The 144,179-nt window shown below is 32.4% G+C and overlaps 4 protein-coding genes across 17 annotated transcripts in view; 2 read left to right on the top strand and 2 right to left on the bottom strand.

The window, feature by feature from the left end:
* LOC132719873 (histone-lysine N-methyltransferase, H3 lysine-79 specific-like) overlaps nucleotides 1-9,445 on the bottom strand; it is a gene marked incomplete at its 3' end in the record, with an annotated part of 39,523 nt that extends 30,078 nt beyond the window's left edge. For all 4 annotated transcript variants that reach the window (XM_060703819.1, XM_060703818.1, XM_060703821.1 and 1 more), the window contains 3 exon segments: nucleotides 1,341-1,415; nucleotides 9,082-9,122; nucleotides 9,219-9,445. In XM_060703819.1, the coding sequence (XP_060559802.1) occupies nucleotides 1,341-1,415; nucleotides 9,082-9,122; nucleotides 9,219-9,293 (191 nt within the window).
* Nucleotides 9,446-40,037, top strand: LOC132719869 (DNA repair and recombination protein RAD54-like). Its single transcript, XM_060703804.1, has 21 exons — nucleotides 9,446-9,602; nucleotides 10,635-10,733; nucleotides 15,204-15,323; nucleotides 15,608-15,668; nucleotides 16,434-16,569; nucleotides 18,334-18,403; nucleotides 21,057-21,134; nucleotides 21,381-21,428; nucleotides 21,905-21,973; nucleotides 26,004-26,149; nucleotides 28,954-28,984; nucleotides 29,449-29,599; nucleotides 30,600-30,706; nucleotides 31,908-31,980; nucleotides 32,614-32,772; nucleotides 33,554-33,664; nucleotides 34,881-35,004; nucleotides 36,181-36,259; nucleotides 37,595-37,774; nucleotides 38,257-38,438; nucleotides 39,205-40,037. The coding sequence occupies exons 1-21, from the start codon at nucleotides 9,600-9,602 to the stop codon at nucleotides 39,410-39,412; spliced, it is 2,235 nt and encodes a 744-aa protein (XP_060559787.1). The 5' UTR covers nucleotides 9,446-9,599; the 3' UTR covers nucleotides 39,413-40,037.
* A 12,969-nt stretch (nucleotides 40,038-53,006) lies between these two features.
* Nucleotides 53,007-143,090, top strand: LOC132719870 (uncharacterized). Of its 11 annotated transcripts, none has more exons than XM_060703807.1 (31): nucleotides 53,007-53,064; nucleotides 57,928-58,615; nucleotides 67,925-67,960; nucleotides 93,665-93,782; nucleotides 94,613-94,784; nucleotides 97,379-97,498; nucleotides 102,008-102,141; nucleotides 102,516-102,644; nucleotides 110,929-111,104; nucleotides 117,319-117,392; nucleotides 118,479-118,499; nucleotides 125,122-125,331; nucleotides 125,728-125,947; nucleotides 126,712-126,819; nucleotides 129,058-129,170; nucleotides 131,142-131,334; nucleotides 131,603-131,882; nucleotides 132,236-132,492; nucleotides 133,235-133,354; nucleotides 134,350-134,505; nucleotides 135,129-135,242; nucleotides 137,015-137,188; nucleotides 137,418-137,651; nucleotides 137,905-137,991; nucleotides 138,834-138,920; nucleotides 139,705-139,800; nucleotides 140,571-140,678; nucleotides 141,137-141,292; nucleotides 141,633-141,725; nucleotides 142,099-142,242; nucleotides 142,469-143,044. In XM_060703807.1, exons 2-31 carry the CDS (start codon nucleotides 58,412-58,414, stop codon nucleotides 142,508-142,510), a joined length of 4,176 nt encoding a protein of 1,391 aa, XP_060559790.1. In that variant the 5' UTR covers nucleotides 53,007-53,064; nucleotides 57,928-58,411; the 3' UTR covers nucleotides 142,511-143,044. The 11 variants fall into 11 exon arrangements, with proteins under 11 accessions (XP_060559790.1, XP_060559793.1, XP_060559789.1 ...); XM_060703810.1 differs by lacking the exon at nucleotides 53,007-53,064 and adding an exon at nucleotides 54,717-54,801 and having other exon boundaries at nucleotides 117,349-117,392; XM_060703806.1 differs by lacking the exon at nucleotides 53,007-53,064 and adding an exon at nucleotides 54,717-54,801.
* Nucleotides 96,586-101,257, bottom strand: LOC132719872 (uncharacterized). Its single transcript, XM_060703817.1, has 2 exons — nucleotides 101,048-101,257; nucleotides 96,586-99,993 (listed from the first exon to the last, which is right to left on the bottom strand). The coding sequence occupies exon 2, from the start codon at nucleotides 99,990-99,992 to the stop codon at nucleotides 97,884-97,886; it is 2,109 nt and encodes a 702-aa protein (XP_060559800.1). The 5' UTR covers nucleotide 99,993; nucleotides 101,048-101,257; the 3' UTR covers nucleotides 96,586-97,883.
* Nucleotides 143,091-144,179: the final 1,089 nt, after the last annotated feature.

The raw sequence follows: 144,179 nt of genomic DNA, 5'->3' as shown, positions 1-144,179 counted from the left end.
ATGTGTTGCCATAGCAACCAGAATTTTCAAAGAAAAAGATGTGCATAATCTCAAGACTGCCATCTACACATATTACAAGTTTCATAAAAATACTTCTATTACTTTTTGCGTTAACACTGGATCCAGTTTATGTGTAAAAATTGCCATATTTTCAGTTTATTTGTTGCCATAGCAACCAGAATTTTCAATATAGGAAGAAAATAAAAAGACGTGCATAATCTCCAGACTACCATCTACCCATATTTTAAGTTTCATAAAAATATATCCAGTACTTTTTGCGTTATCACTGGATCCAGTTTATGTGTAAAATTTGCCATATTTTTAGCCTATTTGTTGCCATAGCAACCAGAATTTTCAACATAGGAAGAAAAGAAAAAGACGTGCATAATCTCCATACTGCCATCTATCCATATATCAAGTTTCATAAAAATATTTTCAGTACTTTTCAAGTTATCGCGGGATCCAGTTTTGTGGACGGACGGACTGACGGACTGACAGACAGACGGACAGACAGACAGACGGACGGACAGACAGACGGAGGGTAAACCTAAAGTCCCCTCCGGTAAACCGGTAGGGGACTAATAAACTAAACTTTCATATCAAAATTAACACCCAAAAAAACTATTTGTATTTCTAAATGAATACAAAATTAAAATTCAGAAATAATTTCAATTTCATTTAATTCATTTACTGTACTGAATACCGAAACAGAGGATATTTGTTGAAATGTAACACAAAGTTAACAGTAGATACAATAATGCAAGTGAGAAAGTAACTACTGGCATTCACAAGTAAAATATAATTTACTCTAACATGCAAAACAAACAAATTTTCAATTAATTTCATGACAAAACAATTTTACTGATTTTTTAGACATATGACACATGCAAACCCCCACTTTGTGATGACATCAAATGAAAACATTGCAATGTTCATGTTGAAATATAAGTCTGTAAAATTACTTTAATTTTGTAACTATTCAACATGATGTGTGCTACCAGTAATAATAAACATATTCCTTAAAATGGGTTGTAATTATAATCATATTTATATGCTTTTCATAAGCATACAAATACATGTACAGTTAGACTTGAGTAAAATTATATTTTGATTATTTCTTTTTCTACTGAAAAGTATTAAGTAATTTTCCATTTCATTTACATCTTGATAACTTGATAGAAATGAACAAGATCTCTGCAGATGTATGACCATTCTCCCTATCCCAGTATGAAGGCAGCACATGTAATAGTTCTCAAAAACTTCAGCTAACACATGTCAAGACAAGCACCATTCTATAGTAATTCTTCAGACATATAAAAATGAATGTATGAGGAAGATACCTGGTTGTGTCATAGTTTTTCAGAATGTTTCTATTCAAAGCTTGTTCCAACTCTGGTATCTCTGCACTCACCAATCTGAAATATAGTTAAAACATGCAACATAAAGCATCAATTAATATGCATATATTAGTCAATGACCTGTAAATCACTGATCAACAAAGATAAATGAAGTATTTTATAATGAAGAAGCTATAAAATGGACTCCTAATGTACTCCTCTGAGGGTTTTTGAATCACTTGATGAAAGTCTGGACTAATTACTTACAATGCAAAATGACCCATAATTGAAAAGCTTTAAATGCTTTTCACTCAAATCAGACTAAGAATCACAAAAAGAAATCAATTTTCAATTTAATTCTGTGTATATCTCTTCATTATTATTGGCATATTTGTCCATTTTAAGTGTTCAAGTTGATCAATGTAAGGACTTTTAACTTTTTATGTGTTTGGACCTTATTGGAACCCCTATATCAGTTAGCTTATTCAAATTGGTAGACAGACCAGTAGTTCTATCCAGGTGCTCATAACATGTGACTTTAATTTCAATCAACAGGGAAAAAATACTTGATAAAAGCTTCTTTTTTAAAGCCCACAATAGGGGTACCACACAATAGTGCTTGCTTGAACTTAATAAATATGTTACCAGGAAATCTAATCTCCAAGATGACAACTCTTATTTGAATAGTAACATTTATTTAATTATATCAGTTATAGTGAATACAAGTGGGTGTGAGGGAATAACTGTAACAAAATCATTTTAATAATAATAAAAAAAATAAATACATATTAAAACGCTATGACAAAAACTAATGTCTTTAAAATTTAAATACTGACAGAATATGGTGAATTAAATAGTAACATAGCTGATTTTATAATATTAAATAAGGAGTCAACATGTATCAAGAATGACTTTCCTAAATGACATCAGTAGCGTAAACCTGATGTAGCAATTATTATCAACAATGTTATGTTTCTACCATCGACAAGACATGTATATGGTACATGTAGAATTAATCAATGAGTATCTGATTTATAAATATAGACAACTGTTATAATTATCAACTATGACATATAACTATTCTCTTGTGTGTACCTCTATTACAAAATTTTCCCCTGTAATTTTCATACAATTTGCATGTTCTATTGATAATTCAGCAAACCCTTTGTTGCTCCAATGTTACAATATGTAACAGTGCTAATGTACAATCATGCCATGTTAGTTTGTTCATAACAAAAAGTTAATTCAAGTTACTTAAAATAATGAAATTAATTTAATAGTTCCAAAAATATAAATAACTCTACCAGTCTTATTCTATGGATTTGTACTTCACAAATCATATTAAGTTTAAGTAAATGTTACAGTAGATAAAGATCTTCATGTATAACTTATATGATGTTGAACTGATACTAGTTCAATCATTCAGTTATATAACTTTTATTATAATGTCATGATCAGTTAACCTTCACTATGCTATTAGTATTGTAAATGATACTTTCAATATGAACTTAGGATTTCCAACATCAAATATTGAACAATGCAAACCATGGTTAAATCTGTTTCTCCCAGCAGACTCTGGGTAACAAGAATTATATGAGTATATGATGTGATAATAAAAACTCTTTGTCACCTGTATAGAATATCTGTATATTTTAGTATGTTGACATTGAAATATATCAATATAAGAGTCAACAGTTTAACATTTCAAGCAGGACAAGTCAATTCTGTATTCCTTTGAGTAAAGAATATGAAATGATTATGTACTTTGTGACCTAAAAGAATGCTGACTGTTTGAAACATGATAATAAAAGCGTATAGAACCCTCTGACATGAAAATCAATAAGGTCTGCGGCATGAAACTCCAGTCTCAGCCACTGCTTTTATATTATTTATGTCTTGCCCATTTTGTTCTAAATCAAGGCAGTTAGTTATGACAAAAGAAATTACTTCCACAGAAGTTAACAGCTAATTGCTGACTTAATCATTTAGATGAAGGCCAATATTTTGAAGTATTTATTATATTTCATACTGAAGAGTCACAAGTCTTTGGTCTGAATTAAATGTATACAGAATTATAATGCAAGGGTGACCCTATCTCATTAAGCTTTATGAAAAGTAGGATAATGTTTTACAAGCGACTCTTGCATATTTACGGGTTGTTTTTTTTGTTGTTTTATCTCTCTAAACATTTATTATAACATGATTATGTATCCTAGATTGTTATTTAAAGTATTTTTTCAAAAGAAGTGAAACTTTTATTCATGTTTTCAGGCACATTTATTTACCTGAAGTATATAGGTCAGTCACCAAAGTATTAAAATATCATGCCCTAAAAATACTACAAAGTAATTTACTGTAAGGTCAATAACCCTATAGATAAACATAAAATGAGGCCAACTGACCTATTGGCCATTAACCAGATGCACTGAAAGTATGAAAAACCTGATAACTGTAGTATTGATCTCAAAATCTATGATTTTTCTAGCTACATCTATGAGAAATTAGTGACTACTGCATTGTATAAAATAGCAGGTTTTCATAGGATATTGGGATACAAATAACAAAAGGCTGAATAGGATACAACCAATAAAAGGCTTTTATGGTCCATATCTGTCATTGAAGAGATAAATGCTTAATTAAAACTGAGATTTACACTGTATTTTTTGCTTCAACTTAAACTTTATAGTTATACAAGCACTTCAAGCAGCAATATGACAGCTGATCTAATTCATCATTTTAACACTTACAATACATATATGTTATAGATCAGCTTAAAATCTTTAAGTAAGCCCCAACCTATATTTCCCTGAATAAATCAATATTAACATCTTCCACACACAACTTAGTATTTACTTGTTAACATAATTATACAGAATGCCAAGTATTCTTCAGTCCAGAAAATGAGTGCGCTCCAAGACCCTCCCTGACATACATGTACCCTTTCCCAATCATCCCGAAAAGACTGACAGGTAAGTTAGGGCCATGTCTCTGTGAGAAATCTTAATAAAAGTGACCAATAAAAGTTTAGATGTGATGACTATTTAATTCAGTGTCAGTTAAACTTTCATGAAAAATGAGACATAAGATACCAGACTAGTGACAATGTTATCTGCAGTTACAGTTAACAAATGACCTATATTATTTTAACTAATACCCCAGATATTTAGATTAGGATTAGAAATGCATCTTGTTTCAAGACTAAAACATAATATAGAGACATGGCACATACACTTTAATATAAATTACATCAGTAAATTTCATATCATGTATCAAAACATTTTTCACTTTCACTTTTTGCACACTTGAGTAACAATTACCTGTTGCATTTTCAATACTTAAGACCTTATAGTTTAGTACATTCATAAAAAATGACCCAAAGGTGATAAGTCAATCACATTATTTTTAAACATGGGTTATCAAATTAACAGTTAGACAATATTGTAATTCTTTATTGCTAATATGGGTTTCTCTATATTATTTCTAACATTTTAAACATCTCCTTATACTTATAGCAACTTGTGATGTTAATAGCCTTCATCACAAAATATTCCCATTTAGGCATGTATACATAATTTATATGCAACTTTCCCCGGTAGACACCTTTTATTGTTGTTAAAGTAATAAAAACTATTTCCTGGCTTGTACCTCCTACATCAAAGCATGTATTAATGTAGGTGCTTCATTCCTCATATAATCATGATTTTGTAGAACCAGATGTCAGAAAAGCAGGTAGTTCATCTCAACCAATTATGCATCAAAAAACGTATATATAAATATATCAAGTAAACTATAGTTAAATATAGATTTTGTAGACAGCGAGCATTGATCCATACATATAGGTCACTAATGTCATATATCTAGGTCAATTATTAACCAGGAGTACAAGACAGGGAAAAAAAACCTTAATACAACAGAATGTGTAACATTTAAACAGGAAAGAAAAGCTTTAAACAAAGTAATAGTAGGAGTATAATAGGAAACAAGAAACACACTTTGTTTATTTATAGAATGATTACGCACATGCAGCAATATTGAAATACTACGAGGGGAGAGGCTGTTGTGGTAGTGACGCAATCACTGATTCAATGAATTAAATCTCTTTATTACTATTGGGGGAACATTTCTAATTCAAGTGGGATTTCATATGTAAAAACTTGTGACAATAACTGGGTGACAGTAAGGTAAAAATCAAAACATCTTTCAAAATAAACTGTGTGGGCTTAGATAAATTCAAAATTTACGTATCAATCTGTGTGTTAGTAGTGTAAAAAGTATTTAAACATTTTATTTATAATTTTGAGAATTTGCTGTCCACAATAACAGAAGGTAAAACATGTGGCATTAAATTTTTTATAAGAGATCAAATTTACAAGTCATTTTCACAGTGATTCTATTTGAAAGAGAGAGAGAAAAAACAACCGAAACCCTCCTCCCTTAGATTCACTTTTGCATGTTGCATTCAATTTAATAGCTTTACAGTTTTCACTCCTGATCGCTGGACTACATAGTAAGTATCATATTGTAAACATCTATAAGCCCAACTATAAACCCACAGAATTATAAAACCCTACGGCAATTATGCCTTAGAAAAGCTTTAATTCTTATTTCTAAAAAGCTTTTTATTCCTTGTGTTCAGCTATAGTTTCCAAAAAGTGAGTCTGACTCATTGGCCAATTACCTGAACCAGCTTTTGCTTCTGCTGCATTTTGGTAATTAGTTAGAATATAGTGACCTAGTGTTTTCAATGGAAGTTAAAATACTACTTTGATTACATTTTTCTACTTTAATAACAAATAGCTTCACATTTAGCATTACTTTCTGCAAGTGATAATTATATAAAATGCTCTAAAACCATTATAAAACTCATTTTGCCTTTTCCAAAGAATAAAAAAAATTTTCTTCTGAGGAATAATGAGCCTCCTACATTAAAGTTTAAACAATGTTAAGAATTTAAGCTTAAAATATTTACAAACTTGTAATTCAGAATGACTTGCAACTATTGTTATCAGCGATCTGTTAAAAAAATCTCAAGTTTACAGTGAACATTAAAAATATTTGTAAATACTAAATAGTACTATATACTTATCACTTCCATTAATTTTAAATGATGACAATCAGTTATAAGTATAATAGAAGAAACCTTGACTGAAATATATTAATAATGTACCAAGTACCAAGGGTTACTGATACCCAGCCGAATCAGGAAATTCTGAATAACATCTTTTTTTTTATGGATGTCTCCCCATTCAAAATAGCTTAGCAATGAAAAAAAAATTCTGAGTAACAACAAATTTCAATTCAAACGATATTTTGTTTTAAAAGCAATATGAATATAACCAGACTTGATTGGTCAGAAGTTTAGTCCATAGCAACACTATTTCTTTCAATTGCCCTTCTAAGTGAAATAAGATGACAGCCACTGTACATCAATGTATGAGATTACTTTTTACTACGAAAAATATGAATTTAATTGGCAAGTGAAGTGGCAAAAAAAATACACCAGTAAAATAACAACTTGTATATAAATAGAGTTCGGAAAAAAGTTTATTTACTATCAAACTTACGAGTCCTTAATTCTATCACTACGTGCTGTGAACAATCACATGACCAGGCAACAGTACAGATTGTCACCGATGCATGTCTACACAGGTCATACGCTCACAGATCTCCAGTCACAAGGAGTAGTTCCTAAAATGTTTTGGATGAGTAACACCAAATAGACTATTCTCCGGCTAAATCTATCAAAAGCATCCGGGGACCGACCCAGACGGTTATGGATCAGAATACGACTCTAACCTCGACAAGAGCGTCAGTTGCTAAAATGAAATGTTGTGATGATTGTCCAAAGATTTAACGAGGTTATTATCAGTAAGCATGTTCAAGTGACTATGACTTCAATATAACATTCTCATGAATGTATGAAAACATTCAACCATGAAAAAGAGTCATGTATGAATGAAACAATCTAGTCCACAAGACATTTAAGACCCACTATGCCCAAGAAATACTTTTATTTCTCATTTTATATTTTTTGGTGTTCTGATAATTAGTTTCCTAAGTTACTCATTGGCCAAATACCTGACCATGTTTAGCTTCTGTTGCTTAAAGGCAATTAGTAGTGATAATATATATATTGGCAGTCTAGTATTTTGTATGGAACTAAAAATACTACTTTCTTTACATTTTGCTACTTTTATAACAAATAATTTCACAAGCGGCTTTACTTTCTTCAGGTAAAATGCATTCAATCTGCTCTAAAACCATTTTTAAAGGGAGACACAGGCAAAATTTTCATTTCTTAGTTTTGAATTTTTCGTTCCTAATTCTGTAAATGTCCTCAAAATAAATATATTAGACAGTCAGTCAGGAACAAAACTTTTCTCCATATAAAGAATAAAATGGTGGTTTCCTAACCTGACCCGCGTGGGTCAGGTTAGAGCGCTACAATTTCACAATAGTTGTCACAGTGAACTCTGGAAACGTTAAAGAACATGTCAAATGAATGATTTAGGTTTGTTTCAATCATACAATATCCACAGTACCTGTTAATGTAACTTCAACTATTTGTTCAAGTCACCTGACTTGTTTTAAAATTATTCGGTGATTCTATTGGCGTCTAAATTTTGTTCAAGATATATAGATATATTTATGCTTCAAATCCAAAATATATAGAATATTAAATGTAATTTTAGCGCGAGTTGAGTACAAAAGATCATTATAATATTTTTGTCATTATTTTGCTTGAATATCCCTTTAAACATTATAAAACTTATGTTTGCCTGTCACTAACAAGAATTTTTTTTCACCAGTTTGGGAACTGTTGACTGGATCAACCACCAGAATTGAGAATTTTGCATCATTTTAGATAAAATTGGGAAAACACCCACTGTATAACACAAATCAAATAAAACAATCAGATGAATTTTTTTTCAAACAATCAAATTCTTGTATACTTCACTGAAACAATCTAACAATATTTATTTTTTAATTTCCTTAGTTTTCCTTGAATCAGAATATGTAAAAAACATGTTTAGATCAAGAATACTGATAAGTCATGACCAAATATCGGTTATAAAAATGGGCTACCCCTAATGAAATCCTGAACAATTATTTAAAAATGACCGTGAAGTGGGAAATAGAGGCTGCAACAAGACCTAGATTTTTAAAATCGCAGAATGCCACAGATGCCGGCAAGTCATAGGTTTGAAGAGTTTAAATATTTTACATTTTGTTTGATCGGGTTTAACGTCACGCCGACACAGTATCTATAGGTCACATGGCGACGCTCCAGCTTAACTGGTGGAGGAAGACCTCAGGTGCTCTTCCACGCATTATTTTACATGATGTACATACAAGTTCTATATGATGAATAAATATCCTCTTTTTTATCATTACTGAAAGTGACATTCATAGTCAATAAAATAGCTAAACAGATCTATGACTATGTAGGCCTATGCCTACTTATAGCAAAGGCCATTCTATATTTTTATAAAACAAAAATTTAGACAATTAAATTTAAATGTAACTCATAAATTGCCAAATACAAAAAAACTGTAAAAGGTATAACATGAGTATTCAAATATGTAGATGAAAATACAAACATGATATTAATCACATTTGTTCTCAAGTTGTATTTTCACCCTTCTGAGGCCCCAAATATACAGGAACATGGCGATCAGCGATTTTAAGAAGAAAGGAAATTTCATTTAGTTCAAACAATAACTTAAAAAGAAATAAAACTTACTTAATGGTATCAATAATTTCTTGGGCCCCATCTTTATCATCCTGAAAAATAAATTACACATTTTACAGTCAAATTTGTAAAGAAATCGTCAAAGAAATTGAGACTATTGTCACGGTCCAAAGAATAATTTGGCTTACCGACGAAGGTATCGGCCACGTGTAGACAACTGGTTCCGACCCGACAGGGCTATGTAACTTTAATTCTTGCGCCATAGTGTATACTTTCGGTCTGTACTTGTTGATTTCGTCAATTCTGATGCGATCGTTCAGGATTTCCCATTTTAATTCACGACTACTTCTGACCTACATTCCAGGCCGACCCTCGATGCCCACGCATATCGGGGAAAGCCGCTTCGTCACGTGCCTCTGTTGCTTTCCTCTGATTGGACACCTCGCTGTCAAATGGGGGTACCACGGTTCGCGGCGGCTGCTTTCAAAACAATGAAATTGATACATTAAATTTGGAACAGTAAACACACATGTCCTGTTGGTTTTTGGATCACTTCATATCGCATAATAATGGTAACTTATATTTTTACATACATCTTCTTCACCAACCATACAAAGCATGGTATACATACATTGTTTAATTTATCACATATTTTCGCGATACGAGTGCACGATGAACAAATTTTTATCATGTTATTAAAATGATTCCATTGGTAAACAGTCCTAGAAAGGAAACCTTTACAAAACTATGCAACGAAGATAAAAAACTCCACCATTTTGATCTTTTAGTACATTATCATAAGCATTATCTAGATAAAACATTTGTTGGACAAGTTTCATAAATGGGGCTCTTCCACTCTTGCCTATCATTTAGCCTAATTGCTCAAACACATTTTCATACATAAGCGCATATATGATTTATATTAATTTATATCATATACTGTTAATTTATATCATATACTGTATATTATAGATCATTGCCTGCAGTCATAGCTGTATTCTTGGTCTTCTAGTATGAGCACAAAATGAAATAATATTGATTGATTGATTGAAGTTTAAACTGTAGGTCTTAATATTAACTGCAGGTTGCAGTTATAATAGAAAAAGCCTAGATAAAAATATGCTATTTAGTGACGTTTTAGTTCAATGGTGTTGGAAGCTATAAGCTTGTTGAAACACTCTCAAATCCATTCCTGGAACCAGCCAGTACTAAGCAATGAAGGTAAAGTTTCTTGTTCAAGGAAACAAAGGTTTGACCCTGACAGGGTTTGAACCCATGCGGTCAGCAATCCTTAGATTACTAGTCCTACGTGTTAACCACTCGGCCACACCACCACTTAGAGTAAGAGTTTAGCAATTTACCAAATGCCTAATACAATTGTAAAGGATGAATATTCTAGAAATACATGTATACCCAAATTGCAATAATCTTCAAAGATAAAGGGATGTTGATTTTTTTAAGTTATTGAAAATTTTATGAATGTTCCCCTGTCAAACAGGTCTAAAATATTTACTTAAATAATTTTTTTTATATATATTAAGCATAATTATGCCTAGGATATAACTATATTTACCCATTATGGACTTTGTTGATTCTTATTTCAGCGACGTTCACATGCTCCTAGCCAACTGGGTTTGATGCCTAAAAGAAAATCTGATGAATTCGGAGATGCTGAAGTAAGAAAGGAGACAGGATGCAATAGGGTACAATTCATAAAACAATTTGTTTACAACAAGCAGTATTTAAAACTTCTGTTTTAGGTTTATATCAAAAATCAAATGAAAATCACATAAAGTACTGGTAATGAATTTCTAAACTATACACTTGTGCTTCTTATAAATGTGCTTTTAGATTTATAAATTAAAGGTCATTGAATGATTTTATCCAGACCATTTTTTATCATCATTGCTGTGAAATATTTCCACTATCTAACAACAGATAATGTTAGACATGGACACCTGCTTCTGTATATGTTTTAGGTGAATTTTCCTAATTTCTAAACATTTAATCAATAAGTCAAAATTATAGATTTTTTTAAATGTGTATCCATTATCGATTGTCAGAAAAATATCAACCATACATCGATATTGTTTTTATTGATGACAGCTCTAATTTATACCTTATTGGAAATTTGAATTTATGTTATTTAAAGGTATATATAGGAAAAATAAAAATTGTATAATTATATAACTGTGCTTGACCTTAGTCTAAGAATAAAAAAACAGAAACATTTTAAGCTACACCAAGTTTTTTTTAGTCATATGTCCTTTATTTTGAAAATTTTGGTCTTTTCAATAGCAGATAATGCACAAGCTTAATAAAGGTCAACAAAGCCTTATTTTGTCTGCATTTCATGTAATGCAGTTGTTTTAGATGACTGGCATAACATCAAGAATTGGTTGAGAGTAGTTTGTTTGATAGTCTCCAACCAGTTATATCAGAGGGGATTATGTGCCACTCATTATCCATTTGTTATTTTGTCTGTCAAAAGAAATGTGGATCCCACCATAACTCAAAAAGTGCAAAAGCTTGGTTAATTTTGCTTTGTAAATAGACAGAGGGCCTTAAGTAGATTATATACATCATTTTAAATTTATCATCTGTCTGTCTGTAATTCTGTCAGTTCAAAGAAATCTGGATCCTGCCATAACTGAAAACACTTTTGCAGAATTATTCCCCCTTTTCTATTATACTTTTTACTCAGGTGCCCGTTCGTGCCTGAAATAATGCACGGAAGGGCACCTGAGGTCTTCCTCCACCAGTAAAGCTGGAACGTCGCGATATGACCTATACTGTGTCGATGTGATGTAAAACCCCAAAAAACAAACAAACTATTATACTTTTATTGTACGAAAAAATAGAGGGTGATATCTGCTATATTTTCTAATTTTCTCAAAGGTGTGATATGTTGTAAAGTTTATAAACGGGCAGTGAGTAAGAAGTATGTCGCCCCTTACCCTGTTTGCTTCCTCTTTTTACAAACTCACAACTAGTTTTTTTTACAAACTAACAACTAGTTGCTAAGAATTATAAAAATTTTCAAAGGTTGTATGTCTCAGTATAGTCATTCATTAGCTTCCATAGCCCTTGTCAGCAGGTCATGTTACATAATATTATGCTCAAGACTGTTTAATTGACTATATAACCTGTCAAATATTCAATTCTGATAATATGCAGTGGAATATTTGCTGCATAAATATTGTCATCATAAAGTTATTTTGTGCATATGTATTTTTTACACTATTTTTTTTTTTGCGGGGGGGGGGGGGATAATTTCGTATACATATTGTTATAGTACAGGTAAATACTATCTGTTTAAACAAAAAAATGTAACACATTGATATTTTAATGTTATGTAAACAGTTATGTCAATACTAATATCAAATTCAAATTGAATTCATGTGGAATGATCATGAAATTTGATATACAGAGATATTTGAAAGGGGATATTCACCAGTACATGCATGCTTCTACTGTTTATAGGCCTGTTTAAAAAACGGGTCTTATCATGAGATTGCCTTATGGTGGATGGCGGGTGTTGTTCAGTTTTTTCCAGAGCATACAGTGATTTTTCTCTCTTCATTGGGAAGAGGTCTTAGTCACTTGATTTTGCTGAAATTGCTAATTTGGGAAGTAAAAAAGCAGGCGTAAGTTCAGATTTTTGGCAAAACTGCATGATTTTAAAGAAAATATCAATTGGGAAGAGGCCTTTTATCGGAGTCTGTTATATAAGCAGGAAAATCACTGGCATATTTTCTATATGCATTGAGAGATTCAAGTGCTTCTTGAATAGGGTCATGGTCAAAACTACTACATATGTATATGCAGGTTTTGATGTAAAAAATACACATAATTATTATTCTCAAAAAAATGTTCACAATCATGAGACTGTTACTAACATAATCTATAAGAAAAAAATGACAATGCATGTATGAACTATTGTATTTTGTCATGAATTTATGGATTCATGTGACTGAAATATTTTTAATGGGCACTGGCACTCTTGTTCAGTATATGTTGGCTCATTTTATGCTCCTTGGATTAAATGAACTCTTTGCTCTATGACAAATGCATATTGCTATATGACAGTGTCATCTTAACTTTTAAAATATTCTAACTGCCAACTTTTCAGTTTACTGCGATTTCGACTAATCATGTACGTGTGTATATATGCATAGTGGGGAAATGCAATTACATCATTAAATACTACATGCTTAAAGCATTGTGACAACTGCTTTATGACCAAGTACTCATGTTGTTAGTTTGCTTGCATGAATGTAATATTTTAGTATGGAACTTTTTAACTGGCACAGGCACCAAGTGTGATGTAACATGCAATCATTTACAAATTTTTCGGATATGTAGATAGCTCAGTGTCAATGAAAACAAACAAACAAATAAAGTGACTGATATTTAAAGAAAAAAAAGTATCAGTATGTTTACATAATAACCACTATTGCATAATGTTATCAGTATACATGTACATGTATTATCAAATGAACCATCCAGGTATATAGATAATGCTCTGTGTTATCAAAAATTTGTTGTACATGTATGTGAGAAGGAAATCAGCATGTCAAATAATTCAAATCTTAAACATCCAGAATTAGGTTATACAAATTTATTTTAGTTTGATTGTGTTGAAAGCTATAAGCTTATTGAAAGTCTCGAATTGTTCCTGGAACCAACCAGTACTAAGCAATGAATGTAAAGTTTATTACTCAAGGAAACAACGGCTTGCCCCTGACAGGGTTTGAACCCATGTGGTCAGCAATCCTTAAATTACTAATCCGACGCATTAACCACTCGGTCACGCCGCCACTAGAATTGAGGCTAGATCTAGATTTTGAGTAAGAGTTGAACTGAATGTGGAATTTATAGAACTTACAGTACCGCTTTACAATATTGAAAATAATATTCAACAGTTAACATCAATATTATTTTTTATGAACCTGAAGTTCTGTACATTTTTAAATCATGCTAGTCTACTACTTCTCCCAGTGCCTTGGTATTTGCACACATGAGTATTGTTGCAGTGACACCCTATCAGGGGTACGATTCGCTTCCCGTACCTCATATTCCTCAGGTTTTTTTTTTGCACAGACCTATGCCCAGTCAAGTTGGTTCAAGAAAATCGATTTAGACAACTTTTAAAATCTGGTAAAGTCTTTTTTCTTTGACTTAAAAGGAAACATCGGAAAAGAAGAAAAATGGGAAAGGAACAGAGTGAAAATAATTATGTTTACTCAGAAAGTAATGTTCATAATGTAAAAAGCATGACATGCTGTATTTAATAGTGTAATCTTATTTTCGCACTGTGCAGTTGTACTAAATCAGAAGTGTAAATACATTTAGCAGTATGCATTTTCAATTTTAAGATGTAATTGTCGAATGAAAGTGTGCATTTATCATTAGTCAAGAAAATATGGGCTTAGTTAACATATAATTAAAAAGAAGCAACTGGTGGATATCCCATTCCATAACAGATAAATAGATAAATGATTGTTTTAAATTATTTTATAGTATACTCAACATCACTAATTCTGCGTCATCACTTATTTCACGGTAATGGCATATTTTCATGTGACCAGTGTTAAAATTGGTCGGAATTGACATATTTTATTCAAACACCTAAACAACAAAGCTTATGTGCAAAATATTTTAAATCTATAGATTTTTACGTAAAACAGAACAACATTTTACAAACTTCTGCAAAAAGCAACAATAGTCCATTAAATTTGTGCATATGTCTGAAACAATCATCATTTTCTAAATGTTCTTGTTTGTTGAAAAAATAAATTTTGAGTTACAATGTAAAGATACTTTTAGTATTTAAAATTATGCAAAATAACATGTAGAAATTTTAACTGAAACATGAAAAAACTGAAATAAAACACCATTACCTCGATTTAAATGATGATAATTATACTGTTTTTAACATGGCCGACATATGGTTTACGTCTGGCTCATTTAAAATGATTTCGACTAAGTATATTGTTGTTTCCTTGTGTCATACAGCAAAAAATACCTATATGTTATAGCTTATGACAATTTTTGTACCCTAAGTTTCATGTGTTGTTTCTTTCTTGCTTCAAAGCGTTAAGTACTGTGAACTAAGAGGAGCACAGTATAGTTTGAAAAAATATGTCTTAAAGATTATTTTGCATTTTCAGACCAAAAAGCATTGCACATTAGATGTTGGCAGTCCACAACAATATCTTTCACCATTTAGAAAACCATTAGAGAGTATACAGAATGTCCCTGATAAAACAGCTACTGGCTTGTCTAGTCATGTAAGTAAACTAGATAACTCTTCTTATTATTTCAACTGAGTTAGTCATGGATTAACTCCCTTCATTTCATCTTTATGTACAATATATGAATATTTTATTGTTTACAACAAAAGTGTTTAAGAAGTATACTTTTAGTTAATTTTCTTTTGTTCTATTTGTGTTCATGAAATTTTACTTAAACAAAATCATGCCTTTTGAATCGCATAGATAATGTTTAGATTGCTATTTGAAGGTTGAATTACAAGACCTTATTTCTATCAAGTATTTTATTGATTCAATTTCAGGAAGCATTTATAAGAAAAATACTCTCTAAACCATTTAAAGTACCAATTCCAAATTACACAGGTGAGTAATTGTCTGGTGTAACATATATCTAGTGTGAATTAATAACATGGCTACTTCCCAGAAAGGTGTTTGACATTTTCAAGAATAACTAGCATGTGTGCCAGGGCATAAATTAAACAAAAATGGAAACCTCACAAGGTAAACCAGTATGAGAGAATTGAACATGTTGCAGATTTGATTAAATTTAGCCTGTTTATGGATGTCAGTGGGAAATGCAAGTTACTGCCAAACACCTAGAAATTAGAAAGCATCTGCAGATGTGTTTATATGGTTGTGCTTATGAAACCAATATAACACTTCCAAGCCATTCCTTGAAGTACAGCTATAAACAATAGCTTCCCCAATCCTCCCCTTCTATTCCTTATGGCAAAAAAAGCAGTCAAAATATTCCAAGTATTATTCATCATTTGGCTGTTTTTGAGACCCACACTCCCTGACTTTACTTTTTACCTTATTTTATGGCTAAAAAGAATTCATAATATGGCAGGTTTTGTACATTGTCAAAAATGGTAAATAACAACAACTTAAAAGCTTTAAATTTGTTATCCTTGGCTTATTTTTCAACTATTTTTCCTAATACTGTTTCTGAAATATGGACATTATAAAGCTTATGAGTACAGTAATAAGTTAAATAGAAAACAATTTGTATATGTTTTCACATTCTGCAGGATTTTCATGTTTTTAGAGATAATATACACCAATAGCTAAACAGAAAAATTCTACCTCAGTTGTTTATTGCTTTTTCTAAATTTGATATTTTTTTAGGTTCCTCTTTAAACAAAGCATTAGGAGTAAGAAGACAGGGGGCAAGACAACCCTTACATGACCCCTTTGAAGATGGTGCACTTGTTCTTTATATACCACCAGAGTTGTCTGCCCATGACCAACTTAAAATTGATGTGTAAGTTATCTAAGGATCTGAAGCTGTTTTGGTTCAAACCCTGTCAAGGGCAAACTGTTGTTTCCTGGAGCATGTAATTTTACACTTATTGCACAATACTGGTTGGTTTCCAGGAACAGATTTTAGAGTGTCTCTATAAGCTTATCACTTCCTACACTAGAACTAAAATATATTTTGTATAGACTTAACTATGTCAGTGGTTCAACATAAATGCCTGAAAGGGCTTTTTACAAACTCAGAAGGGACAAAGAATCTGTGTTCTCCAGTCAAGATGAAAAATTGTCATGTGACTTCAGATTGATGATGTGTATAACATTGAAATCAGAAAACAACAAGAAATATTTACTATTCATATTGGTTTGTAGCTTAAATACTGTAACCCAACGAATATTCGCGACCAATTAATATTCGCTTTATTCGCGGATGGCCACGAAGCGCGAATATTTGTTTGCGCGAATAAGTCCGCACGATTTCGCGAATAAATTGGAGAGAAATTTTTATTTTAGACGTGGTTATGCAAAGCTACTTGACCGGATATATTCGAATTTTACGGGCACCTGTTAGGAAGTAATGAATTGTATAAAGCAATAAAAACACAAACCAAGTAAACTACTACTATTTTATAAATATCAAAAGAACTCTATGTCAATATAGCAATCAAAATAAACATCCACATTTTTATACAGTTTATGAAATACTAGTAGGCCAATTGTCAATCACGTTCCGTATAGGGTACTATATGTGTCAGTTTTAAGTTTCTTCATATTTACACTTCTATACTAATTATATGCATACAAAGTACTCGCACTTATTTTAAAATATATGTTTGAATAAATCGTTTGACAAAAGTGAGAAAACTATCGAGCATCACAAAAGGCTATTGTTTTTTGGATTGTTTGAGTGAATTGGTAAGACAAAGGTGGTATAAACCTATCGAGCATCACAAAAGGGTATTGGGTGTACATAATTACAAACAGTGAAATACAAAATGGTTTCATACTTGTATCGATATTTACCCTTTAAACTTAACAGCCTGTATAGCTCAATTGTTTAGATTGCGGACTCATATAACATAATTTTATCGGCGTGGGTTCGATGCCTGATTTGAGAAGGTATTTTTTTTATGAAACGCTTAAATTGAATTTCTTAAAGACTTTTCTAGATAAAATGAAGACGAACGATGCGTACATGTACATATATAGAGAATTTTTTTTGCTGAATTGTGACCACACTTCACTTACCAATACATGTACAATATAAGGCTAGCGTATTGTTAATCCCATTAAAGACACCAAAAATGATCTCAATTATTGAAGATTAATAGTTGGCTAATGGATTTTACTGCCCCATCGGACTTCCCAATCCGCGAATTTTTTTTTCGGAAATCAAGAAAACGCGGAAATTAATATTCGCGAATATGTCCGACATCGGCAAAACGCGAAAATTTGTATTCGCGAATATAAATTGGGTTACAGTATGTAAAGTGGGAAAGAATGGTTATATAACTTATAGTATTGTCCTATTTGTATAACAGCTTGGGTTATGTTTACAAGCAACCATTTTTATAGGGCCATATAACCTGTCAGGAATATTTATAGTTAATTTATAATACCGCAGATTTCCTTATTTAGAGAAAAAGGTGAGATTTCTTCATGAATTGATGGTAGCTGTGTATATAAAACTTAACATAACGATTATCCAATGAAAAGCAACATTACAAATGTGCAGTATTATAAAACTTATAGTATTGATGTATTTGTATAGTGAGAAGCAGCCTGTACACATTGTGGTGGATCCAATACTGTCAAAGGTTCTTCGACCACATCAGAGAGAAGTGAGTTTATATATTTCCTGTATTGTTTATATCTTATATTTTCATATCATATAAATTTAGAAGTAAATATTAACCATGAATTCATGTACTATCATGTAAAACACCTTAATATACTTATAAGGACATCATTATGATGCTTTCTCAAGATTAATTGGTATTATTTTGGAGAAAAATAAAATGGAACTGTTGTTCTTGAATTTGGACATTGATGTCAGCATGTTCCTATACATAAGGGAGGTGACCTCGAAGATGCCAAAAATTATAGGGGTATAACTTTGATAAACATTATTGCTAAAATATATTCACAGGTATTACTTAATCGCCTAACATCATGGACTATAAAACATAAAACTATAATAGATAATCAATACGGATTCCAAAACACAGGAAAATCAACTACAGATTGCATATTTATACTTCACTCAATAATAGTAAAAACTCTTTCTGATAAAAATAAATTATACATAGCCTTTGTAGACTTTGAAAAGTGCTTTGATAAATTACAACGTTCGTTTATCTTTCAAAAAACTAATCCAGGAAAATGTTAGTTCAAAATTTGTAAAAGCAATTGAAAGCATGTACAGCAGCGTAAAATCAGCGGTAAGGTTTAAAAAAGAGATATCACCAAACTTCACCTCAAACATAGGTGCAAAACAAGGTGACCCAAGTTCAAGTCTTTTATTTTTATTCTTCGTTAATGACATAATTCATAACATTAATAGTAACATTGATGGAATTTTCACCGTACATGAATTAAAATTATTTATGCTACTTTTTGCTGATGATACAGCTCTTTTTGACTATCAGCTCATAATCTCGAAATAGAAAAAGGAAGGCATGATAATATTCCAAGAGAAAACAGAAAATGTCGAAATTGTTCACTAAATTTAGTAGAGACAGAATATCATTTCTTATTAATATGCCCGAAATATTACAATTTACGTAGAAAGTTTTTTAAACCATATTTTTGTAGATGGCCTTCAATGCAGAAATTCGAAACACTAATGACAAGCACAAATATCAAAACAATTAATAATCTGGCAAGTTATCTGTACTACGCATTTAAAGAGAGGACATAACCTAAGATTTTAATATCCGATAACATACTTTTTTTCTTATGATTACAAGTAAATTTAATATCCGATAACATACTTTTTTTCTTATGATTACAAGTAAATGGGAGATAACTATGACAATAAATGATTAGTACATATACAACGGTTATGTCATCTTAGAAATATTATACTTGCCGTTTGATTTGTGGATATGATATAACGTTAACAAATATCTTTCTACTTAGCTTCTTACATATTTAAGTGTATTTATGTTTATACTTGTCACCAATAATTCTCGGCACGTGAACAAATCTCGTTCTACTGTGTACATGCATAAGTATTTTTATGCAATTATGTCGTTACCTTTGTTTATATTTGTCAACAATACTTCTTGGCAACGTTAACAAATAATTTTTTCTTCTTTGTTTAAGTACATTTGTTTCTTACATGTATAAGTATTTCTTATGCAAACTCTGTTGTTACATATATCATAACATTTGTTCATACTGGTTAACAATACTTCTCGGCTAATTGTAATTTGTAACACTTTACACTATACAGAATATGATTTGACTATAAATTGTATATTTACAATTTTATGTTAAATAAAAAAATTTATGTTATGTTATGTTATGTTGCTCTGTGTTGTTTGTGACAAACAATATGGTGTGAGATGACACTGTTCAGGGTCATTGCCAATCAGGTAAAAGTGGCAGTTATTTTTTTTTGAAACCAGTTTACATGTAGTAGACTGGTTGTACAGAAAATCTGTCAGGACAATAATTATGTTATATGCTTTTATGTGCGTTAATCGTTAGGTATGTAATATTTACATAAAAGTAAGAAATATTACATACATACTTAACGATTAATGCAAATAAAAGCATATGTCGTGCTTTAAGGGTACCTATGTGTTCAAAAATGAGAGGGTACCTGTGATATAAAAATTCAAATGAAGAGAGGTAGCCCGTGCCGCTGCAAAACTTAAAGTAGGGTGTTTTTATGAATTTTACATTTATTTTTGACAATATACTGCCATTTGTCCGAAGATGATATGTATATGAACATATTAAATATGTATGATGCATATATAATCAAGCCACAGGTTCATTTCAGCCCGAAAAATATGTCGAGGTGATGGGCGAGGCAAGACATGTCGATTTTTTGTAGCAGTTGCAGTACATGAAAATCGGGCACATGACAAATCAGCACATAAATAAAACATTCTAATGTTCCGTGGTATACATCTTTTCTACGTGTCATTCTTCCTTTCCCTATTACAATGAAATTTTACTGGATTGGTATCCATCGCTGGTTTGTTTTTAGCAGAGAATGACCTGTGCATGTTCAAAGAGGGTACCGTTTGAGCAGATTTCGCAAAGAGGGTACCGATATGGATATGCACCGTGGATAATGAAAAGTGCAACATCCCTCACACCCCAAGCACCAGCTTTAGCAGTACTCAGTTCTTAACACTTAAAAGTGCTGGACTCAATGCTCCCGAAAGACCAGAAAAATGTAACAACTTAAAGACTTAACAAAACAGAATGTTAATTTGTGGCCAATTAGATTAGTGAAGTGTATATGAAATGTTTCAGGGGGTGAAGTTTATGTATGACTGTGTAGTTGGTGTACAGATACCAGACAACTATGGTTGTATCATGGCTGATGAAATGGTAATGTTTCCACTAACAATAAATATTTTATAATAAAATTATTTTCTAAATATTTTTTTCCCCAAATTCTTTTATTTTAACAGATTAATCTTTTTTTTTAATTTCATGCAATGATTATTAAGTCTTTTACATTCTATAAAGTTGTTAAGTTCCTAAGAAATCCAGTTTAAATTAAAGTTAAGAAATAATGGATTTCTATATAAAGTCGTAGTATTTTTTTCATGCCACTTGTCTTATATATTTCAGGGTTTAGGGAAAACACTACAGTGTATTACATTGGCATGGACCTTATTGGTGGGTAAAATAGAATACAGTTGTTTATTTAATTTTAAATCCCAGTGGAAAAACAGAAATGAATCTGTGTTCAGCTTGGAATTTTTATGAATAATGGAGGATAAACAAATACAGGTTTTTAGCTGTACTTCAAAGTACCTCGGATAATCAGATAAATAATAAATGAAGTGCTCTCTCATTTGCTTGGATTGTATAACAAATTAAAAAAAAAACAACAAAAAACTAGTAAATTCTTTTTATTAACTTTTTTAAACAAAAAGAAATAAAGTGTAAATATTACCGATTTGACAGTTTTTCTAATTCCTTACCAAAAGCGATTATATTTATAGACAGCTTTACATACAAGGCACATGAACTGTAGACAAATTTGGTTATGGTGTAAGCTCATTACATAAAAAATGACACCTATTGAAATAAATAAAATTCATTTTATGATAAAACAAAATTTCTATTGTATACATTTGATTAAATTTCAGCGACAAAGTCCAGACTGCTGTCCTACAATAGAGAAAGCTGTTATAGTTTGTCCTAGTAGTTTGGTCAAGGTAAGACATCATCAGATAAACATTATGAAGAGATGACACCATTGACTTATAAATTAAATACCTCTGGATATTTTGCACCTTTGTTGAAGCACATATATAAATTCAATTTGTATGTACTTTTTGCCTACTGTATTTGACTTACAAATAAAATACAGTCCAACCTCGATTATTCGAATTACTGGAGACTGAAGATTTACTCCAATCATGTATTTGAATATAGTGTTGTTGAAAAACCGGTGTCGGATATTGTAGATGTGTATGTACTGTTTAGGGGCCTTTATAACTTATGTTTAAAGGTTGTTGAATTTAGATCAGTAAACCCTTACTGCTCTTGGTAGCTTTTTAGCTCACCTGAGCTTGCTCAGGGTGAGCTTTTAGGATCGGTGAATGTCCGTCGTCTGTCGTACGACGTACGTCCACAATTGCTTGTGAACACTCTAGCGGTCGCATTTTTGCCTCAATCATCATCAAACTTGGTCAGGATGCTTATCTAGTTGAAAGCTCGGATGAGTTCGAACATGGCTCATCTCGGATGAAAAACTAGGTCACAAGAGCTAAAAATAGAAAAACCTTGTGAACACTCTAGAGGTCACATTTTTGACCCAATCATCATCAAACTTGGTCAGGATGTTTGTCTAGGTGATAGCTCGGATGAGTTCGAACATGGGTCATCTCGGATGAAAAAGTAGGTCACAGGAGCTATAAATAGAAAAACCTTGTGAACACTCTAGTGGTCACATTTTTGAACCAATCATCATCAAACTTGGTCAGAATGCTTGTCTAGTCTATTGCTTGGATGTGTTCGAACATGGGTCATCTCTGATGAAAAACTAGATCACACGAGCTAAAAATAGAAAAACCTTGTGAACACTCTAGTGGTCACATTTTTGACCCAATCATCATCAAACTTTGTCAGGATGCTTGTTTAGATAATAGCTCGGATGAGTTTGAATATGGGTCATCTCGGATGAAAAACTAGGTCACCGGAGCTATAAATAGAAAAACCTTGTTAACACTCTAGCGGTCACATTTTTGCATCAATCATCATCAAACTTGATCAAGATGCTTGTCTAGGTGATAGCTCGGATGAGTTCGAACATGGGTCATCTCAATTGAAAAACTAGGTCACAGGAGCTAAAAATAGAAAAACCTTGTTAACACTCTAGTGGTCACAATTTTGACTCAATTGTCATCAAACATGGTCAGGAAACTTGTCTAGGTCATTGCTGGGAATAATTCGAACATGGGACAACTTAAATGAAAAACTAGGTCACAGGAGCTAAAAATAGAAAAATCTTGTTAACACTCTAGTAACTACTGTTGTGATCTAAATATTCTGTTAATTGGCCTGAAAGTTTGTTTTGATGATTTCTAAGTCAAGATCGAACATGGGTCATCTTGGATGAAAAACTAGGTCACACCGCCCAAATATGTTAACATTCTAGTGGTCACTTTTTCGACTCAATTATCATCAAACTTGGTCAGGATGCTTGTCTAGGTAATTGCTTGGATGAGTTCGAAATCGCATGTGAAACTAGGTCACCGGAGCGAAAAATAGAAAAATCTTGTTAACACTCTAGTTGCTACTGTTTTGATCCAAGTATCCTGGAAATTGGTCTGAAAGTTTGTTTTGATGATTTCTAGGTCAAGTTTGAATATGTATCACCTGGGTAAAAAACTAGGTCGCACTGCTCAAATATGTATAATCCTTGTTAACACTGTAGTGGTCACATTTTTGACTCACCTGTCATGAGACTTGGTCAGAATGCTTGTCTAGGTAATTGTTTGGATGAGTTTGATAAGTCAGGTGAGCGATCTAGGGCCATCATGGCCCTCTTGTTTAAAGAGATGTTGAGACCCTTCATATAATAAAAATGCCCTGGCAACTTACATATGGTTCATGATTGTATCTTGGAGATTTGGTTAATATGTCTGCTTCTCAACCCAGGAATCATGGGTTCAATTCTTTCTAGGGTCACACCCATTTTTTTTAGCTCACCTTGCACAAAGTGCAGGTGAGCTTTAAGGATGGCCATCCAAATGGCGTCCGTCGTCTGTCGTCCGTCCACATTTTAAATATTCTAAGGACATCTTCTATGATACCGCAAGGCCAATGTTAATGAAACTTGGCAGGAATACTCTTTGTATGAAGCTCTATCAAGATTGTTCAAAGAATTCCATTTCATGCAGAACTCTGGTTGCCATGGCAACCGAAAGAAAAATCTTTAAATGTCTTCTTTTAAAGAACCGTAAGAGCTAGAGCTTAGATATTTGGCATGAAACATCTTCTAATGAGTGTCTACCAAGTTTGTTCAAATAAAAGCCCTAGGGTCAAAATTGGCCCCGCCCTGAGGGGGTCATTGATTTTCCCTATATGCATATAGTAAAAACTTAAAAAATCTTCTTTTAAAGAACCCAAAGAGCTAGAGCTAAGATATTTGGCATGAAACATCTTCTAGTGAGTGTCTACCAAGTTTGTTCAAATAAAAGCCCTGGGGTCAAAATTTGCCCAGCCCCAGGGGGTCATTGATTTTCCCTATATGCATATAGTAAAAACTTAAAAAATCTTCTTTTAAAGAACTGTAAAAGCTAGAGCTTAGATATTTGGCATGAAACATCTTCTAGTGAATGTCTACCAAGTTTGTTCAAATAAAAGCCCTGGGGTCAAAATTGGTCCGGTCCCAGGGGGTCATTGATTTTCCCTATATGCATATAGTAAAAACTTAAAAAATCTTCTTTTAAAGAACCCAAAGAGCTAGAGCTAAGATATTTAGCATGAAACATCTTCTAATGAGTGTCTACCAAGTTTGTTCAAATAAAAGCCCTGAGGTCAAAATTGGCCCTGCCCCAGGGGGTCATAGATTTTCCCTATATGCATATAGTAAAAACTTAAAAAAATCTTCTTTTAAAGAACCCAAAGAGCTAGAGCTAAGATATTTGACATGAAATATCTTCTAGTGAGTGTCTACCAAGTTTGTTCAAATAAAAGCCTGGGTCAAAATTGGCCCCGCCCCGGGGGGTCATTGATTTTCCCTATATGCATATAGTAAAAACTTAAAAAATCTTCTTTTAAAGAACCGTAAGAGCTAGAGCTTAGATATTTGGCATGAAACATCTTCTAGTGAATGTCTACCAAGTTTGTTCAAATAAAAGCCCTGGGGTCAAAATTGGGCCCGTCCCAGGGGTCATAGATTTTCCCTATATGCATATAGTAAAAACTTAAAAAATCTTCTTTTAAAGAACCCAAAGACTAGAGCTAAGATATTTAGCATGAAACATCTTCTAATGAGTGTCTACCAAGTATGTTCAAATAAAAGCCCTGGGGTCAAAATTGGCCCCGCCCCAGGGGGTCATTGATTTTCCCTATATGCATATAGTAAAAAACTTAAAAAATCTTCTTTTAAAAAACTCAAAGAGCTAGAGCTAAGATATTTAGCATGAAACATGTTCTAATGGGTGTCTACCAAGTATGTTCAAATAAAAGCCCTGGGGTCAAAACTGGCCCTGCCCGGGGGGTCATTGATTTTCCTATATGTGTATAGCAAAAACTTAAAAATCTTCTTTGAAAAAACCCAAATAGCTTGAGTTTTAGATATTATACATGAAACATCTTTAAGTAAATATCTACAAAGTTTGTTCAAATAAAAGCCCGGGGGTCAAAAACTGGCCCTGACCCAGGGGTGTCATTGTTTTTAACTATATGTGTATAGTAAAAACTTAAAAATCTTCTTTTAAAAAACCCAATGAGCTAGAACTTAGATGTTTAGCATGAAACATCTTCTTATGGGTGTCTACCAAGTCTGTTCAAATAAAAAGCCCTTGGGTAAAAATTGGCCCGGGGGGGGGGGGGGGGGGGCTATATAGAGGTGAGCGACCTCAGGGCCATCATGGCCCTCTTGTCTCACTTGACTTCAATACTGGTTAGTTTCAAGAAGCAGGTTCAAGAGTGGTTAAACTTCAAGCTTTCATCACAATGGAGCTAAGATACTGTTAAAATAACAGTGTTAAATGATATGATGCTTTTTAACAGAACTGGTACAACGAGCTGAATAAATGGTTGGGAACGAAGATAAATGCACTAGCTGTTGACAGTGGTTCAAAAAGTGATATTGATAGAAACCTGAGTGAGTATTTTATACTATCTGTGATCTCACATGTACACAGAATGCATAAGGTGTAATATTTTGACAGTCTTGTTTGTTGTCTGCAGAATTTTATGAAACAAAAAATAAGGCTAAAAGTGTAGCAGTTCAATGAGCAATATGGCCATATGAGCTAAAGATAGAAGATACATTTAGGGAACATTACAACCTGAAATAATAGAAAATAGAAATAAGCTTTTATACCTGATGATCCTTTGATAGAAATATACAGAATTAACTAACATCATTGTGTTCTGCTTATCAAGATGGCTGCCAGTATTTATAGATATTAAACATTCTAACTTTTGAATGAATCTTAACCAATTTGAATTGGATAGAATTGTTTTGATTCACTGAACAATGTTGTTTTTTCTGACGTTGTTTAATGCAGTTGATACTGGAAGTGCTGCCATGAAGGCCAGCTTTTATGCCCCTACCATAAGTTAGACTCAGGGAAATGTATAGTTATATCCCTGTCCTTGTGTGCATGTTTTAAAAAATCTGTAAACTTTGTGTCAAGTTCATAATATCTGCATGTACATGATTATTATAAAAAAGATGATAATGGTGAAAGGTCAAGGGCAGGGATGAAATTTTGTGTATTTGTCATAAAGTCTTAGTGTAGTTGTGTAGTTGGAGTTTTTATCTGGTTCATAGCTACATGATGGGATTTTTAGCTCACCTGAGCTTGCTCAGGGTGAGCTATTAGGATCGGTGAATGTCCGTCGTCCGTCGTACGTCCACAATTGCTTGTGAACACTCTAGCGGTCACATTTTTTAACCAATCATCATCAAACTTTGTCAGGATGCTTGTTTAGTCAATTGCTTGGATGAGTTCGAACATGGGTCATCTCCGATGAAAATCTAATTCACGGGAGCTATAAATAGAAAAACCTTGTGAACACTCTAGCGGTCACATTTTTGAACCAATCATCATCAAACTTGGTCAGAATGCTTGTCTAGTCAATTGCTTGGATGAGTTCGAACATGGGTCATCTCTGATGAAAAACTAGGTCACAGGAGCTAAATATAGAAAAACCTTGTGAACACTCTAGTGGTCACATTTTTGACCCAATCATCATCAAACTTGGTCAGGATGCTTCTCTAGTTGATAGCTCGGATGAGTTTGAACATGGGTCATCTCGGATAAAAAGAAGGTCACCGGAGCTAAAAATAGAAAAACCTTGTTAACACTCTAGCGGTCACATTTTTTCATCAATCATCATCAAACTTGGTCAAGATGCTTGTCTAGGTGATAGCTCGGATGAGTTTGAACATGGGTCATCTCGGATGAAAAAGTAGGTCACAGGAGCTAAAAAATAGAAAAACCTTGTTAACACTCTAGCGGTCACATTTTTGCATCAGTCATCATCAAACTTGGTCAAGATGCTTGTCTAGGTGAAAGCTCGGATGAGTTCGAACATTGGTCATCTCGGATGAAAAACTAGGTCACAGGAGCTAAAAATAGAAAAACCATGTTAACACTCTTGAGGTCACAATTTTGCCTCAATCATCATCAAACTTGGTCAGGATGCTTGTCTAGGTGATAGCTCGGATGAGTTCGAACATGGGTCATCTCGGATGAAAAACTAGGTCACCGGAGCTGAAAATAGAAAAACCTTGTTAACACTCTAGCGGTCACATTTTTGCATCAATCATCATCAAACTTGATCAAGATGCTTGTCTTGGTGATAGCTCGGATGAGTTCGAACATGGGTCATCTCGGATGAAAAACTAGGTCACAGGAGCTAAAAATAGAAAAACCTTGTGAACACTCTAGTGGTCACAATTTTGACTCAATTGTTATCAAACTTGGTCAGGAAACTTGTCTAGGTCATTGCTGGGAATAAATTGAACATGGGTCATCTCGGATGAAAAAGTAGGTCACAGGAGCTAAAAATAGAAAAATCTTGTTAACACTCTAGTGGCTACTGTTGTGATCCAAATATTCTGTTAATTGGTCTGAAAGTTTGTTTTTGATGATTTCTAAGTCAAGTTCGAACATGGGTCATCGTGGATGAAAAACTAGGTTACACCGCCCAAATATGGAAAAACCTTGTTAACATTCTAGTGGTCACATTTTTCGACTCAATTATCATCAAACTTGGTCAGGATGCTTGTCTAGGTAATTGCTTGGATGAGTTCGAAATCGCATGTGGAACTAGGTCACCGGAGCTAAAAATAGAAAAAATCTTGTTAACACTCTAGTTGCTACTGTTTTGATCCAAGTATCCTGGAAATTGGTCTGAAAGTTTGTTTTGATGATTTTCTAGGTCAAGTTTGAATATGTGTCACCTGGGTAAAAAACTAGGTCGCACTGCTCAAATATGGATAATCCTTGTTAACACTGTAGTGGTCACATTTTTGACTCACCTGTCATGAGACTTGGTCAGAATGCTTGTCTAGGTAATTGTTTGGATGAGTTTGATAAGTCAGGTGAGCGATCTAGGGCCATCATGGCCCTCTTGTTTAAAACAGGGGTTATTGAAACTTTAGTGATCAAAACCTTTTAATGTTATAATGAGATTAGTAATTCAATGAGATGCAGTATAACAGTGGGTAGTGTAATTTGTTACTGTAAGTTCTAAAAAGTTTGCAGCAGAAAGGTTGAAGGTTAAGAAAGCAAAACTTATAAGTGTATTTACTTTATCATAGCTCATGTTATGCCAGAAAAATCAAAATATAATGGACACTTCTTCATGAGTGTATAATATTTTGTTCACGATGCTCGACGTTCAATGCAACAGAAAGGTTCGAAGAATAAGTAATTCTCGTTGGGTTGATTAATATCGTTATGAGACATTTAGACTTTCATTGGCTACTGTATAAACATTTTAGGAGAAAGTTTGGACTGGTTATCTGTGACGAGGTACTGTACATACATACAATAAATGAGCCGCACCATGACAAAACCAACATAGTGCTATCAGTTTCTCTGCTTGTAATAGGGTTTGTAGGATGCGCAGGCTGGTCTGGATCCATGCTGGTCACAAACGCACTGTTTTGGTTTTGTCGTGGCGTAGCTCAAATGTGGTTTGTGTTCATATTAACCCCCACATCCGCATCATAAGCATGTAAAATATATAAAATTTTCTATTATTATAAATGAAAAGTATCCATTGAGAATCTTTATTTTCGCACTTATGTCAGAATGCAGTTATTGAATGAAATTAATGGTGATTATTTTATACAATATCATTCGTTAAGCTGAAATAATAAGGTAAAGTTATGTTAGTTAAAAAATCTTACTGTTCATCTAATTGTTGTTAGGAAAATCAGATTTTTTATCTTTGTTATTAAAAGAGCAAGAATGTTTTGTATTGATTATTACAGGGTCACAGGTTAAAGAATAGTGAAAACCAAACATACCAAGCTTTGACTGGTTTAAACTGTAGACGTAGAATTTTGTTATCTGGTACACCTATACAAAATGACCTACTAGAATACTTCAGTCTTATACATTTTGTAAACAAGGGAATTCTAGGTAAGTTTTGTGTACAAAATGATAAATTTGAAGAACATCAAATATAATTGCAGGAACCCTACAAGTTCCATGAAATTTGACCTTTTTGAGACTTTCATCTTTTAACTTGTACAGCAATTATGTTTCCCAAAAAATTTTTGGATACATATTGTTTTTTCCTTTGCCTTTGCCTATGGCTTTCACAGATCAAATTGCTAGCAAGATTTCGACAAAATTTTACAGGATTGATCGGTACCAGCCCTAGTTATGCATATTGCCAGCACATTTGGCTTGCTGCACAAAATTGACTCCAGAGCTAAAAAAAAGGAAAATCTTGTCTGGCTTTCACGGGGCAAACTTTTTAACAAAACTTCACATGATTGATCAGTACAAACCCTGGTTTTACATATCACTGGCATGTTCCACCTCGTTGCACAAGATAACTGTTAGAGCTAAAACTTGAAAAATCTTGTCTCGCTTTCACTGGACAATCTGCTTGTGTGATTTCAATGAAAGTAAATACTAACTATAGTTATGTATATTGAAGGCAGGTTTAGCTTAGGTGCACAAAATTCTTGCCAGAGCTAGGAGAACCTTGTCTGGCCTTCACAGGTCAAACTGCTTGCATGGTATTCATGAAACTTCACAGGAGTGATCAGTGCCAGCCCTTCTTGTGCATATTGCTGGAATGTCCCAGTTCCCTGCACAAAATGGCCACAAGAGCTAAAAATAGAAAAAACTTGTCTAGGTTTCACAGAGCAATCTTCTGGCGGTATTTTGAGGGAACTTCACAGGTGTGACCAGTACAAACCCTTGTTGTGTCTCTTTGAAAAAAGTGTCCCTCAAAATTTTATTTTTTGGTTCCTTGTGTCCCCTAAAAAAGTTTGATAGAAAATCAACATTGTTGTTGATATTTCTAAGTGAATTGATATACCATTTGGTCCGGTGGTTCTAGTTACATGCATTATTTTATTGTCAAACATGCTTGCTTCTTAATTTACAATATTTTCCATGTATTCAGGAACTGCCCAGGAATTTAAAAGAAAGTTTGAGACACCAATCTTGAGAGGTAGAGACTCTACAGCATCTGATGGGGACCACAAAAAAGGAATGGAAAAATTACAAGAAGTATATTCATGTTGTTATACTGTTGTTTTTTTTTGTAATTAATTATAAAAGACATAGATATACAATGACAGGTGATGCTGACACTACTTACAACAGTCATTGAGAGTGTTTTTACAATCTCTCTTTACAGGAAATTCTCTCAGGATATTTGTACTACAGTCTAACTTGCCCATGCGACCACGTGTATTAAGCGATTTTTGTCTTATGCGACCACTTTAAATTCCCCCTGATCATTTCCTGTCTATATCTTTAATGTATTAAGCGCCTTTTGCTCAACGCGACCAGCAACCGCTAATGAGTCAGCTAATTGATATCAATCTTTTCATCAAACAACAACTTTTACCTGTCAAGTAATTGTGTTTTTAGAGAACACTGCCTCATAATGTCACTAATGTCAACAATCAAAGCACAATATATAAATTTGTGAAAAACTCCAAAACTGTTTTAGCGTATGCAAATGAAGTTAAGTATACGCGTGACGTATTACCTTTAACTTGATCAGCAATTAAAGTAATCATTAGAATTAGATGTAGTTTGTTTAGTTCAAATAAAAAATGCACAACAGAAAACATATTCACGTATTTGGATTGTTGTGAGACGGAGGAGTTTAAGAATTCTGGAGAAATGTCAAACATGTACTTAAAAAGTTATTTTTTTACATTAGCATCCATTTAGATTATCGGAGCGTTCTAATTATTAAACATTTATATAAATTTCTAAATGAAGTTGAAAAGCATTCCCACTGCAAAAAAAAGATGTCTTTTGAATTTTTATCTTGCTTTGTCTTAAGAGACCATTTCACTAAGCAACCTGTTTGGGTGTTTCCCTTGCGCGGTCACTTAATACACATTTGACTGTATATCATTTCTTATCACAACACAATAAATTTTAATACAAAGAGCAATTAACCACTTGTTCACTCATAATAACAAAATACATGTACTTGAAGTATTTTCATCAACTTTGTCTACTAATGTTCCTGGGGATTTTCATTTTCAGATTTTCACTTTATTTAGTTGTGCATTAGACAAGTTTTATATGTAATTGTATTGTTGTGATTAAATAGCTCAGGTAAAACTTTCTGTTACCAGGCTTTCATAGTGTCATTATAGTTTAACATTAATGGCTTCAACAGGTCTTACATTTGAAAGTTAATTCAGTTTTGTTGATATCATATATAATAATGTTGTAATGATTTCAGCTGGCCACCATTGTAAACAGATGTATAATCAGAAGAACACAGGCTTTGTTAACACAGTATTTACCTGTTAAAAGTAAGGACATTGTTTATCATTTACAAAATTTAATGGACAGAATAGCAAATTGATTGCTTTCCATAGGTCAAAATATAAAAAGAATTATGTCATGTGTATTATACCAAATTCTAACACGACCCGCATTTTTCCCTATTGAACAAAGAAGAACCGAAAGTGTTTGTCATTATGCAACAAAATCACTGCTGACTTTCTATATTTAGACATGTGACATAATCATTATATATGTGACTTAACCACTAAAAATGAGACACGCTGAAAATAAGCACGAAAACAAATCGGCGCAATTTAGCTGAATATCAGGTACGGCAGCATGTATTTGGTGACGTCATGTTAGAATCGAAATAATATATCCAAATCGGTGATTTTATCGCTTGATATAATCACTGTTTGTCGTTCGGATGCGCATCATTATATCACTCGGGCTACGCCCTCGTATAATTCCTCGCATTGGAACTCTAAACAGTGATTTTATTGAGGGATTTAATCACAGTTTGGGATATATTATTTCTTAAATAACAAATAGTTTGATCACAGTGTGAAAGTAACACCATAAAAATGATCAGTAATCACTTTATCATTAATTGTTGAACTTGCATCATTTGTAGACTGTTCTACTGTTTTGTTTTTCAGTTGAAGAAGTAATTTGTATAGAGTTGACACCAGTCCAAAAAGAAATGTATAAACATTTGGTCCAGTCTAAATCAGCAGAATGCTTACAGAAAGCAGAAGCAGGGAACCAGTCTGCCGGCAGTCTGTCATTTATCACACAGCTTAAAAAATTGTGCAATCGTAGGTCATCCCCAATCTCATTAAATGTCTTTGTATTCTTTAGGTTTTGTAAAGTTCTATGAACATTTCTATTTATCTCTGAAAATTACCAGGTATTAATTGCTGGGTTTAAAGAATAGCAAGCAAAATATCGTTTGTGTATGTTTACAAATAAATGCTATCAGGCTGGTATTCCAGTTCACTCAGAAATGTGAAAAGTAATGTAAAAGATAGAACTTAAGTTTTTCCTTTATAAGTATTTTAGTTTTGATGTGAATCAAAATGATAGAAAAAGATGAAATGTTAGAGATTTATATAATTTATATGAATAAGTTGAGAAACATATTTTTAGCAATTGATGATATGCTGTCTTAGTTAAGAAATATTTGGAGAATATTCTTAGCAATAGCGAGGGACATCCATGTGGTGAAGATTGTTAACTTCAAACCACTCGCCCCTCACTGCTGTGGGTTTGAATCCCACAAGGGACTAGGGATTCGTTCATGTCAAGAAGCAATCCAGCTAGTTTATGGAACATCAGTGGTTCTACACAGGTGCCTGTTTGTGCCTGAAAAAAATGCATGGAGTGGCACCTGACTGACCTGAAGTCTTCCTGCACCAGTAAAGCTAGAAACTCGCAATATGACCTGTACTGTGTTGGAACAACATAAAACCAAACCAAAAAATAAATAAGTGAAATAAAAAAAATGAATAAAAAAGATTAATGATATTAATAATTTAGCCTCCTGAAATTTTTTGTTAAAAAAATGATTGTATTCAGATCAGACTTGTTATATTTTAGATCCTGATCTTATTTATGAGAAATGTGTTGAAGAGGCTGATGGTTTTGAAGGAATGATTGATATGTTCCCTGCTGGTCATAATCTCAGAACTGTCAAACCAGAACTCTCAGGTAAATTACCAGTGTTGCATTGTTTATCCATATCATTGGAAATTTAAAGTGGTTGCATAAGACAAAAATCATATTATCAATTTATACTTGTTTGGTCATTGATTAATATACAGTAATTGAACAATCGTTATTATGCCCCCCTTCGAAGAAGAGGGGGTATATTGTTTTGCTAATGTCGGTCTGTCTGTCTGTCTGTTGGTCTGTCGGTCTGTCCGTCGGTAGACCACATGGTTTCCGCTGATTATCTTGAAAAGTATTTATCACAAAGTCTTCATATTTCACATAGTGATTGGTCATCACTAGTAGATGACCCCTATTGATTTTGGGGTCACTAGGTCAAAGGTCAAGGTCACAGGGACCTTAAATGTCAAAATGGTTTCCGCTGATTATCTTGAAAAGTATGTATCACAAAGTCTTCATATTTCACATAGTGATTGGTCATCACTAGTAGATGACCCCTATTGATTTTGGGGTCACTAGGTCAAAGGTCAAGGTCACAGGGGCCTTAAATGTCAAAATGGTTTCCGCTGATTATCTTGAAAAGTATGTATCACAAAGTCTTCATATTTCACATAGTGATTGGTCATCACTAGTAGATGACCCCTATTGATTTTGGGGTCACTAGGTCAAAGGTCAAGGTCACAGGGACCTTAAATGTCAAAATGGTTTCCGCTGATTATCTTGAAAAGTATGTATCACAAAGTCTTCATATTTCACATAGTGATTGGTCATCACTAGTAGATGACCCCTATTGATTTTGGGGTCACTAGGTCAAAGGTCAAGGTCACAGGGACCTTAAATGTCAAAATGGTTTTTGTTGATTTTTCCATAATTGAACACTTCCATGTACCCATTTTTGGCAAGTTTCTGTAATAAAATTACCAATTATGTGAGTCAATGGCTAGAAAGGGGGGTATATGTGTCGTTCGACATTCTTGTTTTTCATTGATTTAAAGCCTTTTTAAGCAAAAATACTTTGTCTATTTCATGATTTGTAAAACGATTTGTTTGATATTGTTGTTGTCTTCACTTGCTTGTGCTGTATTGAACATGCTCTATAAATGTATATATTTTCACACAAAATAACACAGAATGAAGTGCATGTACATTGAAGATTCTACCCTTATCATAGTACATATATTGGTTACAATCATTTCCATACAAAGTAATTATTTTCAAATCATTCTTAGTACATAGAAATGTTTGTATGTTTCAGGAAAGTTCCTAGTATTAGACTGTTTATTAGCTATGATAAAGTCTTCCAGCAGTGACAAAGTTGTCCTGGTATCCAATTATACACAGACTCTTGACTTGTTTGAAAAACTCTGTAGATTGAGAGGGTGAGTTTTATAAGTTTAATTAAATTACTCATTTTCTCATATATAATCTTGCGATAATTGCTGCCTTTAAGTCTTCTATGCAGGTGGTTGTAATAAATGAAGTGATAGAAATTTCTGTTGGATTCAAACTTTAGATATTTCACTGTAGACTTATACACCAATGTTCCAAATATAGGGGCCATGGTTAAAAAATTCCACTCGTCCGCTGGTATTTACAAGTAGACATCGATGCAGGACGAGTACAAAATCGTTGTATGCTTGTCTGGCAGGACAAGTGGAAATTTGCCAATGTAATAGAAAGCTAGAATTCTTAAAATCAGTTATAATTAGGAAATAGATATCAATTCTGAGTGCATTGTTGTAGAATAATGCATGGTTTGAATTCAAATGCGTAGTAACATAATCACGAAGGCCGATAGGCCTGAGTGATTAATTACAAAGCAGTTGAACGAAAAACATGCATTATTGTATTATAATGCACAAAGAATTAATATATATTTCCATTCTAACACCCCAAGAAAAAAATATAATTATTATTATAATGTTGGACTTAATGTTTGGTGGTTAAATTTGTTTTCGCCTCAGAGTTTCCAATAGAAATATTCTTTAAAGGCTGTTCCAGTGGGTTGAAAAAACTGTTGTTAAATCTTCCGTGTGTAGAAACATTTTGAGAATAACGAATTTTGAAAACGTTGAGAAAACTTTGTTTGTTTATTTTATTTCACATTATACTTTTTTTAGCGAAATACAAATTATTAAAAGTGAAATAAATGTAAAACTTAACTTGTTTGCGACATTAAAATGGCGTACTTGATTTGATTGTTTTGCACGTGCTGTTTGGCGCTACATTGTGACGTCATGTAAACAATACTTCATGTAAACGTCTGTACAGCGTTAACGACTGAATTAAAGATATTGGTGTTCAGATTCATTTTCTTATTTAGACCATTTTCTTCCATTCTAGATGGTTTTCACAACAAAATTCGACAAAAAATTGTTTTTTATTTATCAGATTTTCAAACAAAATGGCACCCTCAATATATTACACAGGGAGATAATAAGAACGGCGTGTGCATTGTTGTAGAATAATGCACGCTTCGTGCCTTCTTTGTTTATATAGCAAAAATTCCGATAGTGTTAGAATCTTATTTTTACACAATGTGTTTAATATTTCAGGTATATATTTGTTAGACTGGATGGATCAATGACAATTAAGAAGAGAGCTAAAGTTGTAGAAAGCTTCAATAATCCAACTGTTAGTATTGTTACTTTAAAAGGTCACCATTTCATACTGTAGTATATTGATGTAGATGTATTAGATATATCATATCTCACCTACCACATTTAAACATTTTATAATAGTAACTGTTAGAAATCAAAATAAGGAAGAAATACAACACATCCACACCAGTGCAGGTTGAGTAATTCAATAATCTACCGGTTTCAGTTCTTAATGAACCTTCATCAGGATCAAGTAGTAACTGTTAGATTGTATAAATATGATGATTTAACATTTAAACTACATGTTTTGCTTTATTCTGATTCACATTCAACCAAATGTGTTCTTATGATTTAAAGTATTAGGTCACCAGTATATATTTATGGCTAGATTGCAGTATTCAACTATCTTCCTACTATTTTTACTTAGTAAATCTTTGCATTATTTTGTTATTTCATAAAACATCTGGGGCGTCCGTGGCCGAGTGGTTAAAGTCGTTGACTTCAAACCACTTGCCCCTCACCGCTGTGGGTTAGAATCCCGACAGGGACTTTGGATTCTTTCATGTGAGGAAGGTATCCAGCTAGCTTATGGAACGTCGGTGGTTCTACTCAGGTGCCCATTTGTGTCTGAGAAAATGCACGCAAGGGCAGCTGAGGTCTTCCTCCACCAGTAAAGCTGGAACGTCGCCAAATGACCCATACTGTGTCGGTGTGACGTAAAGCCCCCCCCCCCAAAAAAACCAAACCCATAAAACATCTGTATAATAACTTGTGAATTTTGAAATTGGTTGTTTTTGATGTATGTTTGTATTTTATAAGAGGGTTAATGCACATTTGTTTGTGCATGATCATCTGCAGAAGCACAAGGACACATTGAAAGCATTTTATATGTCTGAGGGCTTTAACAGATGTTAACGCAGAAAAAGGTGCATTAGCAATTTTCTTGCATAAAAGTATATGTCCAAATTGGTCATTCTGCATTTTGAATTTTATTTGTATAATGTATAAAGAAACAATTGCTTGTTGGGTGCTTTCCACATGCTAGACATTAACAGTCCTGTCCTGATTATAAAACTACAGGTGCCATCATTGCATTGAGCTGTTTTTTACATTGCGCCGTGATAGTATTTATGAATCACTCTCATTAAAAATAACATTGAAGGCATGTGGCTATGAGAATCAGTTTATGTATGTTTTGTCATGCATTAATGTATGCCTGCATGCGAAGTTTTTATGCAAGAATAAATATAAAAGAATTTTAGCAACATTTAGAAGAAATAAACAATCAAAATAAGATATGCACAACTTTTGTAAACAAAACAAAGATGTAGGCTACCCTTTTTCATGTTTTTTTTTCTTTCTCCCTCAGAGTCCTGAGTTTATATTTATGCTGAGTAGCAAGGCAGGTGGTTGTGGTTTAAATCTTATTGGTGCAAATCGGCTGGTGATGTTTGATCCTGACTGGAACCCGGCTAACGATGAACAAGCTATGGCTCGTTGCTGGAGAGATGGGCAGAAAAAAAATTGTTTCATTTATAGATTATTGGCTGTAAGCATATTTGTTAAATTTGTATATTTTTTATGGCAATGTCAGAGTTAATTCTGATCAACATCTTATATAACTGTCTACACATGGCAGTATAGCAAAGTTTAGTCAACTTCAAGTGGTTAAAGTAGACTATTAATTTAAGGATTGCTAGCTGCACTGGTTCAATCCCCATCAGGAGGAGGCCGTTATCTCCATGAGCAAGAAACTTTACACTCATTGCTTAGTACTGGAATGGATTAGTGAAGGTGTCAATAAGCTAATTGCTTTTTACAAAATTGAACTCAAATAAATTCTGTATAAACTAACCTCTCTGCATTTCAAACTTCTCTTTAATGAAATTGGAATTTCTTCTAATTTTTTTTCAAAACCATTCCTGTAAATATTCAATATTTCCAGCACTTACAGTTGTCTCTGTCATAATCTGTATGAAGAGAGGAGACAAATCATCTAGAAATGTGTAATATTTTGTTATCATGTAAAAGGCTTACAATTTCTCTTCAAATAGAGAAACAACTGAAATGAAATTGTTTACATCAGAACATTTCATCAACTTGTTATATTATCACTTGATGATCCTCTATGGTGGTGTGGTTAAGGTCACTAACTCGAATTCATCTGTCTGTACTGTGATCAGATTAAATACAGGGACTATGAATTCTTTCATGTGAGGAAGCTTTAATAGAAGATCAATAGTTCTACTCAGGCATCTTAGCTGTTCCTTCACAAGTTAGCTGCAAAGTTGATATTTGACCTTAACAGTTTGTGTGAAACTTGAAACTATAATACAAGAAGATATACATGAATTTTAAAATTATGATCTCAAGCATGGACCATAGAGAAAATTCTTCGCCAAACACAAGAAAGCTTATTGTTGTAATAAAGAAAGATTTGGAGACATTTTTAGTGTGATGAATCAAGAGGATTGAATTTCAACATGACATGAGGACACCAGAGTTTTAGTATGAAGATAAGATAGTAGTCAGAGACATTTTATCTGATATGTCAATTTGTTATACATTGACTTTATAGGATGATACTTGAATATAAAGTTATTCTATGCAGTTATACTACTTGTATGGTTTAGATAATACATAAGATTTTCTATGGATCTTTGTGACGATATTTAATAATAGTATACATCAATTTCTGACGTTACTTATTTGGCTATTGTTGATTTTGTTAGGCCAAGATCTCTCAAGGCAGAAGCACATGTTATGATCTGTTCTTGTGAAATCCTTGAGACTCGAATACAGATACTCACATAATGACCCTGTCATAATATATCTCCTTTCACCTGTTTCCTATTCTTTCAATCTTAGAATGTTTATTTATTCCATAATTCATTTGTGTAGATGAAACAGTTAAATCTATATAACTGGTTTCCACTTGGTCTTGTTAATACTTGTACACGTATGTGTTTTATATTGCAGGTTTAAGTGTAGAAGATGTGTGAATAATATACAAGTAAAGCCTCCATCGGACGACTCGGACTGTAATTCTGACTTGTCTCAGTGGCATCATTCTACTGATAAAAAAGGTTTAAAAGACTTGATGTTGAAAGGGGCGTGGTCATCAGACACACCTATATCATTTGTGTTTCACCATCATTCACATGAACAACAAAGAGTGACTGTATAACATAAAGTGAATGAAGTATCTGTAGTGCTAATTTATTATAGAGCTATTTTCATGATTTTTGTTAAAGAGGAACAGGTTCCAGATAGATGTTTTTTGATGTGTACCTGGAAAAACCAGGGTTCATTGGTAACAATGAAAAGAGTTGCATTTGGTAATGCAGCAGAAAAAGGTGCTTGTAGTCAGGCAGTTTCTAATCAAAGCAAAACTTCAGCAAGAATTAAAGAGAGTATATGGAGTATAAAATGGCTACTGCTTGAATTGATAGTGGAAGCACGTCTTTGTTGTAATAAATGCAAATACATTATCAATAATATATCATACACATATACATGTATGTTCAATTATTTTTTGATCCCGATGCTTGGCACTGTCATTTTGTAACAGACAGATTTGGAAATTTTACATGTTTTGTGGGGTTTAATGTGCCATTGTTATACAAAGTATAAAACAAATTGTTTTCAACTATAGTTTTAGTTGAAAAAATAGAGAATGTTGCAGTGTTGACAATTGAATAAAAAAGTTTAAATATAAAAATAGAAATAGTTTTAATTATATTTATTTCAAATTGTATTTATTGCAATTTAATAATTGATATGTAGTTTCCTGCATTACAAAAAAATAAAAATATAGTTTTATAGAAAAAAAGAATACATAATTGGGTTGAATATTTATGTAGCAGGACAAGTGGATTTAATTTTAAGATATTTTTATTTCTAATGCTTTCAAAAACGTGAGTGTCGTTCATTAACCCATAGCCTGCCGAATTTGTGTATTAGATTTTCCTGCTCTAAATTTTGAACAGTCCATTCAAAGTTTGTGAGCTTTCACTATTAAATGCAAGAATTGAGCTACCATCAGTGTAGAGTCTTGCCAGAGTTTAAAGAAGTGCAGGCTTGCCTGGCTCTATAGTGGTGACAAAAACTTATCACTTTTTGGTTCTAACATTGTAAGGGCATGCTAGATTAAATCTTTATAAGTCTAAATAACTACATGTATGTATTATCGTAAATATTTCATTGCAGAAAAAGCATGTGATATTTAACCCATTACTTCATGAGCATTTTGTGAAAAATGGCTGTTTTCATTGAACATTGATTCTCCACTAAACGTGCAAATTAGAAAATATTCTGTCCCTCGAGTATATTTAGTTGCACTGCAGTTGAAAAATACTTTTTGGGCTTTCTATTGCTTCATTACATGGTCATGTATGTAAAGCATTCAAATTAATGACTTAGTCTGTTGGATTTTTACGAAAATATTATCATGCAGAGGTGCTGTATAATCCATTATGTAATGTCCCCAGGCTTGGGTCCCACATTACTGTTGGTTTTACATAATTTCACCTGAAACATGTGTTGAAGAAAAACCTCTTAAGTATTAAGTTTTTGTTTAAATGTCTAAGTGAGCGATTTTTATTGTTTTCTACAGCGAATTTGGAAAAAAGTTACCAGCTGAAATGCATGTCCCTCATATATTAAACAGATACGTTACCACACTTAGGGTAAACCTGAGTAAGAGTAATATGAACGTGTAACATATTAATATTTTGCTATTGAACTCAAGTTTTATCATATTATATTATTCAAAAATAATTTTGACTAGAATATACATACTAGAACCACAATGACTTTGCAATGATGAGGCAATTTGGATTATACTTTAAAGTGAAACAGATACGTTACCATGATATCCCACTGAGAAACATTTACTATTACCAGCACTTAAAAGAAGGATCGCATTTATGCATTATTCAAATATATGCTTTACAAAACTTAATATTTTAATATATTTGGCAAACATATGTGTATATCTGATATATTTTAGTTTTTTGACCAACAGATACGTTACCAACAGATACGTTACCAATATTTATTGTTTGAATCTTAATTGACGATTTTGCTCAGTTTTGAAATGGTTTCGAGTAAAAATTCACAGCATAACATACGTGTAGCCAATAAATGATGCTTAGATCTCGATTTTATTGGAAAACTGAAAATGTGAATCAGGAATTTGAAATTCAAGGATTAGTTGAGTTTTCTAGGAAATAAAATGTTGAAAACAGAAAAGAAACATATAAAGATTTACTGTTTTATTTCCTGGAATAAATATATGTTGATATCTTTTTGGTTTGCAAAATTTGCATAAAAATAAAATGTAAAGGACTGTATAAACATCTGGTAACGTATCTGTTTATCATAGTAACGTATCTGTTTAGAAAAAGATTTGAGTACTGTTTAATATATAAATAAATCTTCAACAAAACTTTGGTTTAAATAAGTAATATATGGTTAGGCAATATATAACAGCACTGTAACTTAATGAAAAAAAAACATATTAAAGTATTTTTAAATGAATGCCTGTTAGTTTCTAAATTTTAGTCAGGGTCGTATAAAGATTTTCTGTCTATGGTAGGGATGGACTAATTGGATATAACTCAAAATCTTGGAGGTGCACATATATATGGATTGATTATTACTAAGTTGTTTTTAAGCAGTACCATTGTTTCTGATATAATTTTGTTAAATGTAGATAAGCATATACATGTAGGTTTACTCATATCACCAAGTATGAAAAAATCATAGATCGAGATTGTACCAGTATATAAAGAAAAAGTATATAGAAAAAATAAAGACAATTGAACAGCAGATGAACCAAAAAAAAAAAAAAACGAAATACAGAATGTCAATTCACACAACTCACATTAATATAGCTGTTACATATTCTAATAGATGAGTGTCTTTATTTAAATGTTCTTAATAAGTTCAATCTGTTTCTTAAAGTCACGATGTTATTTGACTATTTGAAGCTACACATAAACCAATAAAACCTAAAAAACTGTAGATGATATTGTGTGTTCTGTTTAATATTAAAAGTACTGGTTCAGACATATTATTTATTGGTCAGTTGTTTAAAAATCTTTATGAATATCTATCTACGTGTTCAGCGTTTTTCATAATTTTGTTCATAGTAGAACGGTGGAACAGATACGTTACTATGATTTAATATTCGTTTCCACTTAGCGGAATAAATTTATACTGTTAAGTAAATCCGAGCTACATTGTGTCAATAGATAAGTATGGAACATCAGTATTTTTATTGGCCTAAAATGCTTTTATAAGTAAATAATGTATTTGGAATAAACAAGTCTGATTAATAAGTAACATTTTCATCAGTTTCAGTTCACAAGCTATTCATAGACATAGTTTTTTTTAAAAAAAATGCATATCGATGCATAATATGTTGCAATATATACTGGTGCTATATTGCTGAAAGAATGATAGTAAATTTCCAAATCGTGTATATTCATGCTAATTATTAGTCCCCTACTGGTTTACCGGAGGGGACTTTAGGTTTACCCTCCGTCCGTCTGACTGTCTGTCCGTCCGTCTGTCTGTCCGTCAGTCCGTCCGTCCACAAAACTGGATCCCGCGATAACGCAAAAAGTACTGGAAATATTTTAATGAAACTTGATATATGGATAGATGGCAGTATGGAGATTATGCACGTCTTTTTCTTTTCTTCCTATGTTAAAAATTCTGGTTGCTATGGCAACAAATAGACTGAAAATATGGCAAATTTTACACATAACCTGGATCCCGCGATAACGCAAAAAGTACTGAAAATATTTTTATGAAACTTGATATATGGATAGATGGCAGTATGGAGATTATGCACGTCTTTTTCTTTCCTTCCTATGTTGAAAATTCTGGTTGCTATGGCAACAAATAGACTGAAAATATGGCAGATTTTACACATAACCTGGATCCAGTGATAACACAAAAAGTACTGAAAATATGTTTATGAAACTTGACATATGGGTAGATGGCAGTATAGAAATTATGCACATTCTTTTCTTATCTTCCTATGTTGAAAATTCTGGTTGCTATGGCAACAAATAGACTGAATTTCAAGATTTCTGATTCTAGTTTTTAAGTTTTTTCACTATAAGTTCTTTATTTCTTAAGGTATTTTCTTCAAACTTTAAGTATAAATTGCTTGTCATCAACCACATCATATGTGACAAGGTTTACAACTCTAGCACAAAATTTATCAGAATTACTCCTTGAACTTAAAATTTTCATGAAAAAAAACATTGTTTTTTTAATAACTTCTTTTTCTGAATGTATCTACTTCAAACTTCATTTAAATGTTTCTTATTATCACTCAACATTTGTGAGTGTTCAATACTCTAGCAAGACTATTTCCAGAATTATGCCCCTTTTGAACTTAGACTTTTTTTTGAGAAATTGGTAATTTTTACTCCAACTTCTTCAATCATGATAGGATTTTAAAAATGTTATATTTTGATAACAGGGATGTTTAAAAAATAACTTTAGAGTGTCCTTCAGTCCGTCTGTCTGTACATAAAAACTGTTTCGTGTGATCACTTTTAAAGAACTTTTTCAACACTTAACATAGGAACCTAAGTGAATGGCCAATGGCCCTTCAGAATGTTGCTTGGGCTCTTACTGGTAGGGGACTTATGGATTGCTTGCAATACTATGATAATTGCTTGTTTTTATCTAGTCTCTGAAAGCAATTGGAAAAATGGTAACGTATCTGTTTTTGCACAAATCTCAAATTCTTGGTAACTTACTGTCAGGATATATTACAAGTTTTTTGGTGAAATGTTAAAAGAACCAGTATGTGTTCAATGTTATACATGAGTTAAACCAACAAAAAAAGGTGTTTTGGTAACTATTCGCAAATGTCAATTACTCACTATTACACACAGCCGAATTTGAATGTTTAGTGGAGAATCAATGTAAAAGTCTCCCGTTACAAGTTCAAATTGCTATAATACTATAAAAACTGCTTCAACACTAATCAAACTTGGCACAAATGTTGACTGGACCATTGCCCTTGAAACAACATGCTCAGGCTTAAATTTTCTGTTACCATGGCAACGAGGGGACATCTCAAAATTGCCAAAAATCACTATTTTGCGTTGATTTTTTCCATCAAAATTGTTTTCAAAGTGCTGCAACTTCTCAATTGATTGAGATAGAGTCAAATGCTTTTCAGTGTTGGTTACACGTTACCTTATGATCAATCTGGGGTCATTTATAGCCTCTCACAAGTCCAAAAATTTCTTGGCGATGAGAGGGACTCTGCCCCCCTTCAAACCCCCCAAACAGAAGGGGGCACATCCCCCTTCTGACAACCCCCTGATGTATCTTTTAGTTGGGGGCGCTGCGCCGAAAAAGTGGTCACTTTTTTTAACAACATTTCTCAAACAAAAACAAGTGTTGGGGGCCTAAATAAGGCATTTTTTCACCATTAGAGACAACAAAAAAAGGGGGGGGGGTGAAAAAGGCGTTAAAAGGAGTGTATATCGCGTAATGGGTTTAGTAATAATGTTTATTTGTGCTGTACTGTTCACCACAGTGGTATTGTTAAAATTGCACCTAAGTCTGTATGACTTAATACAATCTAGTTTTTTATGTGCTTTCTTGGTAATGTTGCCTTAAGGGACTTGACCTTTATTGATGGGACTGGAAATAATGTTTTGAGATTTTTATATCATTTGATGCTAGTCTATACCAATTACTCATATGCATGATTTCAAATACAATGTAATTTGCTCACTCTACTTTGGAATAATGATTGATTATAATGTGCAAAGGAAGCCAAAAACTCAAATTGTGCAAAGAATCAACCTTAATGATTGATTTTCAATTTAATTATGAGTATATTCCTTATTATCTTTTGCAAATTTTTCCTTTTTAAATGCCCAAGTTGATGAATGTAAGATTTTCAAATTTTATAGTTTTATATGTACACTTTTTGACTTGAAGGAGTTCCTTTAATTATAAGCTCAACAAAAGAGAGCTTTTGCTACAGTCATGTTGTTGTTGATGTTGGTGTTGCAGATGCTGTCCAGAAACTTTCGTGTTTGGTAGTAATTTTTCTATTTCTAAATGGATTTACCTTTTGGACAAGAGTTAAGTTGATCAGTCTGAACTTGACTTCATTCATAAATGACTTTGACCTTCAAGGTTAAATGTTTGAATTTTGCTTGATTTTTAGCTCACCTGTCACAAAGTGACAGGGTGAGCTTTTGTGATCGCTTTTCGTCCGTCGTCCGTCCATCCGTCGTCCGTAAACTTTTACTTTAAATGACATCTCCTCATAAACCACTTAGCCAATTTCATCCAAACTTCACAGGAATGTTCCTTTGGTGGCCACCTATGAAAATTGTTCAAAGAATTTAATTCCATGCAGAACTCTGGTTGCCATTGGCAACAAAAAGAAAAAACTTTAAATATCTTCTTCTTAAAAACCCAAAGAGCTAGAGCTTAGATTTTTGGCATGAAACATCTTCTAGTGAGTGTCTACCAAGTTTGTTAAAATAAAAGCCCTTGGGTCAAAATTGGCCCCGCCCCAGGGGGTCATTGATTTTCCCTATATGCATATAGTAAAAACTTAAAAAATCTTCTTTTAAAGAACCCAAAGAGCTAGAGCTAAGATATTTAGCATGAAACATCTTCTAATGGGTGTCTACCAAGTTTGTTCAAATAAAAGCCCTGGGGTCAAAATTGGCCATGCCCCAGGGGGTCATTGATTTTCCCTATATGCATATAGTAAAAACTTAAAAATCTTCTTTTAAGAAACCCAAAGAGCTAGAGCTAAGATATTTAGCATGAAACATGTTCTAATGGGTGTCTACCAAGTTTGTTCCAATAAAAGCCCTGGGGTCAAAATTGGCCCCGCCACAGGGGGTCATTGATTTTCCCTATATGCATATAGTAAAACTTAAAAATCTTCTTTTAAAGAACCCAAAGAGCTAGAGCTAAGATATTTAGCATGAAACATGTTGTAATGGATGCCTAGCAAGTTTGTTCAAATAAGAGCCCTGGGGTCAAAATTGGCCCTGCCCTGGTGGTCATTGATTTTCCTTATATGTGTATAGCAAAAACTTAAAAAAATTTCTTTTAAGGAACCCAAAGAGCTAGAGCTAAGATATTTAGCATAAAATATCTTCTAATGGATGTCTACCAAGTTTGTTCAAATAAGAGCCCTGGGGTCAAAATTGGCCCCGCCCCAGGGGATCATTGATTTACCTTATATGTGTATAGCAAAAACTTAAAAACTTCTTTGAAAAAACCTGACTATCTAGCGTTTAGATATTAAGCATGAAACATTTTCTAGTAAGTGTCTACAAAGATTGTTCAAATAAAAGCCCTGGGGTCAAAACTGGCCCTGCCCCAGTCGTGTCAATGTTTTTTTTACTATATGTGTAAAGAAAAAACTTTAAAAAATCTTCTTTTAAAAAACTCAACGACCTACACCTTAGATGTTTAGCATGAAACATCTTCTAATGGGTGTCTACCAAGTTTGTTCAAATAAAAGCACCGGAGTTTAAACTGGCCCCACTCCGGGGCCTATATACAGGTGAGCCACTTAAGGGCCATCATTGCCCTCTTGTTACTATAATTGGCTGTAACTTTGCTATTTATGAATGGATTGTCTTCATACTTAAAGGCAACAGTGCTTTGGACAAGACCTTCAAGTAGACCAAATTAATTATGACCTTCACTCATCAATGACTTTGACCTTAAATGTCAAATTATTGAATTTTGCTTGTTTTAGGTATAATTGGCTATAATTTTGTTATTTTTATTTATAATTGGATTTTCTTCATACCTGAGCACAACTACTCTAAGGACAATGATTCAAGTTGATCAAACTTAATTTGAACTTGACTCGTCAATTACATTGACCTTGAAGGTCAAATTATTGTAACTATAACTGGCTTTAACTTTATAAGTGATGTATTGATTGTATTTAGTCTTGTGCATAACAATCCTTGAAAGAAGACATTTCAGAAGATTTAATTGAAGTTGACCTTAATTTGACCTTGACACTAAAGGTCAAAGTACCATAGTGTTTGCCATATCTTTGTTACTTATTTATGGATTTGATTTGTACTTGGACAAAAGAACAATTATAACAAAATTGTTTCAAATATGACCCTGACTGTTGAATGACCTTGACTGTGACAGTCAAAATTTGATATGAAATTTGTATTACATTTTGTGGAAGAAAAATATGTTTTTTTAGGTGTATTCTTTACTACAATAATATTCCACTAATGTGTTTGACTTAAAAGAAAAAAAAAGTCTAGCATGACTCCTGCTAGGCAGGAGGCTCTTGTAGATATAAGTATATTTGACAGTGTACGTGTATTTATAATTATGTGTCAAAAGAAAATACTACACTACACTATAACTATAAGGCATTAAAAAATGTAAATTTCACTGACTAGTATTTGTTTTGGACGCAAAATTAACATATAAAAAAGGTTTTAGTTCATTTTATCTCTATGTAAATAAAGTTATATAAAATATCATTTGTGAGATAAATGTTTCAGTTTTATGCATTTTCTTGTGATTAAATGCTAAAAATACTTAATATCTTTGTTATTTGTAATTTTTGTTATTGTCTAAAGTGTTGATTAAAACTTGCATTTGAATAAAGTTGTTTTTTATTTTATGGTATGAATATTTTAACTCATTTTTATTTACTATCTGTAGTTGCATTTTTAAAGCATGCAGTGACAAATTGAGTGTAAGAAAATTGCAGCAAAATTCAGCACCAAAGGTTGTATATGATATATAATAAGATAATTTCACATTACTTTTAGTCCAAACTCTTTGCAAACAGGATAATAAACTGATTTAAGATCCATCCATTTCCTTTATTAGTCCCCTACCAGTTTAACCAGAGAGACTTTAGGTTTACCCTTTGTCCGTCTGTCTGTCAGTCCGTCCACAAAACTGGATCCCGCGATAATGTGAAAAGACTTGAAAATATTTTTATGAAACTTGGTATATGGATAATTGGCAGTATGGAGATTATGTACAGCTTTTTCTTTTCTTCCTTTGTTGAAAATTCTGGTTGCTATGGCAATAATAGACTGAAAATATGGCAAATTTAACACATAAACTGGATCCAGTGATAACACAAAAAGTACTGAAAATATTTTTATAAAACTTGAAATATGGGTAGATGGCAGTCTGGAGATTATGCACTTCCTATGTTGAAAATTCTGGTTGCTATGGCAACAAATAGACTGAATTTCAAGATTTCTGATTCTAGTGTTAACGCTTTTTCACTATAAGTTCTTTCTTTCTTAAGGTATTTACTTCAAACTTTAAATATAAGTTTCTGGTCTTCAACCACATCAAATGTGACACGGTTTACAACTCTAGCACAAAAATTATCAAAATTACCTCCCTTGAACTTAGAATTTCATGAAAAAAAAGTGTGTTTTTTTTTTTAAATAACTTCTTTAGTTCTTAATGTATCTACTTCAAACTTCATATATATGTTTCTTATTATCACTCAACATTTGTGAGAAGGTGCAATACTCTAGCACGACTATTTCAAGAATTATGTCCCCCCTTGAACTTAGATTTTTTCCAAGAAATTGGTATTTTTTATTTCAACTTTTTATTCCTTCAAACTCCCACATCATAATAATATAACAAGGTTTATAAATCTAGAATCCACAGTTCCAGAATTATCTCCTTAACTTTTGAATTTTTCTTATTGTGCCCCCACGTTAGTGGCGGGCATTTAGATTTACCCTTGTCCGTCCGTCCTTCCGTCCGTCCGTCTGTCCTTCCGTCCGTCCTTCCGTCCGTCCGTCCGTTCACTTTTGTGTTGCACGTAACTCAAAAAGTATTTGACCTAGAGTCATGAAACTTGACAGGAATGTTGATCAGCATGTGTAGTTGTGCACCTGGGTATTTTCGTCTGGACATTTTTAGTATTTTCAGAGTTATTGCCCTTGACTTAGTAAAATTTTGCAATTTTCAAATTGTGTCGCATGTAACTCAAAAAGTTTTTGACCTAGAGTCATGAAACTTTACAGGAATGTTGATCAGCATGTGTAGTTGTGCACCTGGGTAATTTTATGTGGATATTTTTAGTATTTTCAGAGTTATTGCCCTTGACTTAGTAAAATTTTGCAATTTTCAACTTGTGTCGCACGTAACTCAAAAAGAATTTGACCTAGAGTCATGAAACTTTACAGGAATGTTGATCAGCATGTGTAGTTGTGCACCTGGGTATTTTCGTGTAGATATTTTTAGTATTTTCAGAGTTATTGCCCTTGACTTAGTAAAATTTTGCAATTTTCAACTTGTGTCGCATGTTACTCAAAAAATATTTGTCCTAGAGTCATGAAACTTTACAGGAATGTTGATCAGCATGTGTAGTTGTGCACCTGGGTATTTTCATGTGGATATTTTTAGTATTTTCAGAGTTATTGCCCTTGACTTAGTAAAATTTTGCAATTTTCAACTTGTGTCGCACGTAACTCAAAAAGAATTTGACCTAAAGTCATGAAACTTTACAGGAATGTTGATCAGCATATGTAGTTGTGCACCTGGGTATTTTCGTGTGGATATTTTTAGTATTTTCAGAGTTATTGCCCTTGACTTAGTAAAATTTCGCAATTTTCAACATGTGTCGCACGTAAGTATTTGACCTAGAATCATGTAACGTTACAGAAATATTGATCAGCATGTGCAGTTGTGCACCAGGTATTTTCGTCTGGATTTATTTAGTATTTTTAGAGTTATTGCCCTTCACTTAGAAATTTTTTGCAATTTTTCAACTTGGATTTGACATAGTCATTAAACCTTAAGGGCAGGTTGCTCAGCATATTTTAAATTTGCACCTGGGGTTTTGCTTGTGGATTTATCAAATATTTGTATTATTGTGTTATTTCCCTTGACTTAGTAAAAAGATTGAGATAACAGTGGCGCGGTGGGGGCACCCGTGTCCTATGGACACATTTCTAGTTCATTCTGTAACTTTCTTATTTCTTCATGGATTTACTTCAAATTCCCCGTTAGTGCCTGAAATAATGCATGGAAGGGCACCTGAGGTCTTCCTTCACCAGTGAAGCTGGAACGTCACGATATGACGTAAAACCCAAAACAAACAAACTTCAAATTCAAAATAAACATTCATTATCAACACCTACATTATATATATATGAAATGTAAAAACATGGAAGATATGTAAAAACATTTGAAAGCGCTAACAGAAATAAACGTATAAAAAATTAACGAACTTTGTACTCTGCATTTCCCAAAACATACTTTTTTATACATGAGATCCACACAAGGAATCGAACATCTTTTATATATATATATACATGTTAATTACTGGTATATTTGAAAATTGGTATTTTTTTTTACTTTTCTTCTTTGTGACTTAAAATGGTATCTTTAAACTTAAAATAATTGTTCTTTGTTACACTCACATCATGTATGACAATGTTCATAAATCTAGCATCTTTATTTCAAAGAGTTATCTCCTCTTTAAGCATTTCGCTTTAAAAAATGTTATATTTTGGTAACAGGGATGTTTAAAAAATTAACTTTAGAGTCTCCTTCAGTCTGTCTGTCTGTCTGTTCATAAAAACTGTTTCCTGAGATCATTTTTAAAGATTTTTTCCAACAAATTTACTTAAAATAGAGAAAAGTTGAAACATTAGTTATACTTATTCATCCTGAGAAAACTGTACCTTTTGATTATCTGTTGTATTAACGTAATTACCTTACTAGGCAGGGAAACACATTATTTTACTATGATATAGACAAACTTAGAACTCAAAAGGTTTAAGTTAATTCATGTCATTCATTCATGAAATGGCATAATTGAATGGCCATTGGCCCATCAGAGTGTTGCTGGGGTTCTAACCGGTAGGGGACTAATAGATTGTTCAATACTATGATAATTGCTTGTTATACTACCTTTACCTGTATATTTCAATACTTCAAGAATTATGTCCAATGTTACATATATTAAAGTAGAAATATGGTTTAAACATATTAATTTAAACAAATAATCACTTTCGAGTCTGCTTCCTGGAACCAACCAGTACTTGACTTGTGTCATAATGAAGAAACATGATCATGACTCAATTTGAGCTCGAACCCATGATCCCTGGGTTGAGAGGCATACACCTTAACCATTAGGCCAACAAAATTTACAAGTCGTGAAAATACAACTGTAACAGGGTAGAAAACCTGCAACTTTTGTAATTAACCCTTTCACTGCCATAGGGACGGCTTATGCCGTCCCTGTTATTTTCGGCGTATTTGCCATATGGACGGCTTTAGCCGTTTCTATAATAATAATGATAATAATAATAAATAAATATTATTATCACATAAACCGCGGCGCAGGAGTGTAATAAAGCCATTTAATAAAAACGATATTACACTAGTGTAATAACACTTCAATGACGTGACGTCATTTGCGCTATATAGAAACTAATAGCGTTAAAGCGCGCTAATGTTGGCGTTACACTATAGGCGCGTCATTGAAAAATTACTCATTTTAACAGTTTACTGTTCTTATTTTATATATGTGATAAATAGAATATTATATTCGTGTAGATTCAATACTAAATTTATTGAACTCGTTGAATAAAACAATATAATGCTCGCCAGAGGCTCGCATAACATGATTTTATTCAACTCGTTCAATAAATTTAGTATTAAACTACACTCATTCAATATCCTCTATATAATAATAAAAATAATAAAAAATATAAAGAAAATTATACCATCGACAATAATTATCATTATACTAACAGATTTGGAAACATTTATAATCATTATAATACTAATAACAAATAATTATAATTATATTAATTAATAATACAGTAATTTCTTAGAAAACCCTCTGGCAAATAGGTGATCAATAAAACAATAACCCTCTGGCAGCGAAAGGGTTAAAAGGTCCATTAGGCTTCAAAAATTGCTTTTATTTCAAAAGCTTTTTATTCTTGCTATCTTGTTACAGTTTATTGACCATAAAGTTGAGCCATCTTTTAAGTTTTTGCAGGTCATTATTTAATATTTTGTATGGAAGTCAAAATACCACTTTTTTACATTTTGTGTCCTTTCTGACAAAATATATATATGTCACATCAGCACTATTTTCATCAAAATATAAGCATCTAATATGCTCTAAATTCATCATAACAACATTATTAAAAATATTTCTCTACAGAACAGAACAAAAAAAAATAGATAAAAATAGATCTAGTCAATCTTAATGTGCTTTCAAAATAATAAACATATTAAAGAAAAACATAAACACAATTATAATACAGTATAAGTTGATTATCATTCATAAAATACAAGTTAAAATATGTAACTTTACTTTAACTGAAAAGAAAGATACACCCAAATTAATTAGAAGAAAAGCTAGAGCTTAGATATTTAAAGGCACTCAACTGAGGTCCAAAAACATAGATTTTGAATTTCTTACATAGACCAGAGATGTAGATGTCTACATGCATAAATAAACTGGGACACTTGAAATAGAAAGATATGCAAAAGATATCAGATTATAAATATGAATCTGACTTAGATCTACTGTATATGTAAGTTCTACTTGACTCTGGGACTAATAATGTAACTTTCTTTTTTAGAAAACTCATTCTGGAAAAACAGGGAGCAAATGGATTTCCTTTAATTAAGAGTATTCGAATTTTCCCGCGGTTTTGTACATTGATCACGTGATGTAAACAATACCGTGGATACAACCAATCAAATTACGATAATTTGACAGCGCACCTGTATAAACATGGCTGACATGTGGAAGTTGTGGTAACTCGTGTAAGTTTTATTAACTTATTTTCGGTATTATGAATTGTAAATATTGAACAGAAATTAATAGTAAAAATAAGCTGGTCAATTATGTTCTATCTATCTTGTTGGGATCTAATCGAAAGAAAGTTAATCATGCTGTAAAGTAATAATTTGCATTTACGAGTTTGATCCGTCCTCAAAATAGTTCGTCATACTGTTAACAGGTTAATATATTTGACTGATGTTATAAACACATTAAGGTACGCTAGAAAGTAAAGAGTTGCGTCATATTTAAGTAGTATTGTGAATAAGTTATCTTATTTGTCATTAATTAATGGCCGTTTAGGATATTACACTCGTAGTTTACTTTCACAGCATGTTAACCATTCTGATTGATCTCAAATTATTGTTACAAAATTACAAAATTCCCTTTTGGAATGTTATACTGCAGTTATATAAATCAGTAGCTCTTTAACACATGACACACAATGGAAATGACATAAGAAACAAGTAATTTTGATTAACATCCTTCTTAAAAAAAGTACCTGTAATAACTATTGCCCCACATTGCCAGTGAAATTATGGTTTCCCTACAGTGCCAGTGTAATAATGGATGCCCCACATTGACAGTGTAATAATGGTTGCCCTACATAGCCAGTGTAAAATAATGATTGCCCTACATTGCCAGTGTAATAATGGTTGCCCCACATTGGCAGTGTAATAATGGTTGCCCTTCTTTGCCAGTGTAATAATGGTTACCCCATAGTGCCAGTGTGATAATGTTTGTCCTACATTGGCAGTGTAATAATGGTTACCCCACATTGTTGGTGTAATAATGGTTGCCCCACATTGCCAGTGTAATAATGGTTGCCCCACATTGCCAGTGTAATAATTGTTGCCCTACAGTGCCAGGGTAAACTGTATACATCCATAAGTCTGGCATAAGAATCGAGTTTATTATACATCATAAGTCAGTCAATCTCCACCCTTGAACCTTTGGGGTTTTTTCAAGGTCACCCCTAAAGGTCCCATGTGAGAAAATTTCTTGTCTTGTCTGTATATTTACTTTATTTAAGGATTTTCTGTAAACCTGGCTCATTTGTTCACCCCAACAAGGAAATGTGAAGAACCCATGCCTTTTGATGTACAATGTACACCATACATGTGAACTTTTTTTGATGATCAAGTGGGAGATTTTTTTCAAAACGAGAGAGATTTTAGAAGTTGCAATTAATAAAGAAGGAAATTCTGACATTAAAAATAGGGAGATTTCTTTAATTTGTGAAAATACCCCTTAATTTAAGATAAATCTTGAAAATATGGCTGCAGAAAGTGGAAGTCTCCCGCTTAAAGTGGGAGAGTTGACATGTATGTGTACACTGTATTTTAAAAAGCAAATATACTGTGCATAAAGTTGTCAAAAATAAAGAAGTACTATATTACAAATTTAAGAAGATATCTGTTTGGGCCATTAAGGTCTTATCAGGTATTTACATTTATTTAACTGACAGTTAAACTGAACTCAAAGATGTCCCCTTCATCATTTTTTTTTAGGATTTTTAGGTGTGTTGTTCTTTCTTTCTTATTTTCTATATACAGAATTACTTTTCACTATTTATTTTGTGATGCTGACATTCAATATATTATGTTTATAACTTAATTCTCAATGTATACCTTTAATGCAGGAATGTGAAAGAAACACAAGGATTGCGCAAAAAGTAATGCTTAGAGCTATGTAAATCTGTGTAGGACATGTACAACAAAGTAGGTAAATATTATTTAATAATTTACCATAAATCAAATTGAAACATACGACTGCTTTAATACATTGATATTTGTAATGGGGCTTAAAATATAATGTCTAAGCTGCCAGATGCACTAATTCATTTATTTCAGTTGTATGATTTATTTCAAAATACTGATTTGTTTACTTATCATTTTGTTTGTATTAGCACACATATTTGCACAATCCAGCTTGACTTTTGCACCATTAATTCCTAATTTTTTCACATTCCTGCATTACAAATTTAGATGGCGATGAATGTGAAATTGAAATTCTCAAATAAAAACAACAACTAGATATCTTCTATTGTTAGGCAAAGAAGTTTAACCGTGTAATGGATGGGGGAGCTAAAATATATGCCATAGCCCTCTATGCAATTCTTTACCTCTTGAATGAATTGATTATCTTCTAACTTGACTGAAATGTTCACTTTAACAAGATAAACTACAGAACCTATTTGCAGATTTACTGCTCAGGGTCAATGTTGCCATTGAAGGTCAAATATCAAGTAATTCCATGTCCACTCTTTGAATTCAATACCCATTGAAGAATTTTCCCCAAGTTTGCCTTGAATGTTTACCTTAATAAGGTGATGTGCAGAATAAATTTAGTGCACAACTGCTGCCTCAAGATAAAGGTCTCACTTTAAGACAAAAGGTCAGACAATTTAGGTCGCATTAAAAATCCTATACCCTTTGAAAGAATATTTTCAAACTTAGCTCAAATGTTCACCATTACAACATAATATGCAGAAACCATGCAGCTGATAAGCCTGGTCTCTCTTGAAGATTAAAATGTCTGAAAGTTTGTCTCCATATTCTATAAATCCTTTTAACTTTTGGAGATATTCTTTAATCTTGACTCAAATGTTCACATCAACAAGCTGAGTGATATGTAGAGCCCATTCCACTGATATGCTGGCTAATATACGAGGGTTGATCAATATATTCGTGGACACACTCCATAAATTGTTTTTTTGGGGAAGGAAAGTTAATATAATTATATTTGACATTTATTCAATCATTTATCAATTTGATGTGTAAGTTTCAGATAAATATTCCGTATATTTTATCCAAAATGACAGTTTTCAAAAATACATGTTAAGCTGATCGCCGCAGCTCATTCGAAACTTAAGTTACGTCGGCGTTACATCTTCTAAAAAATGCAGCACCAGCTTCTACACATCGTTCATGCCTGTGTACCCACTGACTGAAAATGTTCTTATTAAATGAATGCAACACAGAAAATGCCTTGGACTGTAAATCATGGAACCTGGTTAACTTGTGTCCCTTTACCTCTGCCTTCAATTTCATTCGCATAACGTTCTCATTGAAACAAGTTTTGATTGGTCTGCCGCATCTCTTATTATCCTGAAGTTCTTCTCTACCCTCATGGAAGCGTTTGTGCCACTTATAAACAAACGACTATGACACTTTTTTTGTTCAAGATACACTTTCCAAGTTTTCCTTAGTCTGCTGTGGCGTCATACCAAGATTTACACAGACTTAATTACTGCCCTCTGCTCCAACAACGTCGTGCTCCTCTCTGGTGACACACCCCTGTCTCCATTTACATCTCCAACAAACAAAAGAAATCGTAGCGACGCTTGTTTTTTTTTTTTAAATGCTCTATAAACAATATGAAAGAATGTTGCTGTCATTTTCATATTTTAATGAAGCGCGCCAAAATAAGGCCAATTTTTAAGTATTTTAAAATGGTAAATATAACTTTTTTAAGCTGCGGCGTTCGTACGGCATAGGGTTGCTATGGCGATACATATAATCAACAAAATGAGATTTTTTTTTAAAAATCACAATATATTTGTAATAGTGTTAAATTCTTCTCCTAAATAGCGAAAATTCTTTATAATATCTTGATTAATTATTAAGTTATTAATAGTGTCCATGAATATATTGATCAACCCTCGTAGAAGGTGAAATGTCAGACAATTTTGAGTCAATCTGCTCTAAAAAAAAAGCCAGAAAGACTTTCTTCAAACTTAGCTCATATGAGCAACTTTTAAAATAATTATAAATGAACCAACATAATTTTTTTTAAAATGGCTTCAGGGTTATTTTGTTTTTAAAATATCTGAAATGTACAAATCCTAATTTAAATAAGAGCAAATGCATTACACAGATTTTGTTGGAATTAGACAATGTTTTATATTGAGAATACAAATATTGTGCTTCTTTATAAGGCTGAGCACAAAGAAAGACAGCACCGATTCATATGCTATTACATGTAAGTAAAGAGCATGAGTTGACTTAATCTGTGGCATTATATAATGTCATTTCCAATATCTTGAATGTCTCAGTGACTTTTAGGGCCAATTTCCACCCCATTCCTCTGTCCAAAAATAATAGTATATTTTCATTTTCTCCACAATTTCTGTAAAAAAAATCAACCCCCCCCCCCCCCCCCAAAAAAAAAAAAATAAGATCCATTTCATCATAAAAATGTCAGAGAGAGACATTGTTGTTAAGGAATAGATAATGGTATTCTATAAATATTGGCATTTAATTCTTAATGTTAATGTAATAATTTAGATAAGAAGTAGCTGTAGTTACAATTTTGTTCAAGTTTTCTTTTAAAGGCTTTAAAAGAATTTAACTAATTTTATGTTAAAAGAAATATTCTAAAATTAAAAGTACAATTTTAGTTTTTGTATTTCATCCTGTAGTCAAGAAATATGGATCATTGACTTTAAAATCTAACTGATATATTATTATCAATAGAGGCATTTATATAAACATAATTTTAAAGTTTAACAGAGGTGTTTTTCATTGAAAAGGATGCATATTAGAGTTTTTTGAATAGATAGCCAAAGAAATTTGCATGGAACATTAAAATGAAATCTTTGTACCGAATTTTGATCTATTTGAATATTGGAAAAGTTTATTGAATTATTTTAAATAGCTTATTTGAGTATGATGTATACACCTCAATGTAATGGGTATAATGGAAATATAAGGTTGTTAAGAAATTTATTTAGAAGCAGTTAAAAGGTTTTTATTAGGTTTGATAGTGTATTCATATGTATATAAGTTTATGCTTTGTACCTGAGATTTTTTTATTTGAATGTTTATATGTTGTTTTGATTTCAGTGGCCAAATACGGTGGCAAGATGAAAGCATGATTGGACATGACCCAAAAGGTGCATGACAAACAGATAAACTTTATTGCGATGAATCCTATTTGGTTTATATTTGAAAATTTAACAGTGGCTTTAGATAATAGTTGAAACTGATAAGTCTGTGTTAAAACCTATGTAATAAGTATTGGTTAAAGAAATGGAAGTAAATACAGGTTAAGTGGTTAACAATTTTTATTTTCGTTCTGATTTTTGAGTTAATTAAAGAGATAATAAATACAACTTGTGGTTTAAGAACATCTTTTAAGGAGTGGATATGAAGTTTTTGAAATTCCTGATTTAATTATACAGCTAATAGTGTCCAATAAGAGAATTTAGTTGTGAGAAACAAAAACAGAAAGTTTGGGTATTGTTGAAATAGTTATATGACATTGGTTAGATTATAAACAATATAAAGTAACGGTAGACACTAGAAGAGGAAGGGGTCAGTCTTTTAAATGTACAGTGCCGACTTATTAGTCGATGAAAGAATGTCGAATATACATAGGTGTAAGGATTGTCATATGAACTTTAATGCACCACATTTACTAGCAAAACATAAACAGAAATTTTGTGTGGGCAGTACCAGCGATCCTGATGATCTTCAGCTTCGACGAGGATTTCGGTCAACGTCTCCCCGAGTAATACTGTCACCAGATAGGGTGAGTTCTCAAATGACAATAATTATAATGATCAGTTTTATTTTTAAGATAGAAAAATCTGATATTGCAATATACATGTATATGACAGTGAAAGGTGCCTATAAGAAACTGTTTTAGTTCATGCGTATCTGTAATGATGAGTGACTTCATTGTTTCATTGAATCAAAATTGATTTATTATATTCATAATGATGACTCCTAATCAATTAATATTTAATATATTCAAGAAGACTTGAAATATTAATGACTGCCAGACTCACAGTGAACTTCTTATTATACCAAAATTTGTACTCTTCAAATATTTTCATGTAACTGATATTTAAATTTCCTCATTGTGTAAGTTCTAGTAATGTATTACAAGAATTAAGAAGAGAGATTTTTCTGTTCCAAATAGCTGATTTAAACTTTGTTTGTTTTTTTCAAGCATGTATGTACCTAAGACCTAAGTTTTGCGAGGCTTAATCAGTCAGGTTTTTATAAGCATAGTAAATTCTGTTGATTTTTTTTTCTGATAAAGGACAAACATAATTATATGTGAAATAGTTGAGAAAAAACTTGAATCTTTGAGTAAATTCATAATATCCGCAAATCCCACATGTGGAAAACCATTTGTGTTGAAATGTTTTCTTAAACACTGTTTGTGTCAAAGGCTAAAATGTTCCACATTAAATTTAGAATAGTGAATAGCATAGTGAAGTGTTATGAACCTAGATTCCGATTATTTTCCTATTCTTACAATCATGTCGCCAAGGATTAAATTTATTTCAATCAATTGAGTAGACCACAGTGGTTAGTAACAGACCCATTTATGAAGAATGTTTATCCCTCATCCACCTAACCTGTGTAGTTAACTTGCCCAATATACTTTTATTTGCATTTACTATTTTGATTAATGTGATAAATCGTATGTATACACTTCACAACAATTGTGCAATAACAGAATGGAAATGTTTTCACAAAAAGAAATCTTGAAACATTTCATTTATTCAAAGTTTTATGTCAATATCAAATTAGAAAGCTGTGTCCCACCACAAGTTATTATTTTATTAAACTTCTATGGGACTTGCATAATACTTTTAGTTTACTCAAGAGAGAAAATTTGCCTTTCTTTGTGGGGTAAGGGGGGTTGAATCCAAACCACTTAGTACCAGAGGTCCTGCTCAATATTTTATTTTATATCTAAATTATGTAAATGCCTGCTTTTTCCTTCTTTTTAATTATGTTTCTTTATTTAAAAAGAAGTTTGTTTTATACCTGTTGTATAAGATGCCATTACCATTATATGCCATTATATAATTATAATCTTAATAAAATTGCCTACAGTCTGTTGCCTGGCTTTACCATCTATGTCATCAAGTATGTCAGGCCAGCGGTCACATTTGTAAAGTCTATTGTCTGATTTTACCATCAGTTTTATATTAACACTGCTCAGCTTCAACAGCATGGTAAGGAATGAGTTTGCAAAATTAAAATTGCTATCTGTAAACATAACTCAATACTCATTGAATGACAAGATTTACTACATGGTAATTTTTAATGTGAAAATATTTCTCTTTTCTTTTAATATTGTGATATTAATTTATCAAGTGATTAGAGATTAAAATTCTCAATGATAAAGCATGAAGATAGGGTGTACAACAAATATCACAGGGGAGTTAGATCTATGTTCACTCACTGATTTAACTTGTGTAAGATTTCTACCTAGAGTGGATTAGATTTAAAAGCAAGACATCAAAAATTCACTTTAAAATCAATTTTGTATGATTTTATGAGCGTTGATTTAGTTTTTGTGCATGTATGACTTTGGTAATTTTTATGCAATGTATCATAGGTATATGTTTAAAGGGTTATTTTCTTGTGTGAATTCAAATGAAGTAAACAATATATTTCATTAATAGATCTCAAGACAATAAAGATATTAAACAAATGTCAAACATCAGAAGTTATGATTATTTAAATATTTGGGTATAATATACATAATAAGCTCCAGAAATAGCATATTCTATCACAGCTAAATAATAAGATCCAATTGACATGTTATATGGTACAATGTAAATGTTATATGACTCAATATAAATGTTATATGGCTTTATATAAATAGTTGTAAGCTAATATATTAGTTAGCTAATAACCATTTATACACTGCCATATCACCTGTCAAATGCAGTGTATAGGTAATATATAGATGTAAAAATGAGTGTGTAAGTAATATAAATGTAGAAATGAGTATATAGGTAATATAAATGTAGAAATGAGTATATTGTTAATATAAATGGTGAAATGAGTATATAGGTAATATAAGTGTTGAAATGAGTATATAGGTAATATAAATTTTAGAAATTAGTGTATAGGTAATATAAGTGTTGAAATGAGTATATAGGTAATATAAATTTAGAAATGAGTATATAGGTAATATGAATATTAGAAATGAGTATATAGGAAAGATACTTTAATGTTGAAATGAGTGTAAAGGTAATTTAAATATAGAAATGAGTATATTGTCAATATAAATATGAATACAGTGTTCAAAATTAGCAGTAGTCCTATAGCCCCTAACTACTAAGTTTCTTCTACGGCTACCAACTTTTCACAGTAACAAGCCCGACTTAAGGCTACTGTATTTTCAGAGGCAATATAAACAACTATTTTGAACAAATGAATCATGCTAGTGAAATGTCTTTTGGGCTAGTGAATATTCCAATCTCCCGTGCAGAAAATGAACAAGAAGTCCTGGGACTATCCCAGGAATTCCTGAGAAGTCTCAGGAATTTGTCCTGGAAAAATCCCAGGATTTCCTGAGATAATCCTGAGACTTTTTTCACGCCGTTTAATGGGACTGGACAATCCCAGGAATTTCTTGAAGACAGGAAAAAACAGGAAAAAATATTGCTCTGCTATCCCAGGAATGTCTTGTTCTCAGGACAGTCCTGTAATCCCAGGAAAGTCCTGTTCCCAGGATAATCCCATAATCCCAGGAATGTCCTGTTCCCAGGACAGTCCTGTAATCCAAGGAAGGTCCTGTTTCCAGGACAGTCTCATTATCTAATAAATGTCCTGTCCCCAGGACAGACATGTAAAAATGTAGAAAACAGTAAAAGCTGATATTTTAATAAATGCTGCTTTGAAATCCAAATTTAAGCACAAATTTAGTTAGTTTAAAAATATTTATTTTAATATTTTATCATATTTTACATTTTATATGTATACAATTATTACATATAATTGAATGGATTAGAACAGAAAAATCTATTATGAAAAAAATCACACACTACTTCCAATGTCAGCAAATTAGAACTTAAGATCCAGGAAAGTTTATAGAATTGAGAAAAAATACACTGAAAAGTTTGACTGTGATGGCATCTAGAAGCTAGCTTTAATTCACAAGTTAACAAATTTTCCCTGCATGGCATTTACATCATTTTGCTCTAGGCTGAGGCTCCCAGCTGACTGTTCTCCCAGCCTTGAACAGTTGGCACTCTGATTGACACTCTGACTCCTTCATTATTTCTGGAAAAAAAAGACATGTTCAGCAATACTGAGTGACTGTCAAGTATAGTTCTATTCTTTTAAGCAGTGTAACAATTATTTAGCATAATGTGTTTGTATAAAAATAAACCAAATTCTAGCCCCCTTAGCATTATCAAATTTAACAAAAATGTGCATATAATTAGCATGAGAAGAAAAAGGTCCCTAATACATATGAAGCCTTGTTCAAGTGATTTTTAAGAAAATGACATATTCACCCTGCATTTAACCTGCCTACATCAAGACTTTGGACTTCTTTCTTTAAAAAAAAAACCAATTTAAAGAAGAAATGTGTTCTGATTTTTAATTGTCTTTTATTTCAAAAATAAGATTTGTTAATTGTAATGGAGAAGAAAAAGGTTTTGTTGAAATTAAAGTTTTGTAATATCAAATAAGCAGTGATGTCATGAAACTTTACATGCAATATAAACACAAGTGGTGGCATGGCCAAATGCAGGTTAACAAATCAGACCAGTAATCTAAGGATTCCTTGCCATATTTGTTTAAACCCTGTCAGCAAGCCATTGTTTCCTTGAGAAAGAAACTTTACACTAATAATGCTTAGTACTATTTGGTTGCAGAATAAGTTGTTGCTTAGAAGTTGGATGTAAAATTCAACCAAGGTAAGAACTTAAATGCAACTTTCATTTAAAAAATAAGAATTTTAAAAGAAAGGTAACAAATGGTTTCAAATAATTGTGCAATGAACTATTTTTTTCTTCTTAGAAATATTAAGAATAGTCAAATATAGAGATTTAAAAACATAAAGCATACCATTTGGGGCTCAATACTGCACATCATTATTCACTTGACATCTCAGAGTCAGACTCAGAACTGGTCCCACTTTTCAGCCTGCAATTTATGTGAAATATAATATCAGATTTTTCCATTGAAAACAACACATAAAATGATTATGATAACCCTGTCTTATTCAGCTCCACAAAACTTACTGACAGGTGTGTATAAAACTGTACCATTTAGTCCCCATAATTTTAATTTGTTTCACATTATTTTAACTTGCAGAAATAAAAAAGACAATCTATCTAATGCTATTTTGTATATTATATATGTTACAAATGATCGTGACAATCAAATCTAGATATAAATCAATTGTTAGTAAATCAATGTATGAAGTGGTTACAAATTTTAGTTTGCTACCTTGATTGTTTGATATACATATATAACCTGTTTCTGTATTAATGTAACTGAAGGTTTAATTACCTCATTCTGTTGTATATCTCCTTGTTCCAGATGATTCTGATTCTTGTCATTCTTATTAACCATAACTACACTTATTAAACTTAAACACCTTAACATCTTAAACAAAACTATATCTCCAAAATTGCTTAAACAGGAAGTAGTCTCCTCTGTAATTAGTCGCCGGTAGAAACCGGCGACTATATTTGTAATAGTTTAATATTATACCTATGGTAGGAGAAGCCCTTAAAATCTGAAAATAAAAGCATATCAATCATTGAACAATTAAAGACAACAATTATTTTTCAGTAATCACAAAAAATCAAACATATGATAACTTTGCTCAGTGGAATGAAATATGCACATATTGACGTCTTAAAAAGCAACATTACAATTTTTCATAAAATGAATCAATAACGTATCCCCAAGGATCAGTCATTGAATAATAGAGATACTTTTACTTTTTTGCTATGTGTCAAGCATTGCTATTTTATAATATATAAATCATGAATGATATTTGAAATGACACTTTAGAATTATTTGGTTTGTTTATTTTTTATGAGACCTTTATATTACATTATTTTATCTAATTATAAACAAATGCTCCCTGGTCTTTCGTAAGAATCACGTGACTACATGTTTATATATGTTGTATATCGTTATAAAATCTATTAATAGTTACAGATTGCTGATAAGACAGGTAATTTGTTAATGGTGGTAACTGATAAGAATGTAAATCATTGTAATTTTGTACAGATAATTACATAAGTTATTTTTCATTAATCAAGGTTCATACTTTATATCATTAGAAAAAACCTGTTTACATTAAAAATACATTTTCAAAACCTTTTCCTTTCTTCTTGGTAAAGGGTTTAACTTGCCCTTTCTGTCAAAATTCGACAAGAAAGTTCAATTGTTTAGTTTAAGGTTGAACATCCCAAAATAATGTTATGCTTAAGAGGCACATTATTGAAATATATAATGGTAATCGTTGATTTTTCGGTATATTCCGTCGGTTTCCGTCACGCAGGTTTCCAAAACGGTATGACGTCAGGGGTCCGGAATCATATTAGATACATAGAAAAAAATAATAAACTATCTTTGTGTTGATAGTTTATCGCAATGAAAGGCAATTAAATCGTTAATTATATATATCGTATGTAACGATTGGAATACGTGTATTGATTTCAACTAAATTATATATTTTTTTCTATAGCACATAATAATGATGTACAACACTTTTACAGTAAAATTGTATTGTTTCATGTAATAATTAAACATATATATTTTCATAGTCACTTTGCAAATATTCGATGATCGGAATTAATTTGTCGGTACATTGTAATTATCTGAATCTGAACTAGTAACCTAAACGGATTTCAATGTATGGTACAACAGTATATGTATAAAGTATAATTACAAGAAGAATTACCAGCATAGCACTTGCCTTACAAGCCTCAGTGGCAAACATTACTCAACTCATTGTTCCTCTTATTTTTATACTTGAACCATTAAACTTATATTTTCTTATATTTATGATAATACAATCATTTTTCTATCCGGCGACTTGATGCTTTAGCATCAAAATCTCTACTTGTTTACACTATTTCCAAGCTTCTAGCTGACCATTCAAACTGGACAGGTACATCATTAGGTAAAACAGGGTTAATCCAAAAATCAAAGCAGTTATCATTTTATATAACATTCATTGAATGTAAAAAAACCACATCAAATAGCTAATAGATAAGTAGATTTTAAAAATCATGCATTTAATAAATAAGAAAAATTGCAATGTCCTAGACATATTCTGCATATCATTCAACTCTGTAATGTTACCTCTCCCCAAAATAATCACATGGAACAGTCTGATTTGTAGGAATGACCAGGGAGTAAATTAGTCATGCACATTATGGTGAGAGAACAAAGGTGGCCAGTTTTATCAGATCTTTGATCTGTGTGGTGTAATATCTAAGTGGGTGGCCTAAGTGTATGCAATTATCAGGCATATTGGTTCCTTGATTTGAAATAGATAAAAATGACAGTTGCATGAGCTTGAGTAAAAAAAAAAGTACTGTAAGTAGTACAATAGGTTGAAAACATTTACATTTCAATGTTTGTAAATGCAATAAAAAAACTAGAGTAGAATAATGCTTTGGGTAACTTTTATGTGAATTGTTTTTGTTTTGAAATGGAATGACAGAATTTCATTTCTTTCCATGGTCCACACAGAAATCACTGATTCCATGCCAATTCTGTCCCTATTCCGCTCAGAATCTGTGCCAAAATTATGTGCAGGTTATATACAATCCTGTATATTTGATTTTCCCTATTACAATATCTTATTAAATGAAAAAAAAAAATTTCCTTGCTATGTTCAAAAATCAATTAGCAATTTTTTCTTAATTGTTTGTGATTAAGGTCTAAGATTATAGAATTTTAAATTCTGAGTATTTTGATACCCATTGTGTTAAAGAAAACTATTACAAACCGACTTCAATATATTTTATCAATTTTTCTCATTTTTTATACTTAGCATTTTTTTCAGCTTTGCTCAGTAATAAAAAGTCTCACAAAAGTTATTTCATTTTATCCTCTGTCTAAAGAACAGGAATTAACAAAATAGATAAATACAGAATCCCTAAAGAAAGTCCAACACGGCATAATTGAAAATGTTGCAGGCTCGGTTTGATTGAGCCTGTTCATGGACGGTACTGGAAAGTGCAAGTTACCGTCCACGCCCCCTAGCACCGGCTTAAGCAGAATTCAACATTTAACATGAACTGGTAAAATTTAGACTTCTTACTTTTCACTTTACAGAAAGGCCTTCTAAGAAAATATCTTTCTTGTCTTTGACTAAAGGACTTCACTATAAATGAAGTCCTGATAATTCCTGTCCTCAGGACATATTTGAAAATGAAAGTCCTATGATTTCCTGTTTTTTCCTGTTGGTAAGATTAAAGTCCTGACAATTCCTGTTTTGTCCTGTTCAGTATGTTCAAAAGTCTTAAGATATCCTATAAACAGGACTTTTGTTAAGAGGTAGCAAACAAATCCTGGGATAATCCTGGGATTTCCTGGGACTTCCCGAGAACAGGAAATATTTTCTGCACGGGCTGAGTGGTAGTCTGACCAGCCTAGTGGATTCTTACACTGTGAATAATATAAATGTTGAAACGATTCCATTTAAATCAACATTACAAACATGCAGTAATATTAAAGAATTATTAACTGTTAATAGGAGTGAGAAAGACAAAACATCATTATATTCATACTCTTCAATAAAATTGTTTTTAAAACATAAACTTTTATTATAAATTTGCAATGTGTCAATAACTGTTGACATATCTGTATACTGGACATGGTTATAGGCATCCCCTACAACTGTATCCAAATCCGGTTATATTGCATATTTAGTGCCCTGTAACCCAAATACATCTTTGTGGGATAACTCTTGGAGAAAAAAAGTGAAAATCACAACTTTAACTGTTTAGTAAACAAAATGACACAACAGTTGTAAAATGCTTGCAAATTTAACTTGAACAACTCGATGGACTTTTGCAAAATAGTAAAAAGAATGCAAAGATAGTTTTCATGATGTTTCCAGGAAAAGATGACATAGAATGAGTTTTATAACGTCATTTGAAAATTTTAATCAATAGAAATTAATAAAACTGTCAATAATTATAGACTGTCAATAATTGTAGTATTTTCTCTACCAGTATTGTGATTAAATTTAAAAAAAATCATGGTTAAATGATATCCTATAATTATTATTATTATTTATTATATTTATTTATTATAATTTATTGCAATAATTCTAACTAAAAGCTAGACAAAAACAGTACTAATGAAGTAGTACAAATATTTTTGATCCAAACAAGATGGACTCAAAAGTAGAACAGTTTTAGATTAAAGATAATTGATCCACTTTCCTGTTGGTCTTCAAACATTTATTTTTGTTAGAGGAAAAAAAAATGAATTCTTAATATCAACTTTATTAAGACTGCATTAAAATTCTTATCTGAAAGTTTACAGGATTAAATGGATTATTTTGGCATTTTTTATATTTAAATCTATGATTTTATCATCTATAGAACAGTGGAGGTAAAGGTAAAGGTAATAAAGGAAAAACGACTGCTTCGCCAAAGTTAATAGCCACAACAAGATCTGCAAAATCCCCACCATTCCTAATTCAAGATGAAGATGGAACTGATTTTTTTTACCAAAATCCTCAAATGCTAAAAGGGGGTACATTTGTTGAGACAGAAGGGGACAGGGCTATGTCAACAGACTCTGTTGATCTACCTGGTACCCCTGATTCTGATATTGTTGAAGATAAGGTAGTAAAGATGCACTTGATTTTAAATCTATTTTTGCTGTGGTTTGATGTACTTGTTTGTTAGTCTAGATATGGAATAGGTTCTGTTGTTTAATAATAGTGCTTTTATGCATTGTTATGATATGTCAGACAACTTGGTAAATTTTGTTGCTGGTGGTAAAGATTCTATTGCACATGTTGTTAATTCTATTTTGACAGTGGAATTTTGCTTGTGATTTTGTATACACATATTCTGATGCATTTTTTCAGCCTCTCACAGATTCAGCACTCACATTAAATAAAAAGGTGAGGGAATATTATCTAGTTACCCAAACTACTCAGAATTTATCAGCCATGTTAAATTTTTTTGTTTTTGCCATAATTTAACTCAAGTAGAAAAACTACATGAAAGCTGATATATTCTTATCTTAGTTATACAAAAGGAATATGCAGCCTTTTACTGTTCAAACAATTTTTATGCTGGTATGTTGTGACAAAGTTCTTGCATATCGGACTGGATTTTCTGATGATGACTCTCAGGTGCTGGGAAAAGATCATCATTCACTGGACTGTCCTTTCCTTTAAAATGATCATGCAATTACCACCACCTAAAGAATGACTGACTTTATTCAGCGGCATTCTTGCATAAAAACTATGTATGCAGATGTACATATACAAAGAAGAAAACATGCATTAAAGGGATAACAGCATGCAAGCATGCACCAATTTGTTGCACATTTTTTATATCTGTGACTCAGGGAGTCATGGAAAAAAAGATGTCTGCAATGATGGCCCTGGTAACTTCCTTATTAAAACAAAGGTGTGAAATATCATCACAATCACTTGTGAAAAGCATGATAAAACCAGTTTCTTTATAAGGAAAAAGACCCCAACAAAATGCTAAATTACTGTATCTGACATATACTTTTATGCAAGAATAGTGCTAATGCACACAGGGCCAAAAAACCCTTCTTTGTAAAGGCCGAATATAGGCTGCTTCCCCAACCAAACTAGCCTCTTTTTCCCCCAGTTTGGTCCTCAAAATTCCCCAGTCTTTTGAAATTTCCCATAGAATTTAGAACAAAATTAAATGATGTTGTTGAATTAAGGTCTTTTACTGCCTTATTAGTATTTCCCAGTGCTTTTTGCTTTTCTATTTTGAAAAACTTGTTAAAATTTTGTGTTAAATTTAAGACCCCTTTTCCCAAAGTATGCCAAAATCACGCATATTTTCCCCAAGAAAAAGGCTGAGGCCCCTCCCCCAAAAATGGTGTTGTGGCCCTGGCACATTTTTACATGCATTAACATCTGCATTAACCCCTACTTATTAAACCCCTTGCCTCTTTGGATTAGGCTTTAAAATTGCGTCCATGTCTTTCTGCAGCTGTTATGCAGGTAATAAGGTGCATTAAACCTCTATTATAAATGGAATTGTAAATTTATATGCTAGTATAAGAAAAAAGTGTGAAATAAGAATTTTAGTTTTCATTATTTCTTTTTGAGTATCTAAGATGATACATGTCATTTCAACAGTAAGTTTACATTGGCTGCATGTTCCTTTGCTAGTTACCTTATAAATGAATCAAAATAATATTTAGTTTAAGTTTAAATGTTTTGATATGTGATTTAACAGTTTTCCTGACATGTTAAGTTGGCAAAGCTGCAAATGCTCTAAATATGTAAATGTGTTGATAACGTGATAATTAGCCTACTTTATGGTTGTTTTTTTTCATTGCACTTTATCACATTACTGTTTGTCTGCTGTTTATGTTTTGTTTGTTTGTTATGTTTGTTGCAATTTGACCCATGGCTAGAGGAAACTGGTGTAGTTTTAACCATTGCTTTTTGTGTTTTTTTAGCTTTACTTTTTGAAAACATTTTGCAAGAACAGAGTTTTTATAAGCCATAGTTTTGTTGTAATTGTGAGTCCCTAATACTGAAGTTTAGTACAGAAAATATTTTCTAAACACCAACTATGTGAGCTGTTTTCAAGGGTAACCAACACAAATGAGTACTGATGTGGGCTGCCATATCAATATTCTAGCAAGTTATGATGTTACAGTGGAAAATTTCCTCTCATATGACAAAAATAAGCTAGAAAAACTGTTACATGAGGGAGAGCAGCTTTAGGTTTTATATATTATGATATGTACCTATTCATTAGGACATAGATTCCTTCAGATCTACAAGTTTTTGGCATTCTGATTAAACATTTCAGCGGCAAAAAATGCTTTTAGAACCTCTTTACGATATGAGCTAACTTGGAAAATTATAACTTTAAATTGTTTATCTGTTGGTTTTTTTTGGGTTGTTTGTTTTCCACAATTATCCCACTCTGTTACACAGGGATTTTTTTTGGCTTATTTTATAGCCCTTATTGGGTCATATTCCCAATTGAAAATAGTATATTATTTTCCCAATCCACAGGAAAAAATTTCCAATTGAAAGTTACAAAATAAAAATATTGAATAAAAATTCTAAAATCTTTGAAAATCAGGGCTCCTTCACTGTAATAGTGCTTAAAATGTTTGAAGATGCCATCCTAGACAGTTATTGTTTGCATCCATTTAATCATTGTAAAATTTCAGTCATGCATTTTTTCCCAATTCTTAACAAAACACCGCTAAAATATCCAATTCAATGGGTATGGGTCATGTTCCCAAAATCTTAAAAAAATCCCTGCTATAGTTTTCTTTTTTCTATTGACACTTCCTAATTTACACTACATTGTATTTGCAAATGTTTTTAGACAGTAAAGCTATCTTTCATTAAACAAGTTTTGTATTTTATATTGTAGAACATTTAGTTCCCCACATGTTATAATTATGTATGCATTCTGTTATATTTGTATTGCATGTTGAATTTCCATTTCAAATGTAAATTATTTATATCAATTTTTCTTTTAATTAATAATATTTGAGAAACTGAGGCATATATATATATAGACATACAGCAGAATGAAAACTGTTACTATAATAGAATTTATTTACACTTTCCATGATCTTAGAACTTTGATCTTTGATAACTAAGGTAAATTTTTGGGGTTAAAAGAATTTTACAGCTTTGTCTTTAAATTATCTGCCCTTGAGGTTGCAAATTTGCTGATTTCAAGGGCAGATAATTCACAATCAAGTTTAGTAAGGCCTTATATTTTTTGCTTTTTATATAGCTGACTTCCTTTTAAGTGATTTTTCAAAAGTTCAAGAATTGGTATTGAGTTGTTTGTTTATTTTTTTCACCTTGTCACCCAAAGAGATTGGATTGTTAACTAATCTTAAAGATCTTAAAGCTTTGCCAATTTTCTTTAAAATGGCCTGTTTTTATAGAATTTTCAGTCTCTATGCAAGGCACACAAAATTTAATAGTCTTTCTATCTATCTAATTCTATGAACTTTATATAATGACCATTTAGGATGAAATAAAAAAACAAAAAGGGGCGTCCTTGGCCGAGTGTATAAGGTCATTAACTTCAAACCGCTTGCCTCTGACTGCTGTAGGTTCGAGTCTTGTCTGTGTCTTTTGATTTTTCATGTGAGAAAGGTATCCAGCTAGCTTACACTAGCTTACAGAGCATTGATAATTCTACTCAGGTGCCCCTTTGTGCCTGAAATAATGCACGGAGGAGCACCTGAGGTCTTCGTCCATCAATAAATCAGGAAAGTCACCACATGACCTATACTGTGTTGGTGCAACGTTAAACCCAACCAAAAAAGAAAAAAAAACATATATTACGATAGTACAGGACCTAAGTATAAGTTATCTCAAAGTCTTTCAAATGACCTGAAATAACAAACACATTAAAATCAAGTACAGATAACTCAGAAATGAGGTTACCCGGTACTAACTGCAATTTTTTAAGCTTTTCTGTTCTCACATTTTTAGATCATCAACAGTTAAATAAATTCTAATTACAGTTTTCATTCTACTACAGTCATGTCTGTAATGTATCCCTAGTATACACCTTAAATTTTATAAATTTAAATTAAAATACATGAATAATTTCTGCTAATTTGTATCAATTGTAGTTGAAATAAAGACAAAGAAAATCATATTAATCCATTGAATTAGCTTTTTGTATCTTTTATTACACATAACAGTTTTATTTTTGTGTTTCAAATCATAATGACCAGATGTACTCATTTATAATAAATATTCATAAACTTGAAATTTATTAATTTTTTTAATGAATAAAAATGGTTGTGACTGTTTTTGTATACATATATTAGTAACTATGTTGTTTGCATGCTAGTGGTGTGTTAGTATCATTATGTCATATTTCATCTACAAGCTTTATCAGCTGCGCAAACTTAAAGATCAGCGTTCAAGAAGTCGTGACCTTCATGACCTTGAAGAACGAATGTTATTGGATAAGTTGGAGGAGAATGAGGGTAAAAGATCACCATTAAAGCAGAGGAGCAGAGTACCTTTATCAAAACATCCAGATATCAGAGAACTTCAGCTAGAGGTTGGTTGGCTAGATATAATCATAGTAGATGTTTAAATATATAAAATATCTATCCTACTATATGTCTCTGTAAAAAATAATGAAACAGGGTGGAAGAGGGGCTACATTTCATAGAAAGTCCCTAAGTCTTAAATAAGTCTTAAGACCAAAACTGAGACAATTCTTTGTTCAAAGAAATATACTAAACTTATGATTCCAGGTGCTATGTTATAACTATTTCAATTTCTGAATAGCGATGCAGATGAACATAGTTATTAAAGCATTCGCAATTGTGTTTCTTCCCTTTTCTCTGGAGAATAAATTTTATTAAAGTCTAAAGTTTTGACTTAAGATAAAAATGTTAATTGAAATAGTCATAAGTTTTAAAGTCTTATGACTTAGGATCATTACACTTAAGGCTTTCAACAATTTCATTAACAGTCTTGACTGTCGGTGTTAGAAAGATTTCAAGTAGATCTCCATCTCTTCTGTCATAATAGGCCTACTGATTTACAATGCACTCTAATTGTAGACAAGTAAACTAAATGTAATCAAATGAAGCAATTTAACAAATTCATTGGAATTTCAGAATAAAGGTCACATGACCAAGGTTAAAACTCAAGTCTTGACCATAAGGTTACCTTTATCTATAGAAAATGCTCCCTTAAAAATTTTGTTCAGAAAAACTTGAGTTGAATTTTAAGTCTGAGAGGCATTGAATCAATTTTGTTGTGGGTGTTACTAGCATGTGTTTAATGATAGATTTGCACTGCAGAGAGATATGAACATTTTCTTATAGATAAAAGGATTCAAGTTGAATATCTGTAATAAAAAAATTAAGAAGGATAAAGATTTCAATTTTAATGCCAACATTTGAACATAATTAAATGTAATAAAATTTGTTTATAAATAAGATTGCATTTTGGGCTCATGGTAAGGCTATTATATCATTTTGTCAGTTTGTTTGATAGTTACAGAATGGTTTTGCATGTTAGCTAATATGGGATATGAGCTAGATGGGATATGGTGATATTGAAACAGATTTCATGAAGGACTATAAATTGGAATGCATAGATAGATACACCTGTGAAAGAAATATCTGTTATATATGTCTAGGATTTGAACTGGTTTAATTTTAAAGATATTTGTTAGATCAAGCTCTTCTAAATGAAAATTTATCATCCAGTATTCAGAAGATGTTGATTAAATTCCCATGTGTCATAAAGATGGCTTTGTGATATTGTTATTATACTTGGACAAATATTTACATTCTCAGGTTACAGATTGAAAAATTTCAATTCCAACCTGCCAACTTTATAATCAAAAAGCACTGAAACTTTAATTTAGAATTTCTTCAGATTGAAAACTATGATTTATAAATCAGTTAGTTTACAGAGCATTTGATCTGGTTTCCCCAATATAATCACAGTAACTCTCATTACAGTAACATCACTGTAATAAATATATGTTGATAAAAGAAGTGCAGCATATTGCAAGATTACTGCAGCTAAGACATTGATGATATTTTAGTAAAATGTTGATATGAGCAGTGTCACGACAAAACCCAACATAATGGTTTTGCGACCACCATAGATTCCAGACCAGCCTGCGCATCCGCACAGTCTGTTTAGGATCCATGCTGTTGGCTTACCAGAACCCTATTACAAGTAGAGAAACTGATAGCCAACAGAATGGATCCTGATCAGACTGCGCGGATGCGCCGGCTGGCTGGATCCATGCTGGTCGCAAAACCCATTATGTTGGTATTCTCATGACGCGGCTCATATTTTGTATCTGGAAATGTTACTCTTAACTACAACAAAATTGGTCAAGCAATATTTGTCCTTCCTAATCCTGTAACAAGACAGTAGAGTCGGATTATCTCATTAACCTGTCAATAGGGTTATCTTCTTATTTTAAAATGGCTCTAAATCAATGTGATTGGTGTTTATTAAAGGAAGACATGGATAATATATAAATCGGGCAGATTACTAGAGATTTTACAGGATTTACTGTAATACATATCAGGTTGTCATCTTTATAGAACTATTTAATCTTTATAAAATTGTGACGTCATTCAGGAGTAATTGTCTAGTTTACGGCCCAGATCCGTTATGTTACAAATATTTCCTTTTACCCGTCTAACATACTGCTTCTTAAGTCTTTATCTATTATACCAAGAAGAAAAACAAAAGAAATTTCAAGTCTTTTATTCATAAAACATTTATGAATCTCACCGTAAAGATTATTATTTTCATATTTGCTGCTAGCACTGAGCATGAATGTGCAAACTGAAATATTGTTTATACTGAACTTTATAGGATACAATGATCACATAATTCAGTTTGCAATTATAACAATAAAAAACTGTTTTTTATAAAAAAAACTAATTTTTCCTGCTTTGTATCTTAACTAGTGTATATGAAAGAATTTTAAAAAAGAAGTTCATGTTGCTTTTACTCGATGTTACAGCTTTTTTGGACTATAATCAACTTATATTTATACCCCAGCATTGCCATGTCTATTTCAGTACGAGAAAACTACGTGAACAGGAAAATCTCAATGCTCGAACAAAACCCACATATTGTATCTAGTCGTGCTGGACGCCACACACCATATTCCAGCAGGAACAGTAACTCTAGCATGAGTATTCATCTTGATGTAAGTGTTACTGCCCTGTGTGTTAATAGTAAATATGAATACACTTTATGAATTTTTAACACTTATGTTATTAAGGTTTTTTTTCTTCACTTTTTGCATAAATTGATTGTACATTGTCAATGTATTGTAATTTTACTGGTTTTTTATATCATCTTTGGATTCAATGTCAATAAGTTTTCAGGAATACAAAAATTTTTATGTCATTTTTGTATCTTAGATTAAAAGACTTACAGAATGATTACAGTATGTATTGAGTATGTTTAATTTTTGTTGCATTAGAATATAATTTAACATTTTTTTACTGAATTTATTTTATTTTGTTTGTCTTTTATTGATACTATCATTTTGTAGTGTCTTTAGAGGTCAAAATTTTTTTTATTTATGTTGTAATTGTAAAATGACTGTTTTCCAAGAAAGGTTGGGCAATACTGTTAGCAAGATTGGTTTTTACAATGACATAACACTCTTTGTTAAGTAACACATGCAGTATTTCCGACATTTAAGCTTCATCATAATGGGAGGTCAATATTGAAGAATTAAATAATACTGTAAGTTCAAACATTGGACTGTGACTGAATTATACCCCTTTTTGAACCTAGAAAACTCCTCTTGAAGATTTTTGCATTCACATTCTGTTCCCAACTGCTGAAGGATTCAATTAAATTAGAGTGGGCTAAAAAAAAAGGATTGGAGCGCCAACACTTAATAACGTATTCCGGTTCATACCAGATCAAGACGCTTGAATGATTAAATGTTAAAATCTCGACTTTTTACCTTACGGAATGAACTGTAAAAACGTCTAATTCATCTTTTCACACCGATTTGTATATGATAAAGAATGAAAAATGTAATAATCAGCGGAAAAAAACAACATTTTTTGTCTATTTTGTGATCATTATTTTCTTGCAAGGTTCTTGAGGTACTGCTCCAAATCCTGTATTTGAGTCAAATCCATTAAAAATCACTTACAGTCGAACTTCCGTTCGCTCGAACTCGGAGGGCCTGTCAAATTTTGTTCGAGAGATCGTATAGTTCGAGCCAACCGAGGCGAACTATTATTACGTTGACCATATGCCTTAAGGTTTATAGCATACATTGGTCGACATGATAAATTACGTAAAATATCATTGTTTGTTAGTACATTTTTCGTCGAATATGTTTACATTTCAGAATTATTATCCCAGTGTTTTCAATTAATTTACGGTATGTTGTGTTAATCTATATTCATGCATCTTTGTAATTGGTTTGAGTACGATTGGGGCAAATCAGACCCAAACTTGTTTGAACAATTTCAAAATATATTATATTGAGATTGTTTATAATGGGATTTTTTAATTTTAAAAAATAAATGAATGAAATATTTAAGAAAAGTTTTACAGCACCATTTATTTGTAGTCATTTACTTAAATAAACAAACGTACAAGTATCATTCTATAAATACATAACACTATTACAATTCACGTTACATGAACTACGGTTGTAATTAAAGCCGTCCGGATAAACGTCATTCTTTATTGACTTTTGCATATTTCACTTATTTCACATGACATTAGTTCTTTTCTTTTTATTGTTACCATAAACGGCAAATAAACAATATTATTGTAACAAACAAATCGGTTACAACACCTCTTATTTTGTATCAATTAACCTTATTTGCCCTTGTCATAATCACACGAGTGTTAAAACATGTGTTTCGCCGACTGTCATTTTATTTTAGGACATGTCCGACTTGTCTTTTGTGTTCGACCGAAAAGGTGTGAATTTTCCTATATATCTGGCCGAAGGGACCAGAGAATCAGGTTTCGATGAGTTCGAGCGAATCGTGTTCAAGCGCATCCGAGGTAGAACAATATTATTATATGGAATTTTTGCCGGACTGGGCGATGATGTTTCTTTAGCGAAGGGAGGGTATTCCGCCTTCGAGCGAATCCGGAGTGCATCCCCTCAGGCGAACCCGAAAAAAAAGTTTAAAAACTGTATATCCTTTTACAATATAAGACTAATTTTGGCTTATTGTCCAATAACCACAAACTCTTAGCAAGTGATATTATTTTAATGAAGTATACCTTTTGTTTCTTGTTAGAAAAATTCATTTAAAAAAATGTGCATGGTATGCCAGTTTAAATCAAAACCATAAAAAAGTATTCACTTGGGAATAGTACATACATTTTAGGGTCATAATTATTGTTCATTGACCAACGCCCAACTCTAGCATTAATTTTAAACAGATAATTTTTTCCCTTTTGTGAACTAATAAAATTCGTGTAGTGGTCTTGCTTTTTTATAATCAAGGACTGAGAATAGTTGAAGATACTCTTGGAGGTCTTCTGGTAAATACTAGCTGTAAAATGTAACAGAGTTGTCTCATGTTTAATTTATGTGGGAAACATTCTGTTAGAAAAAATTGTTTTAAGTTTATAACAGGAAAAAACTGAAAATTTCCATCACATTTTTCCATTTTAGTACTTCTTGTTTTTTTTTTTAGGGTAGATAGCTCATTATTTTGGAAATAAACAGCATAGATTTTCCATGAAAATATACAAATTGTTATAATTATTATGTATTATTTAGTAAATATGCATTTCTGTGTATATTTAGTTTTATTGAATGAAGTGTATAACTGTATAATTTATATCACTATATGTATGTTATCTTTTGTAATGAATGATCATGTAATAGTTATATTAAATATTGTCAAATGTTGATTATAATGCCATGGTTCAAATAGTAATCTTTACATGTGAAAAAATAACAGTTTCATTTTCAGCAAAATTTTCATTCTCAGAAAACTTTGATGGTTTTGTATTTAAAACAGAACTATCCTTATAACCTCTGATAGCTGTTTGGTGTTTAATGACACTCAGCTGGTTCAGGGTACTGTACAACGTAGCTAAAATATAGCTTTAAATATGTATTTTTTTTCCTTTTTTATTAGATTGAGATAAATCAAATGTCATCAGATAGTTATTTTTTTGGAGGCTTTGTGATTATTGCTTGATATGATTCTTGTATTATCCTTTGTCATGGGACCCAGCATTACACTAATGGGCCCCATATAGAAAGTATTTCACATCTGGCGTAAACAAAGGAGCTACCTCTTTTGGAGGTATAGTGTTATATTGCTCTTTTTGCTACTTCCCGGCCTTGTCAAATTTAGTGACTACAAGGTATAATGTTGTCTTTTATATTTTTGTAACTCTGCATTTATTATCAAAAATTAAAGAAGCTTTACATGAAGATTCAATTAAGTTTTAAGGGAACGTAAAGTGCCCTGAAATGTATTATGATATTTTAAGATTGCTTTTGTTAATAATATATTTAATCAACAAATACTTTATTAGTAAGTCACAATTAGTTAAAAAGTTTTAAATATTGCAAAGGGACAGATATTTGCCATAAAGAAAACATAATACTCATTATACTACAGAGCTAAGGGGTTGCTTACAGGGTGAATAGTAAACCAGTAATATGATATTAAATAAGAAACACGCATTTGGAATTAGGCGAAGTTACTTTGCATATTAAAATACATTCTATAATTATGTTGTTTTCGATACCATATAAATCTTGGTCTAGTCAGAATGTAAGAGATGATGTAATTAGCTTATTAAAGAACCTTTTTTCTGAATGAATCACCTTAGTCATATTAACTCAGTCTTAAGAAATAGTTCATTATTAAGAACAAAAGAATTGATGAATAAATACTCAAAAACACGCAATAGACTAACTCCAGAATTAGTACTATTTGGGTTTTTCCTAGCTAATCTGTAAGGTACAAACAAACTTTTACAGTTACGGCTTTGAAAATAAGGGCAAAGGTTGACTATTTTGTAATGTATGTGATGGGTAGTGCACCATGAAGCTATAAAGTAAAAGTTTGTTGTACACTATGGTTTTAACCTGGGAAAACCCACATTTGCCAAGTTCCGGGTAACATCTATCTAGCATGCATATGGTCAAAGCAGATACGCTGTAGTGAGTGTAGAAGGTGGTCAAAGTGCTTAAATATTTTAAAACTCGATATAACAGAATTTTTTAAATATCACTGTGATAATACAGGTATATGGTCAACATAGCACCAAAATTGGTGCTTGGGTCAATTAAAGGAACACAGTCAACAAGACCTATTAATTGAAATTTTTAAAAACATGACTGAGTTTTTTATTAAAAAATAGGCTGTTGTTGTTGTTGTTACTATATATTCTTGAATGGTTGTTATAATTGAAGTCTGGTGTTTTGAATGGTTGACAAGAAGGTTGAGCTAAATGGAACACCTTACCATGGTACTTTTAAGTAGATTGATCCCTAAAAACATCAAAACCGTCTCTCTATCATTAAGAGGGTGATAATTTTTATGAAGTGTATTAAATCCAAATAGAATTGACAGGTTTGATCGTATGATAACTGCCGTAGGTTTATTTATCTTTCTGTTGATGGTTATGAAAAGGTTTAATGGTACTGTAAGAAAAAAATATGAAGTGGAAATAATTTCTATGTATATTGGGTGATGTCACGACTTGGAGATCATGATTGGAACGATTAAACAAATTCTTCTTGTATGATTCATATTAAAACTGAAGGTGGTCATTACTTTGTATTTAAGAAATCTTGTTTTTAAATCATAACAAACTAATATGTCATTAAAAGGCAACATGTTGATATCTATAAAACACCATTGGGTAGCTTCTTTTGTATTCTTCATTATATGAAAAGTGATTTGTTCCAATCTGAATTCATCTTTAATGATATTAGGTTGAATTGTGTTTACTAGCTGTTTGTGTACTAATTAGATTGGCCTTTATTTATTTATAAATTTCAGGTTGTGTTTGGCTAATAGTTGTCTTGTGTGGAACAAGTTTTCATGCCCCCCTTTGTGTGTGAAGTATTGTGTTTAGTTTTTGGTATGTGCATGGTCCATTACTTTCAATTGGACATGTGTATACTCCATTATTTTCATGGACATGTGATGTCTATTATTTTTATGGACATTAACTATGCACATGTTCATATTTATTAAATGGGTAATGATCATTGAATGGGTGATGATGGGTTGGTAGTCATTATAAATTGTACAGAACTTTCTTCACAAAAAAGTATCTAAAGATGTACATTGTTTAAAAAATATTTTTTTTTTAAATCGTCCACTGTTTTTAGTAAAAGAAACATTTAATCAATGATGATTAGTGCTAGATTCCTTCTCCTTATAATGCCCATACCATCAAGGTTACATATTATTTAGCTTAAATAGACAGTGGTACAAATGAACATAAAAATTGGATTAATTTATGATTCATTGACAAATATCTTCAAGGTTAAAAATACAGAGGAACAAATGTTAATTTAGGTATATTTCTTTATGGTAAATTGACATAGGAACAAATATTTATTTATGTTTTTGTATTTCTTTATGTGTTATTGACACAGAAACAAAGTGATGTTCATTTGGGCACAATTTCCATAGGAACAAATGTGAATTTGGACACATTCTTCATGGTTAATTGGCACAAGAACAAATGTTTGTTAGAGCACATTTCTTTATGGTTAACCAAGTCAAGAATAAATGTTAAAGCAGCTGACCCCCAGAAGATAGCAGAAAAACTGCTGTCTTGCTAATATTAAAAAATCCCCCCTCATTATCATTATATAGTTGAAAGAAATCGAAAAGACACTTCAAAATGTTTATATTTTAACATTTTTGCTCTGAAAACAAAGAGGTTGCTTTCCACCAATGGGAAATACCTTCTTTTATTATACCACGGAATTCTTTCATCCGGGTTTTTTTTTTCTAGAATTACGTGATCGTACAGGACTATAATGTGACCTGTGCTCTGGAACGCACAGAATCCTGGATTTTATCAAGCATGGGGATACGAATAACTGCTTTTATTTTTATATTTGTAGTAATTTATGACACTAAAAATTGTAATTGATTAATTATTATGTCTCCCCCACCTCGGGGGGAGACATATTGTTTTTGCCCTGTCCGTCCGTCCGTCAGTCCGTCCGTCAGTCCGTCAGTCCGTCAGTCCGTCCGTCCGTCCATTCTTCGTTTCCGGACGATAACTAGAGTTCCTTTTGACCTACAGCCCTCAAACTTCATAGGATGATTGGTCTTATAGAGCAGATGATCCCTATTGTTTTTGGGGTCAGTAGGTCAAAGGTCAAGGTCACAGTGACCGTTGGTCAATTTCTCGTTTCCGGATGATAACTAGAGTTCCTTTTGACCTACAGCCCTCAAACTTCATAGGATGATTGGTCTTATAGAGCTGATGATCCCTATTGTTTTTGGGGTCAGTAGGTCAAAGGTCAAGGTCACACTGACCGTTGGTCAATTTCTCGTTTCCGGATGATAACTAGAGTTCCTTTTGACCTACAGCCCTCAAACTTCATAGGATGATTGGTCTTATTGAGCAGATGATCCCTATTGTTTTTGGGGTCAGTAGTTCAAAGGTCAAGGTCACAGTGACCGTTGGTCAATTTCTCGTTTCCGGATGATAACTAGAGTTCCTTTTGACCTACAGCCCTCAAACTTCATAGGATGATTGGTCTTATAGAGCAGATGATCCCTATTGTTTTTGGGTCAGTAGGTCAAAGGTCAAGGTCACAGTGACCGTTGGTCAATTTCTCGTTTCCGGATGATTACCAAGAGTTCCTTTTGACCTACAGCCCTCAAACTTCATAGGATGATTGGTCTTATAGAGCAGATGATCCCTATTGTTTTTGGGGTCAGTAGGTCAAAGGTCAAGGTCACAGTGCAGTGGGGGAGACATGCGCTTTTTTACAAAAGCATCCTCTAGTTTCATATATATGACGACCAATTTATCGATTTAACATTAAGCTTGAAATATGATAGGGGCCTACTCAATGACAAAAATTGATAAACGATCATGGGCATACAGCATACCAGGATTTTTCCGGACCACTGTTGTGACACGTGACCGCATGAAATGAATTATAGTAACGTAGTAGATTATGGAAAAGAAAAACCCGATATATTTACGCTTTTGTCAACATTCTTTCTTGAATTAAGGTGACAGTAACGATGGATTTATACAAAAAACCTAACCAGATCAGTATTAACTGTTTACTTGAAATTTTATTTCATTTTTAGCTCACCTGAGCATATGCTCAGGGTGAGCTATTAGGATCACTCTTTGTCCATCGTCTGTTGTCCGTCGTACGTTGTCCGTTCACACTTTTAAAAGGACATCTCCTCTGAAACCATAAGGCAGTTCATAATGAAACTTCACAGGGATGTTCCTTGTGTGAAGCCTTAACAAAGTTGTTCAAAGAATTCCATTCCATGCAGAACTCTGGTTGCCATGGCAACCAAAAGAAAAACTTTAAATATCTTCTTCTAAAAAAACCCAAAGAGCTAGAGCTTAAATATTTGGCATGAAACATCTTCTAGTGAGTGTCTACCAAGTTTGTTCAAATAAAAGCCTGGGGTAAAAATTGGCACCGCCCCAGGGGTTCATTGATTTTCCCTATATGTCAATATAGTAAAAACTTAAAAAATCTTCTTTTAAAGAACCCAAAGAGTTAGAGCTATAGTAAAAACTTAAAAATCTTCTTTTAAAGAACCCAAAGAGCTAGAGCTAAGATATTTAGCATGAAACATGTTCTAATAGATGTCTACCAAGTTTGTTCAAATAAGAGCCCTGGGGTCAAAATTGGCCCCGCCCCGGGGGACATTGATTTTTCCTTATATGTGTATAGCAAAAACTTAAAAATCTCTTCGAAAAAACCCGAATAGCTAGAGTGTAGATATTAAGCATGAAACATCTTCTAGTAAGTGCCTACAAAGATTGTTCAAATAAAAGCCCTGGGGTCAAAACTGGCCCTGCCCCAGGGGTGTCATTGTTTTTAAATATATGTGTAAAGAAAAAACTTAAAAAACTTCTTTTAAAAAATCCAATGAGGTAGACCTTTGATGTCTAGCATGAAACATCTTCTTATGGGTGTCTACAAATGTTTGTACAAATAAAAGCCCTGGGGTTTAAACTGGCCCCGCTCTGGGGGGCCTATATACAGGTGAGCGACTTCAGGGCCATCATGGCCCTCTTGTTTTCATTTTACCATCTGGAGGTCAGTGGCTTTAATTCCAGCACACAACAATACATTTTAATATGGGTTCAAATGAATTTTTCTTCATGTTTCAATTATCCAAAAAGAAATAGGCCCATATTAAAATGTATTGTTGTGTTGTCTAACAAAAAAAATGTACTTGAACCACATTTCATTGTGGTAAATTTCTTAATGGTTAATAACACAGGAACAAATGTTTCTGGGGACATTTCTTTATAGATAATTGACACAGGAATAAATATGAATTCAGGTATATTTCTTTGTAGTTAATCTACACAGTTATAGATATTTATTGGAATAAATTTTAATTCAGGCCCTTTTCTGTTTGGATAATTGACACAGGAAGAAATATTGATTAGAACTAATTTCTTTATCATGGTTGATGATGCAGAAACAAATGTTTATAGGGGATCATTTCTATATTGATTAATTGACACTAAAACGAATGTGGATTCAGGTACATCTCTTTGTGGTTAAAGGAACTCCACTTAGGTCTAAAACCCTCAAAACATGAAATTTGAAATTCTTACATAGATGAGCAGGGGCACATCAAACAGAAAGATATGCAAAAGAGTCTTAGTACGAAATATTCTCAGAAATAAATTGCACTTTGTGCTATTCCTAGCCCTATTTGAGTGAACAGCGTTTTCAATTTTGGCTAATTTTTCACAATAAGAATTATTATTCTGGAAAAATGGAAAGAGTGAATGATCTGAAATTTGCACACATGTTGGTTTCGCTCTATATCAAGTGAAACATTAATCCCAAAAAAATCTGTCATGTCAAGGAAGCTCAGTAGAGTCCCTTTAATTGTCACAGGAAAATGTTTATTTTGGTATTGATACAGGTATAAGTGTTGATTTAGGTACATTTCTTTATAGATAATTGACATGGGTATAAGTGTTGATTTAGGTACATTTCTTTATAGATAATTGACATGGGTATCAGTGTTGATTTAGGTACATTTCTTTATAGATAATTGACATGGGTATAAGTGTTGATTTAGGTACATTTCTTTATAGATAATTGACATGGGTATAAGTGTTGATTTAGGTACATTTCTCTATAGATAATTGACATGGGTATCAGTGTTGATTCAGGTACATTTCTCTATGGATAATTGACAAATGCATAAATGTTAATTCAGGTACATTTCATTGCAGTTAATTGACACAGGAATAAATTTAATGTGGATTCAGGTACATTTCTTTGTGGTTAATCTTTACAGAAACAAATTTTAATAAGGGTACATTTCTTTATTGATAATTGTCGCAGGTATTATTGCTGATTCAGGTGGTACATTTCTTTGAACCGCCTCCATGGTCAAGGGGTTAGAGTCGATGACTACTAATCCAGTTACCTCTGGCGTGGGTTCAATCCCCGGGAGATGCTTTGGTAGTTTAGCGCGGAGGAAGGTAATCAGTACTGGTGTAACTCTCCAGGAACAATGGTTAGGAAATTACCCGCCTATATGACAGAAATACTGTTGGGAAAAGGCGTAAAATGAAACAAACAAACAAAATTTCTTTGTGGTTAAGTCTGGCGTCTATCATTTTGATTAATTGACACAGGAATATATATTAATTAAGCTGCATATATGTAGGTAGATTATTGCTAGGAGAACAATTGATGTATGTTAAGTAAAAATGTACAGTATTTTATCTAAGAATGACATATTTGATAAAATAAATGCATTCATTCCAATCTTTTGTTGAACCTTTAATCTGTTGAAATATTATAATTATCATACACATTAGTTGATAAATTATTAATTTTATGTGTAATAATGTAAAACAAACAAAAATAACACACTGAATCAGTACATGAAAAATGAAGAAATATTTGAATATTTTTATGCCACCGCAGCATCTGCGATGCGGTGGCATATAGCGATTCACCTGTGTGTGTGTTTGTTTGTGTGTGTGTGTGTTATATAGATTATATAGTGAACTTAAAAAATCTTCTTGTGAAAAACCACTAGTCCAATTTCAACCAAACTTGGCAGGATTGATCCTTGGGTGAAGGCTTCCAAAGTTGTTCAAAGAATTTCATTCCATACAGAAATCTGGTTGCCATGGCAACAAAAGGAATTATAAGAATAAATTAAAAAAATCTTCTTGTAAAGACCCAAAAAAGACCTAGAGCTTAATATTTTGCAAAAGGCATTGTCTGGTAGACCTCTACCAAGATTTGTTCAAATTATAGCCCTGGGGCAAAATCGGCCCCCGCCCGGGGTCATTGATTTTCACTATATGTACATATAGTAAAAACTTAAAATACCTTCTTGTAAAGACCCTAAGGGCCTAGAGCTTAGATATTTTGCATAAGGCATTGTCTGGTAGACCCTTACCAAGATTGTTCAAATTTATAGCCCTGGGGTCAAAATCAGCCTCCCCGGGGGTCATTATTTCACTATATGTACATTAGTAAAAACTTAAAAACACCTTCTTGTAAAGACCAAAAGGCTAGAGCTTAGATATTTTGCATAAGGCATTGTATGTAGACCTCTACTCCCGAGAAATTGTTTTCAAAATTATAGCCCTGGGGTCAAAATCTGCCCCGCCCCGGGGGTCATTGGTTTTTTCCTTTTATGTATATAGTAAAAACTTATTAGTAAAACTTTAAAAAAAAAATTTCTTCTAGCAATTGTACAAATGCTAAATTAGATAATTTTGCATGAAACACTGAGAAGTGAACTTCTAGCAAGATTGTTCAAATTTATAGCCCCTGGGGTCAAATTGCCCTCGCCCCGGGTCATTGATTTTCATAACATACATAATAGTAAAAAAAATAAAAAAATTCTTATTATCTGAAGGAACAAGGCTTAGAGCTTAAATATTTTGTTAAATTAATATCATCTATAGGTACTCTACCAAATTGTTCAAATTTTGTCTCTAGTGTCAAAATTAGCCCCGCCCCGGGGCCATAGGTTTTCCTATATGTATATAGTAAAAAACTTAAAAAATCATCTTCTCTTAATTTACAAATGCTAGAGTTAAGATATTTTTGCATGAAACATTGTGTAGTGAACCTCTAGCAAGATTGTTCAAATTATAGCCCTGGGGTCAAAATTGGTTCCGCCCCCGGGGGTCATTGATTTTCATTATGTACATATAGTAAAAAAATAAAAAAATTTTTTTTGTCTGAAGGAACAAGACATAGAGCTTTGATGTTTGCTATATAATATCATCTATAGGTCCTCTACCAAAGGTGTTCAAATTTTTTTCCCCCTGGTGTCAAAATTGCCCTCCCGGGGGCATCTGATTCTCATTATGTACACATAGTAAAAAACAGAAAATAAAACAAATGTTTTTGAATGGGAGAAAGCTACAGGGCTTAGATATTTGACTTGAAAGTTGTTTTTGGTGGACCTGTATCAAGATTGGGTTTTGAAATTGAAGCCCTTGGGTCCAAAATTTTGCTTGCCCAAGGGGACAGTGACCTACTTTCTTGTCCTTTGATGTACAGCAATGAAATTTTTTGACCATGTGCACAGTTTTAGTTGTAAAATTGAACTTTGATATCAGGTGACCTAGATTTTGATGATGTGACCTACTTTCTTGTCCTTTGATGTACAGCTATGAAATTTGACCATGTGCACAGATAAGATGTAAAGTGAACTTTGATTTCAAGCTGACCTAGATTTTGACAAAGTGTCTTACTGTGTTGTCCCATTGATGTCGTCATGAAATTTAAGGCTGTGACCAATGAAATATGACCTTCACCACCAAATTTACTACACTCGAAGTGCATTGATATATTCCTACTCTGATCTTTTATTGAGTTAACAACAGATTTAACCACTAATATGATAATAAGAATTAAATTATTTATAAGGTCAGGGATCTATGCATTATGACAATCTTCAAAATTGTATAGAAACAAAACAAAATCTGTTCCTACACTACTATTTAGTATTGTATTAATGCGGTGGCATAGCATTTTTCTCAAATGCAATCTTGTTTAAAATCTTAAACACTTGCTAAATTGTTAAGATTTTAAAGTAAACTACTTAACTTGTATAAAAATCTTTATACAAGGAAATTGTTTTGAAAGCTCTGAATTGTAATTCTGGGAAACTTACCCACAGCTAATTGAAAATATTGAAGGTTCCTATTGTTAATGAAAGTAAACTTCCCCAAACAACCTAAATGATTTCCTTACAACACAAACTTAATTTCTGTTTTAATTGAGAGTATAATGGGTACTGGACCATGTCAGTTATCTCTTTCTAAACACTCCACAAAGCCAGCATCAGTTTAAGCACTGCAAGCCACTAGGATAAAGCAAGGCCAGCACCAGTTTAAAGCACTGCCAGCCACTAGGATAAAGCAAGGCCAGCACCAGTTTAAAGCACTGCCCGCCACTAGGATAAAGCAAGACCAGCACCAGTTTAAAGCACTGCCAGTCATCAGTTTAAAGCAATGCCAGAATCAGTTTAAAGCACTGCTAGCCACAAGGGTAAAGCAAGGCTGCCATCAGTTTAAAGCACTGCCACTCACTAGAATAAAGCAAGGCCAGCAGCATTTTAAAGCAATGTCACTCATCAGGGTAAAGCAAGGCCAGCACCAGTTTAAAGCACTGCAAGCCACTAGGATAAAGCAAGGCCAGCACCAGTTAGAAGCACTGCCATTCACCAGGATAAAGCAAGGCCAGCATCAGTTTAAAGCACTGAAGCCACTAGGATAAAGCAAGGCCAGCTCCAGTTTAAAGCACTGCTATTCACCAGGATAAAGTAAGGACATCCAAAAGTTTAAAGTACTGCTATTGACAAGGATAAATCAAGGTCATTCACCAGCTTAAAACACTGTGAGTCACCAAGATAAAGTAAGGCAAGCCACCAGATTTAAGCACTGCTAGCCACCAGGATAAAGCACTGCTAGCCACCAGGATAAAGCACTGCTAGCATCCAGGATAAAGCACTGCTAGCCACAAGGATAAAGCACTGCTAGCATCCAGGATAAAGCACTGCTAGCCACCAGGATAAAGCACTGCTGGCCACCAGGATAAAGCACTGCTAGCATCCAGGATAAAGCACTGCTAGCATCCAGGCTTAAGTAAGGCCAATACCAGTTTAAAGGACTGCTAGCCACTAGGATAAAGCAAGGCGAGGCACCGGTTTAAAGCATTGCTAGCCACCAGGAAAAAGCACTGCTAACCACCAGGGTAAAGCACAGCAAGCACCAGTTTAAAGGACTGCTAGCCACCAGGATAAAGCAAGGACAGCCACAATTTTAATGGACTGCTAGACACCAGGATAAAACTAGGACAGCCACTAGTTTAATGGACTGCTAACCATCAGAATAAAAGCAAGGACAGTCACAAGTTTAATGGACAGCTAGACACCAGGATAAAGCAAGGACAGCTACAAGTTTAATGGACAGCTAGCCACCAGGATAAAGCAAGGACAGTTACAAGTTTAATGGACTGCTAGCCACCAGGATAAAGCAAGAACAGCTACAAAGTTAATGGACAGCTAGCCACCAGGATAAAGCAAGGACAGCTACAAGTTTAATGGACTGCAAAGCAAGGACAGCCACAAGTTTAATGGACAGCTAGCCACCAGGACAAAGCATGGACAGCCACAAGTTTAATGGACAGCTAGCCACCAGGATAAAGCAAGGACAGCTACAAGTTTAATGGACTGCTAGCCACCAGGATAAAGCAAGGACAGCCACAAGTTTAATGGACAGCTAGCCACCAGGATAAACCAAGGACAGCCACAAGTTTAATGGACAGCTAGCCACCAGGATAAAGCAAGGACAGCCACAAGTTTAATGGAATGCTAGCAATCAGGATAAAGCAAGGACAGCCACAAGTTTAATGGACAGCTAGCCACCAGGATAAAGCCAAGGACAGCTACAAGTGTAATGGACTGCTAGCCACCAGGATAAAGCAAGGACAGCCACAAGTTTAATGGACAGCTAGCCACCAGGATAAACCAAGGACAGCTACAAGTGTAATGGACTGCTAGCCACCAGGATAAAGCAAGGACAGCTACAAGTTTAATGGACTGCTAGCCACCAGGACAAAGCAAGGACAGCTACAAGTTTAATGGACTGCTAGCCACCAGGATAAAGCAAGGACAGCTACAAGGTTAATGGACTGCTAGCCACTGGGATAAAGCACTGCCAGCCATCAAGATAAAGCAATTTAAGCAAAGTCAGCACCAGTTTAAAGGACTGGTAGCCACTAGGATAATGCAAGGACAGCCACTTGTTTAAAGCACTGCTAGCCACAAGGATAAAGCAAGTTCAGCCACCAGTTTAAAGAACTGCCAGCCTCCTGATTTAAAAACTGCCAGCCACCAAGATAAAGCAAGGCCAGCCACCAGTTAAAAGCACTGCCATCTACAAGGATAAAGCAAGACGGGCACTAGTTTAAAACACTGCCAGTCACCAGGATAAAGCAAACTGGCACTTGTTTAAAACACTGCCATCCACCAGGATAAAGCAATGCCAGTCTTAATTGTTAGGCCATGCCAGCCACCACAATAAGGCAAACAACAATGTCAACCACCACTAAAAGGCCATGCCAGCCACAAGTAGTTTAAGGCTAAGCCGCTATATGCCAGTCACTGGTATAAGGCTTTGTCAGCCACCAGTATGAGGCCCTGCCAAACCCATTACAAAGCCATGTCAGCCACAAGCATTATAAAGGTCATGAAAACCACCAGTATTAAGGTCATGCAAGCCATTAGTATGAGGTCATTCAAAACCCTTTACAAAGCCATGCCAGCCACAAACATAAGATCATGCAAGCCACCAGTATAAAGTCATGCCAACAACCACTATTATGTCATACCAGCCTCCAATATATGGTCATGCCAAGTCCATAACAAAGCCGTGCCAGCCACCAGTATAAGGCTATGCCAACCACTTCTATAAAGCCATTGCAGCTACCATTATAAAACCATGCCAGCCACCAGTATAAGGCCATGCCAATCAATACTTTTAGGCCATGGAAACTAGCAGTAAAAGATAATGCCAACCACTACTATAAGGCCATGCAAGCCACCAGTATAAGGCCTTGTCAGTCACCAGTATAAGGCCATGCTGGCCACTACTGTAAGCCACCAATATTAGGCTATGCAAGCCAGCAGTATAAGGTCATGCCAGCCAGTGGTATAAGGCCATAACAGCCACCAGTATAAGGCCATGCCAGCCACCAGTATAAGGCCATGCCAATCACCAGTATAAGGCCTTGCCAATCACTACTATTAGGCCATGCAAACCAGCAAAATATGGCCATGTCAGCCACTATTATAAGGCCATGCCAGCCACTACTATTAGGCCATGCAAGCTACTACTATAAGGCCAGGCCAGCCAGCAGTATTATGCCATGAAAGCCACCAGTTTTAGGCCATGCCAATCACTACTATTAGGCCATGCAAACCAGCAGTATAAGGCCATACCAACCACTACTATAAGGCCATGCCAGTCACTACTATAAGGCCATGCCCGCCACCAGTATAAGTCCTTGTCAGCCACAAACATACGGCCATGCAAGCCACCAGTATAACTCTATGCAAATCACTAATATTAGGCCATGCAAGCCACCAGTACAAGGCCATGTCAGCCACTACTATAAGGCCATGCCAGCCACCAGGATGAGGCCATGCCAGCCACCAGGATAAGGCCATGTCAGCCACTAGTATAAGGCCATGCCAGCCACCAGGATAAGGCCATGTCAGCCACTAGGATAAGGCCATAACAGCCATCAGTATAGGGCAATGCCAATTTAGCCACCAGGATAAGGCCATGTCAGCCACTACCCTACTGAAAAAAATGAGTGGGATAAGAGTGGGATCCCAGTGGGATTTCAATTAGGATCCCACTGGGACCCACCAGGAAAATTGGTCAGGATCCCACCCCATCCCAGTGGGTCCCATTGGGATCCCAATTGAAATCCCACCCTTATCCCAGTGGGATCCTGACCAAATTTCCCAGTGGGATCCAGGTGGGATCTATAGGGTTTTCTATAGGGTAGTATAAGGCTATGTCAGCCGCCAGTATAAGGCCATGTCAGCCCCCAGTATAAGGCCATGCCAGCCACCAGTACGGGGCCATGCATGCTTCAACCTTGTGTTGATATGGCAGGAAAAAAGAAAATATTTTAACATTTTTCTTTTTAAGTAGATATGGCTACATGTAGTAATTATAGAAAAGGACAATAGGTGTGTGGCAAATATAAAAAAAAACTTAATGTAAACATATATTTTTACTTTAATTGGAAGTGTATGAAAATTGTATAAAACTCAAATCATGCTCTTAGGAATTAATTGCTTTAAAACTATGTCACCAAAATATCTGAGCAGTCAACCATGATAAGGAAATTTAATACTCGTTTAAGACATTTTTTACAAAAAATTTATTTAAATATAATAAAGTGTTAATAGGACATAATCTATTTCATAATTGTAACAAATGACATAATGATAGCTAAACAACTGCAGTTTGGGGTTTATACTGTAAACTTAAAGTACAGGTTACTACTCAACATTTAAACAGAAACTGTTATTAATGATGTTACAAAGATGTTTGTACATTTCACCTTCAATTCTTTGATATATTTAAAGGGTTTGTTTACGTCTTCCTGTTTCCAAATAAAGTTTGTAGTTGATAGAAAGTAGTTCTGTTGATTATACAATGTAGAAAGTAGTTCTGTAAATGAAAGAAAGTAGTTCTATAGATGATATAATATCAATGGTGTTTCTTGTCAAATGCATAATCAAATTGCAAGATTAGCTGTAACAGTTACTTTATAAAATAACTTAAAATGTTTACTAGGAAATATCATAGGCCAAGGCATTATTGGCAGGTATGTAGTTTTTTCATTATGTGCATTTTTTTTAAAACTGTTAACATCTGATTAAATTCATTTCAGCACATTTTTTTTTTCAATAAATTTGTATTTATCTTTGAAAACTGGAATTGATTGTCTCAATAAGGTATAAATACTATAAGGACCTGGGATGTCACATGCTATTTCCATCTGATGCCACTGTTTAAAAACATTATTATAATATAAGCTCTCAGTCATTAACTGAAATTAAGTTACAACAAAATATTAGGTACATGATCATTGCCAGTCGATTTTAGACTGGAAGATGAATAAAGTTAAATATTCTAAAAATTTTAAAAGCTTTTTTTTAAATTTCTTGTTGTAAATTACTGAATTTTAATTTGATTGTTCATAAACCATTGCTGTTATTTTGTACATGTTAATACCCAAACACAAATAGTATATAGATAATGGGGCTAAAACAGAAATCACTTTATAATACTTACGATGTTTCTTTATGTATCTTTTAAACTGCTTCAGGTGTTTATTTCAAACTTGTATAGTATAATTTTTATTAATTATACAGTATGAAAATAGTATGAAGGGGCACTAGATGACAGGGTACAGTGCCCCTTTATATAATTATGCAAATTTTATGTATTAAGGCTTTTTGACCTCAGTGAATTTTATTTAATATCTTTTAACATTTCGGAAAATGCCCTGATTGTTTTTCTTCAAAATCTTTGATACCAACAGATATTTATCTATATCAGTGATAAAAAGAGGGGAGGTCCCTCAGAAGCACTGGAAAACTGAAGCTTAAAATATATATGAAGGTGCACAAGATGAAGTTTTTTTATTCTGTTATTACATGTTAACATAGGTTATTTTATTTGAGAAAATCAATGTTTTGAAATAAAGTTTACTCGAGTATTTCTGTAAGGGTAAAGGTGGTGATATTCATGTATATCAATCACTGCCATAGGTAAGCTCAGCAGGCCAAATTTCTCATTTCTGTTTCACATGTCCCCTTTTACTAATAGGAAATGTCATGGAATTTTAATGTATTTAAATATCTCAGAAACAAGTTTCAGTATTAACTAGAAACTTGAGATGTTTATGAAGGGTCTTTCTGGATAGGGTTATGTTATTGAAAAGAAATGTACATGCTGTTTCTGGTTTATCTAGTAACATTTACATCCAAACATGTTGTGACATACTCTTACAACTGTAGCAAGTTATATAGGCAAAGTTTCACAACTCTTTCATTAAAATTAATTATTCCCCTTGTTGTCCAGAAAATAAGATTTAAAGGGACTCCACTGAGGTTATTTGACATGACAGGATTTGAATGATTTTTCGAGATTAATGTTCCATTTGATGCAGACCTTTACCAAAAACTTACATGCAAAAATTCAGATCATTCACTCTCTCCGTTTTTCCAAAATAATTATTTTCATTGTGAAAAAGGACAAAAAAATGAAAAGTGTTGCAATGCTATTCACTCAAATCCTGTTAAGAACAGCACAAAATACAATTTTCAATTTATTTCTTAATAAATATTTCTTAATTATCTTTTGCACATATTTCTGTTTTAAGTGCCCCTGGAGCTGGTCTATATAAGAAATTAAAATTGAGTGTCAGTGGAGTTCCTTTAATATCTCTGACACCAGAACAGGTGTCACATGAAACCTAAATAATGTCATAAGCAAGCTCAGTGAGCCAAGTTTGACATCTAAATTTAATTTCCTGTTTTCGTTTGTTGCAAGATTTGACAATGTACTGAATGAAAATGATAAACAGCTGAAAAAACTGCTAGGGTCTGGAAACTGCTTGGAAACCAGTAACATAATCTTAAAACAATGTTGCAGCTGCTTGTCTATTGTGATAAATTATCCATTATATTAATATCAAAGATTCTCAAGATTTACAATTCTTTATGATTGAAAATGTTGAAATTTTTAATGAAGGGAATTTCAAGTTGAACATTTATAATTGAGCACCTTTAAGTCTCTATGATTTTAATTTTACAGGATGACTACAGACGAAATCCAAACCAAGATCAACAGTTACGCAGCCTGGCTGAGAACCATGGCAGACAAATGGAATATCTTAACTTAAGAAACAGGGATCTAGAAAAACAAAGAGAGGGTACATGGAATTTTAATTCATAAATATTTTCTTAATCTAAAAAATTATAATGTAAACAATAATATTTTTAAAAAGAAACTGAGTTTATCAGCATTTTTTGTTTTCATTAAAAATTAACGCTGATGAAAGTTTTATTTCTATTGAGTATTAGCACAGATTGAGGCTGTTTTTCACCATTTTCTGAATCTATTTTGATGAATTGTTGGATTTTACAGTTTCATGTGTCAGTGAACATTTTTCAAATATTGTCAGTTTTTTTTCTCAACAATTTTAAGTCTTTAGCTGTTAATTTTTTTGCAGTATCTGTCTTTCTATCTGTCCGTCCTTCTGTTCAAACTATGTGTCCAGTCCATCAGTTTGTTATTTTCAGATCGATTGCAAAATAATTTTGTATACATTTGTTGAACATTGAGCACAAGATCTAAGTCTGCAGCTCAAAGATTAAGATCACAGTCACACTTTAACCACAAAGGAAATTTTTCAGAAAAATGCATTGACATTTCTGTTCTGTCAACAATTCTGTCATTCCTGGCTGGATTTAAAAATATCTTTTCATAAATGTGCTGAATATAATAAATATGATGATGTGTCACATGCAATGATTCAGGTCCCTAGTTCAGAGGTCAATGTCTCAGTTTTTAGATCCAAAGTTATATGACTTTTTATAAAAGTGCTCTAATTTTTGAGTCCGGTCACCACAATTCTGTCAATTCTGTAACTGTTTTAGATCACCATAGTAGTATATTGGAATCAGGGGCTAAACAAGAATAAGACAGAAGGAATTAAAATACAAAATAGTATACTAAGCTGCTTTTTTATGTTTTTTGCAGACATAAGAAAACAATTGGAAAATCTAGGTCGTAAAACTGTTCCCCCACCACATGACAATACAGCAGAGTTATTGCGAGAATTAAGAGAACAGGAGATGAGAAACCAAAGAGCACTTGATGACCTCAGACGACAGTTACAGGATCTTCATGGAAACCAAAAAATTAATGTCATGTAAGTTTCATACATTATTGAAGTCTAAAGAAAAACAAATAAATGTATCTAAATCAGTTATGGTCTATTATTTCGTGGTGGGTCTTTTTGATTTTTCCCTTGAATTATTGTTACTCTGTTAGAATACCAGGTATATTAGAAACCTTAACTTTGTGTCATCAGGAATCTTTTTTGTTGAAACATGAAAAAGAGGTTTAATGCATAACAATAAGAACTGTATCTTAGCAATATTTTCAATTGTCTGTTGGGTAAATGCTGTTAAATTTTTATTAATTTTTTCGTGACACAAGGATACCCATTACTGTACCTTCTTTAACTAACTTTTATTCAAAAGTTTTCTTTATTCTTTGTTTAGGGTATACCCTGCTTTTAAAAAGCTGCTATTGAAATTTTGTTAAGATACTATAAAACATTAAATGCAAACTGAAAACATTAAATGCAAACTGCAGTTGAGCTTGTCACTTACTTATTGGTTTATCTCCTTTCTTTAGACAAATCTAAATAATATATATTGTATTTGGTCTTATGCATGATGTTAAAAGGAAAAATGCTTAAAACTTTCATTAGTTTATCTTTTATTTTCTCTTTATCTACAGATGTTTTAATAGAAATCTTATAATCTTAACCATTTTGTAATCAATTAAACATTTTTGTAAAGAAGATTATCTGTTCAGTACTATTTAACAAGGATGTTACATTTGGGCCGCGTCATGGTCGCAAATGCACTATGTTGGTTTTGTCATGACATGGCTCATTTATTCTTGGCCTAGGGACATAGAGCTTCTCTCCAGAAATATGAACAGGTCTGTGAACATGATAGATAAACTTGAACTAAATATTCAAGAACTTCTTAAAGTCTGTGACACTCTTGAAATTGAAAAAGACTCATTGAAAAAAGAAAAGAATTTAAGTTTTGAGGAAGCCAGACATACAAAAGAGTATCATGAAGATGCTGCAAATGGTAACAATATAGCTGAAGGTGTGTTAGCAAACAAACATAAAGAATGGAGAAAGATTAAAGGTCAAAGTTCAGGTCAAGGGTCAGATCATGAGAATGGAGATTATTCAAACAAAATGGTTTCTATAGAAGGGGGCATAAAAGATCAACCAAGTGAAATAAATGTGAAAGGATTGCTTGATAATCCTCTGATTGACAAGGAGAATATGATGAAAGTCAAAGTTATTAACATGCTGGAAGCAAATCAACATAAACAACCTGAAAGTCTTGCTAGTACATATCCTAGGTGGTTCAATTTACTTGACTGTTGTTAGTTGTTCCTTATCATTTTTTGCTTTACTTCATTAGTTTAACCTAGTTTATTTAGTTTTAAGCTGGACTATTCGAAGAATAGGGAGAGTATTGTATTGGTATCAGGGTCAGACTTTGGTGCAAATTGGTGTCATACTTCACTAACTTATTTGAGAGCATAGTAGGTCACTGTGCAAGATTTATAAGTTTAACTGGATTTTTACAGTATTATGGCCCTTTTTTAACTGAGAACATTCTGCATTTTCCAGGCTCTTGTTTTACTATCAAGCTGACTGAGAATAGTCTAGCACACTGTCCATTACTGACAACTCTTATTACTTTTTTGGTTTTAATTTTGTTTGTGATTTTTTTATCTTTTTTTATTGATTTCTTGATATTTTTCTTTCTTTTTCACATTGACATACTTAATACTTATATAATAGTACATTGTATGAGAATGCCAGTCTTTGTTTCTCAACTTTGATTTTCTTGAAACATTTTGGCTCAACAGGAGGTATGCAGCTTTAAAGATAAAAAAGAAAATCACACATATTCTTTATTAGTTTCAATTTTAATAGTCTTAAGCAGAAATAATAATATTGTAAATAATATAATTATGAAAAAATATTATTTGATATCCATTACAATTTTGGCCAAACAAAACATACATGTATATGTTCCAAACAATCATATTTTGTTTTGAACAATGGAATCTTGTGTAGAAAATAATATGAGCCGCGTCACGACAAAACCCAAGGTGATGCGTTTGCGACCAGCATGGATCCAGACCAGCCTGCGCATCCGCGCAGTCTGATCAGGATTCATGCTGTTCGCTTACAAACCCTATTACAAGTAGAGAAACTGATAGTGAACAGCATGGATCCTGATCAGACTGCGTGGATGCACATTACGTTGGTTTTGTCGTGACGCGGCTTAATTATACATTGTATCTGATATACATTATTTTCCATGCATTAGAAATGGTTTTACACTTTCAGTACTAAAATACCTTTTAAACAAAGCAACAACAACAACAACAAAAATCAATTATCTGTTTTCTAGAGATATAATAAGAAAAACATAATGATGTTTAATGTAAACATATTACCAGTATAACAAACCATTTATGTTATACTATTGATATATTTGTGAAAATAACTTACATGTATGTAACGAAAAGTAATACAAATGCAGTTCTGCTAAAGAAAGCAATGATATTTTTCTGTAACTTTGAAGAAAAGCACAATAATATAAGTACATGTATTTTAGTTTCTTGTTAGCAGATATCAATAATTTATTGCTTGTTAGCTTACATTAATAATTTGATTGTTGCTCATGTTTACAGTGAAATAGAGAAGCCTGTGTACCAGCAACCACCTCCGCCACCCCCACCACAACCAGAACCACCAAAGAGATCACTTGTATTTCCAGTTTATTACGGAAAATCTCTGGTAGCAGAAATCAGGTAAAATCCTTTTCAAGATTTGATACTGACTGAAAATGAATGTTGAAAATAGTGCACAACTGATAACCTGGCTTGCCATAGGTCAGGCATTTTCTGTCACTTGATTCTTACTGAGTATCAGTTACACAAACAAATTAAAAACTTTGATTATATTGTAGTGTAATGAAGTTTCTATCTGGGCAGATACCTGTCTGAGTTATTGTCCAGGTAAAGTTTGTGTATAACTTGAGTATACTGCTGTTAATTCTGAAGTGTAAGCAATATTGGGGAAACTGTTCCATTATTAAACAACCTCTTATCATTGAGGAACTAAAGTTTCGTAAGAAATGAGTGCTTCAGTTCTCCTAGACAAACATCACAGGCTGACGAAGGCAAGCAATATCTGTTATGTGTTATTTATCATTTTTGATAACAATCTACATATATGGATGCTAGCAGCATTGTTTCTCCGTCTCTGAATCAAGGATAATATATAGTTATGTAAAGCCTCTGTAGGCTGATCTTCTTCCTCCTTACACTGTCCTAGAAGATTGAGCGCTGTCTCTCGATGTCCAAGGTTTGACTCCTTCCTAATGGTGTCTTCAAGATTAGAAAGTGCTCTTTGTTTGTCTTCAACTTTTCCTAGTTTTTTGTAGGTCTTATACTGTAGGAAGTAAAGGAAAGGGAGAGAATCTACCACAGCAGAATCCATCCAGTGGTCTTCTTTTTGCCTGCTACTCATGTCTTCTTTAGTTGATCTAAACATTTCATACTTTATTTCATTTGGAGCACAGTTTATTTCATTTTTAAAAAATCTGACACATAATGCAACGATAGTCTGTATAGCTTCTACACCATGTCTAAATGATACATCATCAAATTTGGTTCTTGGTGGTTTACACACAAAGCTATAACAAGAACAGATCCCCTGAACAGAATCTAAGTCATAATCCTTCTCAGTACCTAAGAGAATACTTTCTGCATTGTTATAATCTCCTGTACAGTAAAACACAGATGCCAGCTTTAGTTTACTAGATGCAACATCTGTGTTTAGACTTGCTGAGATCCAACCTAGTGCATTCTGTGATACAGCTCTTTGTTCTTGAATGCTTAATGATGCCAAAGCAGATCCAAGAAATTCAGAGAACTTGGCTGCAAGAAGGCCACAAGCTTTTTTTTCAAGTGCTTGATTGTGGTCATTAACTAATGATGAGATGTACTTTGACAAGATTTGGATGATTTCTTTACACGACCTGTTTCTCTGTGCTATGAGGAAAGGCCATGTGCTGACATCAATGAATCTTGCAGTTGTTGTTGTTAAGTATCCTGAAATGATCTCATTCAATGTTGGTATGTAATCCATAGGAAGAATCTTCATCTTTATCTGCAACTTTACACCAAAACCATCACATTCTATTTTTAGCAATTCTTTTCCATTACTCTTGATGATAGATTTTAAATTCTTCAGTAAGTTAGGTTTGATTTCAGCCAAAATTTTTCCTTTCATTAAATTGTTTACTGGTGAAATGAAATGTGGACATTTTTCACTTTGAATACAAGTGTACAGTACAAATAAACATTTAGTGAGACAAATCAGTAAGTTTCTTTCATTCCAAACATCAGAGTGCACATTTTCAGTATTTGCAATACAATGAAACAGGATAGTTTTACACATGTAGCTTGAAATTATGTCTCCAAATTGAGGTTTGATGAAGGTGTTCAGTATAAACTTCATCAAAACATAGCATCTAATCTGTGTGATATTGAGATTGAACATTAAGCACCTTTCTGCAAGAGATGTTGATATTCTCCACTCTAGTGCTTCAGTCTCACTATCCTTCCTTCCAACACCAACAACAAAACAAATAGTTCTGCTACAATAATTCCTCATGTCATGTGTTGGCCATCGACCTTCCTTGTTCAGCCACTGTCTTGCCTGACTAGGCCATGTTTTTAGGGGGAAAGCGTGGACAACATCCTTCTCAAGAAATCCTTTCATATGTACTGAATACGCAGGACCATGTCTGTTGCCAGAAAGACCATGCAAGCTTTTTGCCAATCTATACAATAAGTTATTCTTCATCAATACTTTGCCTGTTTTACCCATTTTTACAAAGTGTTCATTAGGAACATTACTGCATGGCACTGGTGCATTATCTTCAAAACATTGTAGCTTACAGTAACCTTGTTCTTCCTCTTCATCCTGTATCATTAACAGGTTGTGTACACCAGGTTGCCAGTCCTTCAAGTCTTCAATCACGTGAAAGTCATTCATACAGATAAGTTGATCAACATCAGAATTGATCCCTCGAGTTGTTGTTCCCTCAGACTGGCTGCCCAGGAAGTAAACATATGTATTATTTCCAAACAGTTGTCTTGACTTTGTATCCATACACTCATTCAGTAACCATGCTTGCCTTCTCTTTAACACGATTCTTTCATTTACTCCTATGTCTGAAAGAACCTGTGACATCATCAGTGAAAACTCCTCTGTGTGGCTTTCTTTTTTAAACATCCTGAAATAGATAAAACAAAAAGTTAAATGTTAGGGTCAAAAAAGGAAATAAGTGTATCCCTGCTAATTTAAACCCTTTCCATCCAAATCCTTTTTAAATACTTTGGCAATAATTGCTTTTCTTGTTTGTATTTTAAACATACATGCCATATTTCAAGCCACCCAGATAGGGGGATTTGGCTTTAAAAAGCAGGGGATGCCAAACTATGCAAAAATAAAATTATATTTCCCCCATTTAATTATCAAAATGAGCACTTTATATTTCTCTATCCAGTCAGTATATATTTTGAAATTGTTTGAATAAATTTTGTCCAGAAGTCCATTTGAGTGGTACTGGCATGCAAGCAGTTCCCATATATAAGCAGTACCCATATTAATAGTTTAAAAGCTTGATTTTTACTTGCATTGTTTAAAATTGATTATTAAATCATGCAGACATGTGAACAAGATAAAAATCTAAGTGTCAGTTCAGCAGTAGGTAAAAAAGATTTCATTTTAAATCATGTTCACCACTATTTCATGAAATTTTAGTAAATGATGCAAAATTATATTTAGAAGTTTATGGTAAACTCTGAAATGAGTATATAATTGATTTGAAGGAAAAAAATGATGGATAAAGCAATTTGAACTGCATGGTAACAACGAAACTTCATAAGAATTGTGTTTGCTGTAACTTTGGTTTGACAAAATAGTTGTGCAAGCAACATATACTGAATAGTGGAGCATGTTAATACATATACCTGGTTTTCAGTCCTTTCCAACAAAAATAGTAATAAATACCAATATGGCATTTTATTTCCATTTTGTTGGATACAATGCAGTTCTGATTCCCAGCCCTGATGATTGTGTCAGAAAAAAATAAATACCAAATAAACTATATGTATCATACTAGCAGTGGCTATACCTGTTACATTTTCTGATTCTTTAATAGTGTGAAACCATATGTTTTAATATTTTAATAGACAGAAACTTCAAGGCAATTCACTTTTCAAAAAAGAAGGATTGAATATAACACAAATTTTCACACAAAAATAATATAATGAAAATTACTATACTTGGACCAATCTCTGCTCCCTGAGGATCACATAAAGACATATGATATAGGCAAGGTGATTGTATAATCTTTTTTAAATTCCAACATTTCTTTTGGTACAGATGATTTCAATTTAAACTAACATCCCTGTTGTTTACATTATTATCCATAGATCACCAGTATATAAAATAAAAGATTGTATGTTCCATAGCATCCTTATTGCACTGCTAATTTTTTTGTACTATTAAATCTATAATTTGTGAACGCCTCCGATCATTTTTAAATTTCCTACTTTTGATTTATCATTTTTAATTTTCCTGCTTTTGATTTAAAGAAGGAAGTATTTTAAATCTAGACTATATTAAGTTATGGAGAGCTTTCACACTCACTTTGGTTTCAGCATCTCTAGTTATCGTGCCTCTACTTAATAAGTGGGAATATACTGTGATTGGGTCGGTCTGTATGTCTGTTTAATGTTTTAATTAAGTAGACAACACTGGCCTACAGTTTTAACATTGGGGTGGAGGTGACTCACAACTTGTAGATGACCCCTTAAGATTTTGAGGTTAAAAGGGCAAAGGTCATGGTCACCTTACCGTTGAACACTAAAAGTTGGTCCAACCAATAAGTAGAGAACAATTTGGTGTTCAGTCCTAAGATTTGGTATGGAACTTATTTAGTCATGACAAGTAGATGACCCCTACTAATTTTTAGATTAAAATGAATGTCAAAGATCAAGGTCGTCATGGCCTTGACCACAAAAAGCTTGTCCAACAAAAAGCTTGTCCGATCTACAACTAGATAATGCTATAGCCCTAATATTAAGTGTCAACATGACCAGTAGATGACCGGTTTAGATTTTGTGCTAAAGGCCAAGGTCATCATTATGTAAATTAAAAAACAACAAGAACAAATTATTATTTTTACCTCCGTTAATAATGGCTCAAACTAAAACATTTATTTTTTGTGTGTATTCTTTCAGTGCAATTAGGCAAGCCTATTTACAGAATGGAGGTAATGATCCAGATGTCTTGGCACAGATGTCACAAATGCAAGCTGAGGCCCAGGCCATAGAAGACCAAATGAACCAAAAACCAGAACATAAATCACCACGTGGTAAGTAACCCACTTATTACTGCTAAATGCTCAGATGCCTTCTGTTAAGCATGTCCAAGCAAAAGAAGTTAAGTATGTATAAGCCATAGAAGTAAATATATTTTACGGTAAAAACTCTTGATATGACAGGAAAAAAAGAAAATGTTTTAACTTAATGCTAGCTGGATAGTCTTTAAAGCTATAATAGCTGAATATTGCATCTCAAACGTTAGCTCTTTTAGTTTTCTGAAAATTCTTAAGTTTGGTTCCTTGTTTTTGTGCTGTGAGGAAAAAGTGATTTAAAGTCATTTACTTCAATTACTCAGCCATAAAATAAACAAATAGCTCATTAATTTGATGTTTGAAGTAATTTTGGTATTTTTTGTTACTTTAAGAAAAACCAAGAGATAATGATGCAACATTTAGGATGCTTGAGATGGAAAATGACAGATTAAACCAACAGTTACGTCTGCTACAAGAACAAAATCTGCTTGCACAGAATAGGAACAAATCAGATAAAGAAGGTAAAGAAGTGCACTTGTATATTTCTGTTCCAAAATCGGTTTTTGATAAAAGACATCATAAAAAACGTAAGATAAGAAAAAACAGTGTACCAAAACAAATTATAAGTGAACAGCATACAGTTGATATAATACAGCCAGTTCAGGCTATACAGCCTTACAGTTATGCTCCCCAACAGCCTTATTTTACAGTTTACAATTTTCCACAAGAACAGCCAACTTTGTACAGCTTTCCTCAGCCCCAACAGCCCCAACAACATATAACCGATACATACCAATCTATTCAGCCGTCACAATTTATAACTTACGATGTACCAAAAATACAATCTGATGCCAGAAGTTACCATTCAGAACCAAACAGAAGATCTGATGAAAGAATTGTGAAGTATACAGCATCTCATCAGCCAGATGGAACTGTACATATTGTTAGATCAAATAGCTATGGGCATATAGGTCTCAGACATAAGCCTAAAGTTCCACCGCTTGACCTTAGGGATCTGATTACTCCCACTGGCAATAGAAACAAAAAAGGACACAAAGGTAATGGTGAAAATGAAATGGACCCTTTCACAGGAAAACCAGGAAAATATAAGACTCGCCCCTTCACAACAAAACTCAGCCATGTTTCAGAAGGTGCTGAGCAAGGTGTAAATTCACGTATTGATGACATGGCTGATATTTTACCACCAATCAATGCACAGGAGCAAGGGTCAAGGTCAGGGTCAAGGCTAAGACCATTGTCAAGGTCAGGAGAGGAGGACTTGCCTAACGATGACATTACAGACACAGAAAATAGACCAGGCTCTAACCAGACAATTGTCTCACAGAGGAGTGAGAATGATAGCCCTGAAGGTTATGAGGAAACAGCTATTGAAGATGAAACCCCTGATGTTGCATGGCAAGTGAGGAGGTCAAGTCCTCCAAAATACAACACATATGATTACCAGTACTAAATGGTTTGGTTATGACTACAAGTCTATCTATCATAAAAGATACTCACTGTATCAAATACTCAAATATGACATGAAATTATAGAGGTTTTCTTTATTGTCCTGTGTATATACTCTAATTCAACAATTAAGTTGTTATAATCTATTTAATGAATGTATCATTATTTAGATTCAAATGCATTGAATGAAAACATTTCATAGCTAAATTATTGCATTTACAGCTTTATTCCTCAACAAAGGTACTTTATTCTGTCCTATATATTTTTACCTCAGAGCTTTATAGTTACTGGTAAATTGGGTTGGCAAAGTTATCTTAGATAGATCTTCCATACTTTGCCCAAATAAAAATAAATCTATTGTCATTGCCCAATTGAAATATAAAATTAGTTTTTAGCTCGACTTTTCTATGAAAAGGGGAGCTATCCTACTCGCCCCGGCGTCGGCGTCAGCGTCGGCGTTGGCGTCACACCTTGGTTAAGTTTTTCGTACCACCCCACTTTATTTCAGAAGTATTACAAGTATGGCTTTGAAACTTACCATACTTGTTCACCATCATAACCTCCATCTACAGACAAGAGTACATAACTCTGTCAAGGTTTTTGACAGAATTATGGCCCTTTTTTGACTTAGAAAGTGTATTGAGCTTGGTTAAGTTTTTTGTACCACCTCACTTTATTTCAAAACCATTGGAGGTATTGCTTTGAAACTGACCATACTTGTTTACCATCACGACCTTCATCAACAGACAAGAGGACATAACTCTGTCAAGGTTTTTGACAGAATTATGCCCCTTTTTGACTTAGAAAATACATTGAATATGGGTAAAATCCACTTATTGCCCTTAACCCTTTGAGATATTGCTTTGAAACTTTTAATGCTATTTCACATCATTACCCCCATCTGTACGCAAGAGAAGGTAACTCTGTCAAGGATTTGTTTTAAAAATTAAGGCCTTTTATCGACTTAGAATCTTGGTTAAGTTTTTAGTACCAGTCCACTTTTTGACTGAACTGTTTGAGATATTAATTTGAAAGTTGGAATACTTGTTTACAATCATGATTCCAAAACATGTCCAGGAGAAGGTAATTCTGTCAAAGATTTTATTTGAATTATGGCCCTTAACTGTCAATGTTTTGTATTATAGGCAAGCACTAAAAAACTTAAAAAATCTAAAAAAATTCATTCCTATCCACTTGTTCACTTTACCATAAATTATGTCATATAAACATTGCTGTAATATTCAAGGGTATCAAACAACTAGTTATTTTTCTCTTTTTGTACTTGAAATTAAAATCAGTAGTATAATACTATTAAATTTATTTAAGGCTCAACTCAGTTTTTTTTTCTTTCTTACCAGCCCTCTTTTGACTTAAACATTTCAAACTTTGCTGCAGTGTTCAAGGGTATCACACAATTCAGTAAAATAATTCTTCACTAAATATCTTAATGCTCATGGCCATTGTTCACTTTAAAAATACAGAGATTCTTGTATTGCCTTTTACTGCAAAAACTTTTTTTATTGGCAAGCAATAAAAAAGTCGAGCGCGCTGTCTTACGGACAGCTCTTGTTTAGTTTTTAAATTCACCTTTACATGTATATTAATATTTAGTTTGATTAAGTTTGTGATTGAAGAATTTTGTACATTAATCACAGATGTGAATTCTGGTAAAAAAAACAAAGAGGTTTTACCAAATCTTATTAATGGTTCTATTTTATCCTCATTTGCTGTTTTATTAATTTTTTTTAATTATTTTATGTGTATTTTGTTTTTGCATTTTTTTCTTAATCTGTAACTTGTTGTTGCAAATTGTTATAGATAATGTTGTAGCCTACCTGGCACTGGTAATACTAGAGTGAACAAATTAAGGTCATGCACTGTAAGGTGTGTATCGGGCCTGTCATACTGATATTACTTTATCGCTGTTGATTTAGCTTGGCAGGGATTTTCAATGCACGAAGCCTTAGCAGATTTGTTCAAATAATTTAATTACATTTAGAACCTTGATTGCTATGGCAATAGTAAAAAATTTATGAGTTTACGTTTTATACATTATGAGCTTAAACATTTGGCATGTGAATACTTTATAGACCTCTTACAAAGTATGGTTCTTTGTGTATTCTTTTGTCACATTTTTACAAAGCTTACATAGGGAGTATATAAATAAATCCCTTAAATGGCAAAGATTAGAGCCTACATATGTCTAATCCTTACTGAGTAAATTCATACCTGAACATATTCACATTTTAACCCAGGGGTAAAAATTGAGCCTGCCAGTGAGTTACTTGTTTTAAGAATTTCTACTGATTCACTGAAAGAATAGGAGATAATTGATAAAAAGGTAATATACTTTTAAGAGATAGTATGAAAAATCTTTTATTAGAAACCACAAAGCATAGTGTTTAATAATTGTTGAATAACATGACCTTGACATCTGTTAACCTTTTCCCTCATAAACGTGTTATGATGGCTTTTTGTCCCCCCCCCCCTTTTTGAGGCCTCAAACAGTGAAAAAATGACCAATTTAGGCCCCAAACACTGTTTTCCATTTAAGAAATGTTGTTAAAAAAAGTGATCACTTTTTTGGCGCGGCCCCCATCAAAACGATACATCAAGGGGTTGCCAGAAGGGGGATACGCGGGATTTAAAGGTTTACAGTCCCTCTTATTGCCAAGAAAATTTTGGACATTTGACAGGCTAAAAATGGCCTCAAGTAGATCTTAAGGTAACGTGTAACCAACGCTGAAAAGCCTTTTACTCTATCTCAATGCATTGAGAAGTTGCAGCACTTTGAAATCAGTTTTGATGGAAATAAACAATGAAAAATAGTGATTTTTCGCAATTTTGAGTCTTCCTCCCATTGCCATGGTAACAGGAAATTTGAGATTTAGCATGCTGTTACAGAGGTTATGGTCCAGTCAACATTTATGCCAAGTTGCATTAGTATTGAAGCATTTTTCATGGTTTCATAGCAGTTTGAACTTGTAACAGGAGGATTTTCAATGAAAACGGTCATTTTTAGCTCGACTATTCGATAAGAATAAGTAGAGCTATTGCAGTCACCCGAGCGTCGGCGTCCGCGTCGGAGTCAGCGTAACCACTTATTAGCTCGACTATTCGATATGAATAAGTAGAGCTATTGCAGTCACCCGAGCGTCGGCGTCCGCGTCCGCGTCGGCGTAACCACTTATGTTAAAGTTTTTGTAATAGTTCAAATATTTTCAAAGTCCATAGACATATGGCTTTGAAACTTTGCACACTTGTTCACCATCATGACCCCAACCTGTAGACAGGAGGAGGTAACTCTATCAAGCATTTTGACAGAATTTTGCCCCTTTTTCGACTTAGAATTTACGTTAAAGTTTTTGTAATAGTTCAAATATTTTCAAAGTCCATTGACATATGGCTTTGAAACTTTACACACTTGTTCACCATCATGGCCCCAACCTGGAAACAGGAGGAGGTAACTCTATCAAGCATTTTGACAGAATTATGCCCCTTTTTCAACTTAGAATTTACGTTAAAGTTTTTGTAATAGTTCAAATATTTTCAAAGTCCATTGACATATGGCTTTGAAACTTTGCACACTTGTTCCCAATCATGACCCCAACCTGTAAACAGGAGGAGGTAACTCTATCAAGCATTTTTTTTACTATCAAGCACTAAGAATAGTCGAGCGTTGCTGTCCTACCGACAGCTCTTGTGTTAAAGTTTTTGTAATAGTTCAAATATTTTCAAAGTCCATTGACATATGGCTTTGAAACTTTGCACACTTGTTCACCATCATGACCCCAACCTGTAGAAAGGAGAAGGTAACTCTATCAAGCATTTTGACAGAATTATGCCCCTTTTTCGACTTAGAATTTACGTTAAAGTTTTTGTAATAGTTCAAATATTTTCAAAGTCCATAGACATATGGCTTTGAAACTTTGCACACTTGTTCACCATCATGACCCCAACCTGTAGACAGGAGGAGGTAACGCTATCAAGCATTTTGACAGAATTATGCCCCTTTTTTGACTTAGAATTTACGTTAAAGTTTTTGATATAGTTCAAATATTTTCAAAGTCCATTGACATATGGCTTTGAAACTTTGCACACTTGTTCAACATCATGACCCCAACCTGTAAACAGGAGGAGGTAACTCTATCAAGCATTTTGACAGAATTATGCCCCTTTTTCGACTTAGAATTTACGTTAAAGTTTTTGTAATAGTTCAAATATTTTCAAAGTCCATTGACATATGGCTTTGAAACTTTGCACACTTGTTCAACATCATGACCCCAACCTGTAAACAGGAGGAGGTAACTCTATCAAGCATTTTGACAGAATTATGCCCCTTTTTCGACTTAGAATTTATGTTAAAGTTTTTGTAATAGTTCAAATATTTTCAAAGTCCATTGACATATGGTTTGAAACTTTGCACACTTGTTCACCATCATGACCCAAACCTGTAGACAGGAGGAGGTAACGCTATCAAGCATTTTGACAGAATTATGCCCCTTTTTCGACTTAGAATTTACGTTAAAGTTTTTGTAATAGTTCAAATATTTTCAAAGTCCATTGACATATGGCTTTGAAACTTTGCACACTTGTTCAACATCATGACCCCAACCTGTAAACAGGAGGAGGTAACTCTATCAAGCATTTTGACAGAATTATGCCCCTTTTTCGACTTAGAATTTACGTTAAAGTTTTTGTAATAGTTCAAATATTTTCAAAGTCCATTGACATATGGTTTGAAACTTTGCACACTTGTTCACCATCATGACCCCAACCTGTAAACAGGAGGAGGTAACTGTATCAAGCATTTTTTTTACTATCAGGCACTAAGAATAGTCGAGCGTTGCTGTCCTACTGACAGCTCTTGTTCACAATCTGCTCATGTGGTAAAAGGTTAATGATGATTGGTCCCAGAAAATTTCAAAATAATTTGCCACAAACCACAACACCTAGAGTTACATATATGATTTGTAGATATGCCAGGTGGTTAAAATTGGTTGCGCACCCAAAGTGGTCACTTTCCTTGCTAAATGTTCTTGTTGCCATAGAGCATTTGGGTTAAATATTTTGTATGCAGGAATTTTGCATAAAACTCTCTAATTTAAGGTCAGTTAAAACAAGGTTAAGATCAGCAAGGCTAAAAAATAGGTTTTTCTACTTAAAGTGGTAGAGGTTTGCTTGAAATATCGTTATCAAAGATTGTACAGTCCTCAGCCAAGTGAGCAATATAAGGGCTACAATAAGGACACTGTATACATGCATTTGAATATCATTGCTGGTTAACTATTTGCTATTCATCTAATTAGACAGTCACTTTTCAACCAGATCAATTTCATTGCATCAAATTAAAAATAGGAAAATAAGAAAAAATAAAAAAATTGATTTGTCTGTTGATATAAATGTGTGAAAAGCATGAGTTTTATTTGGATTATATTTTAAGTAGTGCATGATATGTATATATTTACAGTAAGCAAAGATAAAAACTTGTAGTGCAATATCCTTGGCTTTCTCTGATACTATTATAGGTGCTAGTTTATTATTATTATTTTTCTGCATCCCAAATAGTTATTTATTAAAAATGGAAATGCTGTATTTATGTATGTGTTTGTATGAATTATGGCTGATAATATCATTATAACCATAGTTTTATGATTGATACTGTATATGCTTTACTTCATACAAACATGTAGTTGTAAGTTTACCTATGATTTTATTACTACGTCTTTTAAGATCTTTCTAATTGTCTTTTGAATTTTACATGATAAAGTATAAGATTGATGCATTGAAATTATAGTGTTCAAATTAAAAAAAACAGCAACAACAAAATAGTGTTGATAATTTTAATGTAAGTGACAATAATGTCTGATCTGTGCCAGTGACTTGTATAGTTTCCTATACCACTAATATAGAGACAGTCCAATCTGCATAATTTTACAGTGATTTACCATGTGCAGTGCTCCTAAATTAAAAAAGCTGTCGGAAAAAACTTTAATGGTTAACAAATTATTGAAAGACAAACTTAAGCCACGTCACAACAAAACCAACATAATGCGTTTGCGACCAGCATGGATCCAGACCAGCTGACCTGATCAGGCTGGTCTGGATCCATGCTGGTCGCAAACCCATTATGTTGGTTTTGTCGTGATGCGGCTCATTTGTTTTACAAGGAAGTTTAAAACTAGGAAAATATATTTATATTAAATGTTGTTTACTGATCTCAGTTCTTGTTTTTCAGCTCACTGCAGTGGAGTTTTCAATTGTTTATAGTCATTCTTTAGTGTTTTAACCTTTACTTTACCACACACCATCCCACCTGTATTATTACATCACCATATCCCCAAATTTCACTGCCATATAACTGCAAACCTTTTAACATGAGAATTTCTTATACAAGTGGCTTTGGATTAATTTTTGAACAATTTAAGTGTTTTCAACAGTTATTAACATTTTCTTTTTGCAAAGAATAATGCAAGAAACCATTATGAGCATAAAGTAGTCTTCAGGTGAATTTGTATGTTTATAAAAACATTTAATCACAATGAATTTTCAATCATTCATGCTTAAATGATTTTTTTTGATTTTTTGTGTTGATACTGTAAAAAATATAATAATTTAACAAATTTCCTTAATTCTTTTTGTGTAATATAGAAAGTATGGTATAGAACGTTAAGCAATTGCACATCAATAATAAAACTTAGTTATTGTAATTGTCTATCTTGGTTTCAACAAAATTACCTAATTAAGTGAGATATTCAAACTTAAAAGTACATTTTGAAACTTATCTTTGAAGGAGTTCACATTTAAATACTATACCAATGTCTTCTTTATAAAAATCTAACAAGTTCTCTCTCACTCCCTGTGATAATATTTCTGTTATACTTGTATAATTCCCACTTTTGTTTACTTTCCCTATTTATTGAATGGTTTGAAAGTATAATTGAGCCGCGTCATGACAAAACCAACATAGTGCGTTTGCAACCAGCATGGATCCAGACCATCCTGCGCCTCCGCGCAGTCTGATCAGGATCCATGCTGTTCGCTATCAGTTTCTCTACTTGTAATAGAGTTGGTAAGGGAACAGCATGGATCCTGATCAGACTGAGCGGATGCGCAGGCTAGTCTGGATCCATGACGGTCGCAAACCCATTATGTTGGTTTTGTCATGACGCAGCTCATATTTAGATCTCTAGACTCTGTCTATTAAAACATTATTCTATAACTTTAAGTACACTGCTGGTTTTTCTATATAAGAATAATAAAATTAACTTAATGTTAACAAAACACAAAAATAGAGACATGAACATTAATACAGAACATTTGTTTATCTCCCTGCAGATGAGCTGGAAAGGGAACTAAGACGTCTACAACGTGAACATTTGGAGAAAATGTACGGCTTACAGAAAGAGCTTGATGATTTACGAGTATTGCTAATGATGCAGCGTAACCAGCCGCCACCCCCAACACAACCAAACACAATAATCCATCAAGCCCCACAACCTCAGTTCAACCTGGTAATAATTTTGATATTTCTGTCACATCAACATGTATATTAAATTATCTTTAATTTGTAAAAAAAAAGACTCCTTTAAATAAATTTCATTGATTTAAGATTATATTGTTGATAATAGTAATTAACCTGAAAGTACTGGAAATGTTGCTAAATTTGACAGTTGATACTGATTTTCATAAAAAAACTAAAAATTGTCTCTTTTTTAAATAAAAGGGGATTAAAAGTTTTCTAATAAAAGGGAATTAAAAGTTTTGTTACAATCAAAGTAGATGTGAAAATAATATGATCATTATGATAATAATGATGATGCTATATTTAAAAATGTTTTATGATGATGATGATGATGTTGTTAATGATGATGATGATGTTGATGATGATGAAGATGATGATAACTTAGTAAAGGGCAAAAGGGTAACTGATAATGATAAACATGATTATCAGTTTAATAATACTGATGATAATGGAAAATAATAATAATGATGATGATGCAATAATGATGGTGGTGATGATAATGATGATGCAATAATGATAATGATGATGATATGATGATAAATGAGGAGAGAGGCGACTGTCATGAAGGTATATCACATCACTATACTAATTCACATGTGTGATAGTGCATAGTATATTATGTCACAATAGATTTTAACCAATCAAGTGTGCCTTTGTATATGTAATGTTTTCACTAAGCTATTCACTCATTTGGTTAGTGCAGTATAGACTTGTGCAATATTTTTTTAATTGCTCACACTGTAGGCTATGTTATTACATGTACTCTACAATTTTGTAAACTAGACTATGTTTAATACACATTCAGATTGTAGAATATGTTGCAACATTTTACAATGTCTAAAATTACCAATATTATGTCATGGCAGTAATGTTATATAGTTTCCATCATGGATCTTGCCATGCCAGTGATATTTCTGTAGTTTCTATTGTGGATCATGCATTGCTTCTTACAAATGTTGATCATATCATTGTGATAAAGCCCTGCTTTCTATGTTGATTAGCTTAAGAGTAGTTTGATTCCCCATTAACACACCTTAAATCCATATATAGTAGGAGTGTCACGGTTAGAAAAAATGCTAAGTTTTTAAATGGCAACATAATAACGTTATTAAACATTTAACTGACCGTACTAATAGATCCTTAAATTTTCAACGTTAACTTTGTATCTTTATGACAAGATATGCCATTTTGTTCATACTTAGTTGTACTCAAAATGAATACAATACATATCCGAATATGGAGTAACTATCAGATTGGAAAAAATACATTGAGTACATTGAGTACAACTAAAATACAAACAATTGTCATATATAGTCATAAAAAACTAAGGTTGTATTTTAGAATCAATTTAAAACTTTTCCGCCCTTTAGTCAAATACTAACGGTTACCGGTTATTGAATTTTCTAACCGGTTTTCAGCTAAAAACTGAAAGGATAAACGTGATGCCCTTAATATATAGTTCACATAGCTAGGTATTTGTGCTGTATCATATTACATATTGCATATTTAATAACACTTCTTACAATGCATAAGAGGTAGCTTTGATATGTGCCAGAATTTACTTAACATTATAATTATGTTTGATATGTAATATCCATACACTTTGTCTTGCTATTCTTGCCTTTCCTTAACATGAAAGTGTGGGTGTATGCATCAGTCAGTTGTTACCTTTATCAATCTATCCCAGCAGCAGTACTGAACTGAATATAGCAGTTCAATTTTTACTCACATTGCAAAAACTCTCAGTGTGGTGGCATTCTGACTGTCTCTGCTAAACTGGGGTTAACTGTCATCCAAAAGTCAAAATTGTTGCTTTTTCACAATGGTGTGGAGTTTTAGATATACTTGACTGGTACAAAACTAACACGTCACATGTTCCTTTCTTTATTTCTTAATTTTGCAATTAAAGAAGTATATGTGTATTCTTTTGCCCCATTTAGGACATGGAAAATATATACATGTATTTAAAAAATAGTACACATCACTGAGGGCCTAATAGTATTTATAGTGACCGGTCAGTCAGCACATAAACATTTAACAGACCGAGGCTGAAGGCTGAAGTTCATTCAATGTTTGGGCTGCCTAGGAGGTCACTATCATGCTTTAAATTACTACTATGACGTCATTCCTTTGTTCTGACCGTACTGTATTTTTAATACAGTACAGGTAGGTGTCCAATATTAATGTGTAAGTCCAATATTAATCGTGTAACACATTAATATTAGACAGCGTGCCGTGTCTTGAAAGAAGCTTGTATGACCACAGGGTTTTGTGAAAAATTCTCCAAATAAAAAAAAACACAAAAAAACCAAAAAACAAACAAACAAAAAAACCAACAAAAAACGATTAAGTTAAATGTAACTTCTTATCTCAGAAGTTAACACGAGGAATGATGCAATGTCTTTCCTTCGCCCATTACGCATTTTACGTAATTTTACGAAAAGAACAATAATTGATATCTGGCTCATTTAACGAATTATTATTCCAAGCCTTCTGATTTTCGATCTTCAAGCTCTTAACATCATATCACTGTTTACGCTTTCTAAGTGAAAGATAGCGGAGCGTCAGTTAGGATATGATTTTTATGGGATTGTTTAATTTCTTGTCTATTGTCCGTTTTTTTCTTTTTTAGATATACGTTTAGTTGACAATTATACTTGATTTGCTTTATTGTATGTACGTTATGTTTCAGTTAGGTCAACTTTTCAAATAAGGGTAATGGTCAGCTTTTCAAATAAACTGATAAATACAATAGAGAAAATAAATTCATCTATTTAAAACAAAAGCTGGTATGTTTGACATCTTATATAAAGAAACGATTCCAGACTCCTGTGGTATGACAAATATCAATATAAAAATAAGAAAATATCATTGTGTTGCGTTAATTTCCAAAATTTATACTAATGGCATTTCTTACACAACATTTTACATCCGTGATTGTTGTAGTAAAGTAAAAATATCATTTTAACACTAAATGGTCCGTATAAATCCTTCTTAAAAGTCATAGATTGTTTCAGTCAATCATTTAAAATATCCGAGATTCAACACAAATTTGGAAACATTTCATTTCAATTATTTCTTGTAAAAATCCCAAATGTAAATTGATGTATACTGTATGTGTGTAAGTCCCACATTTTGTGTAACTGGTATATTTTGTGTATATCATTGTGTTCATGTACATAATTGGTCATATTTCAAAACACGAAAATTTCATGCTACGGACATGTTGTTATTCAAGAGGCTACCTATAGGGTTTTTTAGGTAAGAAAAAGATAATTGCTTAAACCTTAATATTGTACATTTCTAGCACAAAAATACATTATTTCTAATTTTTCGATAGATAACATGATATTTGATAGTAAAAGTAGTAATTTAAGTAAGATATAAGCCTCAAACTGACTACGCGCCTCATGAAATTCAATATTTTACATATTGGACAGTTTTCGGCTTATATCTACTACATAAGGTCTGAAAAACTGTGTGATATTTCTTATATTATACCACACTTAAAAATGACTTTTCTAAAACATAATGGTAAAGTTGCAAATCACAAAATTTCTTGTAAAATTACAAATACATTTTGTCAGTCAGCTTATATTAATCACATTTTTGTGAAATAGTCCTTGCAGTTAAACACCAAAAAAGTTAAGCGGTCCAAATGTAATAGTGCTAGCTCAGATGGTCACTGTACTTTGTTTGTCGCAACGCTGACATCATCATGAATATTATACTATTTAAAGGCATGCTGACAAAATAAAGAAAATTAAATAAAGAAGGAACAAATTCATTAAGGTGTAATATGTATAAATAATGTAATAAAAATCATGTTATACATTATGACTATTTTTGAGAAACATGGAGAGCTAACAAAAGCTCTACAACTATAAAAAAAAGTCTCCTTGGTTGTCATGCTAACACATTGTAGATTTTATATAGTAACCACATTGCACAGTAATATATTTAGATTTTAGATACATTTAATATAGGGTCTTACATAATATGTAACCATTTCATATAGACTTGTGTAATATGAGTCAACAGAAAGTGTTATGCCCCATATTTGCATGTAAAAGGATTATAAACTGAGATGTGTCAAGATATATTTTCTGGAACAAATTGACTAAGTCTATATGATGTAATAAAACATATAAGGTTCTTGTAATAATCACATGATATTTTAAATCTGGAAAAACAATCATTTGACAGGGTATTTTATTTTACAGAAATAAATAATGGTTTTGTACCATGTCATGTGATAAAATGTATCTTATGCTATGCTTCATCTTGCTTTGCTTACTTGTGAAAAAAAAAATTCATATAATTGTACTGGGTTGTCAGTTACTTCATACTTAATCCTCATACTTTCAGCCATTTCCCTGCTATATATAAGCCAAGCATGGGGAAGTAGATAGTAGTATCATATCAATAGGTTGAAGGAATATACATTTTGTATTAGACAAATAGATGAAATATTATTAATGTTTTAACCTTTAAAATAATTGTAGTAATAGAATCAATAAAAACAACAAATAAAACAATATTGTGTCATTATCAACACTGTTTCTAAAAATTATGAAGAAACATCTCTAAAATCTCTGTGGGGCCCATTAAGGAGTTATGCAGGAGATGAAATTGGAAAATTAAACGAAACTTACCCAGTAAGGTGAAGTTTAGTTGAAATTTCATCGACTGCAAACTCCTTAAGGGCTCACACACCCACCCACACCATCCCAAATCATGTTCCTTCATAATAAGATCATGGTGCTGTATCACTAATCATTTAACACCATGATCTTGACTCTAAAGACTGATAAGCCTTGCTATTAGCTGCGTCTTCTCTCTGTGTGAGCCCTTAAGGAGTTTGCAGTCGATGAAATTTCAACTAAACTTCACCTTACTGGGTAAGTTTCGTTTAATTTTCCAATTTTTAATGGAAAATAAACAGTCAAAGTAATTTGTTTTCCATATTCTTATGCTTGATTTTCAACAGAGTTGTAACATACAATGTTCTTTTTATAACACACATGAAGTATTGTTTGTAATCAGAATAAAATGTTCTGGAACTTGTGCCATTTGGTAGAAATGCATATTGTCAATTTTTGGGAATTCGATGCAAAAAATTTGAAAGTTGGTCAGCCAACAGTATAGAGCCTCAGGTCAGACTGTATATGCAGGCTCTCCTGTCTCGACACTGCTTACAGTGGCTAAATTACTTTGGTTTCAGCAGGTTAAGGGTTAAAATCTGAAAGGTAAATAACCATAGTGAATATATAGAGGTTACTGAAAAGCCAGTATTAATTTTGTTTTATTGTAGGGTGATAGTTTTAATAAATTATTTTAATAACTGTATAATACACTTTATTTTGTTTAATATATTTTTGAATGATTTATAATTTGTTCAGCAAGTTATGTAATGTTTAACTAATTGTTATAAATATGACACAAAATAAGATATGGTTTGTTTCCTTGAAATTTCGGACTACTCTCCTTATGGAATAACATAGGGTTTTATGTTAAGAGGTATTAATGTGAAGGCTGGGTTAACAAAAAAATGTAGAAATATCACTTTTTAGTTAAAGAATAAAGCAAACCATATTTTATTATTGTGTAAAGTTCTTGTCAGTGTCAATTTGGATCATCCATATGTCAACCTGCTTTGCTCTGTCCTCCTCCAATAGCTTTCTCTGTTTACAATGGTCAATGTCATTTGGTAGTCATAGTAACAATTTATGCTCAGGTTTTAGAAATTTCAGAATTCTTTCTGCTAAAGCAATTTTTTACTTGTGATTATCAACTTTTCTTTACCCAATATAATCTAGAAATATCTATAATTTTGATCTTTTCCCAGGTGTTAGAGGCTTTCCTCATCATAATCTTTGCTAGTTATAAAACTTTAAATCATAATATACAGCTGACAGGGAGCTTAAAGGAAGAAATAGGCCTCTGGAAAGTTTCCTTATACTTTTATGATGAGTACAAATTTGGGTAAAATGTTGTAAAGCATTCACCCAATGAGGCCATTCATATGGTTTAATTTAAGTAAATAATTAGCTATAAGACAGGGAGCAATGGTATATCTGTGCTCCTAAATAATAAAACTGCAGCTTTATATTAGGTTGTGTAAAATTAAGTAAACGTTTCCACGGTAATGTAAAGCAACATTTCCAGTATTAAGACATATTTGGATGATGTATAATTGACAGCTGCGAGAAAAGACTCCATGGTTATTACAGAAACCATATGTCGAAGTGGAACCAATGGCACCATATGACCAATAGTAAGTACATTTCATGTTCCTATATATTATATATGATACAAATTGTAATCTTTACTTCATTCATTCATTATCAGTTAACTTAATTTTAGAAAGAAAAAAAAATAGGTTTTGGAAGTTCATCACTTTTTAGCTCGACTATTCGATAAGAATAAGTAGAGCTATTGAAGTCACCCGAGCGTCGGTGTCGGCGTCGACGTAACCACTTATGTTAAAGTTTTTGTAATAGTTCAAATATTTTCAAAGTCCATTGACATATGGCTTTGAAACTTTGCACACTTGTTCACCATCATGACCCCAACCTGTAGACTGGAGGAGGTATCTCTATCAAGCATTTTCACAGAATTATGCCCCTTTTTCGACTTAGAATTTACGTTAAAGTTTTTGTAATAGTTCAAATATTTTCAAAGTCCATTGACATATGGCTTTGAAACTTTGCACACTTGTTCACCATCATGACCCCAACCTGTAGACAGGAGGAGGGAACTGTATCAAGCATTTTGACAGAATTATGCCCCTTTTTCAACTTAGAATTTACTTTAAAGTTTCTGTAATACCTCAAATATTTTCAAAGTCCATGGACATATGGCTTTGAAACTTTGCACACTTGTTCACCATCATCACCCAACCTGTAAACTGGAGGAGGTAACTGTATCAAGCATTTTGTTTTTACTATCAAGCACTAAGAATAGTCGAGCGTTGCTGTCCTACCGACAGCTCTTGTTTTGTATTGACATAATTTCTTTGAACATGTAGATATTTAAATTTTCATGTCCTTTATTTGTCATTGTATGGGGTCAGATCAGATAATTACGAGTAGATACACAATAACACAGGCAGTCACTTTCCTGATCATATATCTATGCATCTGAGTTTATTTGAGATTGAAGCATGTATATTCCTTGATACTTTAAGATATGGCCTCAATTTTTATGAACAAAAGAAAGGATAAGTCAATATTAATTTAAGGTGTTAATTTTAGATAATATGTTCATGCTTGTTGAGATTTAAAGTATCATTTAAAGAATAATAGTTTGATTTTAGGCTAAATATTTGATTACTGACTGTATAATTATGTTATATTTAAAGTCTCCGATCAGTGATAGATATGTAAGTTATGATCTAACTTGTATTGAAATGTTTGATTATTTGAGCTGCGTCACGACAAAACCAACGTTATGTGTTTGTGACCAGTATGGATCCAGATCAGCCTGCACATCCACGCAGTCAGGATCCATGCTGTTCACTATTAGTTTCTCTACTTGTTATAGGGTTTGTAAGCTGGTCAGTGGATCCATGCTGGTCGCAAACACATAGTGTTGGTTTTGTCGTGATGCGGCTCATTTGTATCTAACTGTTCAATGTGTATAACTGTGTTTTGGTAATTTGTTTTGTATTATAACATGACAATTTCCTTATCATGCATTTTCAACATTAACATTTTATCAGGATAATAAAAACTACTTACCAGTATCATTGAAAGATTTGTATGACACGTTTTATAGTATTTTATCTATCCATTCAGTGTTGTAATAAGACCGTGTTGTCCTTCACCACGTGTAATATCACCGTGTTGTCCGTCACCACGTTTAGTGTCACGGCCAATCAGAAGAGTTGTTGTTAGGCCTATCTTTTAGAAGGCCTATCTTTTAGAAGGTTTGTTGTTTCGGAATGAAAATTATAGTATTACATCATCATTTGCATTATTTTTATAGTACAAATTGTGAATATTTTGTTTGTTTGTTTTTATTTATGCACAGCTTGTGTAGTCCATAAATTTAATTTTTGGTACATATTAGATTAACATTCATTCCAAATAACAAATCTTCTAAAAGATGGTCAGTAAATTATGATGATGGGTTTCTTTGAAGATCTAATTTTGTAAAACTCTCGGATGACCTAAAATGTATTAATAAAATGGAAATGCTATGACTTTTGTACATTATACTAAAGTGGTCATATATATTTGTATGTCCATAATAAAAATATGTTATTTTTATTATGATTATAATCAGTAAATGATGGATTTGAATATTTTGGATTGGTAATAAAAGCTGTTTCAGATTTGAAAAAATTAGGGTGATAAAATGTAAACTGTATAAGTCATTTTCTGTCAAATGTTTATAAGTTAAAGCATTAACATGTGTAATTTCTGTACATGATTAAAAGAATGTTGTAAGTTTAATAATGGTCCGTCCACTCTTTAAGGCACTGATAGTACGTACCTACCCACAAGAGCAATAGATATTATACATGTATATATAAATGTAATGTAAAAATCAAGTTTAAGGAAGCCATGACTGTTATTACAAAATTGTATAATACAGTTAAGAAGTGATGTTATATATATATCATTTATAATATCAAAAATAGGTTTTGGGAAATGCAGAAATATATAAATTCCGTTAAATTTTTATACGTTTATTTCTGTAAGCGTTTTCAATGTTTTTACATATCTCCAGACAGTAACATATATAACAATATGATATATATGTATATATATCCATTCAGCATTGTAACAGTAAACAATGGTTTTCCATCTTATGTGATATCGTCCCGAACACGCTCACAGCTCATACGTTAGACATACTTTGTGACTTGTAAACTATAGAATGGAAGGTTTGTTATTTTGGAATGAAAAGCAGTTAGAGCATTGTGATATATATTATATAGATATATCTAACACTAGAATCATGTCATGATTAATGCCTAAAATTCATCTTTTTCTGACTTGTTTGTTGAGCTTGTTTTTTTTATATTTGAATTATTTATATACATTATATTTAGAATCTAAAATTATGCAAAATTGTGATTCATTCCAGATAAAAAACCCAATTTTTAATTTCAGTATTTGATAGAGCTCATGTACCTTAAATTTTTCTTTAATTGTTTTAATATTTCAGCCCAAAACCTCGCCCAAGTTTTCACCACACATGGAATTACACTCAATATTATAGACCTCAGGCAGTACCCCAATTACGCCCACCCAGGAATATTGATTTTACTGAGACTGCAGAACCCAAAGGGGCTTCATAAAATAATGTTGTTGACTCTGATCTAAAGGTCAAGGTCATTCAATATTCTTATAATATACTAATTTTAGTACAAGATTTAGTTTTATTTGGAATGAATGCAAACAATTGAGGAATTATTTTTCTGTGTTAATGGCAACTGTATCTAGTTTGCAGACAATAATTCAAGGACAAAAGTATCTTTGATGTAAAGTATTACATATAACTTTAAAAAAAATTGTTAATTGATATGATTGTAATTGTAATTAATTTGACTGGCTTTCAAAATTATAGAATGTAAATTGTCTGAGTACAGTTATCATTACACAGAGTCATACATCTCAGCTTCTACTAACTGCTTTTCATTCTCTATCACTACAGTGTATTCACATTATATCAGGTTTACAAGAGATAAACTTTACTACAAAGTCTTCAAAATTAAAATATCTGAGCTGGATGTGAATTTCAGTCCAAACAACTATGTACCAGCATTTCATCATGAATGGGATTATCATCAGGCATACAGAGCAAGTTTGATTCCCAATTTCCCGAAAGTGAAGAACATCAACACACCAGACCCAGGTTCTGAGGGTTACCAATCAATACCTGGCTCTGAATAGAGGATTGGAGGAAAAACAGTGATATTTAGTATTGATACTATCTGCTTGTGCTTGTGTGAAGTTAGATAATCCATAATTATTAATACTAACCAACCAAACAAGATTTATTTCACATTTTTGAAAGCCACTGCACAGAAAATGTATAAGCTAAAGTCAAAGTAGTATAAATATTTATATACACTAACAATTTTGCTGTAATATGTCAACAAAGAGTAACAACATTTTTTTCCTCGTCACTGAAAGTCATTCTTGGCCACACACACACTGAGCCTGAATTATACAAAAATATTTGCTTCATCCTTAAATGTGTGGTGAAAACTTGGATACTAGCCATGAAACTTAAGACAACTTTGGGACCTGTGATTATTTCAGTTTAAACCGGTTTGATAAGAGGCAGATAACTACAGCAGCAAGGTCTTGGGTTGCTACTCAGCACATAAAGCCATTTGAGCGTCCAATGTACCCACTAGATGAAGAAAATTTACAGAATCAAACCCAGGTTGATGAAGATAGTGACTTTATGATGCCTGAAGATCAGCAAGAACAAAGAGGCAGACTTAGGTTTCAAACCCCAGCTCTACAGTATAATCCTGCCTATCAAAGAACACCTATGCTAAATCAGTATGCTCAGAATCCTGAAGGTGCAGATGTAACAGATTCTCTGATTGGTCAACCAAGTAGTCAGGGCCAGATAAATCAACATGCTCCAGCTGGTAGAATTCTTAGAAGTGAAACAGCAAATGGAGGAGATATTAGGTCAACATGGGGTCAGCCTGTTCAGTTTGACTGTAAGGAACTATGTTGTAGATATATCAGATATACTAACATTTTTTCACTGCTTTAGATCATGTCACACCCTTGGCAATTTTTTCATAAATTGTATTGACTTAGGCATGATTTTCCAACCAGAAGGTTATGACTTGAAGTTATTCTTGAAGAACTTGATGATAGCATGTCTCATGGTCAGATATTCCTTGTGCCCATTCTACAATTATTATAGCCCATAGGATTAATATAGCTGAGAATCTTGAAGTATTGATATAATAATGGTGACCAATGACTGATTGCTGAAGAAGTTACAAAAGAAAGAAGACCAGAACAGCAATACAACATCAGAGAATCTGAAGTTCTTGAGATATAATAGATTTGATGTTTTTTTGCTAACAGTTCAAGCCAGTAAATTTTACCATACACATCGAATGGTACTGTCATATGGATTGTCAGCATCAGATCACCAATAGATATGTTACAGTAGTTATATTGTTGAATGTATGCTGAAATAAACACTTGTCTTTCTTTGGGAGAAGAAAAAGATGAATGTCATTTAGATGGCTTCTATGATGATCAGTTGTGTTACATTTATTTGTGTTACATTTATTGAAAGTCTATCCCTTTACCAAAGGTTGGCTGTTGTTGAAAGTGTATCTTTATCAATTGTCTGTTGTTCTTAAGTTTGTACCTTTACCAAAGAATGACTGTTGAAAGGTGTACCTATGCCAGTTGTCTGTTGTCCATTAGTTTGTATCTTTACCAAAGAATGACTGTTGAAAGGTGTACCTATGCCAGTTGTCTGTTGTCCATTAGTTTGTATCTTTACCAAAGGTCAAATGACCATAAGTTTTTATCTTTACCAAAGGCTGACTGTTGAAATGTGTACCTTTATCAATTGTCTGTGCCCCTAAGTTTGTCTTTTACAAAAGGTCAAATGACCATAAGTTTGTATCTTACCAAAGGTCAAATGACCATAAGTTTTTATCTTACCAAAGGTCAAATGACCATAAGTTTTTATCTTTACCAAAGGCTGACTGTTGAAATGTGTACCTTTATCAATTGTCTGTGCCCCTAAGTTTGTCTTTTACAAAAGGTCAAATGACCATAAGTTTGTATCTTACCAAAGGTCAAATGACCATAAGTTTTTATCTTTACCAAAGGCTGACTGTTGAAATGTGTACCTTTATCAATTGTCTGTGCCCCTAAGTTTGTCTTTTACAAAAGGTCAAATGACCATAAGTTTGTATCTTACCAAAGGTCAAATGACCATAAGTTTTTATCTTTACCAAAGGTTGACTGTTGAAATGTGTACCTTTATCAATTGTCTGTGCCCCTAAGTTTGTCTTTTACCAAAGGTCATGTGAACATCAGTTTGTACCTTACCAAAGGTCAAATGACCATAAGTTTGTATCATTACCAAAGGTTGACTGTTGAAATGTGTACCTTTATCAATTGTCTGTGCCCCTAAGTTTGTATCTTACCAAAGGTCAAATGACCATAAGTTTGTACCTTTATCAAAGGTTAGCGGTTGAAATGCGTACCTTCATCAATTGTCTGTTGGCATAAGTTTATACATTTACCAAAGGTCAAGTGAACATAAGTTTGTACCTTACCAAAGGTTGATTATTGAAGTTTGCACCTGTATCCAAGTTGCTTGCACATTGGTGTACAGAATATCAAAATAAAAAATTGAAATACAATTAAGTTTAGAATAATGTATAGAAAACTTTGCTAGAAAATTTGTCATTTGCTTAGATTGTCTAGTTGGCATATAGTGTCATGAAGTTTTCTTTTTGTAATTTTATCTTTTGTTGGCAGTTTCTCTTTATTACTAATACATATTTCTTTTGTATATTTTACAGAGTTTATAGAAGACATTGAGCACTTTAGCTGTTTATCATATCACACAACAAGCATGCTTTGTTTTATATATGGCCTTTTTCTATACTTGCTATTAACACTTAGATTTATAGACTATATCATTATTTTCTACCATTTAAAAATAAAAAGAAGAAAAACATTAAAATTTTGTAAAATGTAAGTGGCATAAAAAATATTAAGTTTAAAGTTTGGCTTAATTAAATTTGTTCCTAATATAGTTATACATATAAGTTGTGCATTTTTTTTACTTTCATATCATTTATTTAAAAAAAAGTATCATTATTTTTAAACTTTTCATAAAGCATTGTGAATTGGACTGTACAGTTTTTTTTTGAGATATGTTTAACTAGATAAATATAGATTACTTAGAAAAAGGTCATATAACTAATGCTTTCATATTTTTCCTTCCACAGGATGCAGAAATTAGCGGCAGTGTGCAGTTTCATGGGCTTGATGACGTAACATGCCAACAAAAACAAAACAAAAAACTAAAAAAAACAATAGTGAACAAGTTTTACTTTGACCAATACCTTTATATTTTAAGCTGATATAAATGTTACCCATATTCAATTTGAAGGATTGAAATTTCGTAACAATATATATTTACGCCGTGAACACCACAGTTGATCTTATTACTTTGCTGAATGGATATATAAATTTAGATATCTTTAATATGTATATATGTAAATTAGGAAAGATTCTTCTTCTACTTTTTTTTTGGGAGGGGGGGGGGATTTTAATGTTTTGCTGGAATACCAGGTGATTTTTTATTAAACGCTTCTTTTCAGAAAGCAAACCCCGAGTTATCAAAACTTACCAGTATGGATATTATTTAGCAATTTTTATGAAATTTGTTTTGACTTTGTTGAACAATAAACAATAATTATACGAGTTGATTTTGATTTCCTATGAAAAGCATTATTATAATTTTATTGTGTAAAAGCATGATTAAGATGTTGAATACAATGTTCTATATAGTAAAAAAATATACATGTATGTAAATTATATTGAAAATTTATCCCATAAAAGATTGAGACATATATTTTGACATTGTTGTTTTAGAAAAAGTATTTAAATATACATTTAGCCAAATTAAAATTCAAAACTTTATAAGAAAAATTGTGTGTCCCTGAAATTTTCCCTATTTGTTTGTTTGTTTTGTATTTAATATGCTAACAAAGTGATGTAAATTTGGTGAGTATTAATTTCTAGTAACCTTAAACATTTATGAGGTTTTAAAAAAAAACGTTTTTTTTCTCTGATTTTTGTAATGGTCATTTTGTTTGAAGGGCATTTAAATAAAAACTAAATTTTATCATATTGATACTTTTTCTATAAACATTTACAATAATGACTTTTAAACTAAAAGGAATGAAATAATTAGAAATGAAATAAAGTAGTGCAGAACTGCTGTATTTTTAGAAAAGTAACATATTCTATCTATTACAGTGCGGGGTTTGTGATCTTCTATGATTTTATCTTATCTCTGGATCCTACAATACAAGCATGCCGCCTGGTTGTTGGTTTACACAGTTCATCAGCAGTGATGGGAGAGCCAACGGTGTTACCGACCGTGTACACAGAGCCGGCTACACGCGGGGAGAGATACAACTATAACTATTCTAATGCTGTAATAGGAGCAAAACAACCTGTTCCAAAGTAAGATAGTACATGTTTATCACTCGCCGTATAAAGTGCGCCAGAACTAAAACGTCTTAAAATTCTCATATTGTTCCATTCAAAGCTGTCTGAACGTTAAATATAATGCTGTTAACTAACGGAGAGAGTTTTCAAAAAAGCTTTACAAGCATCCTACTCAATCCGTAAATTTTATTTTATGTACTTTATTATGTAAATGTATGGATTATAAATAAAAAATTGTTTAAACTAATGCTGTTAATTGACCACATTAAGGTGAATATGAATCAGACTTCTGTTAGTATGTAAGAAGTCAAATATACAAGACTATATGGAAAATAGTGGAATAAATATTTCTTTTATTTGACAATGATTTTAAACCTCTTCAATCATGTCGAACTATCTCATGTTTTTCAGATGTCCACCTGAATCTGATCTTGGTATAGTAACTGAACTTCAAGCAAGTGGTGGTCCTGCTTCAGAACATGACCGTAACAGTCTGATAACTAGAGCATGGACCAAGATTCCTTTGTTTGATAATAATAGTCGCCTGATAGCCGGTAGATTCAGGATACCGATGAGAAATGTGCCAATTAAACCTTTCCTTCATGTCAGTCAAATACAACGTGTGCCAAAGGTAACATTTGAATTACATAATTATCTTTTAAAATTATTCATGAAATCAGAGCCCCATTTGAGCAAAAAACATTTAAACACTTTCAACTTTGGGCTATTTTTCACAATTGAAATTATCATTCTATACAAAGAGATCTGACAAATGAAAGTTATTGGTTCAGAGCTACATCAAATATAATGTGAATCTCAAAAAAAATTGTATTCCTGTCATGTCAAAAAACCTCAGTGTAGTCACTGTTAGCTTGGCAAATGGTCTACATTTAAGCTACCAGTAACTATTTTGGTATAAGATTAAGAATGTTGAAGACAGTCAATCATTTTGGGCATTTTTTGAAACCAAAATGAAAAAACAGAAAAGCCAAATCATTGAAAGAATAAATGAGGCTTATATAAAAATTAAAACATATACTATTATGAAACTGACATGGAAGCATTGTGTCTGAGATGGAAACTTGTGTTTTACAATATTTGAGCCGCGTCACGACAAAACCGACAGTGCATTTGCGCCCAGCATGGATCCAGACCAGCCTGCCCATCAGCGCAGTCTGATCAGGATCCATGCTGTTCGCTTACAAACCCTATAACAAGTAGCGAAACTGATAGCGAACAGCATGGATCCTGATCAGACTGCACAGTTGCGCAGGCTGGTCTGGATCCATGCTTGGTCGCAAACGCATTACGTTGGTTTTGTCATGGCGCAGCTCATTTAGTTTTGATTGCTGTTTAAGTTTTACATAACTGTATTGTTATATTTTCATGTATTAGTATGGGGATGCAGAGTTATACTACAGGATTGTGAACATGAGAGATGCTGAGATACACTCCATGGCCCAGATCTCTGCTGCCAACTACAACCAGTATACTCATCCTCAGGTATAAAACCACTTCAAGCTGAAACTGTCATTTTTATACAACTTTCTTTTCATATCTTGATTTGCAGCTTGACTATTACATATGTAGTTTGCAAATTAAGATATATTTAAGCAGGATGTTGCAATGATGTACTACAAAAATCTCAATAGAAACAGAATGAAATAAAATTTCAAAACAATTTTTATATGTCAAAATATGTTTGTTTCTTATTTTATATCATTCTAAACTTTACATAAAAAACAAACTTTGTAGTTTATCTGCAAACTTAAAACTTAAAATCTTTATAAAAAATTCTGCAAGTTTGCATTTTAGAATTTCATTAAAGTGAAATTCTATGCAAATTTTATACATAAAGAGATCTAAGATCTTTATTTATTAAATTAATCTTTTGTAATACTTAGTATAAATAAGCAAACCTTCGTTAGATCAGTATTTCCATTTCTGTTTCATTTTTTTCTATGATTTAATTCAAATGTAAAAAGATATTTATGTATATAGCATTTGTCATGTTTTATGAGCCATGGAATGGAAACAAACATATTTCTCTATATCGTCTTAAAAGCTTTTAGACCGATACCATGATGTGGATAATTTTTAATAAGCTTTTCTTTCCTGGTTTTTTATTTTGGGGGAAGGGTCGGAAATACGATGTAAAAGTTGTTTTGAGTCTAAATAAAATGACTTAGTATCCACATCAGTATCACAAAGCATATATGAAAGTATAATTCATGTGATTGTCTTCAACATCAAATTTTGTTTCCATAGATACCTGGGGACTATTCTCCACAGAGAAAAATCCTCCCAATTGAAAGGTACAAAAGGCCATATTGCTGATAACTAAAACAATAACTTGTAACTTAGATGTCTAGAATTTTATCATTAATACCAGATATTGCTTGGAATGTTTGTACGTTGAAATAAATGTATTTATCTTCAACAGTTCATCATTTTTTTTTTTTCAAACTGGAAGTTAGAAATCAAGTTGAATGGTTCAAAACTAGTGTTTTGGGATATTTTTAAGTCAAAGAATAACTCATTAGGTTGAATGGGAAAAATGTAATATGTGTAATTAATTTGAAGTTGAAGATGAATTACATGATTATTGTAAGAAATATTAGAAATGATATTAGAATCACTGCTACAAATTATGTACTTTCACATCGTGTGACATATAGCTTTTACTAAAAAAGATTGAGTTCATTAGGAACTTGTATTCACTGCTGTTAAATATTTTCCATAATTTATAAAGATATTGACTTGTTTCTACTTAAACACTTACCCGAACAATCAATTAGCAGCTTAAGGGATGACTATGTAGCAGAATACTAGAATTGAACAAAAAAAACAAATCTGACAGTATGTAGTCTAGCATGGATATAGTCTGGCCAAAAATGATTAAATTAAAATGACTTGATTTAATGTGCATATAGAATGAAAAGTTAACAGAATAAAGATATTTTCCAGGATGTATATAATTACGTTAGGTTTGTTATGATCACCATAAGTGTTGAAAACTGAGTACTGTGTCTTACAAAGGGTGTATGTAATAATGTGTGTGTTTAACTTATAAAGTCATGTGTTGAAAAATTGGTGACTGTGATGAAATATTTTCTACAAATCAGTATTACCATATAATATTATTATGTAGCAATAGGCTCATACATTTTTGTTTATTGCTTTTTTATACTAAAATAATACATTATGAATTTCACTACTACAAAAATGCTTAATAATATTTTCTTATGTGTTACAATGCATGTTTGAAAATTAATGTTTTACTACTCTTTTTTTTGCACTGTTTTGTATATAATGAGTAAATACTATATGGGCTTTATGTACCTGCACCATGTAGCTTGCTGTCAAACTAAAATATAAATAGTTAAAACAACTTTGAAGTTTCTGCATCAAACTAATTTGTCTACAGATTTAAAAAGAAATCAATATTTTATACGAATTATTCACCTGATACTTACCATCTTAATGGATAATCAATTCAGTTTTATTTTATCTAGAAAAAAGGTCTTCATATATCAATTATTATACCATAGAGATGTAATGCCAAGTAAATAAAAACCATTTATGTTGAACAACATCTAAAAGCAAAGAGACTTTTCTTTTTTTTATGAAGCATTTTTTTTTAAAGAAGACAAATGTTAAAGATAGAAACTTCATGTTATTAATCAAGGCGCCCTTGTGATGTTATATTGCTTCATTACTAACATCCTTTGTTTGTTGCAGTGGATAGTAGAGGCTCCGGAAATCAACATTCCGGTGTACACACCTAAAAAAAATATACCCCCACCACCTACAGCTAGCCCCTTACATACACCAAGAAAACAGAAGAGGGGAAGGTAAAAAGTGTTGGCACAATTTTGTGACCATTTACCCCCACAATAAACAGTTGCTAGTTATGCCCTTGCTAGTTATGCCCTTGCTTTTCTCCCTTACACAATATTCGTCAATGATGTTTTTTAAATGAACATTTATACTCTTTTATGATATGTAAAATACATGTATGTAAACTGAAGTAAATTTTTATAGCTTCGTAAGTTAGGACATAAATCAAATGATCAGATAGTTCATGTTGTCTAACGGTTTGGACAACTCTTGTTACTATGACCTTGGTTCCAAGTCTATCTCAATAAACTGTTCAATTAAAGAATAATGTAGTGATAAATCTGGATTATTTCCTACACTGTTCATTATTTTGGTAGAATGCAGTTGTCTGAAAAACAAAAATATCTGTTTCTCTGATATGTAAATGTGACAAGACCAAACAGAGACTTGGCTCAATCACAATACATGACTGTCAAATGCAATAGAATATTTCAATTGAATGTTCAGTTTTTTGCCGTCTTTTCAGAAATAATTATTATTTTACTATTTGCGATGATAGATCCTGTTACACAGAATACAGTGTATATGATTTTTCTTTAAGTGTTATATAGTAACAATAATTTCCCCAATGGTTATTTTGCTATAAAGTGTAAGAGAGAATTTGTTAGGGGCATTATTGTTCCTGTAAAATCCCTTTCCTGTTTTTGGTTTTGGGTTGTTTCCCTTTATTATATATAAGTTAATTTGCTAGACAGTTTGTAGCAAACTTATTTACAATGTTAAAACCTTACCCATCTTTATCCTTTCCCTGCTATATACATGTATGTACATAACATTGGTCTTATTTGAAACAATTAAAAGTTTCGATGAATTTTTATTATCAAATACTTAGTGCTTAATTTATTAGCCAACAATATATACCGGTACAGTCTTTTTTTTAGTGAGTCATTATTTACAGTAGCATTCTGAAGGATTATTATAGTTTAGAAAGGAAAATATCTTGTAATCTTTAAAAAAAAAAATATATATTTTAGCTTTTATATAGTAGTTTTACCTTTTGTTTTGTAAGGATAAAATGTTTGCTTTCACTGAAACTAAGTGCATTAATTTGGTAGAATTTGCTGCTGGTGTATGCAATATTTAGCTTTTTAGTTCTCTTTTATAGATGTAGTAAGTTTTTCTTGTCTATCTTAATTATCAATATGATAAAGGCTTTGGCCAATTTCTTAATGTAACACCATTCCAAGAAATGACTGTTGTGTAGATATAGTTAACTGTGATGTGATGGTGAACTTTTATCAATGTATCAACTACATATTTTGTTTCAATGATAAAATTCTATAAACTTTAAAGAGACAAGAACTCAAATCAGGTTTAGACAATTAAAGGCATGATTAAGCAACATGCAAAGAAACCTTTAGCATTAGTCTAAGAAATATCAGTTTCATATTAGCATTTGGATAATAATTTTTTGTAATCTATATTTTCATAACCTAGTTTAATAAAAACACTAGATCTTTCTCTTTTGAAAATTTGAAAAATAAATATTTCTATATTATATGCTATATCTTTCTCTTTTGAAATTTTGAAAATAGAAATTTCTATATTATGTGCTATTTTATTATAATTATGATTATTTATTACATTGATTTTGCATCTTACAGATGTGATTATTTCATAATTCAGTAACAGTGTATTGATGATTATTATAATATGTCATAAGTTTTACGTTAGACATTTTATAAGTGTTATAGTTATATGTTACTGTATATTTGTTCAATTAAAGCAATCAAAACTATCTACATTTGTATATTATGAGTACATTTTTCAGTAATGATCATAAGTAACTTTCTCAATAGGTATCTTTCTTAGATAAACAACTTAGTATTTTTGTGTATTCATGTATTCAGCATATAAACTGTTGCCATGGAAATAATAAGCATGTTAAAATATTCTGTTAACGAAAATTATAATTGTTGTTGTAGCGCACAGCAGGTGCCGGTAACCCCGCAGGACCGCCTACCCTCCATCCAACGCAGAGCGCCTCGCTCAACTTCTCCCCCTCAAATTATGGCACTCCAAGATATGACATTGGGGTTCCAGGTGGACCGGGTTAAACATGCAGAGCCGGGGGAGGGGAAAGTTAGACTCACTGCTTATTATGCTTCTACTGGAAAGGTAAATATATCAAGAAAGTGTGAAGTTTGATTATAAAGAGTTTTTGTTTTGATTGGAAAGTGGTGAATGAAATGTTAAAGTTTAACAAATGTATATTTTAAGTTTATTTGAGTACTGTACGTTGATACCTGTAGAATCTGTCCAAATTTGAGGTTTTACAATCACTTACATGCTCCAATTTTAGCATTATTTTTTAAATATATGAAATATTTTAGCATGCATTATTTTCTAATTACTGTTATATCTACATAAATGTACATATTTTCAGGTTGTACAATCATCTACCAGCCCTGTCACCTGTAGTACTACAGCAGTTCGCTCTAATTTTAAGTTTGGCTACCATGTTTTTGGTCAACAAGAAGCGTCTTTTCAGGATGTAGAGTACCAGGGTGACATGGTCCTTATTGCTCGCCTCTACCTCAAGAAACGTCAGTCTGATGCGTTAGATGATTTTATGATGCCAGATCAGGGTGCACAAGAAGCCTCGTTATATGACGAGGAGACTTGTGTAGCCTGGTCATACCTGCCTCTAGTCAACTGTGAGGAGAGTATGTCTACTTTATGAAAATATTTATTAAAAAGTTCATACACAGCTTCTGTTATTTATGTTATTTATGTCTATTAATGTAAACTGGTTTGCTTAGTATAATAATCAGATTAGTAATGTATGATGTGTTGAGTATTATAAAGAAGAATTAAATGAAAATAAATGACTGCCAACAATGCATTTTTAGCCATTCTTTCATAATAAACACCTTTTCAAAGAGAATAAAGAATTTTCAGTCTTACAAAGTCTTGTAATATTCTGTAGATTTTATTAGAGCAGTACATTGTATAGTTTTATTGTTGATATTTCTTCTTGAAGTTTAAGCAAATGTTCATGCACACATTTCTTTTTCAGACTTATCTGTTAAGAAGAGAAGAACTTTCAATCCTAACATCATGTCCATAAATCAAGGCACTCATACCATTCCACTTTTTCAACCACCCATTGCTGAACCCAATCAGATCCCTGTTAGTGATCAACCATATTCCAGGGACTTGCAACGATATGGCAAAGCCACCTTGAGAATTTATATATTCCAAGGTCAGCCTAGACCAGGCTCTCTAACCCCTAGTGACATCTCTGATGTTGATGATGAAGATACATTACCTGAGGTAAGAGTTGTTGACCTTGTCATAGGTTCTATTAGTGAGGTTTTCTGAAAGAAATATATATTTTGGTTTATATTAGATTGATGAATTTCAGCAATTAGCTAAGTGGGCAGGCATAAACATGTTTTTATGTTTAAATTCAATGTAATAATTATAAAATAGAAATACTAATCTGTATGCATCTGTTCTTACATTTTCTATGGGGTTTCAACTTTTGAATTTTCACAGATTTATTTCATTAAGTGCCCTTGCATAGTACAGGGTTTTTATGATTTTGTCATTTTTGTGGGAAATTGGTCCTTTGTCATTGTTTTTTTTTCATATCTAAGTATTTTTCATATCTAAGTAATGGAGGAAAAGTATTTTGTGCAAACGGCCACAGACATTTTCTTTTATCATTGAAGGAAAACCTGGTTTTATGACAATTTCTGTTGCTAAATGTTGAAAGTTATTGTGCTTTTTCTTAAGGTCGATTATTTAGAAAACTAAGCTACATGAATGCTGCATAGCACTATTGCTTCTATTGTTTCCCTTACTATAGTTTAGAAATAACTCTGAAAGCTCAGAAAATTTGTCTATAAATAGGTCTTTCATTAATTTGAAAGACTTGTTTTATGTGAAAAAAGCAAGTTTTTCTAAGGTTTATTCAAAGAAGTTATATGTACATTCATTTACAATAAATGTTTATCTATCAAAAGATAAATGGGGATTTGTTTGTGAAGAAACTGTTTTATATATATTTCAGTTTGCATGGTTACCTTTAGAAAGAAAGACTCCAATTAAAGAACCGTTCCTGTTAGGAGATGGTTTTGATGTATATATTGATGCATGTAGATACCTACCTGACTCTGCTACCTTTACTAAGGTATAAACTGTTGTATGTTAGTTACCTAGTTAATATGATTCATAAAACAAGCTTGAACAAGGTGAGTCACTTTAACCGACAATGTAGAAATTAAATACACTGTTTAATCTGAAATTGTATAGCTAAAAGTAGATGTATAACAGACAAGCTATTTTATCATGATACTATAACAGCTAACAGAATAATGATGTATATTAAATATATAGAGGATATTGAATGAGTGTAAGTTCAATACTGAATTTATTGCACGAGTTGAATAAAATTATATTATGCGAGCCTCTGGCGAGCATAATATTATTTTATTCAATGAGTTCAATAAATTCAGTAATGAACTTACACGAATTTAACATTCTATTTATCACACACCCAAAATAAGGACCGTTTAAAGTGAAATAAGAGTTATTTTTCACTGACGCGCCTATAGTATTACGCTAACAATTTGCGCGTCTTTACACTATGTTTGTATAACGCTAATGATGTCATGTCAAAATATATGCAGGGCCGTGCAATACCATATTTACGGAGTCGCAAAATCAGCATGGGTGTGTGATAAATACTGGTTATGCATTTGTATTCCTTCACATTTTATTTAAATAAAAGGAGTAAAATTTGGGGAGCATTATTGAAGTGTTTATGCATCATATACATCATATTTTCTTCATTATTTAAACAAGAGGATAATCAACTAAATTAAAAAAGGATTCTATGAATATGTCAGGTGAACTGGCTATAATTGGCTGCCTTTCATTTAATATGTCATTTGGCAGAGATTTTACTGCAAATATTTTGTGGGGAAAACTATGGAGTTGGTTAAAGAAGCATGACTTATACACTGCAGGGAAAATTTAAGGCTCTTATGATCTGTTATCACCTGAAAACTGGGAAAATGACTGTATGACATTTGTATAGTGCTTGTATAATTTGAAACCATACATCCTAACACTGTCATAAACAAGAAAAAAAATGAATTAATTTATTAAACATTTATATTAAAGGTTGCTGGACGTATACTTGACCGCCGCTACGAATTGTATGGCAAAGATATAAACACAGGTGTGAAATTAGACAGTGATGTCTATAATCCAGTGTACGAAGAAAAAGTAGAATTTAGAGAGACAAATATACCACCAACTGCTACACTACTTCTTAAGGTATATGATTTATTTATACCATGATGGATATGATAATTCTACAACACTAAAAGCATGTATGCAAAGTTTTTGTCACAGGTGTAGAGTCAAGCAGCCTATACTTAAATATTAGCCTTCCAAATCTTTTAAAAATCTTCCAAATTCATTCAGGTATCTCAGCAGATAATGGGTTTATTATTTTTGTATGATGATGTCAAAAGGTCAAACATTAAAGTTATCTATAAACAATAGCAACAATTTATGCCTTATATTACACAGATGAGAACTCCTATAACCATTGGATATACTGTTGCTATTTTCATTGTTGGTATAGTGATGATTTTACACATGCACTTCTAGTCCTAACTAAAATATTTACAAACATTATTCCTTTAATTTAGAACCTTCCTATGATTTTCATGATGAAAAAATCAATTTATCTGTATGAATGAAAGACTGCCCTAGGTAGGTTTTATACCCTTTAAAATTGATGTGTTGTTTTCAATTTTGAGCTTGACTATTCCAAGAACTTGAGGGCTATTGTACTCATGTATGCATTGGCATCAAAGTTTTTGTGTGCAAGTTGATATCACCAAACTACTGAAGGGAATGGGTATTATGATTATTAATATTTTATTTTTTAGGTTTATACAATAGACAATTTTTACAAGACACTGACTGTAGTGGGATATAGTACACTGAACATTTTTGTAGAGACCGGGACAGAGAGGCAGCCTGTAGTTGATAAACCTATGCAAGTAAGTTATTGATTATAGATATTGATTATATATATTGATTATAGAGAACAGAACTATAAATTTGTTAAATGAAGAGAAGCAATTTTGGAGGAATTTGGATCATGGCAAGTTAAACTGAAATTAAACATTTTGTGAAACAAAACATTATTATCTTTGAAGTAGCTGGTTTTTTTAAATATACTTATATAAACTTTAGCTGGGAAAGAAAGTGATAATATTTTGTTACTTTTGGCTCATTTTAGTAAATATTTTTGAATAGTATGGGAAGTTTTAAAAAAGTGTTGCAACATAGTTTGTCAGTAAAAAGAAGTTTGACTTAGTATAATAATTATGCAAGTATAACTAATATGTATCCATGTAAGTAACAAACAAATGTTTCTTGGCCATTCTTATTAGTAATAATAAAGTCATCTAATTAGGGATGACAATTCCATTAATGAATAATCTGACTGAAATGGTTGTAAATTTATAATTTATTCTAAAGAACAGAAAAGTATATTCTATAGATCATTGGGGTTTTTTTTTCACCAGATACTAAATGAATGTGTATATTCAGTATTTGTTGTTATTTTTTTCAAGTGTAAATCTTGATGAATGTGTCATAGACATTGTCATGTTTATTTATGCCAGTACTTTTATATATTTTTGTTCATATATGATAGGCAAGTTGGTCAAAGGTAAACAAATTTGTTGTGTAAAATATTTTGTAGAAAGTAGAAATTGTACTCTCCTCAGCCAATCTACATAATTCTTTTCTATGGTTACCAGTATAAAATTATCAATTATTAAAAATTAACATGTTTATTCTCCTTCAAAATTTTTAATATTTTCAGCAATTATTTTTTCAGCACATCTGCCTATGTCAAAACATGTCTGATGTTTCATTATCATTCAGTGTAAATTTTATAGACCCTTATTCTTAAAATATTTACTGATAGAAAAGCAAACAGTGCAGACCATGACCTTTGAGTACAGTGTCACATCATTGGCAAAATAAGAATTCAATAACAAACATTACCCAGTTCTATTTCAATAATGATTAAATAAATGTACAGTTGTATACTGTTAAGTTGTTCTCTTAGTCTGGCAAAACCTGACACTAATGTAGTAGCAGGAGAACCTGGCTTCCAAACTGTCTCTACCAAAAATATACTACTATTGAAATTTAATCTAGATTTCACAGAATAAATGTGCAGTCTGAAAAAAAAACAACACAAAACCAGGACCCTCAGAATACTTTTCTGCGGGTCTACTGACTGAGTAACTTGACATTAACAAGCTGTATACACGATAATGCTCTTTTTCTCTTTGATAATAAAAGAAAATATGAAGTAATTCTTAAAATAATTACTCTTCTTTCTTCTTTAAATGATTTCAAATAATATTATTTTATTTTCTACTTTTTTGGCTTTCAATTTGTACACTGTCTCCTGAAGTTTTAAATATTTTAGAGAAGTGAACTCTGCATTTACATTACTCCATTTATTAAACCTTATACATGTATTCAAACCCTAATACCTTCTACCCAACTACTGTTAAATAATTATCTGACTCTAACTGATATCTATATTCTTACATGAATCATTTTATTTCAATGTTTTAAAGCATTTACATAAAAAAGAGAAACAAAAGAGAAAAGAGGGAAAAATGTCAGTTGATTTAGCTTAAGGTATAGTAGATACCAGGATGGTAGCTTGAACATTATATTTATAATATATATAAGACTTACTGTACTATAACAATAAAAACATGTAAATTTTTTTGTCTTTCAGGTGTCATTGAATGAAGGAGCTCATCAGTTACGATTATTTGCCCAGGGACCTAATGGTGTTGATCCCCTGACAGAAGCATGCTTGCGTGATTCTGGTACTAGGATCGTACCATGTTCCTCTGTCCTGGTGAGGCTTGTTAAAGTGACAAGGGGCTCTGGTGGGAAAGCCCTCGAGGTAAACATACACATTGCTGTCTTGTCCCAAATAAACTGGACTAATAAACATAATTTATTTTTAAAATTTTAGTTGATTAAGATAAAAAGATTAGTTTTTTTCCCCGGAAGTTCTCATAAAGTGAAGGTTATGTTTCTAGGTCTATTTTCTTTTGGATTGATGGATAATGTTTAAGAGTGATTTATGTTTTGATTGTAATACATGTTTTCCATGTTCTATATTACAACAGTCCAGTAAAGTTCCAAAGGGAGATTGGCTACGTATGGGATTATGGCAGCCACGCCCAAAGTACTCAGACCGTGTTTATTACTCCTCAAAGGCAATGCCGACACGTGGAGAGACTCGACTCTTCCACAGTATGATGCGACGTACACGGAGAACAATACGCGAAGTTATAGCACTTGTTGCCTCTGCAAAGGAAAGCTTCTTACGGAGTGATAAAAACATGGAAGAATACATCAGAGTAAGTTTAACGAAGAATTGTTTTCTGAAAATATTTTCTGTTTGTAAAAAAATCTCTTTATCAATAATATTGACAGAGAAACAGTAAACTTTTGACACACTGCGCTAAACGTATCCTTATAGAATATTTCCTCAGTGAATAGAGTAAATTAATCTTACATTTATTTAGCTGATTTAAGAACATATTTTGTTACTAATTTTAAGAAGCTTTGAATAAGATTTTATTCATATGAAGTGCCGTACTTTTCCTTCAGAATCAACTGACAAAGACACCAGATGTGAAAACCTTGGAACAAGATCTGAACTTTATCTGCCAGTATAGTCCAAAACATGGCATCAAGGTTCGTGACTCTTTTATAACTAGATAAAGTAATACATAAACATAAGTGAACGTGATGACAAGATCATTCAAGTTAAACAGAGGTGTTTAAAAAGGGGATAAAATCATCACAAGACTGATAACAAACACTGTATATAAGCAAGAGGGCCTGATATAAGTATATAGCTATCATATGTACTCTAGATCAGAAATTGGTTTGGCATTATACATTGAAGCAGTTTATAAAAAAAGTCATGGGAAGATTTATTAAATGTCTAATACTATAATAACAGCGTCCAAATTGTATAAATTTTGGTTAAATTGACCCTGAGTTAAATGTTAACCAACGGTTAAATTTAACCAAGTCAGGTTAACTTATCAACTTTGGTAAGCCACTTGTTTAAACCGGGATAGTCAAAAGATAAACTAACAAAAATGGTTAAAATCAACCATTGGTTAAACTAACCAATATCAGTGCAGACATGCAATAATTTATATATCTGGTAATGTCATTTTCACACAAAAATTAGGTATTGTTTATCTTCATTGTGATTTATCTGCCCTTGATAAAGTCCAATATGGCCAAAAAAAGAGTCCAATATGGGGCAGATAACTCAATAACGAGGACGGTAACCCCCCAAATTTTTTTTTCACTTAAAATGTTTCTGTTATTATATTCTAACAACATGCCAAGTTTTAAGAAATTCTATTGAACAGTTTTAATTTTGCCTACATGTCTGTATGAAAACTCCGGAAAACGTCCTTAATTGCATTATTTTAGTGATAAACAGGTATCTTTAAATAGAACCAGTAACCTTCTCTAAGTAAACTGGAAGTTAACACCATTTGTATTATTTATTTCAGGTGGCTGTGGACAGTGCGGTAAATCTCCCCTGGTCAAACTTTACCCATGCTCATATGTGTCTCAACCCTCCAGCAGCCTTTTATCTGGTATGTATATCATTTGATGTCATTATTGATGAAACATGAATAACTTATTATGATTTTCCCTAAAATATGTCAGGTGGTTTCTTTATTATTCCTGTTATCTATTTGATCATCAGTACTTATTTTTCACTTTTCCTTAATTTATGTATAAAAAAGCTATTTGATCAACTTCATTTAATGGACAATATAATGTTAATTTCAATAAGCCATACATACCTACACTATTTGTTTTATATATGGGGAAAAACAGAAATGACCATTTGAAAATTGATAAGAATTTTATCTTTGACTCAAAATTTATGTATTGCCACAATTTGATAGCAATTTTAACTTTTTAAACTTAAAATTTATGTGATGCATTTTTCTTGAATCATTCATTTTCATGTATTTTATATTGAAGCATCTGATTTGGTTGTTAATAATCTGATCTTTAACAACAGATATAAAAAAATAATGTTTTTTTGAATAAGAATAGTTAAACAACAAATTGTTTAACTGTATTTTAAAAAATTCTTAAGAACCATCCCTTACTCTTACTATGCTAAATATGTATTACGTAATTTTCCTGTTTTGACTTTGGAACAGTTCATAGGTAGGACAGATATAGGTAGGTTATTCTCAAAATTTCATAATATAGACAATGTACAGTATTTTGTCTGGTCATACTGCACTGATGTTCAGACTAACCTATCTCAATACTTAGGCCAGCAAATCTCATAACTACCTGTCACAAAGTTTAACCTGTTTTTGTGTTATATTGTCACCATTTGTGGATATATATTTACAGGGTGCTCCACATGCAACCTATGACAAGTTAACATTTACAGAACTTCTTGATGTCAGAAGTACAAATACTTCACCCACGTGGAAAGATGGCTTTAAGGTATGTTGTTGGGGTTTGTATTTGTCACGAGGTGAGAAAAATGTGCAGCCTTACCGGGACTCGAACCCAGGACCCTCAGAATACCGTTCTGCGGCTATACCGACTGAGCTATCCAGCTGCTTACACATTTTCTCCCCTAGTTAGTGAACAGTTTTGAACCATGACATACTCCCCTGCTATATTTCACACAGAAATACAGAGCAATGTAAATTAAATTCTGAGCTATATCAGTCACTGCCCCACGTTGGGCGCCAAATGTCACAGGGTGAGAAAAATGTGCAGCCTGACTGGGACTGGAACCCGGGACCCTCAGAATACCATACCACTAGTTTTTATTACTATAGCAGAAACCCAGCAATTTTTGTTTATACATAAATTAAAAAAGTCAGACATAAAATAAATCATAAACTTTTAGAAAACGTTTTCCTTGTCCTTTAGAAGTACTTATGTTTTAACCAGTTTGTTTTTTTTATATAAATATACAAATGCAGTTGTTAAAAAGGCCCATTGTATACCTGCCATTATCCAGGGTAATGACTATCCTGTTTTTGTTATAGGTGCTTGGTAACTATTCTAAATTATATTGCTGTTTCTTAACTAACCTACAGTATTTAAGGTTACTGTTGCACTAAGCAGAAAACCCTTTCTGCTCCAATTCATAACGACTTTCATAGAAAAAGTGATGTTGACTGTAAAACCTAATAGTTACCAGTCCTATTTAATTACATACAGACATGAGTTTTACCTATGTTGATGTATTATTATTTCAGCATTTTCCTCGACGTTCATATCATCGTTTCCTCACTATGATTATTCATCTACAAGAAATCTCAGTCAGTGTAGCAAAAGAAAACTACAAATATGGTCTTCTAGAGCAGGTAAACTTTCTAACCATTTTTATTTAAGTACATTGATCTTTGGTCATTATTTTGAGCACTACTAACAATCATAAAATACCTGACCCTCCAGCCTGTTCCTCCTAATAGTTTTACCAGACTCCTCAGCTTGGCTGGTAAATATATCAAAACCCTATAGATGTACAATTGGCATCTCCAAATCAAAGTTAAATACAAATGTCATAGACATAAAATGTTTTATAAGGTCCCACAACTTTAATGTCTTATGATATAGGTATTTAAAATTTTTGTTTTTTGTTTTATCTGATAAACTTTATTATGGCATTGTTGTTGTTACATTGTCCATGTTGAGATGATAATATTATGGAAATTAGATACCCGTATTTAGTTAAAAAGGGCCAAACTGTCAAATTCAGATGGAAAAATTAACATTATATAATTTTGGTAATGTCACTGAGTGATCTTTGTATTTTATCAAGGCTTGGACAGCAGTGCAAATATTCACAGACAAGTATTGTACTACTCAGGCGTTCCAACTTCCTTTATTTGCTGGTTCTCCTTCACAAACAATACTCAAACAGCTGGCAAGGGAACCATGCAAGGAATGGATGGAGAGAAACATCAGAAATAATGGGGTATATTTTTACATAACTTTCATCTTATTAACAACTGTAGAGATATATAAAAAGATTAAACATCTGCTCATAAACATTATGTAAGATGTAATGTCATCTCATGAAAAGTGAATAAAAACAACAACAAAAATGTAAGGTATGAAAAAATTATGTAAATTAAAAAACATGTTAAAATCGATAATATATAATAAATTCTCCATCAGTAATGATTAACATTTAGGTTGTCTTTCTTTTTGATAGTTATAGGTTCTCAAATGTTTCACATTTTATAAAATATAGGTTCTTGAGTGTTTCATCATAAAATATATGTTTTTAAGTGTTTCATATTTCATATGTATAGATCCACTTGCTGGAGGGATCGTCTATATTTGTGCGTGTAGCAGATGCCCGCAGAGATGATGAACTTGCCTCAGATATCTCTCATAATAAATTGGTAATCTTTCTTAAACTTTTTATACAACATTAATATTTTTTTCAAGTTATTTATTTCAAAGATTATATTGTCTTTCAGTCTTTAATATCACAGTTCATCTTTTTTATTTCAATTTGTTGAAGATAAAAGCAAAGGAATATTGTCAGTATTTTATAACTTGTCATGTTCATAATGTAATCAAACATTATGGAGAAATATTCTCCCTGTAAATATAGAATACAATTGTATATTGATGCATTTTGTCTTCTGTAATGAGAATAGCCTAATTGATTAACATGATAGTATACCAAAAAGTCTAATTAAAAAAAACAGCAACAAAACTACAAACAGTAAAAGCTGCATTGACTGTAACTTGTTTGTTTTTATGTAATAGGTTGAGGTAAACACAGACTATATTCCCGTTGGTCTTGAGGAAACGTTCTCTCGTGAGAGGCCAGGCAAACCCCTCGAGAGTTTAGTTCCAGTTGGGAAAACACCTGAACAATTTGTAGAGAATCTCAAGGTCAAATTTAAGAGTGTAAGTATAGCATTTGTATTTTAGCAAGTTTCTCTAATATGCCATTGATAAAATAAATCCCCAGTTTCATTATATTTGTTTATTTAGAGATTTGAATTAAATTAGGAAGGTGGTTTAACTGCTTACATATTTCTAGAATTTAGTTGATATTGATGTTGTTGTAATGAGCCTTCCATAATTTTTGTAATGTCAACATATTGTAATATAGACTGTTTGATTGTTTCAGCTGGTATACAAGCTATATGAGGAAGGAAATGTGAACAAGTGAATTGAGGTCAAGGTCAAAATGAAAAAGAAGTAGGTCAAGCAGGTTTCCATAGCAGCAGATATGTGATATCATGTAGACAACATTTAAATCAGATATGATTCATGAATCAGAAATGGGTTCAAAGTTGAAAATAATCGCATAAAGACAGTGATTTTTTTTTATTTGAAACTGTTGTGGCATGATTTTAGATTTGGGTTGAAAATTCTTCTTGGGTGGAAAATTCATCCTGGTATATTATTTATTCAGATATGTTGTGTTTACACATTATTTGTTCAAATATGTTGTGTATACACACACATTTCAATGCACATACATTTTGAATGGTTATTTCATGGCATGTTGTAGGATATAATATTAGGTCAACAATATTTTAAAAGTACTTTTTGACTACTCTTTACAGAGATATCTTTGATAATAAAATAATATCAATATCTACAGGGCTCATAAAAAGGAAGGCCATGTCATTTGTAGAACTGTAAAATATGACGTTAATATGCCTATTAAAATTTGGTCAAATTAATGAATTATTTCTGTAGAAATTGATCAATCACTTGACATACCTTTATGTTTAAAAGATACAACAGAGTGAAACATGCATAAACATAAAAAATCTAAATTTTTTGATTTCAGAAAACATGTCATGAAACAAAAGCTATATTTTTGTAAGATATTTTTTTGATAATGATTATTTAGGGCATAATGTCAATATAATGTTCCAGTGTGTATGCACTTATATAACTACACATTTTTTGAAAAAGAAAAGCTTTCATTTTTGAGCACTTGATGCTGTGGGGATGAATTTATTTTATTTTATACATGAACCTTTTTATATCAGTAAATACAGGCGTTGATATTGCAGTAAATATATCATTAACTTGCTTCAATCATAATTTGAGGTGTGGTAAAGAGGTGTGGTTCATTTATAGCAGTATTCAGATGCTTCTATAAACACTTATTGTAAGGTATTCAGGCCAAAGATGTACTACCTTTCCAGTAGATACGCAGATGAAGCATAGTATTTATGTATCATTATTATCATGCTTCAAAATATTGTAACACTATCAAATGTTTTATTATTAAACCTGCACAAGTATTTACGTTTTAATTCACTATATAATTTATTTTATGTATTGCTCATCTTGTTTTTTTGTCAACTGTTAGTTGTATACAATGTGCGTTTGTTTTATGAAGACATAGGTCAGATATTCTGACACTTTACTTTAGATATGCTAACAATTTATTTAGACGTTGTGTGAGTCTCGGCAACATTAATCTGAATTACACTGAAATATTGTCATGGTCTTGTCTGCCGTCTGTATAGGACAGGGTCAAATGTGATAAAATGGATGTCATTATTAGAATAGGCAACACGTGTAGAGTCTGGTCCTATTGTAGTGATGTTGCTGGCTATTTGATTTAGACAAGCTTGGTTCATATAGGGATCTATCCATTATCACATGTGACACTGAAAGGGTTTGATAGCTCATGTAATCTTGTATGATGCAATGGAAGCGCACAATTATGCATTGTGTTGCAACAATTCCGTCCACTTATACATTTGTTTTTTTATATTTTATTTTATCCATGTGAAGTCAAAAATCACATGTTTACATTTGAAGCACGGTATTTGGTTTTATTAAAAAATGTTTATTTATATATAGATAGATAG

The sequence above is a fragment of the Ruditapes philippinarum genome, unplaced genomic scaffold (genome assembly GCF_026571515.1).
Source record: "Ruditapes philippinarum isolate M1 unplaced genomic scaffold, ASM2657151v2 ctg6058_1_1_1_1, whole genome shotgun sequence".
NCBI lineage: Eukaryota > Metazoa > Mollusca > Bivalvia > Venerida > Veneridae > Ruditapes > Ruditapes philippinarum.
This window is presented reverse-complemented; position numbering and strand designations above follow the sequence as displayed.

Bases quoted from the DNA above. Each gene is read 5' to 3' on its own strand.
- LOC132719870 (XM_060703807.1), top strand. From the start codon at position 58,412: ATGTACAGTGCCGACTTATTAGTCGATGAAAGAATGTCGAATATACAT. The intron at 102,142-102,515 runs GTAAGTAACCCA...TGTTACTTTAAG, and splicing joins AGAACATAAATCACCACGTG to AAAAACCAAGAGATAATGAT. The intron at 117,393-118,478 runs GTAAGTACATTT...TTATATTTAAAG, and splicing joins ATGGCACCATATGACCAATA to TCTCCGATCAGTGATAGATA.
- LOC132719869 (XM_060703804.1), top strand. The intron at 30,707-31,907 runs GTATATTCATGT...TAATGATTTCAG, and splicing joins GAATGGAAAAATTACAAGAA to CTGGCCACCATTGTAAACAG. The intron at 36,260-37,594 runs GTTAGTATTGTT...TTTCTCCCTCAG, and splicing joins AAAGCTTCAATAATCCAACT to AGTCCTGAGTTTATATTTAT.
- LOC132719872 (XM_060703817.1), bottom strand. From the start codon at position 99,992: ATGTTTAAAAAAGAAAGCCACACAGAGGAGTTTTCACTGATGATGTCA.